At 36.6% G+C, this 128,864-nt stretch overlaps 6 protein-coding genes and 1 long non-coding RNA gene across 9 annotated transcripts; 2 read left to right on the plus strand and 5 right to left on the minus strand.

Annotated features, from left to right (window-relative positions):
* The first annotated feature begins 8,017 nt into the window (after positions 1-8,017).
* Positions 8,018-13,808, plus strand: LOC142610874 (uncharacterized). Of its 2 annotated transcripts, none has more exons than XM_075782840.1 (6): positions 8,018-8,413; positions 10,358-10,558; positions 10,641-10,718; positions 11,985-12,050; positions 12,275-12,340; positions 12,421-13,808. In XM_075782840.1, exons 1-6 carry the CDS (start codon positions 8,069-8,071, stop codon positions 13,285-13,287), a joined length of 1,623 nt encoding a protein of 540 aa, XP_075638955.1. In that variant the 5' UTR covers positions 8,018-8,068; the 3' UTR covers positions 13,288-13,808. The 2 variants fall into 2 exon arrangements, with proteins under 2 accessions (XP_075638955.1, XP_075638956.1); XM_075782841.1 differs by having other exon boundaries at positions 8,024-8,413; positions 10,361-10,558.
* Positions 13,809-15,273: 1,465 nt separating this feature from the next.
* Positions 15,274-19,949, minus strand: LOC142608722 (subtilisin-like protease SBT4.15). Its single transcript, XM_075780412.1, has 11 exons — positions 19,866-19,949; positions 19,370-19,458; positions 19,178-19,275; positions 18,946-19,092; positions 18,714-18,810; positions 17,788-18,298; positions 17,349-17,446; positions 17,009-17,230; positions 16,698-16,806; positions 16,169-16,382; positions 15,274-15,821 (listed from the first exon to the last, which is right to left on the minus strand). The coding sequence occupies exons 1-11, from the start codon at positions 19,947-19,949 to the stop codon at positions 15,274-15,276; spliced, it is 2,217 nt and encodes a 738-aa protein (XP_075636527.1).
* Positions 19,950-41,621: 21,672 nt separating this feature from the next.
* Positions 41,622-46,474, plus strand: LOC142608723 (uncharacterized). Its single transcript, XM_075780413.1, has 7 exons — positions 41,622-41,645; positions 42,613-42,810; positions 42,893-42,970; positions 45,189-45,254; positions 45,474-45,534; positions 45,616-45,846; positions 46,338-46,474. Exons 1-7 carry the CDS (start codon positions 41,622-41,624, stop codon positions 46,472-46,474), a joined length of 795 nt encoding a protein of 264 aa, XP_075636528.1.
* Positions 46,475-56,237: 9,763 nt separating this feature from the next.
* On the minus strand, positions 56,238-59,057 carry LOC142611082 (uncharacterized). The gene is made up of 3 exons (XR_012839948.1): positions 58,905-59,057; positions 58,132-58,264; positions 56,238-56,519 (listed from the first exon to the last, which is right to left on the minus strand). It is a non-coding gene; the product is annotated as an uncharacterized LOC142611082 (long non-coding RNA).
* Positions 59,058-60,930: 1,873 nt separating this feature from the next.
* LOC142611417 (subtilisin-like protease SBT4.15) lies at positions 60,931-65,657 on the minus strand. Its single transcript, XM_075783536.1, has 11 exons — positions 65,574-65,657; positions 65,080-65,168; positions 64,889-64,986; positions 64,657-64,803; positions 64,435-64,531; positions 63,504-64,014; positions 62,978-63,075; positions 62,637-62,858; positions 62,424-62,532; positions 61,850-62,063; positions 60,931-61,536 (listed from the first exon to the last, which is right to left on the minus strand). The coding sequence occupies exons 1-11, from the start codon at positions 65,655-65,657 to the stop codon at positions 60,989-60,991; spliced, it is 2,217 nt and encodes a 738-aa protein (XP_075639651.1). The 3' UTR covers positions 60,931-60,988.
* A 19,039-nt stretch (positions 65,658-84,696) lies between these two features.
* LOC142610862 (uncharacterized) lies at positions 84,697-99,381 on the minus strand. 2 transcript variants are annotated; one of them, XM_075782825.1, is made up of 15 exons: positions 98,904-99,381; positions 97,849-97,975; positions 97,693-97,733; positions 96,232-96,337; positions 94,453-95,264; positions 93,301-93,432; positions 91,763-91,835; positions 91,407-91,446; positions 91,241-91,313; positions 89,147-89,212; positions 87,327-87,404; positions 87,067-87,239; positions 86,193-86,239; positions 85,266-85,521; positions 84,697-85,169 (listed from the first exon to the last, which is right to left on the minus strand). In XM_075782825.1, exons 1-15 carry the CDS (start codon positions 99,224-99,226, stop codon positions 84,814-84,816), a joined length of 2,703 nt encoding a protein of 900 aa, XP_075638940.1. In that variant the 5' UTR covers positions 99,227-99,381; the 3' UTR covers positions 84,697-84,813. The 2 variants fall into 2 exon arrangements, with proteins under 2 accessions (XP_075638940.1, XP_075638941.1); XM_075782826.1 differs by lacking the exon at positions 98,904-99,381 and having other exon boundaries at positions 96,237-96,337; positions 97,849-97,949.
* A 15,542-nt stretch (positions 99,382-114,923) lies between these two features.
* Positions 114,924-116,645, minus strand: LOC142609931 (cytochrome P450 94C1-like). The gene has a single exon (XM_075781657.1). It carries the CDS (start codon positions 116,563-116,565, stop codon positions 115,069-115,071), a length of 1,497 nt encoding a protein of 498 aa, XP_075637772.1. The 5' UTR covers positions 116,566-116,645; the 3' UTR covers positions 114,924-115,068.
* Between the last annotated feature and the right edge of the window lie 12,219 nt (positions 116,646-128,864).

The raw sequence follows: 128,864 nt of genomic DNA on the forward strand, positions 1-128,864 counted from the left end.
GCAAATATCAGAGACGTTGACTCCAAGAAATTTGTCTGGAAAAACATCGTCACTAGATTCGGTATTCCACACACGCTTATCTCAGACAATGGCAATCAATTCGACAGCAAGGCTTTTAGGAAATACTGTGATGATATGGGCATCATAAATAGATATTCAACCCCAGCTTATCCTCAGGGAAATGGGCAAGCCGAGGCTGTTAACAAGGTCATAGTTAGTGGGCTCAAGAAAAGGTTGGACGATGCGAAAGGCAGATGGGTAGAGGAACTCCCACATGTTCTGTGGACGTATCGGACTACGCCGTGCAGGTTCACGGGAGAAACACCATTCTCTATGACTTATGGAGCCGAGGTGGTTATACCCCTGGAATTTGGTTTTCCCACCCTGAAGACAAGTTCTTTTAGCCCAGAGAATAACAATGGACTCCTGGAGAAAGGCCTCAATTTACTTGAGGAACGACGCGAGGCAGTTATGGTCCAAATGGCTTATTATCAACAGAAGCTAAAACGGGGATATGATGCCCACGTGAAGCTAAGGCTGCTCGCACCTGGTGATCTTGTACTAAGAAAAGTTGTGGGCACTTCTAAGAACCTAGCTTGGGGTAAGTTAGGACCTAACTGGGAAGGCCCCTATCGCATTGTTTCAGTAGCAAGTATAGGGTCATATCGGCTAGCTGACCAAGATGAAAGAATTGTACCACGCCCGTGGAATGTAAATAACCTTAGAAGATATTATTATTAATAAAATGTTCTTTTGTTAGTTAACATTTTAAAGTTATAAGTACCTCTAACATTTCGAGTTACTACTCTTAAGAATCAAACAGAAACTTGGTTAAGTGTAGTCTTCAGACCACAAACCTTGTGAAAATTGATATCTTATCACTTGTTAAACAGAACCTTAGCTATGCCGGGTCCTCGGACCTCCTACTTTGGGAAAATTAACATTTGAAGCTACTACTCTTAAGAATCAAACAGAAACTTAGTTAAGTGTAGTCCTCGGACCACAAACCTTGTGGAAATTGATATCTTATCACTTGTTAAACAGAACCTTAGCTATGCCGGGTCCTCGGACCTCCTACTTTGGGAAAATTAACATTTGAAGCTACTACTCTTAAGAATCAAACAGAAACTTAGTTAAGTGTAGTCCTCGGACCACAAACCTTGTGGAAATTGATATCTTATCACTTGTTAAAACAACCTTAGCTATGCGGGTCCTCGGACCTCCTACTTTGGGAAAATTAACATTTGAAGCTACTACTCTTAAGAATCAAACAGAAACTTAGTTAAGTGTAGTCCTCGGACCACAAACCTTGTGGAAATTGATATCTTATCACTTGTTAAACAGAACCTTAGCTATGCCGGGTCCTCGGACCTCCTACTTTGGGAAAATTAACATTTGAAGCTACTACTCTTAAGAATCAAACAGAAACTTGGTTAAGTGTAGTCCTCGAACCACAAACCTTGTGGAAATTGATATCTTATCACTTGTTAAACAGAACCTTAGCTATGCCGGGTCCTCGGACCTCCTACTTTGGAAAAATTAACATTTGAAGCTACTACTCTTAAGAATCAAACAGAAACTTGGTTAAGTGTAGTCCTCGGACCACAAACCTTGTGGAAATTGATATCTTATCACTTGTTAAACAGAACCTTAGCTATGCCGGGTCCTCGGACCTCCTACTTTGGGGAAATTAACATTTGAAGCTACCACTCTTAAGAATCAAACAGAAACTTGGTTAAGTGTAGTCCTCGGACCACAAACCTTGTGGAAATTGATATCTTATCATTTGTTAAACAAAACCTTAGCTATGCCGGGTCCTCGGACCTCCTACTTTGGGGAAATTAACATTTGAAGCTGCTACTCTTAAGAATCAAACAGAAACTTGGTTAAGTGTAGTCCTTGGACCACAAACCTTGTGAAAATTGATATCTTATCATTTGTTAAACAGAACCTTAGCTATGCTGGGTCCTCGGACCTCCTACTTTGGGAAAATTAACATTTGGGGTTACTATTCTTAAGAGTTAAACAGAAACTTGGTTAAGTATAGTCCTCGGACCATAAACCTTGTCACTGTTCTTAATATCTTGTTACTGTTCTTATTCTTATTACACGTTTCATGGAAATCAGTATCTCACCATTCATTAATTTGGATCTCAGGTTCCACATTTTTAAGTGTTAAACAAATTTTTGTAAGGAATGGTCTTCGGACCTTACATCCTACTGAAAGCAATACGTCAGATTACAAAAGTTTAATCATCATGTGAGTTGTCTAACTGTGACATTATTTAATATCTAAATTAAGTTATGTGGTTGTTTTGAAGTCATAGTTGTTTGCATGGTGGAGTTAGACTTATTTATTCTTTCCCTTTAACTATTTGTTATTGAAGACTTTCATGGCAAGCACAAAGCGAATAAGGTAAAACAAAGACAACATGAACGAAAGTTGAATAAAAATGTTCTTCATTAATTATATACAAAAAAGGGGAGTACAAAAGGTTCTGTCCTAGGCCTTAAGCTTATGCAGGGGGGTCTTGGAGGGAGCTGCTGCCAGCCTCAGTACTCTTCAACTCCAGTTCAAAGGTAGACAAAACTTGCTTCCCTTTGTCTGCTGAAGGGACGAGGGGCTCCGTGTCTTGAACTTGTTCCTTCTCAGCGCCATCACACTTGTCCTTCTCTTTATAGGAACCTTCAGGTTCTGTAGGATCAGGAACAAGTTCTTGCACTACAGGAGGTAGGGCAGGAGAGGCAGCAATAGGAGGGTCTTCAATTTCTTGTATGTCTAGGGGAAGCAAAATGTTCTCGGGCTTCCTCAGCTCGGAAGCTTGAGGAGCCCCTGCTGCATTCATGGCCTCTCCCCAGACCTGCTAACAGTACTCTCGGCACAAGGCTGCAAAAGCTTCTGTCAGCTGTTCTTGCGTTCTGGTTACCCCCTCCTGATAGCTCGCCTTCTTCGCGACCTCCAGTGCGTGCTTGTGGGCGCGAGCCTCCTCCTTCGCCCGCGTAAGCTCCTTTTCCAAGTCAGAGTGTGCCTGTTGGACTTGGGCAAGCTCGTCATCCTTTTGGCGGAGAAGCTTACGCTGCCCCTCCACTTGGCCCTCCATCGTCTTCAAGCTGGCCTTGTCTCCATCTCTCTCTCTTTTTAAGTCGGCCAGCTGTGACATGATCTTCCCTTTCTCTGCTAGGGCCTGGCCTAGGGACCTTTCTGCCTCTTGCCTTAGCTCTTGTTCCATCCCAGCGCGCTTCCGAGAATCCTCCATGAACTTCTCGACCGTGAAAACTTTTTAGATGGACTGCAAAAATGCCAGGAGGTTAAATACGGTAAAGTGTTTGCAAATAAATATAAAGTATGAGTGCGAGGTGGAACTTACCAGAGCTAAACCCCTTTTTAATGAGAGGAACAACTGCGGCTGGCCCATCTCTTCCAAGGTTTCCATGTCCTTGGGCAGCAGAAGAGGACGCTCCAACACCTCGGCCAAATGATGGGCGTGGCCTTGCTGGACTGCCCTAATGCTGGAGTGACAGGGAATGGGCGCGCCATCCAGTCTCAAGTCAGGAGACTAGGTAGCTGGTGCTCGGCGCACCTCGGCCACGTCTCTAATCTCCCCGCTCTCAACTGAGCGGGCACACCCTTTACCCTTGTCCATTTTCTGCTGCTGGGCCAGCGCGGGCTGTTTCATCTTCTTTTGTTTTTCACCTCCAGCCCCCTCGGCCTCCGCTTTCCTTTTCTTCTTGGGATCTTCGGCTGGAGGCTTAGGGTCGGTTGGAGGAGGAGGAGGTGGTGGTAAGGCCGGGGGAACCTAGGACCCTCTCGTCCCCTTCTTCGCCACTCGTGCGCCTCTTGCGGTCATAAGGTCCTTTAGCTCATCCATCTCTTCTTTAATGGAGCTGTCGTCTGGACGCGCTATCACTAGACCTTCTATCCTAGAGGCTTCCGTTGCTTCTTCTTCCTCGTCGGAAAGAACAACGAACGGGTTTCCGCGAGGTCGTGGGGAGTTCTCGAACTGAAATTGTTCTATCTCCTCGTCCAACGTGTTCGAAGAAGACACTCGCTCCTCTGGGACAGCAATTGCCTGAGGGTGCACAGCGAGGGGAACTGCCGCTATGGGCTGTGTGTACAACACTATGTTTGGGGCGTTAGGGATGTCGTGGTCGGCCAAAAAGTGGGGTCTGGCTACGTTAATTCTCCTACGCCTTCGGTCACCTACGATTATTGCGTTCTCGATCTCCTGGAAGTCCGAGGAGATGGGATCGTACCCCAGAATCAAGTGGGCCGCCCTAAGTTGTAAGTCTCTGCTGACGAACACCTCGGAGTGTAGCACTCTATTCAAATCTGCAACGTTGCAGTGGCTTAAGCGTGGGCGCACGTTTTGCTTATCTGCAAAGAAAAACATCCAAATAAACAAACATGGTCAGATTCGTAGAACATATAATAAATTGAAGTTAGACGCTCAAGTAAATGCAAATACGTATGCCTAGATGATTTAGGGAGTTATGGAGGGGGAAGTTAAATCCTAAGGTGTCGCATCTGGATCTCCCCACTCAACTGGGCAGTGGGGGCCGTCGTGCCAGTTGCCAGAGACGATGAGGTAGTCATCCTTCATGCCTTTATTGGACTTGGGCAAACAGGAGATCAACCTAACTACGCTGGAGAGGGATTTGATGTAATAACCCACTTCAGTGAGTTTGTGGCATTCGTACATAAAGACGACATCATCCCACGTGAGGTTCAGACCCATTTGCTCGTTTAGAGCATCAACGCTTCCTAAGACCCTAAAAACGTTGGGGGCATACTGATCGGGGCACAACCGGTGGTTGCAGAGGTACTCCCTGGTTACGGGTTTCATTGGGAGGGTCATCCCACCTTCTACGAAGGCGACCATGGGAATAATGACCTCTTCGGTTTTCCTAGAACCAGCCACGGCTTCCGCCGGGCAGTATTTTAGACCTACGTCGCTGGGAATATGATACTTGGTTCTAAAACCTTCCATCCCAGCGGCGGTATCAACTAGGCATTTAAACTTTCCCATTGGAAAGGGACGAAAGGCTAAGTTCTAAGAGGGAGAATGGTTATAAGAGGAGCCGAGGACAGGGTCTGAGGAGAAAGGGTTAAGAAAAAAGGAATAAGAACTTACAAATTTCAAGTTGTACGAATTTCCACAGATTTCTGCAGACCAAAGGGTGATTACTAATGTTTTGATGGGATTAGCCTCTGAGGAAATAAATGAGGGCGCAGGTTCCCGAAGCGTCATGACGTGCGGGAAGCAGCCTCGAAATTGCATTTGTCCCGCCCAAATTTTCATGGAGTAACAAGGGTCGTTGGATGCTCATCTTACCATTGAACGTGGGGGACAAGGTGTAACTTACGGTAATAAATGCGCGCGTTTTTGAAAATAAAACCGCCAAGTGGCATCCTCTGGAACGCGAAACAGTTTCCACACGAGCAGTTATTTACAAAACGTGTGGGGTAAGTCCTTGTTGAATCAAAACCCTATTTTTTCTCTCCTCGGATGATGAAAAATAGAGTTTTGAGGGGCTATTGTGGGGAGTAAAATGACCCAGGTTGGCATATGGGCCTTTGGACTGTAGCATGGAGGGCCAACTTGCTCCAGAATTAAACTCTACGAATTGGCCCATACGCCGAGGATCCGAGGACACGTCCGAGGGTAAGTTTCTCCTCGGATAGGCCTAGGAGAACTCAAAACTTCATTATGAAAGTCAAGGCACAACTCTGGAAAGACTAATGGTTAAAGGGGGACACCCTGAACCTCCTAGATGCACCAGTGTTAAAGAGAATATCAAGAGCAAAGGCTGCTACCTCCGCATTAAAGGCTCTGCACCTACCTCCCTGGCCGCATTAATGAGGAAGTAACCCCTGAACAGTAGGGCTAAAACTTCTAGTCACTTTCCAAAAAGTATCAGGGAAGGAAGTATTTAAGGGGGGTGAAGGCCAAAGAGAGGGGGGGATCAAAAATTAAGAAAGAAAATTAAGAATTGTAATCTTTAAGGAAGAAAGAGAGATAATAAAGAAATAGTCCTCGGCTCAAGCCCGAGGAGACTCATTTGCAATTATCATTCATTATTTACAAGTGTTTGCTTATAAAAGCCCGTTATCAAGTTCTCAGTACCTTTAATCTAGATTCCGAACACACACTCTACAAATTTCATTGTTTAAGGCTCATTGGGCCTGAGCCCATAACCTTCTTTGGGTTCAGGTGCAATTGTGCACTTACACTTGTAATTTGGTATTTTTACATCCTGCCAACTACAGATTTGTTACTAAGAAGCACAATAGTATTTGTTTAGGTTTAATTGTGGGTTTTAGTTAGCTAAACTGGTAAATTTTTTTATAATTAAATAATAAATTTGGGGTTCAATCATTGCTTATACCAAAAACTAATTGGTATCTTAATTTAAGTATAAAGAGATATTATCAGGAGCAGACATGAAACAATCTTTCAAAAAAAAAAGTTTAGTTTATTTTCTAGTTGGGCTAATTATAAAAAGTAAACCCAACATTAGTCCTCCAAATTTCAGCCCAAGACCTTCATAACCCATTACATTAAATTTTCCAAAGAATAGAACTCATCTTCTTCCTAGGCCAGCCCAATTTGCATCCGAATTTATTGCATGGTAACTAAAGGGGTGGGAATTCGTGTTCACGTGTCGGGTTCGTGTCGTGTCAACTCATACGTATCCGACTATATGGGTCAACACTAACCCGACATGTTTATTAAACTGGTCAAGATTCCTCAACCCTAACACGACCCATTTACTAAACGGGTCAGTCGTGTCGACCTGTTTATCTAATTTTATCAAAATGAAGAAAAATATTTATGGAAAAACAAGCAAATAAATATTTTAAATATAAAATTCAGAACTAATGAGTAATTATATTATAAATAATCATTTAAAACTAAATCATATCTCAATATCATAAATAATCAATCACAATATATCAAAGAAAATAAACTACAACAACTAATAAGTTTATATACTTATAGTTTGAATGGTATATTGGTAAAATTTCATTTAATTAAACGGGTTAGACGGGTCAAACGGGTTCTATAGGTTGAACCCTAACCCAACCCGTTTATCAAACGGGTTCGTTGTGTCAACTCGAATATGATACGAACCCATTAAGCCTCAACCTATAACCTGCTAATTTCGTGTCGTGTCGTGTCAGGTTCGTGGGTCGTGTTCAATTTTGCCACCCTACTAAATTCGTAGATTGATTTGAGATGACAGTACAAAAAAAAAAAAAAAGGCAGTCAAAGAAGGTGGCACAGTAGCGAGCCAGTTGGAACTAGGGACCAAGTGGGCACAGCTGTAAGACTGTAACCACTTGTACACTTTTCTCAACTGTGGTCCACCACCAAAACACAACAGGTTCCTAGCCCTTTGCTCATGGTAAAAGAAAAAAAAAAGAGAAAAGTTTTTTTTACCTGAGAAAAAGATAGCAGTAATAATTTCAAGTATTTTCCGGTCCTCCAAGTTCCACGTATCCACTGTCACCCTTAAAACCCGGCAAAATTTTATTGAACAATAACGCACGCAATGAACAAAACACACGTGTACATTAAACAAAGGAACCACGTGTCTGTTAAAGACACAACACACCGACCGACTCTCTCTCCCCCCTCCTCCCCCCCCCCCCCCCTTCACTCCACTGATTGTCATTTTTGTCCAAAAACCCACAAAACTACGTGTTAAGAACCGCACGTGCTTGCCCCGCCTACGTGGGCAGAATCGAAAACGTGGCGTTCACAGATACATGGGTGCGAGTTAGCAAAGATGTCCGAATCGTGAGCTGGCACGACACGTGGCATCCCGACACAATCTGTGGGCTTTGGCTTAGCTTAACCAGTCCACTCCCAACACACACAAAAACAACATTAAAACAATAAGACATTATTAAAATTAAAAGACAAAAACGAAAAAAAAACACACATACACGCGCACTCTCTCTCTCTCTCTCTCTCTATACTATACCTTGAGACGAAGTAAAAATACTCTCTACCTTGTACTTTTTGTTTTTGTGTGTGTTTTTTTTTTTTTTTTTCTCTGTTTCATGGCTATGGGTTCTGCTTCCGGTTGTGTTTGGAGGAGCCCTTTGTCTTTCTCGTGCTCTAGTGCTTCTTCAACGACGTCGTCTTCGTCCAACGATGACGTGGCGGATCGGATGGTGAAGATTGAGCTTGAGGCGGCGGAGGCTTTAGCTGATTTGGCGCATTTGGCGGTGAGTCTAGAGAGTAGTGGCGGTGCTGCCTGTGACTCACCTGGTGAATGGGGTAGCAAAGGAAAACGAGCCAAGAAGCGAGTCAAGAGCGAGTCTCCCCCGGCTGACTCGGCCTTGAATAACTCGAACCCACCGCTAGTACTGGACTCGGTTCCTGCCTCTTCGGATCTGGCTGAGGTTACTTTCTTATACTTGTCTACCACAACTACCAACTCTCATTTCGTTTTTCCTCGTTACTGTTTTTGTTTTTGTTTATTACTATAATTGTTGAATTTTATGTTTCTGAACTTTATTACAGTGAAAACAGTGTTGGTCCAAAATTAGCAAATATAATGAACAGTTATTTGATTCTTAATTCAGAAATAGTAATGCCTCAGATTTATATTTGTATTTGTGTTTGGTTCAACAATATCATGTATAATTCTAGAATATGCAATTCTATGTTTGTATTGTGAACATACACACATAAGGGTTATCATAATTCAAGGATTGTATGGTTGCTTCATATCTCAATTGAACTCTGCAGCTTAAGAGTTAAGAATAGTGCCCTTATTTATTTATTTTTTTTGGAGAGATTCAACTTATGGCATACGCTGTGATGATAGCCCTTTATCATCAATTAAGACACCAATCAGTTTTTGGTGTAAGCGGGATTAATCCTCAATCTCTTATTCAACTATTAGAGTCTTTACTAATTGAGCTAACTGGAATTCACTAGTGCCTTGTTTTAGTGTACTATTATACATACTTTTTAAGTTTTTACTGGGGCCTATTCGATACAATTTGATTCCTAAGGCAATAATTTTAAGTGGAATTTTTCTTAAATCGAATAATTAAAGAACAAATATTTTTTAATTTCCTATATTATAGTTTTTTATTTAAAATTTATTTTTCTACAAATCAAATCAAATTAATACTACAAATTCTCACATCAATTGTATACAAAGCGTAAGTTATACATGGGTTCCAGTTAGCGCAACTAGTAATGTCTCTAATGGTTGAATGAGTGATCTAGAGTTCAATTCTCGTTTATACAAAAAACTAATTAGTGTTATGGTCTGATGATTGAAAGCTATCATTGGAGCAAATGCCATAGGTTGAAATTCTCTTAAAAAAAAAAGAAAAAAGAAGAAGCATAAGGTATATAAAGAATTAAATAAAATTACTTACCTTAGATATGAATTTTGATAATAAGGTTAGGGGTAAAAGGAAAAAAAGAGTGGGCTTGATGGTGACTAGTTCTCAAGAGATACTAGAGTGAAAGAGGAAAAAAAGGGGTTTATTTAATTTTTTAGTTAGACATTGACACTTTTTCAAGGAAAAAAAGAAGAAGATCGGAAATGTATATTATTTTAAGCTAAATATAAAAGAAAGATATTATGACTAGAATTATGGGGCCTTTGTACACTTGGGGGACTAAGGTGATTGCCTAAATGACCTATATGGTAGAGGTGGCCCTGGATGGTCTTACCCTCTCTTTAGGTTGGGAGGGCTTATTTTCATTGGTTTATTGGGCTTAAAAAATACACGGGGCAAATGTGCAGCTGTATCTAGAAAAAGTAAAGTTTTAAAAAGTTGTATATAAGCTAAAATAAGTTGGCAAAAAGCTTTGCCAAAAGAGCCAAGACGTGGTGATTTTGAGAATGTACTAGAATAATACATCTTTAATGTGACAAACAGCTGAAAAAGGAATGGAATTGAAACTGTAGTGATTTCGAGTTTGAATTTCTCTGTAACGGACGTAAAGAGACAATGCACCCTCAATGGACCAAATTGCATGTAACCTATAGAGGCATTTTAGATCAAATCCAGCAGATATCAGAGCTGAAAAGACATGCAAACTTAGTAGTTTTCTTCTGAAAATTTACAGAATACTGAGCTTAGGATGTGGAATATTGAATGTGGAAGCAGTCCTGTGTGTTGAGTGCATCAATCAAAAGATTCAAAACACAACTTTCAATTTCTCCTTCACTTCTCACTTTTGTTATATCATTTAGGTTCCTAAATTAATATGTCTATATTTGGTTAGCCAACCTAGTGACATCTGGATTGAAGCAACTATGGCCCTGTCACCAAGTCGCACTATTTTGTGCAGGACTTGAGAAATATTTTTGTTTATAGCAGGATCAAACAGTAGCAAGTCTGCAGCAATGTGAAAAGATAAACACAGGTGTATTTAAAGAACCAGAAAAAGATGAGCAGGACCCAAGCAAGACAGATTCAAAGGATGAGCAGGATTCAGAATTGCCTAAACCAACTCCCGACCGTACAACGAGTTATGCATCATTTGGTTTCCGTAAATCAAGACGAAATTTAACTGAGGTAGTGAAAAGTTTTCAAATATCATTCTCTGCAATTCTATTATGTTACTGGCTGCTTGTCTAATTGAACCTTTCCTGTTTAGGCTGAAAAGGAAGAACGGAGAATTCGTAGGGTATTAGCAAACAGAGAATCAGCCAGGCAGACCATTCGCCGTAGGCAGGTAAGCATTTATTTATAGAGAATACTGACCTTTCTGGCTACCAGCCTCATCCTTATTATAAGTCAAGAACACTCCGTTCAGTATTGCTGCATGCAAGTGACCAAATGGTACTAGGGGCATTGAAAAACATTTGGGAATGGGAAAATTTGTTATAATTATACTCCAAGCAGACCCTCTTGCTGGGCATTCACTTATTAAACACGTCTGTTTGATGTTTTCTTTTTGCATTAAGTCTTACGCTTTTTTTTACGTATGTAACATGGACACGTGCATGGGATACCTTCTCCTCTCCGTGGGGTAAAGCTTAAAAAAAGAAAAGAAAAAAGAAGCATTTATTGTGATGTAGAAGTTCCTTGAGAATTCTTCCTAATCTGTCTCACAATTTGCTTGGATTTTTCTGTTGAGCCTAAAGTAACTATAAGTCTGACAAGATAATTAAAAAATTTGATGATTTAGCTGTTCTTCTGCGTCTTAAATCTTGAAATTAGACAAATCTGATGCCTAGATATGCACCTGCATTGAATATGCTCACTCTAGCCAATATAAAAATGGGCTTTCTTAAGTTTTGCTTTTTAGCATCATATGTATCGTTGATCTGTCCTTGAATAACTGTGGAAAAATAATTTCTTGTTATAATGTCAATAAAAATTTATGGCCTGTCTAATTTAGTCAGCCACAAAGACAAGTACATGATTTTGATGTCTTCTTGAGTGCTTAAAGTAGAAAGCAAGAAATAGTTTTCTTTGTTGTCTAGTCAAACGTGCTAGCCATAATGTAAAAGTATAACGTGTCACCACCATTGATATATAAAATATTATCAAGTGATTTTTTTATTTGTCCATTTTACTTATCAAGATAATCTATCAATGATTCTAAAAAAAAAAAAACATTATCTATAATGAAATATATTGTTTGTTCCACAACAAGAAGAAATAAATTATTTGCCTTTCTTAGCATAAGTTTTTTATTAATATATGTGAAGACACTACAAAGTGTCCATATTTGTTTCTTCCACTTAAATAAGCATTGTCTGTGGTGATAGCTAAATGAATCACTAGTCTTGAGAACTACACATTACAGATTCTGATGCATTCACAACATTTATTTTATTTTGATCAGACCAATAATGAGTTCTTTCATTTCTATAGTGCATGAGATGGATCCTCTACATTATGCTTTCATGTTATGATGTTTATGAGGATCATTTTTTTTGTTGTTGAAATAATTAGTTATGAGGATCATCTTCTTTTTTCCCCTGGTGTCCAGGCTCTTTGTGAGGAGTTAACCAGAAAAGCTGCTGACCTACAATGGGAGAATGAAAATTTGAAGCGGGTAGGGAATAGTACCCCTAAGTTATCAATAATCTTCTTATAAAACTTCCTTTTACTCTTTCCCTTACTCTCTCTCTCATGGACAATGGCATGTGGCATGGAAGTAATATAAAAAGTATTTTTGGTAGTATGTATATTAGTTCTCATCTTTTTTTTTTTTCCTTGAACTTTCTTAAACAACGTCCCATTAATTTGTTCACATTTTGTGACATTTCTAATGAGAAGGAAAAGGAGCTGGCTTTGAAAAAGTATCAGTCCTTGGAGACCACAAATAAACTCTTAAAGGAGCAAGTAAGTTACAGTTTATTTATTAGATATGTTTGACTTTGGAAGAATTACCACATATTTTGACATGCTTCCTGATTTTGCAGATGGTAAAGGCAATAAAGGTTGAGGTTGAGGTAACTCCACCTGAGCATAAGTCAGCTGATATTGCAACCTCTACCTCTTCATCTTCAAATTGCCCTTTGTTCTTGTTTAACCGTCCTCCACTTATGCCTGTTTTCTGGCCTTCCATCATTCCATCTCAAAATCCTGTTCCATCATTACATGGGAGACTAAGTGCCACTGTCATTCCGTCAAACATTGACATGCCAGGTACTTGTAGGCCTGATATTTCTCAAGAACAAGATAACCACATAGATGTCAATGGGCCTAGAACCCCGTTTTATGTACTGCCATATCCTTGGTTCTTCCCTCTTCCTGATCATGGGAATGGAGTCCAACCTCATCCCTCCACTGGCATGGAAAATAAACAGGATGAAACTTCTCATAATAACCAATATAGTGCTAGTTCATCTTCAAATACTGTAGTTCATGTAGAGAACCACCATTGCTCTTTGCCCATTAAAGTAAAGACAGAAGCTACTGCTTCAACAGAAGCCAGACCTACTAATGACCTAAACAAGACCCCAGTTGGGTGCCCTTCAGATGGAGGTGGTCAGCATACAGTAGTCCACTCTAAGGAGATGCTGTTTACACCTGCACCACAAGATTGTGTCCAACCTGCATCTACTGTAAACCACGAGAACAGGCTCCAATCAGATTACACTTTGAGTGAAAAACCTTCAAAATCTTGTCATATTGTTACTGCTTTGCCAGAAAAGAAGCAAGAATCAGCCATTTACCCAAATAAGAAGCTAACGGACGCAGTTGCTGCAGCAGAAGCGAGAAAGAGGCGGAAGGAACTGACAAAGCTAAAGAATCTCAATGGCCGTCAATGTCGAATGCATTGTTGAGTTTTGTAGCCAAGATTTAGCTGAAGAGTACGAAAGAAAAGCTTTTTGTCCCCTAGTTTTTTGTGTGGGTTTAATGCTTAGTTCTTAACAAATCCTTGGAAATTTTGCCAAGCTTAGAATGCTTAATCATAACCATAAAAGGCCCTTGAAGGAACAGAGGCAGGCAAGCTTGTAATCTGATGTACACTGCTCAAGGTTAAAAACTTTTTCTTATTCTTCTAGGTTAGGTTAACATGACAAATCTTCAAGGAAGGGATAAGAGTGATTCTTCAAGAAAGTATTATTTCCGAGTGGTTTATCCTAGGAATTTTGTTGAGTAAATGAGTACTGAGTTGATGGAACAATTCTTCAGGGCTTTTAGTTAGAAAAGGGCAGCAAACGAGAATCACAGGGTGCTGACGTATTGTAACCATACATCATGAGTCATGACTTGTACTTTTGCAGCAAGAGAAGAGTTCATCAGTGAGGTTTAGATAATGGTATTGAACTGCTCATTTTGGTTTATTTACTCTTTTCAGAGTCGGTTGACCCCAAAATTTCGAGAATAAGACTCTTGTTGTAATCATACTGTTTCCAGAGTTACTGTTGTATCTGCAGGATTCTTAGTTGTATTGCTTAACACGTAGGCACTTTCTATAAATATATCATTTAACCTTATATTCAATGCTTTTTCTTGGTTGTATTTGTGGCACCAACAGGGATGTAGGTCAAAGTTTGTTGATTTGAACTGCTTGAATAAAACTAGGAGCCTAATCCTTCTATACGTGTAGCTTTTGAGTTGTCTGAGCCTTCTATACATGTAGCTTTGAGTTGTCCGAGCCTTCTCTATCGAGAAACTTTACAGACTTTTTAAGAATCTGATGTAAAGCCTTCTCTATTGAGAATCTGATGTAAAGCCTTCTCTATCAAGAAACTCTACAGACACTTCTTTTAGAATCTGATATAGGATATAATCTATAATTTAATTTTTGTAATTCATTAATTTCGTTATTTTTATATAATTTTCATTTTTTTAGGTTTAGGGTATTTATTATTATTATTTTTTAAGTGCTTATAATGTTTTTTAGGTCAAATTTGATTCATATTATAATTAGGTATTAAATAGGATATGTTTTAGACTATATTTTCATCTCTGGTGAATTCTAGACTATTTCTTCTTGTTGATTCAAGGTTGTTTTTAGAAGCAAGTGTGTTTTGTTTCTTATTTTCTAAAAGGAGACCCTCTTTGATTTGATGTTATTTTTTGAAGCAGCCGTATTTTAGCTCTTATTTTCTAGAAGTAAACCCTTGTGGATTTAAGGTTATTCTTAGAAGCAAACTTGTTTTATTTTTTATTTTCTAAAAGTAGACCCTCATGGATTCGAGATTATTTTTAAAAGCAAACATGTTTTATTTCTTATATTTTAAAAGTAAAATGTTTGGCTTCTTTTTGGTTTCACATTTCGAATTAGAGCACTCATTTTCCAGGCTTTTTCTTAAACTAATACGCTAAAATATTGGTTGGTGAGAGCAGGAAATTAGTTTATTACTAATTACTTAGTAACTTCAAATTTTAGTGAGTGTAGCATAACTTTTGCAATTGACTTTGAATATTAGTAGGGATAACATGATAATTATCATTGTATCTCAAATTTTAGTGAGTGTAATTGGACTTTGTAATTGACTTTGAATATTATTAGGCATAACATTATAATTATCATTGTCCATTATTATATAGCATTGTGAGAGGATATATTGGAAAATGACAACTCATTTTAGCTTCCTTAATTGAATTCAAACACATGACTGCGTTGGCAATGAATTGCTAAGTTATGTTTGGTTGTCCTTCAAATAAGATAACACTTTTTGATATTGCTCTAATACCAAGCATCTTTGTAGTCTATGAATTGCATTACAAAGAATGAAAGAATTGGAAAACTAAATTGCAACTGGCTAATAAATGAAGACATTGGCTAAATACAAGCATTGGCTAGAAATAAACAAGACCTAGTCAGCTAGTGGCCTAAGGATAACGATATGGCTCTTAACATTGTATTTAGAGTCACTCCACTCTAGCAAAGCCGAGAGTAGCTTACTCCCAGTTGGCTCTAAACTGCCTTTCACCTCAACCGTGAAAGACTGGCTCTCATTCAACTTGCTGAACTTCAAAGTTTCTGGGATAACTTTCACAAGTAGACCACTTAGTGATGTCACCTTCGACGTGTACACCGACGTGGCATATCCTACGTTAGTCACGGTCCGGTAGAAGGTGGCCGAGATACTTGTACTGTTACTGTGGAGCTGGGTATACATAGTTGGGTAGTTAAGGCCATCAGTGCCTTGTGCTGGCTTGAATTTGGAGCAGTCAATTTTATCTGTGCCCCCAACAATTAGGCCAATTGCTGTGTGGTTGTAGCCTTCTTTGCATAGGAAACTGATATAGTCGCTCATGGAAATGTCATAGATGAGTCCAGGGTTCACTGCCTGTGTTGGGTTTATTTGTCCTGATCCGGAACCCAGCTCTGCGTCTTCTTCTATGATTTTCATAGAAGTGGCTAAACCAAGGAGTAGAATAGCAATAATTTTGTCAATAATTTTCAACGAATACCCTTTCAACAGAATACGCTGAGTAAAGATAGTAGAGACGACATTTCATGTCTAGAATTTTGAGACTAATCAATTTGAAAATCCTGTTTCTTTTCTTTTCAAATGGATACCTATAATCAATATAGGAAGCAACAAATTTTGGTTCACTGCAAACTTGGTTAATGAGTAATTTACTGGTTATAGTTTGAAGAAAAACCGAAGGCGCCAAGGCCTAGAGTTAGACATGGTCAGTCCAAATATATCGACTACAAAATTAGGAGTAAACTTCACTATATGTAAGTTTAGGAGGTCTCACCAGTAGTCATGAGAGCAGATTTGACTGCAGCAGGTGACCAGTCAGGATGGAAGGACTTGACATAAACAGCAGCTGCTGATGCATGAGGGCAAGCCATAGATGTTCCTGATATTATGTTGAATACTGTGTGCCGATCATCATTCGGATACCCTGTTGTTGTTGTTAGTGTTGAATAAGCAGCTAATATGTCTACTCCTGGTGCTGAAATATCAGGCTGTCCAATGACAATTAGTTCATATGAGATAGAGCAAGTCGATCAGTTAATTCAATAAAAATGGGTTTAGCACTGCACTCAATTTCGTCGGTACCATCCAATCAGATCCAATTCAACTGTTTATTTGTTCAATTGAAAAAAGTAACTCTTTTCGACAGTTTTTTCAATTTCTCATAAATTTTTTTCTAAAATGGATGCTCTAAACGCATCCGCTAATCTGACTCTCGTTCAATTTCAATAAGTAAATTTTCAAGTTCAAACAACTCATTTTCAAAATGTCATGCAGAAGAGTAAAAGTCTTGAGAGAGGTTTTACCTTAAGGATGTTGAGTGAGATTATTTGAGGACCTCTAGATGAGAAAGAAGCCACAAAGGGAGCACTAACATTAATATTAATTGTCTTTTGTATTACAGCCTGAGGGTTCCTGCAGTTATTTCATCCCAAGATAGAACTCAGAGGTCAATACTAAAACTATAGAAAAGCCTTCTTAATTTTTTTATCTCTAGAAATTGTACATTGTTATATTGGTCATGTTGGTTATCAAGGACCTTCCTAGTCTGATAGTACTGAGCATATGATTGTGCTAAATAGATAATTAGACTAACCGAAACAAATTAGTAACATACTTGGTGGAACTAATATACTGCTCAATCAATTTGCTGTCCCTGGGGAAAATAGAGGTCCCAGGGATGACAGTGGAGTAGGCTGTATCTGTGTCAGAATCAAGCATCATGATTGCTCCCGCGCCACCGGCCCTTTTGATGGTGTAATCCTGGCCGTTGCTTCCCAGGCAGTACACTATCTTTCCCATCACCTCATTCTGGTCTAGTGTCCCAAAATCACAAGCACTGTAGTAATTTTAGAAACTCAAATTGATTAGCACTTATAGATTAACTTAGGGAGAGCCACTCAAGAAAGTATGTGACTTAACAAATTTCAGTACCAAATCAACATGAAGTCTCATACCTGGCATTCCCATAGCGTTCACTAACATTAGCTGCAAGGGCTCCACTTGTTAGTGGGTACATCTTTTTTTCTGGTGAAAATGTATTGATTGAAATTCCCTACCAACCAATCAATAAAGAGCATTAGTATGAAAGAGCCAGCATGAACCCTTCAAGAATAATGGTTAAATACCTAAATGATTAAATTCACTAATTTCCTAAGAAATTTTTTGGGACAAGTACTATTAAATTATAAGAGCATGTGGTCTAAGTTCAAACTCAATATCTACAATATCTGTTTTATCATCTTGTCAAGACACTAATTATTTTTTTGATACTGGTAGGATTTGAACCTAGTAGTCACTTATTTACAAATAAGATATTTTATCAATTGAATTTTCTGGAATATACTCAAAAGTGTAGTCATTGTTCACCATAACAGACAAGTGGTAGAAACTTACAGAAAAGTACTTGCCATTACCCAGAGTAGCCACAGTCCTAAACTGCCTATCAATGCCAGAAGCAGCCACGGTCATTATCCATGGAGCAACATTCTCCACTGTTGAAGCAGCAGGTCCATCATTCCCAGCAGAGCAGGAAGTCAGAATCCCCTTCTTCATTGCATGAAAAGATCCAATGGCAATAGGGTCTTCAAAAAAGGACCTGGATGGACCACCCATGGAGGCTGATATCAAGTCCACCCCATCAGCAATGGCTTCATCAAACGCAGCCAAAACGTCTGAGTCACTACAACCACTATCCCAGCACACCTTGTACATGGCAATACGCGCCGATGGCACGCCACCACGTGCGGTGCCTGTGCCTAGACCATAGAGGCTTGCATCCTTGGCAAATACACCGGCTGCAGTGGATGAAGTATGAGTGCCATGACCGGTGTCATCAATTGGACTTGGAGTATCTCGATCAGAATAATCTTGGTTCAAATTGAAGTATTTTGCACCTACCACCTTTCTGTCCATGTTACAAAAATAACACACAAAACATATACATTACACATTGTATAAAAGCAACGGTAGATTTATTATTATTTTTTTTTCACAACTTGTTAATTACGATGGTAAGTTATAATTTGATCAAGACCATTTTTACATGAATTTACCATTGACACCATATAATTATGCACCAATCATAGTGTACCATTTTAGCAGTTGTGAAAAATCTTATATACGTATAAAGAGTCTCACAAAGTTCCTGGAGAAACTAATTTGAAATTTAAATGATCATATATTCTCAACCTGTGTACATATATGTGTACATTGCATGCATGATGCACAATCATATCATACATTAGATTTTAATTTAAAATAAACATTTTGAAATTTTAACAAGTATCAACCAGAATAACCAAGAAAAAAGAAAGTACTACCTGTTGCAGCCAGTGAAGTTTACACATTTGCCTCTCCATTTAATTGGGACAGGTCCATAGCCTCTGTCATCAAAACTAGGAGCTTCGGGCCAAATTCCTATGAATAAATGAAAAGCAGAAAAAAGGTTCAGGTTTCTTGGATACACTTTAATTAGATTTGTAATCTTTAATCTGAATTATGTAACAAACTAACAATTCCCTTTCAAATGGGGCAGGAAAAAAAAAATACAACCTGAATCCAAGAGGCCAATAACAATATCGCTCTCTCTTTTAGCGTTTTCTCGACTCAGTGTTTCAGACAATCCTAAGAAGTCCCATGTTCTCGTTGTGTGAAGTTTGCGCACTGTGCTTGGAAAAACTGATACAACCCTGTTTTCAGCTGCAAGTCAATGCAAGGGTTATATATAAAATCAGAGGAAATAGTATCATCAATTTTGAGAGTAGAAATTTATAATTGTGTAGACCTGATAATCTCTTTACTTCATGAGGCAAGAGCTTGGCTACAAACCCATTGAAGCTCTTTCTGTAGGTATATAGTTTGGATTCTCTTGCAACTTCCTCACTGCAAAAAAAATGAATGTTTGGTGTCACTGAAAACAATTTACAGTATTGAATTAACGAAGATTATAGTTGGATGGAAGGTTTTGGAGTAGTACTCTCCAATTGCCGTCAAAAGCATGTTGTGGTGGTCGACCAACGCAGAAGTTCCAGCACCTTGCAGTCCTCCCATGTAGACAATATATTCCTTTTATTCAAACAAATGAATATAAATCCATATCAGTTCATCAAAGTATATTTTTGTGGGACATATAAATTACCATTAATAAAGTCCAAGATCAACGTTTAGAAAAACTAGCAAATGAGTAGTCAAATTGATGTGATTCTCAACCCAAAAAAAAAAAAAAAAAGGGGGGGGGGGGAAGCTCTAGGCTCAGCCATTGTCAAGTAGATCAACTCAATCATTGCTGTATGGAGCACGGTCACAAGTACAAGTTATAATTTGAGTAAAATCATTTACACATGAATCTGTCATTAGCACCAGTTTATTATATACTAGTCATAATAAATTGTCTCAAATTCGTGAAAAGTTTTATGTTCATGTACGTATAGGCAATGCATGCAATATAGAGCCCAAACCTCCCATGCATGTACCTTTCTTTCATTGTCATTTGATCCATGGACCAACGTTGTTACAAGACACAGACTAAAAACAAGCAGAAGTAGATTTCGGAACATCTTTGATGCCTTAATTAATCTCTCTCTCAACAGTGGGAGAAATAAGTGTTTTACTGTAGATCGATTGAGAAGATGGTACTATATATATAAAATTAATTATCAGCGCTCTTTTGATGGGAAAATTATTAAGTACTCCCGGAATACCATAAATACATACTCCCCCTTCTCATATGAATGGTGGGTCCTACTATGAATTTAATTAGTGAGACTCATCATTTATGTGAGATGAGGGAGTACGCATTTATGATAGTCTGAGAGTATACAATAATTTCTCCCTTTGATGATGCTACATCCATATTCTCTGTCATGCGGTGGAATGAAGTTTTGACCAAGGATCAAAGGAGGAAAAGAACATACCAAATAGTCTGTCTAAAATTTGAGAATATGGTGGTTTAAATTTAGGATCTTCAATAAGTGATCGCCAGCTAAATACACTTCATGAGTAGGTGAAACAACTAAAAAATGAAACTAATCAACCATAGATTTGTTCACCAAAGCCGTGTTTAAGTGCCCATGTAAGTAATTATATGTAGGGTATGTTTGGATACCGCTTATTACTGAAAATTGAAAACTGAAAATATTGTAGTAAAATAATTTTTAAATGTGTGATAATGCCGTGAGACCCAGTTTTAAAGTTAAAATTACCAAATTTTAAACTTGTAGGTCTTGTGAACAATGCACAGGACTCACAAAAATTAAACGCAAACGTGCAACGCCCATTGAAAAACTCTATCCAAACATATACGTAATGTTGCAAAGTGACAGTAATAGATCTTTTTTTTTTTTTTTTCTTTCAAAACACCCAACATTAAATTATTTATTTTTATACTCCATTTTATTAAAATATAAATTTTCTTTATTTTTTTAATTGTTTCTATTTTTTTTTACATATAACAACTATCATCCACTTTTTTCCTTCAACTTTGAAATATATAAAAAAAGAATAAAAAATTAAATGCAAAATGAATAATGCAAGTATAAATCTACAAAGTTACTATAATAACCATGCATTTTTACATAACTTTGTATGGTCTGAGATATGTGAATTTTGACATATATAATTATACATAATGTTGCAAAGTGATAATACTGCATCTTTTATTTTTCTTATGTTAGGGTAGGAGCATTTGAGTATATTCGTCTATTTGTGTAGGAACTTACTATTTTATTTTTATTTTACATACTATTCAAAGCACTCAATATTAAATTATCTATTTTACACTATATTTTATTAGAATCAATTTTCTTAATTTTTAAAATTGTTTCTATTCTTTATACACAATAACTATCATCCACTCTTTTCCTTCAACCTTATGATACATAAAAAAGAATAAAAAATTAAATGTACAATGAATAGTGCAAGTGTAAATTTACACGGTTACTATAACAACCAAATATTTTTACATAACTTTGAATAGTCTGATATGGGTGAATTTTAGCATATATAATTATACATAATGTTGCAAAGTGATAGTAATACATCTTTTTTCCCCTTATATTAGGGTAGGAGCATTCAAGTATATTCCTCTATTTGCGTAGAAACTTACTTTTTCTATTTTACATATTTACTATTCAAAACACTCAATATATCAAATTATCTCTTTTATAATATATTTGATTAAAATATCCATTTATTAAAATTTTTTAATTGTTTCTATTTTTTACACACAAAAACTAGCATTCATTATTTACCTCAACCTTGAGATACATAAAAAAAGAATAAAAAATTAAATGCAAAATGAATAGTGCAAATGTAAATTTACACGGTTACTATAATAATCATGTATTTTCACATAAATTTACATGGTATGATGTGGATGAACTGTGAGTTTAATTGGCTAAAATATGATACTTTTTCTTTCCATTGAAAAAACCACGTATACCGCTCAATTACAACAATTATACTACATGGTTCTTGATATTACTAGGTTCTATAATCCCAGTGTGCCACGCATGGTATTTGAGAACCAGGGGCGCCTTTATGTGCTGGTGAGGGTGGTCATGTGACCACTCTCACTTAAAAAAAAAAATTATGTATTTTATTAATTTAAATTAATATGGGGTTTTGACCACTCTAGAAAAAAAAATCTTGACCATTCTAGAAAAAAATTCTTAACTAACCTAGATAAAAATTTGACCCCATTAAAATTAAAATTTGACCCGTTCAAAATTTAGGTATGTTGAAGGTTAATTTTAGAAATTTGCATCAAAATATCAATTTATTTAGATCAATAGCTCAATTGTTTAACTAAAATTTTATCAAATGTTTAATTGTGAATTTTTAAATTTTTTTTTTTTCAAAAAGCATATTTCAAAATTGCCATTTGAAAATAAAAATTAAAACAAAGTTTTTCAAATCGATAGTCTGTTAGTAATTGATTTAGTATATCTTTAGAAAAATATGTTGGATTTATGTGATATATTTTGTATATGCACATGCGCACTAATATCGCTTGAATTCTTTGAACATGATTAGTGTAATGGTTTAATGCCTAAGTTGAATATGTTAAATGACCACATAGTTCATCCTTTATTCTTTTACTAGCATTATGGTTGAACTTGTTATAAAAAAAATCACTTGTGATGCAAGATTTATCTTCTAGGAAATTCGTATTAACTTGAACAATCTTCTTTCAGATTCTCGGATATGAGAAAATGTCTCATATTTTCATTCTTATGATCAGGATGAAATATGCAGAGCATATTTACAAGGGGGTTCTTGTCAACCTCTTAACCATGATTTACCAAATAAAAAAAAATCAGTGGGGTGTTGGGTTGATTTAATGTTGATTGGTTTAAAGAATAAAAAATTTTGGTTGGAACTAATGTTTTAAAAGTTGGACTGGAGGCAAAACCGGATTTACCTTCAGTTCTCAGTTTTTACTGATTTTTGACCGGTTTTTCTGGTTTTACCCCAGTTTTAGCCATTTTTTCGAGCTAGACTAGCCTTCGGTTCTCGGTTCAACAAGCCGGTCCAGTCCAGTTTCTAAAACTTTAATTGCAACAGATCATAAAAGAAGGATGATGCATTTTGTTTATATTGTTACTTATTTAGGTAAGATGTTGGTAATTGAATGGAAAATTAGTAGACAAACGATTGATTGGTTGTGTATATTGAAAATTAGGTAGTTGGTAGCATGGAAAGTGAAGGTATTATACAATGATATCAAAATATGAAAACTATGAAACTTTTAAACTTTATGTATTTGCTGGTTTTTTTTTTTTTTCCTAGTGTTAATATATTCAAGTTTTATTTTTATAAAAATGATTTTAATTTTAATTTCTTAATGACTATTCTAGAGAAAATTCCTAGAGGCACAACTGTTGAAAACATTGTAAATGGTGTACAGTACACCAGCCAAGGCATGTGAGAATACTGACATGGCTGAATTTGGATCCTACACATGGAATGGCTGTGAGTAAGGAAAATGAACGTTGGTTGGGATAAGGGATCTCTAGTCCATGCCAACGGCGTGATCATCTTGGGGAAAGTGAGATTTGCATTTGACATAGACACCCAGCACTCACAAAAGGGGGATAGTGACTCTCTTTGGTTATAGGTTGTGAAATCCTTATCTCCCATTGGCTGTGCTTGTGTTGGACCTCTGTTGGGGACACATGCATTGCTCTCAAGCCCCTTGATGTCCATTTCCTTGTCTAAGGATTGCTCCCTACGTAGTGGCAAGGTTACTTTTCATGTTGCTATACTGACCTTGGCATGCTCATTCTCTCTCCTCCAATCACTACATAGTACAATAGCTGTATTAGAGTTTGAATAGGGGAATCACAATGTGACATCTGTCCTGTACCCAGCAACATTCCTTAGAATATAAGAGGAACATGTTGTTGGACTATTAGGGTAAGAACTAGGAGGAAACAATAGAGAAAAAGGTAGAAAGTTTGTAAGGAAGTGAGGTAAAGAAAATTTCCTCACTTTAGTAAGACCCATTTTATAAGGGAAACCTCCATTTTTACATAATACAAAGCTTGATGGAGCAAAGGATATTCATCCTTGCTCACCCGTGGTTTTTTCTCCCTTTTAAAGGGTTTTTTCATGTTGTGGACACAACAAGGAGTCACCACCTAGTTTTTGCAATGGTCTAGGAATCATATATATAACATCCTTTCAAGGAATGACATTTTCTTGATCTTACTACTAGAAATATGGGTTCGGAGTCAAAGTACGGTCTTGGGAAGGTGTTAGGCACTCAAAACCACCTAACCCTAAGGTTGGCTTCCCATCATTGTGTCTTATGTGTCTTAACCCTATTAAAGGTACACTCAATATTGTATCTATACTCACACACACACTAGCATACATCTACACACACAACTTGACATTAATAATCCCAAAAAGACCTAATCATACCTCTATCATAGCATAACATAAACCTTAGCATGTTACTATCATACATATCATTTTCAAGGCAGGAACATAGACATAGAAAGATCCAAGCAAACATGTGAGTGCATCTATACTTCAAAAAGAACTCAACCGAACAAACATGTTTATCTCAATCATCAAGGCAAAATCATATTCAAAGATGCATGTGAATGTGAATGCATGACTTACTTTACTTATCTTGTAGCAACTCGGCACCTATGGCATTCATGCATGAACATGTGAATGTGTGTTCATGGCATCAAAACAAAAAATCCAAAGATAAACCCTAATTTAATCATGTGAAAGATAGACAAACAACAAACATAGAACAAGAACTGAAACATGCAAATGAGGGGACAATCAGAGGCATAACATGTGAACAAAAGCAAAGAAAACAAAGTAGAACCTAACTTAGGGTTTCTGGGAAGTGGCCTATGCATGCATGAACAAGCTTGCGTGCGCATAATCCATCCTGCGTACTTATGCAGGATTCATGTGAGTTCGGGCACAGAAAACGAAGCTGGACTTTAAAACGATAAATCTATCAATCTAACATGCTTTAAAACGTAAAAATTACACAAACCTAGAGTACATAAACATATTAAAACATATAAGAAGCAAAGAAACAAGATTAAAACATAAGTAAAAGCAAGAAATAAAAAGCAAAGCTTAGAACTTAATACCTCAAAACAAAAGCTCTTCAAGCTTGATTTTTTGACCATTCCCCTCAGTCAAATCTATTCACAATCAATAAATAGTGATTAGCAATCTTAAACTCGAAGATCAAGGCCAACAAAAGGCCTAAATCAAAAGAAAATTGACTTGAGAATGTTTTGTGAAAAACTCTCTCTTTGATTCACTATTTCTAGTGAATTTTAGTGTTTTCCCTTAGGATTTCTGCGTGCCTTGAAAATATACCATGTAAGGCTACTTATAGTGTGAAAATAAGGGTTTGGAACGACTCCCAAACAATGTGGGATTTGTTTCAAAATACATTTTTTAATGCAAAAAACTTTCATTTCATAGTTTCTAAAATCCGCCATGCGTTTGCAGGTTTGAGCCCGCGTACACATGCATCGTGGCCACGAGCGTAGGTTGATTCCTGCATGCGCCAAGGGGTCCCTTAGTCCTTATTTTTTAAAAATAGATTTATTTACTCATTAAAAGTCATATTTTCCATTTTAATATTCCTCAAGTCAATTTAACATCTAATTGGGCCCTAAACAAACTTTGGGTCTTAGAGTTTCAGCATTATTGGGGAACGGGGGCCCGAGTCATAAGGGGTACAAAATGTGATGTCTACATACATACATCCCATTGTCATCTTTACTGTCCTTGCATTAATTTTTTTTCTCTCTTGACATCATGATGTTAATGCTTCCATTTTTATTGTTTTAAGTTTTTTCATCAAAATGTACCTTTAGATAACTCACACACTTTATATACGAGTTTTACAAATCTAACTTGCACGTACACATGATCATTGCAATTATTGTACAAACATTTTTATAAACTTACAATGTATGATCCATAAGTCGATTATGTTTTAAAAAACAAACTAAAAAAAAAAATACAAAAAGAAAAGAGATCTTAAAATGCATTGGACACTGCACAACACACACATGTCCTGTCTGGCTGTTCCTTTCTTTTTGCCCCTTGTTGATGTTTATCACAACTGAATCATATAACATTACTCCACCCATTTCTTTGTAGCACGTTGATACTTTTCTCTGTTTACTAGATAAATCTTAACCATATAAACAATTACGATTAAGCTTAATTGTAATTTAACTAGTTGCTTTGGGATATAATGTATGACTAGACTAGACATTTTCTCATGTTGTGCCAAATGGTAACAGAGTAAGGCGCCCTAATACTTGCACTAATACAACAAAATGCTTTAAAAAAACAGCTGGTTAAGGTCAAAGAAAGCTGGTGAGACCTTTAAATACTTGCAACGAAGAAACAACGATAACGATAGTTATAACACGTCACAAAAACCCATTCATCAAATAGCATGGCAGTAACAAAAGGGCCCATGAATTCAACCGTGCATGATATATGAAGATGATAAAAATAGGAGACGGATCCAATAAGGTAAACATGACGATATAGTATTGACGAATGGACGTTCGACGGGTTAATATTGCACGGACGCATAGTGGACGGATGTATATGACGTGGCATCCATCTATTTTGATTAGGTTCCAAGTATTCCTAAATGGAATCAACTTGCGCCTCACGATAATCTACGATGAAACCCAATACAAGAAGAATTCTAATTAGCAACAAATTCGGCAATATACGCTTATTGAGGAGGATCTTCCTTAGAAGGAAACATCTTGATGCGCAAGAAACGGAGACCGACTCTACTATAAATACCCTAAAACCCCCAGCCAAAGGTACGCATAATTCACCTAACTCTGGCACTCTAGGGTTGTGAAAAAGTTCTAACTTAAAATTCGGAGGGTTTTTGGCCGGCACCACACCGGTGCTCTCTGGGCAGGATACTATTAGCCAACGATGCAGAAGGATGCCAACGCATACGTCAGATCCTGCGACAAGTGCCAATGGTTTAGTAATCTCATAAGGCAGCCAATAGAAGAACTCACCCCTATGACGGCCCCATGGCCGTTCGCACAGTGGGGATTAGACATCATGGCCCCATTCCTAACAGCAGTCAGGTAGCTAAAGTTCTTAGTGGTTAGCATTGACTATTTCACCAAATGGGTGGAAGCCAAAGCTTTAGCCACTATCACGGAGAAGAATATCTGAAACTTTGTATGGAGGAATATTATTTGCAGGTATGGTATTCCGAGGGTGCTAGTTTTAGACAACGGAAAGCAATTCGACAATGACGCATTCAGAGATTTTTGTTCACAGCTAGGGATCAATAACTACTACTCGTCACCCGCCCACCCGCAGGCCAACAGACAGGTTGAAGTCACGAACCAGTCCTTGTTCAAGATTATCAAGACCTGGCTCGAGGGGGTAAAGGGCATATGGCCGGATGAATTACCAAGTGTTTTATGGGCGTACAGGACAATGGCAAGGACATCGATAGGGGAAACATCGTTCCGATTGGCGTATGGTAGCGAGACTGTCATACCGACAGAAGTGTGGCTTACAAGCTATCGGGTTGGGAACTATGACAAGAGCAAAAATGACGAAGCCATGCATTTGCATCTTGATCTTGTGGACGAAGTTAGGGCAACAGTGGAGCAAAGACTAGTGCGATACCAGGACATGATGGCGAAGCATTACAACTCTAAGGTCAGGCACAGGGACTTCCAGGTTGGAGATCTTTTCTTGAGGAGAGTACTCGGCGCTACAAAAGATGCCTCCTAGGGGAAGCTAGGACCTAATTGGGAAGGACCATACAAGATCACTTCATGGCATAGGAAGGGAACGTACTACTTAGAGACACTAGACGGGAAAAAGTTGAGTCATCCATGGAATACGGAGCACCTGAAGAAGTACTACCAATAGACGAAGAACGAAGACGACATCAACATCACCCTCCTCATTTCCAATTTACCTTTTCCAGCAGATAGTTATAGTCTTTATTTTCTACAAGTACTTTTAGAGCCTAAAAGGAAATTTTCTTATTTCCTATGAACAATATTCTACCTATCTATTATAATAAGAGTAGTTTATTCAGAGCATATGAAATGTATTTTGCTCAAGTTCCACAAAGTGGACAGATCATCCTATAAAGGATGAAATTCATTTAAAGTCCATAAAGTGGACGGATCATCCTATAAAGGATGAAATTCATTTAAAGTCTACAAAGTGGACGGATCATCCTAAATAAGATGAAAATCTATCAAGTCCACGAAGTGGACGGATCATCATATGAAGGATGAAATTCATTTAAAGTCTACAAAGTAGACGGATCATCTTATGAAGGATGAAATTCATTTAGTCCACAAAGTGGACAGATCATCCTATGAAGGATGAAAATCTATCAAGTCCACAAAGTGGACGGATAATCCCATATAGGTTGAAATTTATTTAGTCCACGAAGTGGACGGATTGTCCTATGAAGGATGAATTTTATTTAAAGTCCAATAAGTAGACGGTCATCCTACGAAGAGTGAAATTTTCCTAGTGCACAAAATGGACAGGTCATCCTTTAAGGGCGAAATTTATTTATGTTCGAAAAGTGGATGGGTTGTCTTAGGAATAATGGAAAACTATTGTCCACAAGATGGATGAACCACAAAGTGGACGGGGTTGAGAATGAACCACCAACTTCACGAATGAACGGGGGTTCAGAACCGTGTATGGACGAACCACATAACCTGATTAGAATATCTATGTGACGGGCCTTAGATTATGGATTCCATGTCGGACAAAAACATAAAAGAAACAAACGACAAGTAGACGGTTAAAAAACAAACAACTGAAATACTTGAGCCCGTTAAAAGGAGACATGTCCATATACAAAAAGCACGACGGCTAAAAATTTTCCTTCACGTTTTAACCTAAAAAAAAAAAAAAAAACTGCTGGGGAGTACTTTCGAGCATCTCTTCATTTTTTGGCTGACGGACATCACCTTCCATAGGTTTCACTTGACTTTCGACGGGAATCTAGCCTTCATTCAAAGGAACACTGAAGGCAAACAAGTCTTTGGTGTTCTCTGAATGGACGGATTGGGCTAAAGTCTGCCCCTGACCGTTAATAGAGACATGGGACACGTCCAGGTCTGGATAGGAAGCTTTGACTTGACGAAGGGCATCATCGAAATTGTCAGCAAAGGAACTTCCGAGCTCTGCTATAAGGAGGTCGGAGTCACGGTACTCTTGTATTGCCTCCTCTTTGGCTTAACGAAACTGGTCATTAGCGTCTGTGACCTCTTTTTCTTTATCTTTTAAGATAAGTGTTAACTGCTCCGTCTGCTTCTCTAGCTCTCCCTTGACTTGCTTAGAGCAGGAAATTTCTTTCTCCATGTTCACCTTCCAGGCCTTCAAATCATGCAGCTCGTCTTCCATCAACTTAGATTTTTTCTTGAGACGGTCCAAGGTCGTCTCATGGTTCAGGCAGCGACCCATCAGCCCCTTCATCATCAACATGGCCTGAAAGCAAAAGTCATTATGAGTACAACAAAAATCATAAATAAGGAAAGATGGGGATATAAGATACCTAAGCAATAGTAAAAAGACCCGTCTCTCCCATCGCCTTGGTAGCATGGTTGCTAAGATCCTCATAGTCGTCAATAGTGATGATAGACGAAAGCCTCTCCAATGCATACTCAGAATCTTCTCGCAGAAGGACGGGTGCCTTCTCACCGACAGTAGCAGGGCCCTTTATCAAGTCTTTACCCTTTCTTGGCCCTACCGGAGTGACCGTCCTTTTGGTATCAGCTTCCAACGCTACGATAGGCTCAACGGTGGTTTTTGGCTTCTTGGGGTGACGGTTAGCTTTCTCCGGTTGCTTCCGCTTAGGTGGAACGGACGAGCCCGTCCCCTTGACGGGTTGATTAGCCTCCTGTTTCTTTTTAGCCACTTGCTGTTTGATGAAGGCCCTCCTATTAGCACCGTCCATTTCTACGAGAAATTGACGGATGTGTAGCATTAGAAAATATGAAACGGGAGAGGAATTAAAAGCATTAAATGACGGGCTTATGTTTGCGAACTCTGGTGTCATAACGACGGGCAGCTAAACTAGGCTCAGGACTTTCACAATACCAGTAGAGTGTGTCAAGGGTAACTAATTTAGCCCACATCCTCTCTTCAAGCTTGGTCTTGTTAAAAAAAATTTCTAAGAAGCTCCACTGCTCCAGTGAGACTTGTGGACAATCTCGAGTTGCAAAAGGAGATGGTTGGGGTAACTTTGCAAAAATAAAGTAAGGTTTTAGCATATACAAGAAAACTACGTTAGTGCATACCTGACGGAGGCATTATGCCCCATGTTGTGTTGACGGGCATATATTCGTTATCACCTGGACGACACATCCACTCATCCCCCTCCATGAAAAAATACCTACTCTTTCAGTCCCCATTAGAGTCAGGTGTATCGCGCACGAACCTCAACAACGGGCTCTTGGCCACAAAGCTATACATGCCCTTTGACTTTGCAATCTCAGTTGGACGGTAACAATGAAAGAATTCTTCCACTGTCAGCCTTTGTGCACCGTCGGACATGGCTCCGTATAGGACCTCCACGCCTATAAATACCCTCCAGGCGTTTGGGGAGATCTGTGAGACGGACAATCCGAGATACTGAAGGAGGTGACGATGGAGAGAACTTAGGGGAAATCTGAGCCCTGCCTTTAGCATTTGCTCGTAAACCCCGACGCTTTCGACACCCTTATAGTAACATTTCTTAGATTTATGGGGTAGACGGAGAAGGATGCTGTCAGGAAGTTGGTATTTGGCTCTAATAGTTTTGAAATGAGACTCTTTGACTGAGGACCTAAAGTCATTGACAGTTCATAGTGGAAGCATTACGAACTCCCTAAAGCCGTTGGGACCAATTACAGATTGGATTGGAGGATCAACGTCATCTAGGTTGTCACTAGAGACCTCCTCTGGCCCATCCAACTCCAAGCCTTCGTCATCTGAGGAAGGAGAACTAGTGGACGAATTCCTTTCTTCACTTGAAGCGTCAGGGTCTTTTTGACCTGATGAGAATCCTTCATTGTAGCCCGCACCATCGCGGACAAACGAATGATTACTTGACGCACTAGACATTACCTACATGTGACGGTAAATCCTAAGACACTAACGGATCTACAAAAGTACGGAGATTCAAAAAAGAAAAATTTCAGTGAAATGAGTACATACCGGTTGAAATCGAGCAATATAAGATGACGAAGAGATTGGTTGGACGGAACAGCTCCCTTCAAAAAACGACGATAACGCTCCGATTGCAAGATTTCTATAAGAAGTCATAAATGAAAGAAGGGCAGGTGGGTTTATATAGAGCAAACGGCACGGAATACGAAGGGGCGCTTCGTTTAGGGCGACCAACTAATAGATAAAGGCCACGTGTCCCTCGTCATAAATAACCCTACCAGGCTGCCACGATAAGTTTCCAATGAAGAAGAAGACCGTCACTCCATGGGTCCGTCCAGTTAGTAATGACGGACTCATGGCGTGAGGGGGCAGCTGAAGAGGATAAAAATAGGAGACAGATCCAATAAGGTAAACATGACGATATAGTATTGACGGATGGACGTTCGACGGGTTAATATTGCACGGACGCATAGTGAACGGATTTATATGACGTGGCATCCATCTATTTTGATTAGGTTCCAAGTATTCCTAAATGGAATCAACTTGCGCCTCACGATAATCTACGATGAAACCCAATACAAGAAGAATTCTGATTAGCAACAGATTCAGTAATATACACTCATCGAGGAGGATTTTCCTTAGAAGGAAACATCTTGATGCGCAAGAAACGGAGACCGACTCTACTATAAATACCCCAAAATCCCCAGCCAAAGGTACGCATAATTCACCCAACTTTTGCACTCTAGGGTTGTAAAAAAGTTCTATCTTGACCTTCGGAGGGTTTTTGGCCAACACCACACTGGTGCTCTCTGTAGGGTCTTTTCTTTTTGTTGTGCAGGTATTGTTTCAACCTTGTGAGGACTGTGTGGCTTATTGGTGATTTTTTGGCATTATCAATATAATAGAGCAATTACATTAAAATGCTAGTTGTAAGAAGATGAACAAATATGCAAAGGTTAGGGACTCATCTCATCCCTTCATGGTTAATTTATATTATTTTTAGATTTTTAAATGTTTATCATGGTATCGTAATAGACGAATGTGTTAGGATGTTTGGATTGATGAAAACTGAGTTATCATCACCTCAAAACTCAAAAAATGTGGGCTCCACTGAAATTGAAGTTGTTTGGATTGATTTGAGTTGAGTTTCCAAAACTCAAAACTCAAAATTTTGATTTTGAGTTACAAAAACTGAAACAAAATTTGGATGTTCCCTAATTTTGAGTTAAGTGTTTCAATGACATTATTGTAAATAACTCAGTCATAGTGGGATCCTCGTCAATGTATTGCCAAATCAAACTAGTGTATGACCATTAGGAGCTAACTTTTTACTCTTTACTAGTAGTATACCTACACGTTGTGTGTGATAATTTTTTTTAGAATGATTTCATTAAATATTTTATTAAAACTATAATTTTAGTTATTAACCATATTGGTTTTTCATTAGTTTTTAAGTTAATAAAAACCTTAATTATACATTTTTTTTTTTTACCTTTACACACACACACACACACACACACACATATAATGTGAATCTTTACACATTCCTTTAAGTAAACTCTATATATTACACTTCTTTGAATGCTTAAAACTATAGACTACTGCTTCATAATGATACTGGTTAATTAATTTTGTCATTTTTTTAATGATCTTATTTGTAATGCTTTTTACTATTATCATATATTTACCAACTGATGATTTGCATAACAAAGACGTTAAATGAGAGGTAGCATCATTCATTAAATTTTCAAAAGTAATAGCGTATGAATATTATATATATATATATATATATATATATATATATATATATATATATATATATATATATATATATATATCAAGGTTAAATGAAATGTCAAAAAAGGGATTTTAAAATTTTCTAACTTTATTTCTTATGCAATTTCTACTATTATAAGAGAACATCTCTTTTTTAGTTATGATTAGGAATATGGTTTCCATAGTTAGAGTTTGATTAGTTTTAAGTTTAAATTTAGTACTATGACTGTATTTAATTGTCGATTATTGATTTAATTTTTAAGTGAATTTAATGGTTTATTTTACTGCACTGTAAAGTTTTTAATGTTTTCCATATGGTCATCTCTATTTTATATTTTTTATTTCTTCTTACAACGTCTTTGCTTTCCAATTAACAGTTACTAATTGATATTTGATTTTTTTTTTATCTACTCTTTATTACTTTGTATTTTTTTTACCATCTCTCTCTCTCTCTCTCTCTCTCTCTCTCTCTCTCTCTCTCTCTCTCTCTATCCATTGGCAACCTATCGTTTTGCAAAATTTTGATGATGATTCTATGATATTAAATATGCATTATTAGTTTTTCTTTTTTAATTTAGTGTTTCTAAATTGACATTTATTTTGTATTCTATTTTTCCTTTGATGCATTGGGTGTGAGAATAAGTGTTTCACTGGCATTACTCCACTTTATGAGGAAAATTTTATTTATTGAATTCAAGAAAAATATTATATGTTTAATTTTTTAAAATAAAAAAGGAGAGGAAATATGAATAATTTAATGATATATATGAGGGATGCGGCTAAATTTAAATGTTGAATAAAATAGTATAAGAAGAAAAAAAAAAGTAAAAATAAAATATATAACAATAAACACTAACTTGTCAAAATCATTCTATGTAATATAATAATATTATATTCTTATATACTATCTTTAATTCTTTATAATGTAATAGGATAACATTTAACAATCAAAGTGAATAAAAAAAAAAAAAAACTTAAAACACAAAACATAAAACTAAATCACATCAACCCAAAATAGAGTTCTAAAGAACACAAAACTTTATCAAGCTTGATAGGCCAAGAATATATTGACCCCTTGTGATAAATTAATTGATTAATTAGCCAAATTAATTAATTAATCCAATTACATGCAAAATGCGAGGTAGCACAAACAAATCACCAACTAAGTTAATATACAACGGAAAATAAATTTGACACGGTGATTTGTTTACGAATGGGGAAAACCTCCAAGACAAAAACCCCACCGGGTGATTTTAAGGTCATCACTCCCGAGAATCCATTATTATCACAACAAGCGGTTATAAGTAAAGGAATCCTAGTACCTTATACCAACCTACAGTTGAACCCTTACCCCAATACACAATTGAACTTGTTTAATAGTGATAATCTCTCATTTACAATGCATGGCTCCTAGTACGTGACTAACCAATAGATGTGCGAATCCTAGTGCGTGAATCCTAGTGCGCGAATCCTAGTACACAACTTAATTACCAACTTGAGAAAGATGTTGGCTAAAAAGTTCTTCAGTTCATCAACACGATGAAGATCACGAAACTCCTTGGTCACAAAACCCAATGGCGTACAAATGCAGTAGCTTCTTCGAGAGAAAGATGAATTAGGGCAAACTTTGTCTCCGGTCAAAATTTGCATGAACAAAACTTTGCTCTACACTTGTGCATTGGGATTGAAGTGAAATCAGATATGAAAAATGATTTTCATAAATCTCGATAAATAGGGTATCAATCAAGCAGCTGTCGAGCATCGGGCTAAAGCAGCCTTTTAACCCTCAATAGATGCTATCTGTCGAGATAACTGTTGAGCTTTAAAATCCAATACTTCTTCACTTGTTTCTTGGATAGATTTGCATGGCTTCAATACTTGAACTTGAACTCTTGTTCCTTGAAGTATTAAACACAAGTAAAGTGCGTCTTTTTAAAGGATTAGCCAATTCTAAATGACATATGTTCCTAACAAGATTCACATGTGTCCTAACAAAGCTAAAGTAGAGATGCAATACAAGAAAATTGAGGGAAATAACCTTTTTTTGTAAGGAAAAGTTATGCCAAGAATGGAAGAGTGAATGACAAATTTATATACTAAAAGGATGATAATAAAAAGAAACAAAATAAAGGAAGATAAAGGAGAAGAGGAAGAGTGATATTAAAGTAGAAGGTTTGGGGAGATGAAAATGTAAAATGAATGAGAAATATTGGAGAAAGTGTAAATGTTAAAAAAATGAGTACAGTTTGATGAGGATAATTTTTTTATATTTGAGTTTAAGTAAAATATTATATGTTTTATTTTTTAAAACAAAAAGGGAGGGCAAATATAATTAATTTAATGATGAAGAGGATGTGGTTGAATTTCAATATTGAATAAAATAAGATGAGAAGAAAAAAAAGTAAAATTAAAAGATATAATAATAAACACTAGATTATTCAAAACATGCTATGTAATATAATAATATTATATTCTAATCTACTATCTTTAATTTTTTATAATGTAATCAAATAACATTTAACACTCAAATAGAACAAGCAATAATAATAACAACTTAAAACAAAACTAAATCGTATTAACCTAAATTAGAGTTCTAAAAAACACAAAAAATTTATCAACCTTAAAGCAGAGTTGCAAGAAAAATAAAAATCCACCAGAAAATTGAGAGAGAGAGAGAGAGAGAGAGAGAGAGATAGAGAGAAGAAGAAGAAGAAGAAGAAGAAATAACATTTTTGTGAGGAAAAACTATGCAAAGAATAGAAGAGAGAATGACAAATTTATAGTAAAAAGGAGTGAATAAGAAGAGGCAAATAAAAGAAGATGAAGGGAAAGATGAATAGTAATATTAACGCTCCATTTGTTTTGATGTAAAATATTTTACATTGAAAATGTTTTCCGTAAAATATTTTTATCTTATAGTGTTTGGCTGCATTCGTGAAAATGTTTAGGAAATCATTTTGTAAAAAATTTCTAATCTCATAACTCACCGGATCACTGCAAAGTCCAACTAGATCAAAGAAAATTCAACCAAATCAAAGCAAAATTTTGTCTAGTTGGAGCTATTGAAGCATCACCAGTAAATCCAAAGTCATAACCCAAGAAAAAAAACTGCAACAATCATCAGATCCACCCCACCAAGCTACACAAGAAACCCATCAAACATCCCATGTCATCCAAGAAGCCACTGTCAACCCACCACCGTGATAGGTGAAACCCGTACCTGAAATCCATCAAACAACCCATGTTGTTTGTCAAGCCACCATCACCTCCTCTTTGCCACCATCGACAGACACAAACTATACCCAAAATCCATCAACACAAAAGTCATCCACTCACCAAATCCACCACAATCCGACTCACCAAAAGTAGCTCCGCCACAATCCAACCTCCATAAACTCAACTTGAAAATCTTAGGTGAATGGTTCTAATCTCTTCAATCTTGGTCTTGAAGGGTGATTTTTGAAGCTGAAGAACCGGGTCAAATTCGGTGAGGAGTGGCACCACCAGTGGTCTGTCTTTGGTGGGTGTTGTCACTGGTCTCACTGGTTTTGCTTGGGAGATTTTCAGTGAGGGAGAGAAGAAGTGTGAGAGAGGGAGAGAAAGAACTGAGAAGAAGAGGAAGAAAGGATTGGGAGAGAGGGAGTCAGAATTTTGTAAAATGTTTTACAGTTGATTTTTCGGTAAAATATTTTGCAAGTTTTTACGCACAGACTTTGGTCAAAGTAAAAATATTTACAACTTTAATTATATTTTACATGCTAACAAACACTTGAAAATAGGAACATATTTTATCTCGAAACAAATAGAGTATAAAGTAGAGAGTAGTGGAAAGACAAAAATGTAAGGGAATGAGAAAAGTTGGCAAAAGTGTAAACATTTAAAAAATAAGTGAATTATAAAAAAATTATAAAAAAATTGGAAAAAAAAAAATAATGTCGTGGATGCTGATGTGACTTAACTGGAGCATAGTAACAATAAATGTATTTTCAGATAATTTCTCTTCTTTACTCTTATACCCATCACAAAAGAAGTCATACCCACCTCTTTCTCATTTCATAATTTCATAAGTGCATTTCCTTTTCCTTAACCTTCTCTCCTTCCTCCTTTCACTTCTCCTCTAAAAAATTTTGGTGCATCCGAAGAAGACCTTCTGCCCAGCCGAGGATCACAAGTCTAGCCGAAGATCAGAAATTCTAAAACCTTTGGTTCTGTCACTTTGGGTTTGTTCTTCAACTTTGGGTCTATCACTCACCTTCTTCATTTTTCTAGCTAGATCTTGTCCCAAGTGACCACCATCTCTCTCTCTCTTTCTCTCTCATGTCCATTATTGTATTGAAATGTTGCTTTGTGACCACCCATACCGTAAACTTCTCTTCAACAGATTTAGTTTAACTATCCCAAATTATCTAACCCAAAACATATAATCACATAAAACCCAAAATAAGCAAAACCCATTGATAAATAAATTCCAATTAAAAAATGGAAAGACATAGTAACAACCCAAACTTTTGAAAGAATTTCATCCCTGCAATGACCTGAAGTTTGTAGCGTAGGTTGCCTCAAAAAAGTAAAGACGAAACTGATAGGTACAAAGCAAGAGGGATAGAGACTATGAAGCACGGGTGTGTTTCGGGATTCAGGTGCGGGTACGGGTGCGGGACTCGGCAATTTTTGAAAAAGTAGGATGCGGGTGCAGCGATTAAAAAATTATTAAAAATATTTTTATTTATATTTTTAATATATTGCTAAACATACGTTTTCACATTATATAAATATATACCAAATTTAAGAGCAATAGTAAATAATAACTAGAATACAGAGAATGGGAGAGAGCCTAGCTGAAGAGGGAAGGCAGAGAGTGGGAGAGAGGCGCAAGAAAAATGAAGAGGGAGAGGGCTGGGTCTTGGTTTTTTTCCAAACGATGCGTTTGCACCTTTTTTTTTTTTCTTTTTTTTTGAATTTCGGCCGGTATCTGCCGATTTCGCCGGTATCGGTTTGCGCCCGATAAGGACTGATTTGGGCCGAATTGGCGCCGTATCGGCGCGAATCGCGCCGAAAAAATTATTTTTTTAATGCCCGACGCGGCACGAATGCGCAGGTAGCGGCATGGACGCGCAGGCAACGGCATCGCCTGTGCGTCCCCGCGTCGGGCCGCGTCGGACAGGGTGCGACGGCCCAAACGCCGCACCCGTGCTTCCCAGGATAGAGAGAGACAAGTAAGGAAATTACCATAGCCTATGGTTGAATTGATGTCGGCAAAGATCAGCCATGAATAGTTCCATAGGAGATCCTTACTCTCTCGTCGAAGCAGACATTCTGACTCAGAGGAAGGAGAGGCCAAGTGCCTGAAGAAAATGGGTTTTGTTTTGGTTGGTAAGAGGCAAGACAAATGAAATGAAAGAAAAAATGAAAGAGAAGAGGCACGCAGGTATGAGTTACTGTTTTGACATAGCACAGTAAGTGAGCCCCACCACTTTATGCACAAATTTGAGTTTTAGTGATAAGACATACACTCAAGATACGAAACCAAACAAATATTTTTTTGAAGTGACTGAAGTAGTAAAGTTAAAGATATGAGTTATAGAATTGAGTTGTGAGTGAAGCTCAAAACAAACACCCAATGATTTAATTCAACAGCTTTAACGTTTGAGACAATTGATAAAGTATCAATTTACATTACTCTGGCCATTCCACAGTGCAACAATTTCTCACTACACTTGCTCATGTTTCATCTCATTAGGGATGGAAGCAAGCTTTGACTTGGGGGGCAGTGTCCCCCCTCCCCCCAAATTTTTTTTTATAAATATTAGTATATATCCAAGTACTAATTTTATCAATTTTGTTATATAAAATTACACTTTGCTCGCCTTTAATAATATCATTAATTCTTTTAAGATTAATGCTATTGCCATAAACTTTTCTACAATATTTTTACAAACTGTTAACGTAAAAAGTTTATATTGGTTCACACTTGGCCCACTGCAATTTGTAAAAAAGTTTGTAGTTCTAACATTCCTCCTCATAAAGACCATAAAAAAGTCAATAGATCTAAAATCTAAAACAAAATATATATAAGCCCAAAAAATTAGCACAACAACAAAAATTACTAATAGTAAATCTAAAACAAAATATATAAGCCCAAAAAATTAGCACAATAACAAAAATTACTAATAGTAAATCTAAAACAAAATAAGCTCAATCAACCAATTTTACCCAACACAAAAAACTCGTCCTTTTAAAAATTTTAAATAAAATTATTTTATCCTTACCCAACATCAAAGTCACACACACCAAAAAAAAATCCTCAAACAACTAAGTAGTAGTAGAGCCAAAGGTCGGAACCACTGCACATAGCCAACAACAGACCCGCCCCCTTAACTCTAAGTCCTAACTTTGTATTTGCACCTCATCCTATGCCTTGCTACAATTTTCAGAGGATAAAGTCAATCCTCCAAATTTCCACCTCACCCTACGCATTGCTACAATTTTCGGAGGGAAAACTTCAATAGTTTGAGCTTCCGCATTTCCATTTTCTTTTCCTTGTATATTTAGTGGCTCTTCATCTCTACATACCAAGGCTCGGTCATCTTCTGGATTTTTTTTATTTATTGCTACTTCTAGAATTTGGTCCCTTTTTGCTCTTGGGACATGTCAATGCTTCCTCAGGTCCAGATTCTGTACCAGGGTCATCGCCATAACAAAGGGCTGCAACAAGATTGACATTGGAGGAAGTTTATAGGATAAAAAGAATTGTTGTCTAGCTTATAAAATGCATGTGGTAGTGTAATTGCCAAAAATTACCTAAAGTTTTGGCATCCGTACTAGGACCTTTTGCCATCTTATCATTTGCTCTTTTCAGATGCTGTGACTCATAGGGATGGCAAAAAGTACCTGACCCACAAGTACCTGGCCTGACCCGACCCTAATGGGGCGGGTTTTACCTGAGCCGCGTAATAGTAAGGTCGGGTTTAGGTTTTTAAAATAAAACCCGAAGCAAGTTTAGGTCGGGTTCGGGTTTTAGTAATATCCGACTTGAACCCAACCCGCATATATATGATATTAATTTTTTTAAAACCTAACTATAAATACACTCTTTTCCTTATCTAACCCTAAATGAGTCATTTCTCATCTCAGCCGCCTCTCTCCACTCTCAACTCTTATGCTCAAGCCTCGAGCTCTCACTTGAACTATCTCTATTGCCGGCTAATCGACCACTACCTCACACTCACTCACTCAGCCGCCGGCCATACCCTCACTCTCACTCTCTTAGTCCATCGCCGTTTCTCATAGGTTCTTCATTCTCGGCTACTCATTCTCCACTCTTTTTTTTTTTGGGTTTGTTACTTGGTTTCCTAAGTACTCTACAATAATTTGTTGTGGTGTTGAAGGTGTTGGTAGTGTGAATGGCCGAATCTGCTATGGTGGATGGGTTTTATTTTTTGTGATTTGTGCGATGGTGGATGGAAAACTACAGTAGGCTGAATTTTTGAGGTTTGTGATTGTTGGATTTATGGGTTGTTGGTGGTGGTAGGAGGCGGGGTGGCTAGATTTTTTTAGTTGGGTGCTAGGTTTGAGGTTTTTGCAGTACAACAACGGTGAATCTGGTTTTTTAATTTGCATTTGGATTGTTGATGGGTTAGATTTATCATTTGGATCCTTTTTTTTGTTGTTTTTAATTTCATAGATCAGAACATAAGATTGCAATCTTTGAGTTTGAGCTAAGTGAAATCTTGTAATCTGAGGGAAATCTTATAATCTTTGAGTTTGGTAATCTTGTAATCTGAGGGAAGGCTATATTACAATTTTTTTTTTTAATGAAAAAATCTATATAACAAATTGGGTTTTATTTTGTGTTTGTGATTTTGGGCCGGGCATGATGGGACAAGGCCTGCGAGGCCTGATGGGGTGGGTTTGGGCCCAAATAAAAAACCAGTTTATTAAACGGGCCGGGTTCGGGCCCGCGGGGCGGGTTTGGGTATAAAGAAACTCGGCCCAAACCCAATCCGTTGTTATTCCTAGTGGCTCAGACGAAAACTCCCGCATGGATAAAGGGGTCTCTCCAATCTTGTTCAGTGACAATTTAGAATGTACTAGATTTTTTTTATTGGCAAGTTATGCACCCAATGGGTCCCATATGACCTTACTCTCCACCTTATACTTGTAAAGGAAGCAGTTGCCTTTTAAGTTAGAGTTCATTGGAGTTTAGACCGTAATGTATTTACAAAAAGGAAGAAGAGAGATTGGGTTTGTTAGAGATCATCTGTTCAAGATTGAGTTTGTTAAACCAATCTTTATCAAAATTGTATTTGTAATTTTAGAATAATGGTATTTTAAACAATTTGATTTAAAATGCTTTCATTCCATTGTCTTTAGTGTTTTATTTTTGTGTTGTCATCAAGCAAATGAATAGTAATAAGTATTACATTACAATCTCTTGTATTCTTTGTAAAACCTATTTCTATTCTTATGCAATCACCATTACAGTCTACCAAACGTGCCCTTAGTATACTATTATACTTACCCTTTAAGTTTTTACCATGGCAGGTTCAATACAATTTGGTTCAAAAGGCGATAAATTTAAGTGAACTTTTTCTTATATCAAATAATTAAGGAAAAAATATTTTTAACTTCCTATATATTAGTTTTTAATTTGATTTTTTTTTCTATGAATCAAATCAAATTAAAATCAAATTAATACTACAAATTCTCACATCAATTGTATACAAAGCATAAGCTATATAAAGAATAAAATAAACTTATTTACCTTAAATATGACTTTTGCTAATAAGTATATGGTAAAAGAAAAAAAAAAAGAGTGGACTTGATGGTGACTAGTTCTCAAGAGATACTAGAGTGAAAGAGAAAACAAAGGGGTTTATTTAATTTTTAGTTAGGCATTGACAATTTTTTCAAGGGGAAAAAATATATATAGGAAACATATATTATTTTAAGTTAGCTACACATGAAAGAAAGATATTATGAACAAAATTATGGGGGTCTTTTTGCACTTGGGGCCTTGAGGGACTAAGGTGATTGCCTAAATAGCCTATATGGTAGAGGTGGACTTGGGTAGTCGTATTCTCTCTTTAAGTTGGGAGAGCTTAGTTTCATTGGCTTATTGGGCTTAAAATTGTGTCAGAACTTTTCAATTATAATTTATTAACAATTGCTCTAAGATATCCGTTAATATGACTTTTTAGAAAAAGTAAAGTTTTAAAAAGTTGCATACGAGCTAAATAAGTTGGCAAAAAACTTTGCCAAACAAGCCGAGACATGGTGATATTTAGAATTTACTAGAACAATACATCTTTAATTAATGTGACAAACAGCTGAAAAAGGAATGGAATTGAAACTATGGAGATTTCGAGTTAGAATTTCTCTGTAACGGACGTAAAGAGACAACATACCTTCAAGGGACCAAATTGCAAGTAACATATAGACGCGTATTAGATCAAACCAATAGATATCAGAGCTGAAAAGAGATGCAAACTTTGTATTTAAAATTTCTTCTGAAAATTTACAGAATGCTGAGCCTATGATGTGGAAGCCAGTCCTGTGTGTTGAGTGCATCAATCAAAAGATTCAAAACACAACTTTCAATTTCTCCTTCACTTCTCACTTTTGTTATATCATTTAGGTTCCTAAATTAATGTCTATATTTGGTTAGCCAACCTAGTGACATCTGGATTGAAGCAACTATGGCCCTGTCACCAAATCGCACTATTTTGTGCAGGACTAGAGAAATATTTTTGTTTATAGCAGGATCAAACAGTAGCAAGTCTGCAGCAATGTGAAAAGATATGCACAGGTGTATTTAAAGAACCAGAAAAAGACGAGCAGGACCCAAGCAAGACAGATTCAAAGGATGAGCAGGATTCAGAATTGCCTAAACCAACTCCCAACCGTACGACGAGTTATGCATCATTTGGTTTCCGTAAATCAAGACGAAATTTAACTGAGGTACTGAAAAGTTTTCAAATATCATTCTCTGCAATTCTGTTATGTTACTGGCTGCTTGTCTAATTGAACCTTTCCTGTTTAGGCTGAAAAGGAAGAACGGAGAATTCGTAGGGTATTAGCAAACAGAGAATCAGCCAGGCAGACCATTCGCCGTAGGCAGGTAAGCATTTAGTCATAGAGAATACTGACCTTTCTGGCTACCAGCCTCATCCTTATTATAAGTCAAGAACACTCCGTTCAGTATTGCTGCATGCAAGTGACCAAATAGTACTAGGGGCATTGAAAAACATTTGGGATTGGAAAATTTTGTTATAATTATACTCCAAGCAGATCCTCTTGCTGGGCATGCATTCACTTATTAAACACGTCTGTTTGATGTTTTCTTTTTGCACTAAGCCTTACGCTTTACGTATGTAACATGGACACATGCGTGAGATACCTTTTCTCCGGAGTCAAAAAAGAAAAGAAAAAAGAAAGCATTTATTGTGATGTAGAAGTCCCTTGGGAATTCTTCCTAATCTGTCTCACAATTTGCTTGGATTTTTCTGTTGAGCCTAAAGTTACAAGAAGTCTGACAAGATAATTAAAAATTGTGATGATTTAGCTGTTCTTCTGCGTCTTAAATCTTGGGATTAGACGAATCTGATGCCTAGATATGCACCTGCATCAAATATTCAAATATGCTCACTCTAGCGAATATAAAAATGGGCTTTCTTAAGTTTTGCTTTTTAGCAACATATATATATATACCATTGATCTGTCCTGGAATAACTGTGGAAAAGTAACATTTTGCTATAATGTCAATAAAAATTTATAGCCACTCTAAGTTAGCCACAAATGTTGGGTTAAACTAAATTGACTCCAGTTAATTAATTCAATTACCCAAGTTAATTAATTAGGTTAAATTACATATAAATCTTGGAAGCACCAACAAATCATCAAATAAACTAAAATGAAGCAAAAATTGAATTGCCAAGGTGATTTATTGACGAATGGGGAAAACCTTTCGCAAAGCAAAAACCTCACTGAGTGAATTTAAGGTCACCACTTCCAAAAATCTACTAATCAATAATCAAGTGGTTACAAGTATGAAAACTTTTACCACTACCCTGACCTATCCCAAAATATCAATCTATAGTTGAACTTTCGCTTCAATGCCCAATTAAACTTGATCTTGTAGCAAACTTCTTTGCTTTGCATAAATTTCCAATCTGTGACTAACTCATTTACAAAGATCCTAGTACGTAACTAACTCTAGAAACTTGATTGATTGTTGTTGACTTTAAAGTTCTTCAATACTTCATAAACAATGAAGATCAGGAAGCACTTAGTTACAAAACCCTAAGGCGTATAAATGCAGTAGCTTCACATTGAGTATATGAATTCTAGGTCTCTGTTTCCGTACTTTGACTTTTAAAATAAGCTATATATATGACTAGGGTTGAGGAGAGAGAAACCCTAATTATTCAAGTTATCATGGGCCAAATTTCAGATTTGAGAATTATGAAATCGTAATTCTTGATAGATTGAGATTGTGTTGAGATTCTTCAATAATCCTCGATAGCAACTAGTGTTAGCTTTAATGAATCAGTTTTTCTTCACTTGTAACTTCATGTCTTTAATAATACCACTTGATATGTTTGAACAACATACTTTTTGATACATTAAAATCAACTTAGATCTACCTAATTACAAGTAAACTGTGTTTTGTCAAAAGATTAGCTAATTAAATAGAAATCATAACCCTAACAACAAAGATAAGTACATGATTTTGAAGTCTTCTTGAGAGCTTAAAGTAGGAAGCAAGAAATGGTTTTCTTTATTGTCAAGTCAAACGTGCTAGCCATAATGTAAAAGTATAACGTGTCACCACCATTGATATATAAAATATTATCAAGTGAATTTTTTTTTATTTGTCTCCATTTTACTTATCAAGATAATTTATCTATAATCCTAAAGAAAAATTATCTATAAATGAAGTACAGTGTTTGTTCCACAACAAGAAGAAATAAATTATTTGCCTTTCTTAACATAAGTTTTTTAGTAATATATGTGAAGACATTACAAAGTGTCCATTTTGTTTTTTTTTTTTTTTCCACTTAAATAAGCATTGTCTGTGGTGATGGCTAAATGAATCACTAGTCTTGAGAACCACACATTACAGAATTTGATGCATTCACAACATTTATTTATTTATTTATTTTAATTATTTTACTTTGATCAGACCAATAATGAGTTCTAGCTTTCATTTCTATAGTGCATGATATGGATCCTCTACAATTATGCTTTCATGTTATGATGTTTATGAGGATCATTTTTCTTTTGTTGAAATAATTAATTATGAGGATCATCTTCTTCTTTTTTCCCCTGGTGTCCAGGCTCTTTGTGAGGAGTTAACCAGAAAATCTGCTGGCCTACAATGGGAGAATGAAAATTTGAAGCGGGTAGGGAATGGTACCCCGAAGTTATCAATAATCTTCTTATAAAACTTCCTTTTACTCGCTCCCTCACTCTCTCTCTCTCATGGACAATGGCAAGTGGAATGGAAGTAACATAAAAAGTATTATTGTAGTACGTATATCAGTTCTCTTTTTTTTTTCTTGAACTTTCTTAAACAACGTCCCGTTACTTTGTTCACATTTTGTGACATTTCTAGTGAGAAGGAAAAGGAGCTGGCTTTGAAAAAGTATCAGTCCTTGGAGACCACAAATAAACTCTTAAAAGGAGCAAGTAAGTTACAGTTAATTTATTAGATACGTTTGATTTCGGAAGAACTACCACATATTTTGACATGCTTCCTGATTTTGCAGATGGTAAAGGCAATAAAGGTTGAGGTTGGGGAAACTCCACCTGAGCATAAGCCAGCTGATGTTGCAACCTCTACCTCTTCATCTTCAAATTGCCCTTTGTTCTTGTTTACCCGTCCTCCTCTTATGCCTGTTTTCTGGCCTTCCATCATTCCATCTCAAAATCCTGTTCCATCATTACATGGGAGACTAAGTGCCACTGTCATTCCGTCAAACATTGACATGCCAGGTACTTGTAGGCCTGATAGTTCTCAAGAACAAGATAACCACATAGATGTCAATGGGCCTAGAACCCCGTTTATGTACTGCAATATCCTTGGTTCTTCCCTCTTCCTGATCATGGGAATGGACTCCAACCTCATCCCTTCATTGGCATGGAAAATAAACAGGATGAAACTTCTCATAATACCCGATATAGTGCTAGTTCATCTTCAAATACTGTAGTACATGTAGAGAACCACTATTGCTCTTTACCCATTAATGTAAAGACAGAAACTACTGCTTCAACAGAAGACCTACTAATGACCTAAACAAGACCCAATTGGGTGCCCTTCGGATGGAGGTGGTCAGTAGTCCACTCTAAGGAGATGCTCTTTACACCTGCCCCACAAGATTGTGTCCAACCTGCATCTACTGTAAACCACGAGAACAGGCTCCAATCAGATTACACTTTGAGTAAAAAACGTTCAAAATCTTGTCATATTTGTACTGCTTTGCCAGAAAAGAAGCAAGAATCAGCCATTTACCCAAATAAGAAGCTAACGAACGCGGTTGCTGCATCAAAAGCGAGAAAGAGGAGGAAGGAACTGACAAAGCTAAAGAATCTCAATGGCCGTCAATGTCGAATGCATTGTTGAGTTTTATGGCCAAGATCTAGCTGAAGAGTACAAAAGAAAGGCTTTTTGTCCCCTACTTTTTTGTGTGGGTTTAATGCTGAGTTACAAATCTTTGGAAATTTTGCCAAGCTCAGGATGCTTAATAATAACCATAAAAGGCCCTTGAAGGCAGGCTTGTAATCTGATGTACATTGCTCAAGGTTATAACCTTTTTCTTATTCTTATAGGTTAGGTTAACATGACAAATCTGTCGTATATATAGGTATATATAAGGATAGTTTGTAATAATGATGTGGTAGTTTGGAGAATATGGTTTCATAAAGTGAAAATTCAAGTTCTGAAATTTCTAAGTAAAAATTTGAAAATCAGTATTTTCGATCGGTCGAAGTTTTGGCTCGATCGATCGAAATGGGTAAGAAAATAATTCTGGAGTCTCTAGATTTCTTAATCACTGTTTAATTCTTGTTCGACCGATTGAAAAAGACATTCGATCAATCGAAAATCGTGAAACATGATTTTCTGCAGAATTTTCTGGTGATTGTTCAGAAAGGTTGAAGAGGTTTCAAGCTTTGTTAACGGTTTTATGAAACATTTTAACCTTTTATACATGTCTTTTGATGAAATATAACCTATGGGTATAAATAGAGACTTGTGTTCACTTGAAAAACACAAAAAATAGTAAGTTTGAGAGAAACACAAAAAATTTTATGGTCATTCTCCAGAATTGCTATCTGTAAAACCCAACATCTTGTAACAAATTTGCGATAACCCTTTAGCAACAATAGTATGGGGGCAAATATTGACTAAGGAAAACGATATAGTGCCTCCAAGTTATCGATTTTTTGTTTGTCTTTTATGTTAACTGATGCTGCCAAAAATTGTCAGTAAGTTGCACGGTCCTCATATGCTCTAGACAAGACCTGCACAACACGAAAAGAAGAAGACCTTAAGAGGGTACTGGTGTAGTACTGGCCAAAGACTTTCCGAAGGTTAAGTTAAAGAACTATTTTCACAACTCTAGAGTGCCAGAGCTAGGATCAATCCTACGTACCTTGGTTTGTGAGGGTTTTGGAGTTTTTATAGTAGCGTAGGGCTAACATTCATTTCTTGGCTTAGAAGATTTTTCCTTGTGGGAGAGATCTTTAATTTGCGTATCTTGTGGAATCCTTTCCTTGTAGGAGCCCATTTGATTAGGGTTTATCGTGAGGCACAAGATATTTTCTTATATACTCATACATGAAGCCCAAGCAAAAGACATGTTGGACTCGTCAAAAGTTTCTTTCACCCCGATCAGCTTCATCCCATCAACTTCTCATTCTGTCTATGTCTTCTAGTTGTCTCATCCATGCATCGATGATCTTAAGGCGCACTCTTCAGCCTTGAGATAGAACCATCAATTTCATGGTGTCGTTTGCGGGTGCACAAACAAAGTCATCAGATACAACAGGCCCGTTAGCTTTACTTAGACTTCAAGAATTACCCTTATCATTAACCTTGTTCTTTCATTATTATTTTGTGTAATATCCCCAAAAATCTTCAAGGAAGGGAGAAGAGTGATTCTTCAAGAAAGTATTATTTCCGAGTGGTTTATCCTAGGAAATTTTGCCTTATAAATGAGTACAAAGATGAATGGAACAATACTGCCATTCTTCTGGGCTTTTAGTTAGAAAAGGGCAGCAAACGAGATCACAGGGTGCTAACGTATTGTAACCATACATCATGAGTCATGACTTGTATTACTTTTGCAGCAAGAGAAGAGTTCATCAGTGAGGTTTAGCTAATGGTATTGAACTACTCATTTTAGTTCTTCAGAAGAAGTTAAAGAGCTGTTTAAATTATTAAATTTGAGAGTAAAGCAATTTGTTAGGAGTAAAACATGGGGGAGTGGAATTCGAGTAGTTTGTTAGGAGTAAAACGTGGGAGTGGAATTCAAATGTGGTAGGTTTTTAAAAAAAAAAATAAATTAAATGTCTCTTAAATATATGTAGTTCAAATTACTTTTATAGATTTAATTATTTATTGTTTAGAGTAGTGCTTAATAAATTTAGGGGTAAGGCAAGTACGTGGGGAGTTTTTTAAGCTATTGAGAAGAAGTAGGAATTTATATCTAGTAAGACATTTCAATGTAGAATTAGGAATTTAAATCAACGTAAAAGTAGGAGTTTATTAGAAATAGAAATACATTTCAACGTAGATGTACAAATTTATTATTTTTGTCAATTTACTATTTTAACCCCATTTTTTAGTTTGAGGTAGTGGTATTTTTTACAAAAAAAAAAAGCAATAACTAACTTTCTTTTGTCAATTTACTATTGTAACCTCATTTTTAAATTATTGGTTAATTAATTTAGGGGTATTTTTGACAGGAAAAAAAGCAATAACTAACTTTCTGAATCTTCTTAAATTAATTAACCAACAATTTAAAAATGAGGTTAAAATAGTAAATTGGCAAATAAAAGTCAGTTATTACTTTTTTTATTGTCAAAAATACCCCTACCTAAAACTTGAAAATGGGGTTAAAATAGTAAATTGACAAAAATAATAAATTTCTACGTCTACGTTGAAATGCCTTCTTGCTTCTAATAAACTCCTACTTTCACGTTGATTTAAATTCCTACATCTACTCACTAACTCCCTACAAAATAGGATCACTCTTTTGTTAGTTTTAAAACTCTTCTAATTTACAAAATTCACCCCACGTATTCATCACACTCTTAGATTTTTTTTTTTTTTTTTTGTGATTGGAAAAAGTAGAAATTTCAAATTATAATAAATGCAAATTATTAATCTTTACCCAAAAATAGAAGAGCCTTTGAGCACGCGAGCGTGTACTCAGAGGCTAATATTATTTTAATGAGTTGGATGTAAAAATATAAATTGGAATGTTGGAGGAGTTGTAAAATGAGATGGTAAAAAAATATATAAAATAGGTAAAACTGATAAACTGGAATGCTAATGCTCTTAGTGAGTGTTTGGATCCAACTTATTCACGGCTGCGTTTTCTTCTTGCTCGTTTTTTTTTTTTTTTTTAAGCCGCAATTGTTGACTTTTTTCCCTTGAACAATGCACCGGTGCACTGTTTACAGGACCCACAAACTTCACTTTTCAGCAACATTTTCATTAAAAATAGGTCCCATGACACTATTTACACATTTAAAAATTATTTTGCTACAGTATTTTTAGTTTTCAACAATAAGTTCTATCCAAACGGACCCTTAGGGAGTCATGAGTAGAACTCTTAAGAAACTTATTGGTAGAACTAATATTTGAAATTCAGATTATTGGCTTGTAAGGGGAAGAGACTCAAGAGCTTATAAACACATAATTAAACTTACGTTTAATCTATATCAGACATTAAAATCATAACAAACTACTCATATATGACTATATCACAATTCTTTCTCCGTTTCAATATTCCTCCTTGAAAAAAGTCATTTTGATTTCTCTTTTATCTAAAAGCCAAAAATAATTTCATTTAGTAATTAATAATTGAAAGTAAAAAGGGAACAAAATAGTGCTTTGAAAAATTTCGGAGACTATATCACAATTCTTTCCTAGAACCAATCAAAGTACTGCTAGAAAAAAATGAAAAGTTAACCAAATGCCTTAAGGACATTGGTTTATGAAATATTTTTTAATAGAAAAAAATTTATCTTTTGACCACATTCTATATTTTTCATAAAAGTGGTATAATTGTCCGTTAACAAATACCCTAAGAATACCCATTAATCAAGCCCTTTGAAAAAAGAAGAACCAAAATCTTTATTTATATTCCACAACTTGTAGTCTATAATACGTCCTCCCCTCCCCCCCCCCCCCCCTCCCCCTCCCCCCTCTTCCTTAAAATAATGAACGTAACCTCAATTTTAAATGAAAATACAACTAATATTAATTTCTCTCAAGCCCAATTCATACTAAATTACAAATTACACTCTCTTTAAATATATCATTTTAACCTTATGGACAATGCTTTTTCTTGGTTGTACTTGTGGCACCAACAGGGATGTATGCCAAGGTTTGTTGATTTGAACTGCTTGGATAAAAATACGAGCCTAACCCTTCTATACGTGTAGCTTTGAGTTGTCTGAGCCTTCTATACATGTAGCTATTAGTTGTCTGAGCCTTCTATACATGTAGCTATTAGTTGTCTGAGCCTTTTCTATCGAGAAACTCTGCAAACACTTTTTTAAGAATCTCTGAAGTGAAGCCTTCTCTATCAAGAAACTCTACAGACACTTTTTTTTTTTTTTAGAATCTGATGTAGGACATAATCTATAATTTAATTTTTGTAATTTAATTTTGTTATTTTTATATAATTTTCATTGTTTTAGGTTTAGGGTATTTATTTCTTTTTTTAAGGTGTTTATAATACTTTTTAGGTCAAATTTGATTCCTATTATGATTAGGTATTAATTAGGATATGTTTTAGACTATATTTTCTTCTCCGGTGAATTCCAAACTATCTCTTCTTGCGAATTCAAGATTATTTTTAGAAGCAAACATGCTTTTTTTTTTCTTATTTTCTAGAAATAGACCTTCGTGGATTCGATGTTATTTTTAGAAGTAAACATGTTTTATCTCTTATTTTCTAGAAGTAAACCCTTGTGGATTCAAGATTATTTTTAGAAGCAAACATGTTTATCTCTTATTTTCTAGAAGTAGACCCTTGCGGATTCGAGATTATTTTTAGAAGCAAACTTGTTTTATTTCTTATTTTCTAGAAGTAGACATTCGTGGATTCAAAGTTATTTTTAGAAGAAAATGTATTTTATTTCTTATCTTCTAGAAGTAGAATGTTATGCTTCTTGCTGCTTTCGCACTTCGCATTAGAATACTCCTTCCCCACACGAACAGGTTGGTTGGTGGGAGTTGGAAATTAGTTTAACTAATTACTTATTAACTTTATAAATTTAGTGAGTGTAATTGAAATTTTGCAATTGACTTTAAATATTATTAGGGAGAACATGATAATTCTCATTGTATCTCAAATTTTAGTGAGTGTAATTGGACTTTGTAACTGAATTTGAATATTATTAGGGATAGCATGATAATTATCATTATACATTACTAGTAAGTTGCTCGTGCGATGTACAGATAATTTTTTGATATTTTATGTAAGACGGTTCTGAATAATATTGTACATATATTATAAAGAAAAAGTAAACTAAATTAGAGTAAAGAAATATATACATTTGAGATATTAAAAATTAGTTTAGTAGTTTCGCTGCATATTTATAACCCTCTCAAGGTAAGATTAATTTTTTTTTAAATCATGTAACCAAAGATAAATGCAAAAGAGGTACAAAACCATGAAAATCAACTAATTTGTGTTATGTACACATATTTCATACCTCGAAATGAAAGTATATCCAACTCTCTCACCATCTTGCACTCTTCGATAGTGTGAAATTAAGACATGATGTGAGCAAGTGTGTATGCATATATCTTATAGATGATTTAAAATTAAACCATGGTAGAATATGACTTTACATTGCGCATCAAATTCTCTCTCTGCTTATATACCTAAAACAAAAATTATTCAACCAAATTACTCAAACCTAAATCATATTTGAGCCCCTAATTTTAAAAAGAAAAAAGAAAAAACATATCACCCATAGGGGTTTTGGCCTCTTAATGATAGTAGGAGGGCTGTATAATAGAGGTGATGACTCTTTGGATTCCTCTTTCTCTCTATTTCAAATGTTTTGTCATTCTTAGGTCTTTTGTGTTTATAATATATAGTGAAATAATGTGTTTTATTTAACAATTTACAACATTTTTGTGTCTTTTTATCTCTCTTCAGGGCCTTATTTGGTCAGTCATAACTGTGAGGAGTGAAAAGGCCCAAATGGGCATATGGGCCTTTGGACTGTAGCATGGAAGGCCGACCTGCTCCATAATTAAACTCTACGAATTGGCCCATATGCCGAGGATCCGAGGGTACAGCCGAGGGCGAGTTTCTCCTCGGACAGATCCAAGAGAACTCAAGACTTCATTATGAAGGTCAAGGCACAACTCTAGAAAGACTAATGGTTAAAAGGGGGAGGCCCTGAACCTTCTAGATACACCAGTGTTAAAGAAAATATCAAGTGCAAAGGCTGCCACCTCCGCATTAAAGGCTTTGCACCTACCTCCCTGGCCGCATTAATGGGTAAGTAACCCCTGAACAGTAGGGCAGAAACTTCTAGTCAGGGTCCCAAAAGGCATCAGAAAAAGGGGTATTTAAGGGGGAGGAATGCAAAAGAGGGGGGGATCTCTCTCTCTCTCGCTCACTCTCTCTCTAAAGAAAAAGAAAGGAAATTAAGGATTGTAACCTGTAAGAAAGAAAGAGAAATAATACAGAGTTAGTCCTCGGTTTACATCCGAGGAGGCCTATTTGCAATTAACAATTGTTATTCATAAGTGTTTGTAACTCTCAGGCTGTTATCAAGTTCTCAGTACCTCTAACTTAGATTTCAAGCCCACACTCTACAAATTTTATTGTTTAAGGCTCATTGGGCCTGAGCCCATAATCTTCTTTGGATCCAGGTGCAATTGTGCACTTACAATAACTATTACTCCTTAATTTTTTTTTTTTAAAAAAAAAAAAATACTAAAACAGTGGGTATGCTAAAAGACATGAAGAATAGAGAAAAGTGTAGTGTAATAAGTTAATGTGAACTTTTGAGTAATTTTAAAAAAAAAAAAAAAAAAAAACTTAATGAAAGAGGTAAAAAAAAAAAAAATGCTAAATGCAAAATTGGAGTGCCACTTGGCAGAACTTCATGCACTCCCGCATGAGGTCTCTGCTTTTATATATACTAGTAAATTGCCCGTGCAATGCACGGATAATTTTGTAATATTTTATGTAAGATAGTTTTGGATAATATTGTACATATATTATAAAGAAAAATTAAACTAAATTAGAGTAAAGAAACATATACATTTTAAAATATTAAAAATTATTTTAGTAACTTCACTGCATATTTATACCCTTCTTAAGCTAAGATTAATTTATTTTTTTAAATCATGAAACCAAAAATAAATGCAAAAGAGTAACGGGACCATGAAAATCAACTAATTTGTGTTGTGTTCACATATTTCATACCATGAATGAAAGTATGCCCAAATCTTTGACCATCTTCCACTCATTGATAGTGCGACATTATAACATGGTTTGGACAAATGTGTATACATGTGTCTTATAGATGATTTAAAATTGAACCATAGTATAATATGGCTTTACATTGTGTACCAAATATTCTCTCTACTTATATACCCAAAACAAAAATTATCCAACCAAATTACCCAAACCTAAATCATATGTAAGCCCCTAATTTTAAAAAGGAAAAAAGAATACCCATAGGGGTTTCGATGTCTTGATGGTAGTGGGTGGCTTGAATAACAAAGGCAGTGACCCCTTAGATTCCTCTTTCTCTCTCTTTCAAATATTTTGTCAATCTCAGGTTTTCTATTTTGGTAATATATAGTGAAACAGTGCGTTTTATTTAACAATCCACAACATTTTTGTGTCTCTCTATCTTTCTTCATGACCTTATCTGGTTAGTTATTACTATTAGTCCTTAATTATTATTATTTAAAAAAAAAAATACTAAAACGGTAGGTGTGCTAAAAGATATGAAGAATAGAGAAAGGTGTGGTATAAGTTTAGTAAATTAATGAGATATTAATAAGCTAACAGTAAAATAAATTAATATGAACTTTTGGGTAACAATAAAAAAACTTAATGAAAGAGGTAAAAAAAAAAAAACAACAACAGCAACAACTTTGGAGTAATATAGTTCAATAAAAGTTTATAAAAGAATATTAATTTATTCCATATTATGGATGTGAAGTAATAAAGCGCTTCATTATGAAATCTTGTTTTTTTTTTTTTTTTTTATGTTTCTTCAATGCTTTGTTATTGTGGTATGGCGACTCTTGTAAAGCTTGTTAAGGGGTGTCTTATCATCATCTATTTCTTTATCTTCAATGTTTGAAGTTTGGTCCGTCCCTATTTGTTCAATTTTTGAGCTTTTATCATTTTTTTTTGTTTTATTATTTGTGTTAATCACTAATGAATTGGTATTAGATCGGAAGACTCTAGACTGGATTTTACAAAGTTTGGACTTGCAGATTTGTTGTCGCTAAGATTTTTCTTAGTTATATGCATTTATATTAAATTTTAGTGATTTGACAGTTTTTTGTAAATGTTTTTATATATATTTTTTGTTAATTTAGGAATAGTGTAGTAAAAGAGTTAATATAGCATATTAGATTGTGTATTTTTTTTTTCTTCCATACGTTTTTGTCATTTAAAGGTGCATCAAAAATCTTAGTAATTAACTGTGTAATTTTCAAAACTATCATTCAGATTGAATTCATTCAAATGCATTTTTTTTTTCATAAATTTTCTTCAAATCATGTGGGATTCCTTCTTCAATATCAATCTACATATGAGGAATTTAATAGATATTATGATAAAAAATTTTACAATAATTTAATAATTTAAAAAAGTTGTACTACAGTTTGTTTATCAACATTTATTTAGGATTGTCTTAGTATCTTGATCAAATCTCACAAAAGTTGTTTTCTCAGTTGCATCAAAAACTTTAATTCAAATCATGTATCTGAAATAGTTTGCAATTGTATATATATTAGTTATACTGTTATAGTGAAATGAATATATTATAAATATTTGGAGAGTATGTAGTTAATGTGAGTACCTCTAACCTTTGGATAGGGAGATTTTTTTTTTTTCCACATTTTGCACACCAAAACAATCCTGATTGTGGTTTGACATTCTTTCCACAGAGCACGCACGAAATGTAATACTAACCCATCATTGTAGCAATTTTGCTTATTGTTGCAATACCCTAGCAATTCACATCCTGCAATAAACTTTGACATTAATATGTATTAGTTTTTTTAATGTAAATAATATGATGTATTATTATTTTTTTCATGTAAATGATTAATATAATTTGAAATGATTAGCAAACCTGTTTCGTAAGATCTCATTCAATGCATTTTATCTCTGTTGTTGTCTTCAAATTCTTTTAAGATAAATTCTCCTATGGCTAAATTTTTATATAATAGAATAGTAAAAATAAGTTACTATGATTTATTGAGTAACATTAAAAATAACATAATAAAATGAGGTAAAAATGGCTAAATACAAAAGTAAAGCGTCTCATGGCAGAACCTCATGCACTCCTGCACGAGGTCTTTGCTTTTATATATACTAGTCACTAGCCCGTGCTATACACGGGAAATTTTGAATATTTTATTTTAATATATTATACATGTTTGTTTTCTTTATTAAGTACTAATAAATAAAAAAGTGTCAATTAATTTCATATTAACATGATATAATATTATATATGTTATCTCTAGAGTATATATGAACAAATAAATCAAGAGGGTTATTTCATAGGTTCATATTACAATTTCCACATTAAAATTGCAATAATATAACAACAAAAACTCATACAAATAAATGCGAAAGTAATTTGTTTATGCTTGTATGCTTTCACTTCTCATGGATGGAAATCTTCATTAGTGTATACGGTTGTATTTCTATATTGCTGTACATTCTGTAGAGGGATTGTATTTTTGTATGATGTAGCCTCATTTTTCACCTCAAGGTGAAGTTAAACATGACCCCAAAGTGCAAAAAAAAAAACAAATATATATATATATATATATATATATATATATATATATATATATATATATATATATATATATATATATTTGTTTTCAGGCCCTTAGCAATGTTCTTTCTTTTCCATGGTACTCTAGATACTCCCAAAAGTGCAACTTATATGCCTTGAAAAAGGAAATAACTTATTAACTTCCTTGACCATAACAAAGACCTCCCTATGAAAATGTCCACTTAACAAAATAATAATCATATTCTTTAGTATCTCTAATCCATAGTTGAAGAAAAGTGAGGTTTTAATCTTAGAGAAAATACATTTTCCACCGGTCTCTTCCTTCACCCTTTTAAAAAAATCCTCCCTATTGTAATTGATGCAAACATTAGCTCCACGATCCTTGCAAACAGCTAATTTTTCATCATTACCTGCCAAACACAATCTAAAATGTATTATACATGGAAACTAAACTTATGCATGCATTAGAAGAAAAGTGATATTGGACTATCAGCAACAATACTAAATCGCAAATGTACCAATACTCCCATGAAAATATTCATCTATTATGCATTGGAGGCACCATATATTATACATAGTTGTTAATACTATCATCAATCACATATATTGTCTAACTCCTCTTATCACAAATACTTCTGATTTTGTGGTGGGGGGGGGGAATTAAAAGAGAAAATGTGTGTTTTTTTTTTAGAAAGAGCTACAACGGCATCGTTCTCGGCTGGACCATGTTGTCCTTTATTTTATGGTTGTAGTCAATGAAATCAACACTAAGCAAGCAAGAATTTTGGTTCAAGTTGATCAAATGATGCGTGTGAAGAGTGGTAGAAAAACATCTTTGAATGTAAAATAGGATTCCACTCATCATATCATAACTTAAAGATTACTTCCAAACAGCTTTGTCACCTTAGTGAAGTCAACAACAGAAAGCATAGCGATGTAAAGGTCTATTGGCATATTAAAGACTTGCAGTAGAATTTAACTTGCCATTTTCTTTATGCCTAACATCATAAAGAGGAAAACATGACTTAATATACAAAGAAAACAGAAACTTGGAAAGAGAACAACTTCTTGATAAAATAGTATTAAAATTACTACAACTTAAATCCACCCAAAAATTACACCCATGACAAACTAAACACTTTACAATTGAACAGATACAACATAGCCTCCTCTAATAATACTTTGCCACTAAACACCCTTGCATTTTTCAAAATCCAAATATATATATAGGCAGCCCATTGCCCAAGCCAACTTGAATAATGAGGAATTACAATTAGGATGTAACCAACTGAGACTTGAGGACTAATTTGTATATGAGTTTTGACATCTGACATGATTTATATTTATAAACCAATAACCCACAGATCGGGAAAAAAATCTTAAAAATTATTAATTTCAAGAAATTTTCTAAAATTAGAATGTAGCATAAAACCAAGAATGCACAATCCAAGTATAAACCAAAAGGTGTGAGAATGAACACATAGATAGTCCAAACAATTATATTTCCAATATTCAAAACCAAGACAACATATCCCCAGTCTGCATAATGCAAAAATGCAAACCTCAAGTACAATGTCTAAGATATTTATGATTATTGTGATAAATAAAAGTAAATAAACATAAATACAGAACTTAGTGGGTCATCATCAAATATTTTATGACAGTTCATCTATATTATAATCCCAACACCTGTATAGGCTTGTAAACTACCATAAGTGCAAAAATGTCAAGTAAAACCAGTTGCTCTTAGAGGCCTTTTGTCAAACATCTAACAGATATTTGGTTAATCTAGAGGTGCTGTAATAGAGGGAAGCAATATTTCCAGTACCTAAAGAATATTTAGAATAATGGAATCTACAAATTAGAAACATATTGATACCTCCTATTAGAAGCAATAAGATTTTGGTCTTCACTATTTACATCAAGAAAAGAATTGCTAAGCATGAAAAGCCATAAAATGTTGGCTTCAAGAAGATTTATATGCTTATATAACAGTAGTGGTGAACAACGGAAAAGGCTAACCGCTATAATAGTGCTTTTTATGCTTTGCTTCTGTTTCTGCTTCTCTATTTCATCAATAGACATGATCTCTATTTCAAGTAATTCAACCTCAACATTGCAAGTGAAGGCTGTGGCCAACCCTAGGAGTATATTTCTGCAGGGAGTAAGGGAATCAATTAAGATAGCCCATTCAATTGCACACTCTATTGTCTCTGCATCTTTGTACTACATCAACCCCTCTAATTCACAAAGCCTGAAATTGTCTTTCAAAATTATATACCAAATGGCTAGGACCAAGTCCAAGTTCAATGTCAATCCCACAACCAATACTCAAGCAAATCAGTAAAAATCTCCAAGGTATGACCTTACATTCACATACCCACAATTCATTTCCAAATTTACGCTCAAGAACACCAAGCCACATCTTAATTAGATCCAAACTCATTCTCAATGAAAATTTTTAAATTTGCAGAGAAATTCCCTAACTCTAATGTCAATGCACAAACCCACCATAAATGAATCATAAAAAAAATCATACATATTTCTTAGTTTTCCCTAAACTTTCAAATACACTTGAAATCCCTAATGTAACCCAATAAAAATTATTATCTAAAACCTCCTTTCGAATTTTGAATTTATCTGTAAATCAAAGGCTCACAAATCAGTGCCTACACAGAAACCTTAAAAAAAAATCCAAATTTACAAAGGGAAGGAAACCACATTAAAATTGCAATAATATAACAACAAAAACCACTATCAGAAATTGAACTGGGAAATTTAAAGGCAACACTCACTTGGATGTGCGGAAACTAGAGAGGGACTTTCCCATTGATCCAGGATGGTTTGTTCTTGAAGAGGTATCATGAGGTAGCCTAGAGGGAAGAAGGCTTTCAGAAGAGAGAGAGAGAGAGAAACGAAGAGAGGAGCGTGTAGAGAGAAGAAGATATATGTATTCTGGATTTTTTTTTTTTTATATACTAACCCCTCACACGCGCTTCGCGCATGCCACGAGGGTTCTTTTAGTTAAAAGAAAAAACTCTATGTTTTTATTTTATATATATATATATATATATAATTTTTATTTTGAGAATCTAATTTATAAGTGAATAAAGCAATTTGAAAATTAACAGGAGAGTAATTCTATTTTTTAAGTAATATTTTAGTGGAAGTTAGAGTTGCATTTTTACCAGATTATCCTTTAGTTTTTTTCTACTTAAATATAAGGATGTAAGGGCATTTTTGAATTAAAAAATGAGAACATCATTTTTCTACCCAAGATTCAGAACGTTTAACTAATGAATTAGAACATCATTTCTTTCTCAAGCCCTTCGTCTATATTTTTACCACTTTGTTCTCTTTCTCTTTATCCGTAAAGCAAGTAAGCCTTTTTTTATTAAAACCAAATCTAACCCAAAATACCAATATAAATCATAAATAACACCCAATTGATTCTCCAAATAAAATCCAAAAACCCTAAATTTTCAAATTTAAAACAAAACTTTACCAGTAGCGATTCCGATAGTCAGGTAGTGAGTGGAGGCTTACGGAGATGACAAAAGATTTGAGTGGTGCCCTTACGGTGATAGCAGAAGATCTGGGTAGCGCCCTTCTCTCTATCTCTGTTTCTCTATTTCTCTGTCTCTCTTTTCTCTCGATCTCTTTTTCTCCTTTCTCTGTGTAGCAATCTTTCTTTCTTTTTTTCATTTTTTTTTAAGCGGTTCGTTTCCTTTTATACCTAGAGGACTCTCAAACAGTGTTTTAACGTAGTGAAACGTTATAATTTATCGATTTTAAACGGTGTTGTAGCGTTACCAAACAATGTAATTTATCGTTTTTTAACTTAAACGTGACTAAATTTTAGATAGGCTTTTTTTTTTCATGGCAGCACCTCCTTAATTGCAAGAAAAGGCTTCTGCTATTATATATATATATATATATATAGACACACACACACACACATATTGATTATATGGCATTATGAGAGGATATATTGGAAAATGACAACTCATTTTAGGTTCTCAATTAACTTCAAACCAAGGACAAAACCACCTTTGGACTAGGGGGCAATGGCCGCCCCTAGATTTTAAAAAAAATATTATATATATATATATGTGTGTGTATTAATTTTAGCAATTTTGTTCTATAAAATTACATTTTGTTTCCCTTTAACAATATCATTGATTCTTTTAAGAGTAATTTTATACTCACAAACTTTATTATAACATTTTTACAAACTATTTTGGTAGCAAATTTTTATTGATTCGCATATAGACACACTACTTACATCATTTTTTTACTTACTAATAACCACTTATCACATCAGTAATTAAAAAAAAAAAAAAAAAACCTTGTAGTTCTAGCATTTTCCTCATTTTAGTGATCATAAAAAAATTTATAGATTTAAAATCTAAAACAAAATATACAAGCCAAAAGAAAAAAAGCTCAACAACAAAAATTACCGATAAAACTAAAAAAAAGTTCAATTAACTAATTTTATCCAAAATAAATAACCCTGCCCTTTAAATATTTTGAAACAAAAATAATTTTGTTCTTACCCTCAAAAAAAAAAAATTCTCAACAGCTAAGTAGCAAAATTAGAAGTTGAAACCACTACAGCTAATAGTAAAACTGCCTCCCTAAGTCAAAGGTCTGGCTCCGTCCTGCTTCAAACACATGACTACATTGACATTGAATTGTGAGCTATATTTAGTTGTCCTTAAATAAGATAACACTTTGATATTATTCCGACTCCTGGAAGCATTTTTGTAGTTTATATTAAATATTGAATTGCATTGCAAAGAATGAAAGAATTGGAAAACTAAACTTGCAACTGGTTAATAAATGAAGACATTGCCACATTGGCTAGAAATAAACAGACCTAATCAGCTAATGGCCTCAGGATAACGATATGGCTCTTGACATTGTGTTTAGAGTCACTCCACTCTAGCAAAGCCGAGAGTAGCTTACTCCCAGTTGGCTCTAAACTGCCTTGCACCTCAACCGTGAAAGACTGGTTCTCATTCAACTTGCTGAACTTCAAAGTTTCTGGGATAACTTTCACAAGTAGACCCCTTGGTGATGTCACCTTCGACGTGTACACCGACGTGGCATATCCTACGTTAGTCACGGTCCGGTAGAAGGTGGCTGAGATACTTGTACTGTTACTGTCGAGCTGGGTATGCAAAGTTGGGTAGTTAAGGCCATCAGTGCCTTGTGCTGGCTTGAATTTGGTGCAATCAATTTTGTCTAAGCCCCCTACAATTAGGTCAATTATTGTGTTGTTGTACCCTTCGTTGCATAGGAAACTGATATAGGAGCTCATGGAAATGTCATAGATGAGTCCAGGGTTCACTGCCTGTGTTGGGTTTATTTGTCCTGATCCGGAACCCAGCTCGGCGTCTGTGTCTATGCTTTTCATAGGAGTGGCTAAACCAAGGAGTAGAATAGCAATAATTTTGTCAATAGTTTTCAATGAATACTCTTTCAACAGCATACGCTGAGTAAAGATAGTAGAGACGACATTTCAAATCCTGTTCTTTTCTTTTTAAACGGACACCTAATCAATATAAGAAGCAACAAATTTTGGTTCACTGCAAACTCGATTAATGATTAATTTACTGGTTATAGTTTGAAGGAAAACCGAAGGAGCCTAGGCCTAAAGATAGACATGGACAGTCCAAATATATCGACTACAAAATTAGGGGTAAACTTCACTATGTGTAAGTTTAGGAGGTCTCACCAGTAGTCATGAGAGCAGACTTGACTGCAGCAGGTGACCAGTCAGGATGGAAGGACTTGACATAAACAGCAGCTGCTGATGCATGAGGGCAAGCCATAGATGTTCCTGATATTATGTTGAATACTGTGTGCCGATCATCATTCGGATACCCTGTTGTTGTTGCTAGTGTTGAATAAGCAGCTAATATGTCTACTCCTGGTGCTGAAATATCAGGCTGTCCATTGACCATTAATTCAATAAAAATGGGTTTAGCACTGCACTCAATTTCGTTGGTACCATTCAATCAAATCCAATTCAACTATTTATTTGTTCAGCGATTTTTACTAACGGATACTGTTAAAGCATCTATTAATAAACAGTTTTAGGAAAATATTTATAGGAAAATGAAAAGATAACTAATTTTTTTGAAAGTTTTTTCAATTTCTCATAAAAAAATTTTTCTAAAATGGATGATTAATGGTTGACTTAGAGCATCCAGGACTCTCATACAATTTGAATGAGTGAATTTTCAAGTTCAACCAACTCATTCTAAAAATATCAAGCAGATGAGTAAAAGTCTTGAGAGAGGTTTTACCTTAAGGATGTTGAGATTGATTTTTTGAGGACCTCTGGATGAGAAAGAAGCCACAAAGGGAGCACTAACATTAATAGTAGTTGTCTTTTGTATTACAGCCTGAGGGTTCCTGCAGTTTTCATCCCAAGATAGAACTCAAGAGGTCAATACTAAAACTATAGGTATTAACACTAGGTTGCTAAATAGATTAACCAAAACAAATTAGTAACATACTTGGTGGAATTAATATACTGCTCAATCAATTTGCTGTCCCTGGGGAAAGTAGAGGTCCCAGGGATGACAGTGGAGTAGGCTATATCTGTTTCTACTTCAAGCGCCATAATTGTTCCCGCGCCACCTAAATCTTTGATGGTGGAATCCTGGCCGGCGCTTCCCAGGCAGTACACTATCTTTCCCACCACCTTATTCTTGTCTAGTGTATCGAAATCACAAGCACTGTAATAATTTTTAATCTCAAATTGATTAGAACTTATTGATTAACGTAGGGAGAACCACTCAAGAAAGTATGCGACTTAACACATTTCTCAGTACCAAAATAAGCTAAAGTCTCATACCTGGCATTCCCATATTTCTCACTAACATTAGCCGCAAGGGCTCCACTTGTTAGTGGGTACATCATTTTTTGTGGTGAAAATGTATTGATTGAAATTCCCTACCAATCAATAAAGAGAATTAGCATGAAAGAGCTAGTATGAAACCTTGAGGAATAATGGTTAAATACATAAATGATTAAATTCACCAATCTCAAAAAAAAAAAAAAAAAAAAAAAAAAAAAAAAAAAAGGGGTGTGCCCTGAGACTCTGTTTTTGGTTTAGTTGCTGCAATGAATCTCTTTTTTACCAAAAAAAAAAAATTGGGACAAGTAACTATCTTATTATTAGAGCATGTGGTCTAAGTTCAAACTCAATATTTATTAATTATCACCCTGTTAAGACACCAATTATTTTTTCGGTACTAGTGGGATTTAAACCTAGTAAGTCGCTTATTTAAGGATAAGATATCTTATCAATTGAATTTATTGGAATTCATACTCAAAGTGTGGTCATTGTTCACCATAACAGACAATTGGTAGAAACTTACAGAAAAGTACTTGCCATTACCCAGAGTAGCCACAGTCCTAAACTGCCTATCAATGCCAGAAGCAGCCACGGTCATTATCCATGGAGCAACATTCTCCACTGTTGAAGCAGCAGGCCCACCATTCCCAGCAGAGCAGGAAGTCAGAATCCCCTTCTTCATTGCATGAAAAGATCCAATGGCAATAGAGTCTTCAAAAAAGGACCTGGATGGACCACCCATGGAGGCTGATATCAAGTCCACCCCATCAGCAATGGCTTCATCAAACGCAGCCAAAACGTCTGAGTCACTACAACCACTATCCCAGCACACCTTGTACATGGCAATACGCGCCGATGGCACGCCACCACGTGCGGTGCCTGTGCCTAGACCATAGAGGCTTGCATCCTTGACAAATACACCGGCTGCAGTGGATGAAGTATGAGTGCCATGACCGGTGTCATCAACCGGACTTGGAGTATCTCCATAAGAATAATCTTGGTCCAGCTTGAAGTATTTTGCACCTACCACCTTTCTGTCCATGTTACAAAAACAACACAGAAAATATATACATTACACATTGTATAAAAGCAACGGTAGATTTTTTTTTTTTTTTTTTCACAACTTGTTAATTAAATTGGTAAGTTATAATTAGATCAAAACCACTTTTACATGGATTTACCATTGACACCATATAATTAAGCATCAACCAAGAGTACCATTTTAGCAATTGTGAAATATATTGTATATTAATTATATAAAGAGTTTCACAAAATTCCTCGAGAAATTAATTTGAAATTTAAATGATCATATATCCTCAACCGTATGTACATATATGTGCACATTGCATGCATAATGCATAATCATGTCATACGTTAGATTTTAATTTAAAAATAAACATTTTGAAATTTTTACATGTATCAACCAGAATAACCAAGAAAAAAGAAAGTACTACCTGTTGCAGCCAGTGAAGTTTACACATTTGCCTTTCCATTTAATTGGGACAGGTCCATAGCCTGTGTCATTAAAACTAGGAGCTTCGGCCCAAATTCCTATAAATAAATGAAAAGCAAAAAAAGGTTCAGGTTTCTTGGATACACTTTAATTAGATTTGTAATTTTTAATGTGAATTATGTAACAAATCCATTTCAAATGGGGCAGGGAAAAAAAAACCAACCTGTATCCAAGAGGCCAACAACAATATCGCTCTCTCTTTTAGCGTTTGCTTGACTCAGTGTTTCAGACATTCCTAAGAAATCCCATGTTCTCGTTGTGTGAAGTTTGCGCACTGTGTTTGGAAAAACTGATACAACCCTCTTATCAGCTGCAAGTCAATGCAAGGGTTATATATAATACCAGAGGAAATAGTATCATCAATTTTGAGAGTAGAAATTTATTATTGTGCATACCTGATACGCTCTGTACTTCATGGGGCAAGAGCCTGGCTACAAACCCATTGAAGCTCTTTCTGTAGGTATATATTTTAGATTCTCTAGCAGTTTCCTCTCTGCAAAAAAATGAATGTTTGGTGTCACTGAAAACAATTTACAGTATTGAAATAACAAAAATTATTGTTGGATGGAAGGTTTTGGAGTAGTACTCTCCAATTGCCGTCAAAAGCAGGTTGTGGTGGTCGACCATCGCAGAAGTTCCAGCACCTTGCAGTGCTCCCATGTAGACAATGTATTCCTTTCATTCAAACAAATGAATATAAATCCATGTCAGTTCATCAAAGTATAGTTTTTTTGGGACATTAATTACCATTAATAAAGTTCAAAATCAACGTTTAGAAAAACTAGCTAATGAGTAGTCAAATTGATGTGATTCTCGACCCAAAAAATAACAAGAGGGATAAAAGCTCAAGGCTCCAGGCTCTAGCTACTGTCAAGTAAGTCAACCAATCATTGATGCATGGAGCACATGTCAAATGACATGTTATAATTCAAGTAATATCATTTTTACATGAATTTACCATTAGCATCAGTTTATTATGCACCAGTCATAATAAACTATCTCAAAGTCGTGAAAAGTTTTATGTTCGTGTACTTATAGGCGATGCATGCACTATAGAACTCAAACCTCCCACGTATGTACCTTTCTTTCATTGTCATTTGATCCATGGACCAACGTTGTTTCAAGACACAGACAGAGAACAAGCACAAGTAGACTTCGGAACATCTTTGATGTCTTAATTAGTTCTCTCAACGGTGAAAGAAATGGGTGTTTTTCTGTAGATCGATTGGGAAGATGGAACTTATAATATTAATTGTCAGTGCTCCTTTGATGATAGATGCTACGTAAATATTCTGTCTCTCAACGAAAAGCACGCATGCGGTGGAATGAAGTTTTGAGAATATGGTGGCTTAAATTTAGGATCGCCAGTCAGTGATCGCCAGCTAAATACACTCCATGTGTGCGTGAAGCAGATGAGAAATGAACTAATTCAATCAGAGACGTGTTCACCAAAGCCGTGTTTAAGTGCCCATATAAGGTATTTAGTCCGGATCTGCTACCTAGCTAGTCTGTCCTAATATTATACATCAAAGGGTTTGAACTAAATATTTGGCATATATAATTATACATAATATTGCAAAGTGACAATAATACATCTTTTTTTTTTCTTCTTATATTAGGGCAGTAGCATTCCAGTATATTCTCCTATTGGTAGGAACTCACTTTCTTTTTCTTTTCTTTTTTTTTCTATTTTACATACTTTTTTTGTATATAATTTCTATTTTACACACTTACTATTTAAAACACTCAATGATAAATTATCTATTTTACAATACATTTTCTTAAAATATCAGTTTTCTTAATTTTTTTATTATTATTTATATTTCTTGACCCATAACAACTATCATCCACTTTTTTCCATCACCCTTGAGATACATAAAAAAAAGAGTATAGAATTAAATGAAAATGAATAGTGCAAGTGTAAATTTACACAATTAATATAACAACCATATATTTTTACATAACTTTTCATAGTCTGATGTGGGTGAATTTTGGCGAATGTAATTATACATAATGTTGCAAAGTGAAAGTAATTCATCTTCTTCTTTTTTTCCTCATATTTGGGTAGGAGCATTTGAGTATATTCATCTATTTGTGTAGGAACTCACTTTTTTATTTTACATACTTACTATTCAAAACACTCAATACCAAATTATCTATTTTATATTATATTTTATTAATTAAAATATCAATTTTTTTTAATTGTTTCTATTTCTTTACACACAACTATCATATACTCCTTTCCTTCAACCTTGAGATACATTAAAAAAAAAAAATTTAAAAAAGAGTAAAAAATTAAATGCAAAATGAATAGTACAAGTGTAAGTTTATACTATTACTATAACAACCATATATTTTTACATAACTTTGCATGGTCTGATGTTGATAAATTTTAAGTTTAATTGGCTAAAATGTGATACTTTTTCTTTCCATTGAAAAAACTCAGCATACCGCTCAATTACAACAATTATACTACAAGGTTCTTGATATTACTATGTTCTATAATCCCAGCCAGTGTGCCACATATGACATTTGACAACCATGGGCGACTTTATGTGTTGGTGAGGGGGTCACGTGACCACTCTCTCTTGAAAAAAATATATATATATCTTAAAAAAAATTGATTTTAAATTAATATGGGGTTTTGACCTTCTAGAAAAAAATCTTGACCATTCTAGAAAAAAAATCTTGACAAACCTTAATAAAAATATGAGCCCATTAAAAGTAAAAATTGACCGTGTCCAAAATTTTGGTATGTTGAAAGTTAATTTTAGAAATTTGCATCAAAACAGCAATTTTAGATCAATAGTTCAATTGTCAAACTAAAATTTTATCAAATGTTTAATTGTGAATTTTAAAATTGTGATTTCAAAAAACATATTCTAAAATCACTATTTTAAAAAAAATAGACACTTTTTCAAATAGATAGTCTGTTAGTACTTAATTTAGTATATCTTTAGCTAAATTTTTTGGATTTATGTGATACATTTTGCATATACGCATGTGCACTAAATAATGCCTGAATGCTTATTGAACATGATTAGTGCAGTGGTTGAATGCCTAAGATGAGTATGTTAAATGACCTTACAGTTTATCCTTTATTCTTTTACTAGCATTATGGATGAACTTGTTATAAAAAAATTACTTAGCAAGTTGATACTTAACATTAAGTATTTACTAGATAAATCTTAACTATATAAACAATTACAATAAACCTTAATTGTAACTTAACTAGTTGCTTTGGGATATAATGTGTGACTAGACTAGACATTTTCTCATGTTGTGACAAATGTTAATAGAGTAAGGCGCCCTAATACTTGCACTTAGGGCTGTCCAAGGACCCACATCACCCGACCCACCCACAGCACCCGACCCAACCCGACCTGCCGCTGACCGAATCGATTGCTTCGGCAGTCAGCGACGGATTTTATTCTCCAAAAACTGAGATCGTCGGTTCGGGCATCGAATCTCCACCTCTCAAATTCGAGAAACCCGAACCGACCGACCCAATTGAATTTGCTGGCGAATCTGGGATTTTTTCCTATGAATCTGGGATTTTTTCGGGAAGATCTAGCTAAATCCGGCGAGATTTTGCTAGATCTAGCCAAGATCTTGCCTAAAATGGTTGAGATCTCACTAGATCTAAAGAGATCTTGCCGGATTTAAGCTGTTTTGCATTTTTTCTCGCCGAATTTTCGCCATTTTTCATCTTTTTTCGACGGAATTTCGCCGTTGTTCATCTTTTCTCGCCGGATTATTGTTGTTTTCCAGATCGTCAGTCTCGACCCGATCTGCCCGACATCCGTCGAAGCTCCGACCGGTCCGATCCAATTCTCCTCCCGGTTGGTGGCAGGGTACTGATGGCTCCACCCAAACTGTGGACAGCCCTACTTGCACTAATACAACAAAATATTTTGAAAAAACAACTGGTTAAGGTCAGGGAAAGCTGGTGAGACCTTTAAATACTTGCAACGAAGAAACAACAATAACGATAGTAATAACACGTCATGGAAACCCATGCATCAAAAAGCATGCCGCAACAGAAGGACCCATGCATACTATCATGTCAAAGAAACCCATTCATCAAATAGCATGGCTGTAACAAAAGGGCCCATGAATTCACCCACGCAGGATATAATAGAGCAATTACATTAAAGTGCTAGTTATAAGAAAAGATGAACAAATATACAAAGATTAGGGACTCATCTCATCTCTTCATGGTAAATTTCTATTATTTTTGGATTTTCAATAATTTATCATAGTATCAAAATAGAAAAACATGTTTGGATTAATGAAAAATGAGTTATATAACTCAGATTTTATAACCAAAAACTCAAAAAATGTGAGCCCTACCAAAAACCAAGTTGTTTGAATTGATTTTTGAGTTGCGTTTTCATAACTCAAAACTCAAAATTTTGAATTTGAGTTATGAAAACTGAAACAAAATTTGGATGTTTCCAAATTTTGAGTTTAGTGTTTCAATAGCACTATTGTAAATAACTCAGTTATAATGAGCTAGCGTCAATGTATTGTCAAATCAAACCAGTGTGTAACCGTCGAGAGCTAGATCTTTACTTTTTTCTTCTTCTTTTTTTCTCTTTTCAAGCAAGTTCTCTTCTTTGCTCTAACGATAGTTGTCAATATCGTACAATACGTATCATACAAAACGTATCATATGTAAAAGTTTCGTATCGTATTGACGTATCATAAGTTATCCTAAATCGTACGATACAGTGTACGTATCATATGAATCGTATAGTACAATACGTAGCCAAATACTTTAAAATGAGATTTTTTGTTACAATTTGTATTTTAATTTGAATCTAACAAGTTTTTAGACTTGTTTTTAACACAAAATTATTAGGTTACTTCATTTGAACTAAACAGTACACCTTTACGCTTCACTTTAATAATTACTGTAAGGACACAATTCAAATTCCCAAACCACGACTGGGAGGAAGATGGGCTTGAAAGGCCTTTCTTCACAATTAATTTGTAGAGGATGGGTTTGTAATTTAGATTTCAAGGATGGCTTAGACAATTACAAAAAGAACGGGCTTTGGGCCCAATGGAACAAAACAAAGAATCGTTTGCAAAGAGTAAGACTGAGAATTCCTCCTCGGACTGTTTCCGAGGATAGTTTCTAATAGTATTTCTCAAGTTTGGATACAAATATTGATTATCATACACTTTTTCTTTCTTAAAAAGCCTCCCCCTTCTTCGTATGCCTTCCCTCCTCTTTATACTCCTCATCTTCTCTTCATCATCTTCCACTTTATGGTTGCAACCCTCATTTTCGGATACTTGTCCCATCCATTCTTCCCTAAAGCCCGCTGGGATTTGGGACCAAGTTCCAAGCTCTATGCTCAGGTCCCATCCTTCCATCTATACTGTCAGCGTATCAATTACAGAGTCTTTAATATATGGGCGGTGGTAGCAGCTTTACTTTAGACATTCCACCGCTCTTTCTACTATCCTCCACGTATACTTTGTATCCTCGGCTTAACATTCCGAGGACAAATCTACTCCTCGGACGGTATGGGACACTTAAATACTCCACGATCATTTTGATGTTTTCGGATTTGGGTTTCTAGCCCAAAAGACCTCGTTGGGCCGTCCTTCATAAATTACTGGGCCCAATACCCCTACAATAGCCCCTCGAGATTCTTTATTTTTCTTTCACCTCGGGAGGAAAATAGGATCTCGACTTAAAAGACCTTTTTTACCCTGCAGAATCCTGGAATATTACTAACGGAAATAACTTCTGAATTACCCATCGCGTGTTCCCGATGCTTCGGTATGCGAAACGCCCCCGAATTTATTATTGGCGCTTCTATGTCCCCCACGTTTCATTGATATGACACATATCCAACGGTCGAGAGCGATTCCTGTGTTGAGGCGGGAATTCGCCCGCTTCAAAACACCTTTTGACATATAAATACTAATTTTCTTCAAAATTCTCCACACTACAGAAACCTCATAACGTACCTGCCACACTTTCCATCTCCCCGTACTCTCTCTTTCTATCAAGTACTCTGTCCGAGGTGACGTGCTTTCTTCTTTTTTAAAAGTAAGTTCTTCAATACTCTTTCCCCTCCTTATCAGCTTTTTGTTTCTTTTGTTTCTTTTCCTTCCCGTCTTTTCTTTTTCACTGTGTCTTTCATCCTCGGCGTAGTTAGTTTTCTTCACACCCCCCCCTTTTTTCAAAAAAAAGAATGGGTAGATTTGCGTCCCTGGTAGATTCAAACGAAAAAATAGAGCAGTTTAAGGTTAAGTACAAAATTCCCTCGGATGTATCCATTAGGTACTGTAACGAGGAAGAGTATTATACAAAAAGAAAAACGGGGGAAGTCGTAATCTCGATGATTGCGTTCATCGAAGGGGGAATGAAAATCCCCATGGGAACCGTGACTAGGGATTATCTTAGGGCTTTTAGATTAGCTCCCACCCAGTGCGCCCCAAATGTCTTTAGGATCCTAGGTTCCATAGATGCCTTAAATGAGAAGATGAACTTAGGGCTCACTCACCACGACGTGAACTGGGTTTACAACCTCCATTACCTAAGCAAAAAAGACGAGTATTACCTAAAATCTAGATACCCAGAAGTTAGGCTAATTCAATGTCTGCCTGAATCAAATAAGGGCCTAAAAAACGACTTCCTGATCATATCAGGAAATTGGCACGACGGCCTCCCCTGTCCGACAAGGGAAGGGACTCCAGGTGAAATTTCTTTTACATACTATTATCCTCTGTCTTTTTACTTATTCTTACCCTCTTTTACTTGGATAACTCTACAGATCCACACGCCGCGGATCGTCATCCCAATCTCGTTGACTTCGGACGGTTGGATAGGATCCTACAAGCTGAGGTTTTTGTGCACACTGACGGCCAACTCCGAGCAGCTCACCTGATCCTCGGCTACACTCCAATATCCAAAGCTTTTCAGGCGCCGAAGTGCGTGATCAAAGCCCACGATCCTCGTCTTCCTCAGATCAGTGTTGCTGTTGAAGGTTTCTTGCTACCGGAGGGGACTACCATTCCTCAAGGCACCTTGGTCACCCAACCAATCCAACCACCACAATTCGTTCCGGTTGGGATTCCCACAGTTCCTTTATCCACAAAATTAACCTTTGGTGAGGCCGCGTCTTCCCACTCCACTGTAAAGGAAGAAGAAGAAGAAATAGTTGAGGTATCAGATTCCGAGGACGAGTTTGAGGTTTTTAATCAACCCTACTCTCCTAAAGATTCAACTTCCATCCTCGGCACCTCTACCCATATCTCAAAGGCTACTACTGAAGATTTTGACAATATGGGCATTCAACGAAAGATTAAGCCCAGCCTAAAGGATGTCCTTGAGGGCACTGATAAGGCCCCTCGAGTCCAAGAACCACCAAAAGAGGTGCGCCCTCGGACTCAAGAAAAGGGTGCTGACAAAGGCCCTGAAGCTAGGCTTCCTCCTCCTCCCCCATCCTCCCAAACTCAACGCACCAACATAGCTGATCTCAAAAGAAAAAGGGATCAGCCGAAAGGAAAAGAAGTGGTGGAGGTAGGAAAGGGCTCTTTTTCCAAGGAGCCCGAGGTGGAAAAGGGTGGAAAGCAGGCCCGCACTATACAGACTAGGTCGGAAAGAAGAACTGACCAACAGGTGGCCGTGCGCGCCCCTGTATGGCTCCCTGACATGTCTATGGACGACGAGGTCATTACCGTGGATGCGTCCATTAGAAATTCCGATGAAGGGACAGCTGCATGCGTCGCGGATGCATTGGAGCAGGCGCTGTTACTCCCCGAGGATATGGTTGAGCTGAGAAAGAAAAGGGACCATACCGTCTTCATGACTTTGAAGAAGGAGCTTGCAATGGTAAGTTTTCTTTCTCTAAAACCTTGGCTTTTGTTTTTATTTCCTATCTACATATGTCTAATTTTTATATGTTTTGTTCGTAGGCCGTTCAATCTGCCGATAGGGCAGAGGAGATTGCCATCAACTCCTACAAATCTCTGAGGGCCGAGGAAGCCAGGCGTGAAACCGCCCAAAAGATCTCGGACCTTCACAAGAAGAAACTGCAGGAGGTCACAGCAAAGTTGGCCAAGGCAGAGAGTGATAAGGCAGGCTTGGAGGCTGATCTAAAGACAACGACTAATCAAGCCGAGGATCAGCGCCTAAAGCTCCGTGAAGCCGACAACAACCTCTTAGCAGCACGAAGGCTCGTAGAGGATCTCAAGAAAGATCTGAACGAGTCTGAGAAGGCCAAAGAGGAAGCCATCAAGGGCAAAGAGGAAGCCATTGAGGAGAAGAAAAAGGCCGAGAAAGCAAAAGAAGAGGCCGAGATCTCAAGGGACCAAGCCGAACAAGACGGTTATGATATAGGCGTGAAGGAGGTCACCGAAACTTTCAAGGCTCAAGTTCCCGAGGTATGTAGGCATTACTGCCTCCAAGTGTGGAATGAGGCACTTTCCCAAGCTGGGGTTGATGCCTCTTCCACTCTTTGGAAAGCAGAGAGTGTCTACTATCCTCCCGCAATTCGCGCTTCTTCCATTCCTGAAGTTGCCCAAGAAGCTGCCCAGGGATCATCTGAGGATAAGGGGTGATTTGGTTGAGGATTCAACTCTTCCTGAAGATGCTCCTAAACAAGCCGATCCAGTACAAGAAAAGGCGCTTGAAGACGTACAGCCCTCAAGTGACCTTCGGGAATCTTCGAAGGATGAGTTGGGTGATCAAGCTAATCCAATACCCTTGATAGATGATCCCAAAGGCAAAGGAATTGCCGTTGAGTCCTCGGCCCAGCTTCCATCTCCTAAAGACCCCAAAGGCCCTCTGAAGATCAAGCTGAAACAATGAATGCCTGCTGCCTTCCTCCCCTTTTTTTTTTTTTTTTTTATCTCTAAGTGTAATTTCTAAATGTGATTGAAAAAGTACTTTATTTTGAATTTAATATAAGCACGAATGTTGTTTTACTTGTTTAGATGATTCTTACTTTTTGCTCTGTTTTGATCATATCATTCCATAAATATCATCTCTTGGTCTTTTGCCAAAGTTATTAGCAACAACTTGAATTGAAATTGATACTCCAGGAAGTTTTAATTATGCCGGGAATTGCATTAAGTGATACATTTTAAGTATCTGATGTTTTTGACAAAAAAGAAAGGAAGTGTTAATTTTTCCCAAGTAAATGATCCGAGGATCCAGGCATACCAAGCTTCAGCTTGGTACTTAGATAAATAAATTCAAAATGTTAATTTTCCCAAAGTAGATGATCCGAGGACCAGACGTAACTTAGGTTCTGTTTAACACTTAGTAAAGAGTATCAATTTAGACGAGTAAATTTAAAATGTTAATTTTTCCAAAGTAGATGATCCGAGGACCAGACGTAACTTAGGTTTTGTTTAACACTTAGTAAAGAGTATCAATTTAGACGAGGTATGTGGTCCGAGGATCCAAGCATACCAAGTTTCAGCTTGATACTTAGACGAATAAATTTAAAATGTTAATTTTCCCAAAGTAGATGATCCGAGGATCCAGGCATACCAAGCTTCAGCTTGGTACTTAGATAAATAAATTCGAAATGTTAATTTTCCCAAAGTAGATGATCCAAGGACCAGACGTAACTTAGGTTCTGTTTAACACTTAGTAAAGAGTATCAATTTAGACGAGTAAATTTAAAATGTTAATTTTCCCAAAGTAGATGATCCGAGGACCAAACGCAACTTAGGTTCTGTTTAACACTTAGTAAAGAGTATCAATTTAGACGAGGTATGTGGTCCGAGGATCCAGACATACCAAGTTTCAGCTTGATACTTAGACGAATAAATTTAAAATGTTAATTTTCCCAAAGTAGATGATCCGAGGACCAGACGTAACTTAGGTTCTGTTTAACACTTAGTAAAGAGTATCAATTTAGACGAGGTATGTGGTCCGAGGATCCAGGCATACCAAGTTTCAGCTTGATAGTTAGACGAATAAATTTAAAATGTTAATTTTCCCAAAGTAGATGATCCGAGGACCAGACGTAACTTAGGTTCTGTTTATCACTTAGTAAAGACTATCAATTTAGACGAGGTATGTGGTCCAAGGATCCAGGCATACCAAGTTTCAGCTTGATAGTTAGACGAATAAATTTAAAATGTTAATTTTCCCAAAGTAGATGATCCGAGGACCAGACGTAACTTAGGTTCTGTTTAACACTTAGTAAAGACTATCAATTTAGACGAGGTATGTGGTCCGAGGATCCAGGCATACCAAGTTTCAGCTTGATACTTAGACGAATAAATTTAAAATGTTAATTTTCCCAAAGTAGATGATCCGAGGACCAGACGTAACTTAGGTTCTGTTTAACATTTAGTAAAGAGTATCAATTTAGACGAGGTATGTGGTCCGAGGATCCAGGCATACCAAGTTTCAGCTTGATACTTAGACGAACGAAGATTATGAATATAATGTAGTTTACAACAAAAAACGGCCGAAGTGCCTTTTATTTAATAATAGTACCTTCGTAGATTATTTACATTCCAGGGACGTTGTACAACACGTTCGTCCAAATCTTCCAGATTGTAGGCCCCTATTGCTGTGACCGAAGTAATACGATAAGGTCCTTCCCAGTTGGGCCCCAATTTTCCCCACGCAGGATTCTTCGTCGTACCCAAAACTTTCCTTAACACTAAGTCACCAGGTCCAAGAGGTCGAAGTTTCACATGAGAATCATATCCCTGCTTGAGCTTATGTTGATAATAAGCTAGTTGAACCATGTCGTTTTCTCGTCGTTCCTCAACTAAGTCTAAGTTTCTCATTAATAGATCATCATTGCTATCTGAAATGAAAGAGCTTTTCTTCAGGGTTGGGAACCCAGTTTCTAATGGTATTACTGCCTCGGCTCCATAAGTCATGGCGAAAGGTGTTTCACCTGTGGATCTTCATGGTGTAGTTCGATACGTCCACAAGACATGTGGCAGTTCTTCCACCCACTTCCCCTTGGCGTCACCCAACCTCTTTTTGAGTCCGCTCACTATTACTTTGTTGACAGCCTCGGCCTGCCCATTTCCTTGGGGATAAGCCGGAGTGGAATATCTGTTCGTAATGTCCAGATCACAGCAATATTTCCGAAAGGCTTTGCTATCAAATTGTAAACCGTTATCTGAAATGAGAGTATGAGGGATGCCGAACCTGGTAACGATATTCTTCCATACAAACTTTTTTGCTTCCATATCTCTGATATTTGATAATGGCTCAGCTTCAACCCATTTGGTGAAATAATCTGTTCCCACGAGAAGCCACCGCTTGTTTACTGTTGCTTTGGGGAAGGGTCCAACAATGTCCAAGCCCCATTGAGCAAAAGGCCATGGGCTAGATAGAGGATTCAGGACTCCCCCTGGTTGATGTATATTTGGAGCGAACCTTTGACATTGGTCGCACTTCTTTGCATAATCTTGCGCTTCTCTCTGCATATTTGGCCACCAATAGCCCTGAGTGATGGCTCTGTGAGCCAAAGACCTTCCCCCTGTGTGACTTCCACAAATCCCTTCGTGTAACTCTTCCAAAAGTAGCTTCGTTGCCTCGGGGTGTATACATAACAAATATGGTCCGGAAAAGGAACGTTTGTACAATTTCTGGTCCTCGGATAACCAAAAACGAGTGGCTTTCCTGCGAACTTTATCTGCTTCAGTCTTTTCTCCAGGCAGGATGTCGTTTCTGAGAAATGTTACTATTTGATCCATCCAACTAGGCCCAGTCCTAATTTGGAGAATTTGAGTGGAGTTACCGTCCGTCCCAGTGGGTTTCAACAGATCTTTAACAAGGATAATTCGTGGTAGACTTTGTGCCGAGGACGTTGCGAGCGTGGCTAATGAGTCGGCATGGGTATTGCCACATCTGGATACATGCAATAGTAAAAAAGACTCAAATTTAGATTGCATATACCTGACCTGGGTTAGGTACTCTCGCATTCTGGAATCCCTTGCTTCTAGCTTCCCTTCTACTTGGCCTACCACCAATAGTGAATCCGAGAACATTTGCACCGTCTTTCCTCCCATTTTATGAACCATGTTCATCCCTGCGAGGACGGCCTCATACTCTGCTTCGTTGTTGGTGGCCGAGAACCCTAATCTCAAAGATTTCTCAAAAGTAATTCCCTCTGGGGATATCAAAACTAGTCCTATACCCGACCCCCTCTGATTTGCTGCTCCATCAACATGGACTTTCCATAATGGAGGCCCTTCACACGAAACCATGCCTACTGATTTTTTACCCATGCCTTCTTGATAGTCTTCTAACGAAGGCTCAGCAAATTCCGCCACAAGGTCCGCGATGACCTGTCCCTTTATAGAGGTGCGAGGCATATACTTGATATCGAAAGCTCCTAGGACAGTTCCCCATTTGGCAATTCTTCCCATATAATCTGCACTTCGCAGAATAGATTTAAGAGGGAGTTGCGTAAGAACAACAACTGTATGAGACTGGAAGTAATGGGGAAGTCTTCGTGTAGCATGTACCACCGCCAAGATAGCTTTCTCCAGTGGTAAATAACTCAGCTCGGCCTCGTGTAGAGATTTACTTACATAATAAACCGGTCTCTGGATGTTATTGTCATCTCGGATAAGAACCAAACTAACTGCATGGTTGGCCACCGCAATATATGCAAACAGAATTTCATCCACTTCTGGTCGAGACATAACTGGTGGTCGCGAGAGATATTCTTTTAGCTGTTGGAAAGCCACTACGCACTCCTCGGTCCATTCAAAACCTTTCCATTTATTTAATAATTGAAAGAAAGGTCTGCATCTGTCCGCGGACCGGGATATAAATCGGTTGAGAGCAGCAGTCATACCTGTTAGTCTTTGCACTTCTTTAGGATTCTGAGGTGGGTGTAGGCTGTTTATTGCCTTAACCTGAGCAGGATTCACTTCAATTCCCCGGTGAGTCACCATATATCCTAAAAACTTGCCCGATCCTACACCGAAAGAGCATTTAGAGGCATTGAGCCGCAATTTATATTCTCTCAGCTTCTGAAAAGTGTTGCTCAGATCTTCCAGATGTGCAGAAACTTCTTTACTCTTTACCACCATGTCATCCACGTAAACCTCAATAGTTTTCCCTAGCTGGGCCTCAAACATTCTCGTCATCATCCTTTGGTAGGTAGCTCCTGCGTTTTTCAAACCAAAGGGCATTACCTTATAGTGATAATTCCCTGTCGGAGTGACGAATGCAGTCTTCTCCTGGTCCTCAACGGCTAAAGGTATCTGGTGGTAACCTTGGAAAGCATCAAGAAAACTCATCCGAGGATGTCCAACAGTAGCGTCAACCAATTGATCAATCCGAGGCATCAGGAATGAGTCCTTTGGGCAAGCTTTGTTTAAATCTGTGAAGTCTACACAAACTCTCCACTTCCCATTCTTCTTTTTCACCACCACCGTATGGGCTAACCATTCAGGATAAAACACTTCTTTGATAGCCCCTGCCTCTTTGAGTTTGAGCACTTCTTCTTTTACGGCCTCAGAATGTTCTTTGGAGGACCTCCGAGGTGGTTGCCTCCTCGGCACTACAGTTGGATTGACCTTTAAATGATGACATATGAAGTTCGGATCAACTCCAGGGGCCTCATACGCGTTCCAAGCAAATACATCCATATTTTTCTTTAAAAGTAAAATCAGCTCTGTCTTCTCTTCCTGTGGCATTTGAACTCCAACCTGGAAGAACTTCTCAGGATCATTGTCTATGAGAATTTTCTCCAATTCTTCACATACCGCCTCATCTACCTCGGCTGTGTGAAGAGACTTTGATTGCTATGTCTCTCCGTTAGCCGAGGCCGAGGAGTCTGGTTCTAGTCGACGCAGAATTGCAGCCGTGACACACTGTCGAGCCACAGCTTGACTCCCAAGTAGCTCCACCACCTGTTCTCCAGAATGAAATTTGACTTTGACATGCAAGGTTGAGGAAACAGCCCCTAACGCATGCAGCCAAGGTCTTGCCACAATAGCTGTATAGGGAGAATAAGCATCGACCACGATGAAATCTACGTCTACCACCTCCGGACCTGATTGCACCGGCAGTCTAATTTGTCCCTTTGGAATGACAGCTCTCCCCTCGAAGCTTATCAAGGGTGAGTCATATGGCATAAGATCTTCAACTCTTAACTTCAAGCCTCTAAATAGGTCAGGGTACATGATATCTGCGCCACTGCCTTGATCAACCATTACCCTCTTTACATCATAGTTCCCTATTCTAAGGGTTACCACTAAGGCATCATCATGAGGCTGGATGGTCCCCATCTTGTCCTCTTCAAAGAAACTTAGGACTGGTAGGATACTTGCTTTAATCCTCTTCGGCTGATCCCGTGACTCTTCGGCCAATGTTCGGGCCACTGACATTACCCTGAAAGGAGCTGAGCCAGTCCTACCAGGTGCTGCAAAAATGACATTGATAGTACCTAGAGGAGGTCTGGATGAAGGACCGTCGTGGTTTGCCACTCCTGATTGGTTTCCTCGCCCGTTGGGTTGGTACGAAGCGCTTCAGCTTTCCCTCTTTAACCAATTGTTCCAGATGATTCCACAAAGTGCGACAGTCCTCGGTGGTATGACCTCTCTCCTGGTGATAATGGCAGTGGAGATTTTGGTTGCGTCTCAAAGGGTCCCCTGCCATTTTATTTGGCCATTTGAAAAAAGGCTCATGCCTTATTTTCTCCAACAGCTGCTGCACCGGCTCCCTGAAGACGGTGTTGACCACTTGTGGGGGCATGTGACCAGCCTGCCTGGAAAAATCCCTCGCAGGCCTATTGTTGTTGTATCGGTCCGACCTGAAATCCCTCCTTTCTTGTGGGATAACCTTCGCCTTGCCTTTTCCCTGCTGCTGATCTTCCTCAACCCTTTTGTACTCGTCGATGCGATCCATCAGTCGACGTACGCTTCTGACAGGTTTCTTCGTTAAGGATTTCCTCAAGTCATGCTCCGTTGGTAGGCCGACCTTGAAGGTCCTTATTGCTACATCGTCAAAGTCTCCGTCAATTTCGTTGAACATTTCCCAATACCGGTCCGAATATGTTTTCAGGGTTTCCCCTTCCCTCATGGCCATGGATAGTAAAGAATCCAATGGACGAGGAACTCTACTGCACGTGATAAATCGAGAACCAAATGCCCTAGTAAGCTCTTTGAAAGAATCAATGGAGCCTGCCCTTAAGCCGTCAAACCATCTCATGGCTACGGGCCCTAAGCTGGAAGGAAAAATCTTGCATAACAAAGTTTCATTCCTGGAATGCACTGCCATTCTCTGGCTGAAATGGCTTACGTGCTCCACAGGATCCGTCCGACCATTGTAAAGAGTGAAGGCCGGTTGTGTGAAGCGCCGAGGCAACCTTCCTTCTTCCAATCTGCGCGCGAAGGGTGATCTGGAGATTTGGTGTAATGCTCTTCCCATTGCGTCATTTCCTAAGCCCCTAGGGGGGTAGTCTCTGCCACGCCTCCCATGCAGATTGTCTTCTTCGGAAGAGACATATTCACCTGGGGGAGTTCTGGATCTCTGCCCGTAATTGTCATCCTCGGATCCTTCCGAAGAGGGGTCAGAGACCGGAGGAGCTCTCCTTTGCCTTTCGTGGCGCAATCTCCTCTTTAGGCCGTCAATCTCCTTCTGCATGGCCCTGGCATTTCTTTCATAAGGAGCTCTGCTTCCTCCTTGCGAATGACTTGCACTTCTGATGGTGTGTGTAGTATGTACACTTCCTTCTCGGTTCTCTCCGTGATCAGGATGCAAGGAGTGATCCTCATGCTGAGAGCCCACGGACTCCGCACTGCGATGTGGTCCTGATCCTACCATGATGTCCTAAACTTCCTTAAAGACTAAATTCCCACAGACGGCGCCAATTGTAAGGACACAATTCAAATTCCCAAACCACGACTGAGAGGAAGATGGGCTTGAAAGGCCTTTCTTCACAATTAATTTGTAGAGGATGGGTTTGTAATTTAGATTTCAAGGATGGCTTAGACAATTACAAAAAGAACGGGCTTTGGGCCCAATGGAACAAAACAAAGAATCGTTTGCAAAGAGTAAGACTGAGAATTCCTCCTCGGACTGTTTCCGAGGATAGTTTCTAATAGTATTTCTCAAGTTTGGATACAAATATTGATTATCATACACTTTTTCTTTCTTAAAAAGCCTCCCCCTTCTTCGTATGCCTTCCCTCCTCTTTATACTCCTCCTCTTCTCTTCATCATCTTCCACTTTATGGTTGCAACCCTCATTTTCGGATACTTGTCCCATCCATTCTTCCCTAAAGCCCGCTGGGATTTGGGACCAAGTTCCAAGCTCTATGCTCAGGTCCCATCCTTCCATCTATACTGTCAGCGTATCAATTACAGAGTCTTTAATATATGGGCGGTGGTAGCAGCTTTACTTTAGACATTCCACCGCTCTTTCTACTGTCCTCCACGTATACTTTGTATCCTCGGCTTAACATTCCGAGGACAAATCTACTCCTCGGACGGTATGGGACACTTAAATACTCCACGATCATTTTGATGTTTTCGGATTTGGGTTTCTAGCCCAAAAGACCTCGTTGGGCCGTCCTTCATAAATTACTGGGCCCAATACCCCTACAATTACAAATTTATTTTCTATACTATGAATATGAATAAGATATTAATTGACAAATATAATTATTTTTTAATTTTGTCATTATTGTTAAAAGTCCAAGAAACTAGAATTTCAAGAAATATTTTTAAAAATATATTATAATAAAAAAAACAAGAAGAGATAGTAAATGTTAATGAAGATGAAGAAAAGCAAAGTGATAAACATGATGATAGTACTAACTTAGATGGAGTTGATTAGGCAATATGATAAATATGATGAAAATGAATTATTATTTTTGAGTCATTTGTAATATATTATCACTTTTGAAATTAAGTAATTTTAATGTTTATGTTATAAACACATGCTAGTTTTGATTTATTTTGTTAGCTTGTTAAATATTATTACATAAGTGATGAATAAATTAGTCATTTGTTGATTATATTCAAAATTTATAATGAATATACCATTTATATATGTATATCTATAATTTTTTTTTTTAATTTTATTAAGTGTTTGTGTATCTTACGATACACGATATGAAAAAATCAATGCAGTGGGCCCTTTTGTGCGATATTAGGCTGGACTGCTTCCTGTCGTGCTAGTGCTAGGCCCAAGGTATTCTAGATCAGGGAGTTGGGACCGGTCCAATTGCAACCCACATTGGTCTAGCTTGTGCGCAAACAATGCCCCGTTTTGCCAAAATTTTGATCACATGACCCTGGTAGGTAGAGCTACTATGGTAATTACGGCAGGCAGATATAAAAAGATAATAACAGAGATTTGTTCACCATTTCGACAAAAGTAAATAGTGGGTCATTACAAGAAACACATGTTTTACAAGATAGCAACATAAATAAATACGGAACAGGTGTTAATAAGCCTATTAAATCACAAAGAAATATCAGTCTGCCGTGCAGAGTTATGTTATAGGGTCTAAGTCAAGAAAGAAGCCATTTCCTCAATGGGGATAATCTCTCCGGCGAAAAAATTAACTGCTTTGAGGGAACAGGCCTAAATGACTTGTGCCCAGATGAGCCTCTTGCCTTTAGCAAAGAGGGAGAGGAGGAAATCATCCTATTCGATGCATGTCTGCTGTGCTATTCTCTCTTTCTTTCTTTTTTCCTTTTCTCCCCGATTCTTTCTTTCTTTTCCTTTCATTTTTTTATCTCTTCCTTTTTACTTAGTCGTTGTGGTTCTCTCCTTAGAGATTATTGTTGCCCTCCTCCTTTTCTGTGCATAGTAGGGGTTCTTTATATAATACTTGTTGCGGCTGGTTTTTACCATTTTAGCCCTCAACTGTCTTTGTCTGGTGTGAACGTCCTTGCCAACCATTATTGATTGGTCAGTCGTCCAGCCAGCGCCACTTACTTATGCTAACCACGCCACTCCACATCACCAGACAAAGAAGACTATTTTGTTTGTTTGCTTGCCGTGGCATTCTTACCTACCATAGCGTGAGTACTCACTTTCTCTCCGTCCCTCATGGCATGCACCTAGTGGTTCCAACTCAGCTTTGCATCTTTTGGGCGATATGTCATCCCAGCAAGACACTTCTTCCAAAAGAGCTTAAGTAGGAAACATGAAAATAGGTTTTCCCCCCTCTCCACCGCCAGACCATGCATTCTTACCTATGACCCACCACTTCCTGTATTGGCTGAGTACAAGCTAGTGGTGTCTAAGCCTTACGCGTGCCTCACTTCCATGTTCGTCCAAAATTTGTCTGTTGTTCATGTGTTTGTCGTGGTCTGAAAGTCCGTCTACCCATTCTACCATTCGTCCTTGACTTCTTACAGCATGGGCTGCTTTCTAGATTTCTCATTCTTTATGGCTTGCTAGGCTTTGCCAGATTGTGGGCTTCCTCTCCTTCGTGCCATTCTCCGTGCTTTATTCTTAGAGTCTTGCTGTTACTTCCTACCACATCATCCTGCTTTGTCTATCGTGATGTTATTTGACCTAAAACTATTAGGCCTCTTTGGGCTTGCTGTTTATCTCTTTTCTGATGGCTCAATAAACTCATTGAACCCTTTACTACATTACTTGCAAGCTCCCGTGTCTCGTTTACTTCCTTTTGGGCATCCTTGGCCCTTTTACTTTCTTGGGGCATCCTTGGCCATTTCTAATTCTGTGCTTCCCATGGACTTTTACTAACTCCTTGAGTTTTCCTGACCTAATTACTTTATACTTCATCTTTGGGGTTTATGGACTATTCATTGCCCCTTACTTTCTTTACTTATATTACTTTAGGCCTGTTGTGGCAGCTGTGGCCCATTCTCACTTTTCTACATCCATATTGTCCATGGGTTTGCTACTTCTCTCTTTCCGAGCCTTTTTAGGCCCATTTGCTTCTTCAATGTCCATTTATTTACTTTATGGACCTATGATCTATTATTCCTGCCACTTGGGCTTAATGACTTTTCTATCCAACTCTCTTCTGCCCATGTTATTGGGCTTCTTCCTTCTGCTGGGCTTCCCAAAAAAATGAGCATCTACAATCAAAAATCAATTTACGATAGGATTCATGTTTTGACAACTATGTTACACGCATCACAGAGGAAGTCCACACCTACATCTCATTTCATAAATGTATTTCCTTTTCCTTCACCTTTTCTCCTCCTCATCTCAATTTTCCTTTGAAAAGTTTTGGTGCATCTAAAGAAGGCCTTCAGAAGTTCCAAAACCTTTGGTTCTTTCACTTTGGGTTCGTTATTCACCTTCTTCATTTTGCTAGATCCTGTCCCAAGTGACCACCATCTCTCTCTCTCTCTCTCTCATTGTTGTATTTTTTGAGATGTTGCTCTGTGACCACCCTTACCGTAAACTTTTCTTCAACAGATTCAATTCAACTGTCCCAAATTATCTAAACCCAAAATGCATAATCACATAAAACCCAAAATAAGCAAAATGGAAAGACATAGTAATAACCCAAAATTTTCGAAAGAATTTCATCCATGTGACCTAAAGTTTGTACCGTAGGTTGCCTTAAAAAAGTAAAGATAAAACTAATAGGTACAGAGCAAAAGAGACAGAGAGAGACAAGTGAGGAAATTACCGTATCCGGGGGTTGAATCGATGTCGGTAGAGGTCAACCACAAAAAGTTTCGTCAGATATCCTTGCTCTCTCGTCGAAGCAAACGATCTGAGTCAAAGGAGAGAGAGGCAAAGTGCTTGAAGAAAATGGGTTTTGTTTTAGTTGGTGAGAGACAGGACAATTGAAATGAAAGAGAAGAGAGTAGGGGCACCTAAGTGTGAGTTACTATTCTGACCTAGCATAAGTAGGCCCCACTACTTTATGCACAAATTTGAATTTTAGAGATGAGATATGCACCCCAGAAATAAAATCAAACAAATATTTTCTAGAGTTAGTGAAAAAATAGAGTTAGAGATATAAGTTATGAAAGATTAAGTTTGAGTTATGGGAACTAAGATGTTACTCTGGCCATTCCACTGCACAACAATTTCTCACTACCCCTGTTCAAGTTTCACCTCATCCTATGCCTCGCTACAATTTTCAGAGGATAACGTCAATCCTCCAAACTTCTACTTTTCCATTTTCTTTCCCATGAATTTGGTGGCTTTTTTTTTTTTTTTTTTTGGCCACTTGTACAATTTGGTCTCGCTAATAACATAATGGAAGCAACAAAAGAAACCTATACATTCACCCACGCGAAATTGAATAGGGAAATTACATTAAATAGCTAGTTGAGAAAATTAAACAAAAATATACAGATTTGTTAAGAAGAGGAACAAATATACACACATTCGGGACTTGTCTCATCTCTTCAAGGCCAATTTCCTATCAACATCAGACAAAACAATCTCCTGACAACGTACAACTCCGGCCTCTCCACCATAGCACAACCATCTTTCACTACCCTTGTTCATGTTCCACCTCACCCTACGCATTGCTACAATCTTTGGAGGGAAAACTTCAATAGTTCGAGCTTCAGCTTTTCCATTTTCTTTTCCCTGTGTATTTGGTGGCTCTTCATCTCTGCATACCAAGGCTAGGTCATCCTCTGGATTTTTTTTATTGCTAATTCTAGAATTTGGTCTCTTTTTGCTCTTGGGACATGTCAATGCTTCCTCAGTTCCAGATTCTGTACCAGTGTCATCGCCATAACAAAGGGCTGCAACAAGATTGACATTGGAGGAAGTTTATTGGATAAAAAGAACTGCTGTCTAGCTTATAAAATGCATGTGGTAGTGTAATTGCCAAAAATTACCTAAAGTTTTGGCATCCATACTAGGACCTTTTGCCATCTTATCATTTGCTCTTTTCACATGCTGTGGCTCAGATGAAAACTCCCGCATGGATAAAGGGGTGTCCCCGCTCTTGTTCAGTGACTTCTTCAACGGGAAAGGGGTATTTGGTACTGGAGTGTTAATGGTGATAAGTGATTCCTCTTCGGTTAGTGACCCACAAAGAAAATGTGGGGTCCGATTTCGTGAGGGATCTTTGTCTACTGCTTTGCTTGTAAGCTGATTAAAAACACAAAATAATCATGTTAAAGAAAAGCTTAGCCTCATCTTAGAGCTGCATACGGTTATTATTTTTCTTTCTCAAATCCTACTAATAAAGGATAATTATTAACAAGGGGTCCCTTTGTGTCCAACCACCTGGCAAAAGCATGAGTTCCTGAGCACAATAAACAGAATTGTGGATAATTTACAGTGCTACAAGACTCCCCAGAAGATGAGCCCCACTGAATTATCATCATGATCAGAAAAGGTTGAACCTTCTAACTTGACAGGTTTTACTGATACAATCCAAGAATGTCTCTACCCTCCACTACCAAGAATAAGTGAAAAATCAATCGGTCCAAAACATAAAATCAATGAAATATTATATGTTGCCATGTTGGGCAAATATCCTAAAATGACCAATCCATGAATATGCAAAAGGTGCTTAGGGAAGCCAAAACCAAAACTTATAGAAAGTCAAGGTAGGTACTGAAGAGTGAAGACTTTCTTCAGAATTGAAGATAAGAAGAAAATTTTAGCAGGTGAGATCCATAACTGGAACTAGCCAATGAGTTATGGCTCAAATGGTACTTCCTCTAAGAATGAGGTTTCAAGACCCACTAAGCATATGTGTAATTACCAATTAAAAAGAGAAATAAAAAGATCCATAGCAGGAACTCAAAACTCACCTGGAAACGGAGAACAGTCCCATCTGCAGTGCAATATGCAGCCATGCCTAACATTTAAAATCAAAATTCAAGAGTTTGTAGATAATTGATACCAGAAATTAGCTGCTCAATTGACTTAGTTCAGAGTTGTATGCATAACTGGATTAGATGACAAATTTCCACTTATGATCAAATGTGAAGACTATGACCATCTACCCACAAGCAAATTATATATTAGATACAACTGTGCAATTTTGCATTAGATTTAAGGTTAATGATCCATCATTATGCCTGAGCCTGAGTAGTACCAGAATAATTTAACCAGAAGGGCCAATCCAGAAATATTCACATGCCACTTTTAAAGGAAGGATAAGAACATATGTATTCTGAGTTTCAATCAACTGATGCATAATTTAAGCAGGGAAACATTCTGTGGAGCGTAGAACCAAAAATATAATTGAACTGTTTCTTGGATCTAACCATCTAAATTTTATTTCGTAATTGTATGCATGCGACACTTCAGAATGTGCTAGATTTTTTTTTATTGGCAAGTTAAGCACCCAATGGGTCCCACATGACCTTACTCTCCACCTTATACTTGTAAAGGGAGCAGTTGCCTTTTGAGCTAGAGTTCATTGGAGTTCAGACCGTAATATATTTACTTTCTTAGGATCTGACAATTGAACTTTTTTATACAATGTGCTTGCATAATTAGAGATGCAGTGAAACAAATATTTACAATAAGAGACCCAGATATGATTTGGAATATTGAAAGGAAAAGGCTGAAGTAGTTATTTATGGAGCATGAAAATTAAGTCAATGTATCACTATAGTCTTATTTTTTGTTGTGATAGAAGCAATATTTACTAGTCATTTAAAGGCATATGCGAAATACCTGTTATTCGTGACACTTGAACACTCCAGATAGCAAATGATGAACAGTAATAACTGTGCAACCCTTGTTGTCTTGTCCCACCAAAGGGTTTTCCAGTGACAGGAACATCATATGCAGCTTTAAGCAAGCTGAGGATTCTCATTGTTCCATCATCAAAGGATAGAATAACACATCTAAAAAAATGAAGAAAGAATGCTTCCAAAGTAAGGAACAATTTTAACTTAATAAGCCTAATTTGTGCTGCATCAATCATACACTACCTTGGATTTGACAGCCAATCCAGACTATATATGATCCTTGGCACAGGATGGAGGTCCCACAGAGGACGGTATGGATCACTGCAACCAATTTAAGGTTATAGCTGTTGAGTATGGCATGCAATTATATCACTACTTACAAATTAAACATATCAAAATTCTTAAATAGTAATCACCAATTCTGCCTTCAATGCTTCTAGTAAATGAACTCACAAATTTCTTCCTCTCCATAAAAATCATGACACAGAAGAAATTCAAAAACATACCATTAGTGGAACTTTTACAAAGCTAGAATTTTCATTGCATGTTAAGATCAAGTTTCCTAGAATGCAATGTGAAGTCTATAGTCTTACGCAAGAACCTTGCAGCTCAACCGGCACCTACTGGTGTTTCCAATGGAGACGTCTCCCCCCTCCCCCAACTATTGAATTAACCCAAAAAAGTAATTATATATTATTTCTATTTTTAATTTTAAGTGCTCGCAAAGTTCTTGGAAATATAAATTTTAGATACTGATATCCTAAAAAGGATTTAATTACTGGGAGGAAATCTTATCTAAAGAAAATAAAATTTACAATCTCCAAACTAGGAGGCCAGGATGAGTCAAATAAACTCAAGCCAATCTTAATAATCGATCAAAACTTTAAACCTTGAAGTGAACATTAAGTAATGAAAACAAAGCAGTAACATAAATGCAACTAGCATAATTCAGATGAGTAATTTAAAATATTTATTAGTGCATAATAAAGGTTCTGTTCCCTAAAGACGTGCATACTGCTAGGCATCAAATTTTAAACTCATAATTTATATACAAATTATGACAATGCTGATACTGCTACATATAAACCTTAGCATGGATATTTCTGTAATTTCCAAATCCAGGAAAAACAAAACATTGGTGATTAAGTTTAAGAAGGTTATCTCTGAGTACAATACTTCTTACCCCCCATACAAGGACCATATCCCCTACATAACAAGTTGTCTGAGAGTTTGAGGCATTTCTACAATTCATGTGCCACAAGAATCATCCATTGCATAAGGGCCCACCCAAGACCCATGTTAGTCACATGTAGGGTCACCATACATGAATGGCCTAAACTTTGTATTGTTGAATTGTGGATGCCATAGATTGTGCGAGATTATGATAGAACAAAAATATATTAATTATGGTTTTAAACTAAACTAGACTCCTGATATTCATGAGATATTATAAGAGTAAACATCGGCATTGTTTCACCAATCTATGAGAAACCACAGTACAAATGGAATTAGGGTTCAGTTTGAAGCAGATTGTGGTTGTATATTACTCCCTTGGGGCAATAAATACACGCTAAAATATATCATCAGAAATTATCTGACACAATGTAAACAGAAAGTTTGACTAATTCAGAGACTAAGATTCCAGGCTACAAGAAACTCTTTTCCCTCAAAGTAAAATCATACCATGAGAGTTTGCGGATCCCAAACAAAACTATCAAAGATAAAGGTGTTCAAGGCTTTCAATTGTATAATTAGGTTAAACCTTTACTTTGTTCACTCAAAAATTATTGAAGTTTTGTTTTTCAGGAATACTGCTAGGAACTTCAATAGGACTTTTATAGACCAAACACACACCATACAGGTATATCATGATTAGTTTTAACAATTTTGATTTAAGTTCTACTTGCCCAGATAATCTAAAATTTTTGTGCAATTAAATTGAATTATATACAATTCCAAGAATCTTTATTCAGATGAAATGAAATGTGCACAACAAAACCATCAAATTAAATTTGGTAATAGAATATTAATGAGAATGCAAACAGAAGAGAAATCATATGTACCGTAGGTCCCAAAACTTTAGGCCCCCATGTCCAGCAGTAACTATAACATTTGCACTCTCTGGATCACTGAAAATCATTAACAGCAGTGAGCTATATATTTCCATCACACAAAATAACAGTAATACCAATACCTTGCACTATAATTTAGCCCAATACCCACAGCAATGAGTTTTTAAAATCTTCTCAGCATGCACGTGACTCTAGTGGATAAAAACAATATTTTGCATTGTTGCACCAATGATTAAAAGTTAGGGTCTTTTGTCTGTACTGTGTTTGTAGTTTGAGGATTGATGCCTCAAACCGTTGTTGATACTTTAGTCAGAAAAACTTACTTAGGTATAGTAGTATGTGTACTTTGGAATGCAGCTGCTTTTTGCCTCACATGGATGCATATGGTATTGAGCCAACTCTTGTTGAGATTAAATCTTTATTCTTACAGACTCTGTATAAGTGGTTTATTGCTTTTGCAAGGTTTGAACTTCTTTGTAGATTATATAGAATTCTTATATTTTAGATTGTAATTCTTTTGGGAACCCTTTGTATATATCATGAATGTTTGAGGTCTCACTTCTTTATGATATAATTTCATATTAAAGGTCTATTTGGATTTCGCTTATTGCTGAAAACTAAAAACTAAAAACACTATAGCAAAATAATTTTTAAATGTGTGAATAGTGTAGTGAGACCCAGTTTTTTTTAAAAAAATTTACTGAAATTCGTACTTGCGGGTCCTATGAACAGTGCACGGAACCCACACAAAACACCAAACACAGGCTGAAAATTTCACTCTCAGTGCTATCCAAACGTTCACTAAACATCAACATAAGAGGTGGGGAGGAAATCATGCCATAGCCATATCTTCTTCTAACATAAGATAGATTCTAATGCAGGACAGGGGTAGCAAAATAGAGATAAAGGGAAAAGAAAGATAAAACAGGACAAATTCCAAGCTTCACCACCAAACAAGAGAAAATGTTCACTAATCACAAAATTCTTATTCAAATTGTACTTCTGGAGCCTCTTTTTACTTGGCTTCAGGGATTACATTAAGCTACAATTGCATCCCATAAAATCCTCAATCATAATAAAATTCAAATTCAAAATTCAAAAGTAAAACCAGAGTTAATGGGCTTTATTTTATGTTTGGGTTGATTGGTTTTGGGTTTGGCGTGCTTGGATTTTAATCATGGGCTTTGGGGTTTTGAATTTAAGACTAGGCTTGGCCTTGTTAGGAGAGATGGGTGTTGAATTAGTGGGTTACCAGATTGGGAGCACAACCAAAATTATTTCAGATTTTAGAATTTCAGATTTTCCTTGAGATACCAGATTTAATTTTTGAACTTGACCTTTATCATGACTTAGGATTTTATGGGATGTAATTGTGGCTTAATGTGATCCCTGAAGCCTTTTAAAAAAAGGCCCTAGGAATAGTTTGAGAAAGTACAATTTGAACAAGAATTTTCTGATTAGAGAATTTTTCTCTTGTTGGTGGTGATGCTAAGCACCCTCAAGTGGTGAAGCCCTAAGGTTTTCAAGCAAATTCTAGGTGGTGAAGCTTAGGATTTCTTGTTTTCTCTTTCCTTTTCCTTTGCATCTATTTTGCTACCCATGTCCTGCATCAGACTCCATGAAAAAAACATTGGCCTCAATATCACAGATATTAACCACCACCAGCCAAATAAAAGCATGTGATTTTAAAGTTGCTAATCTGCTATTAAAACTGATTTTTAATTTTATTGATATCTGCATTGAGCTCATCTACATTCTGAAACTAACAACAAACAGGATATATTAGATTCAAATTAACTGCATGCCATAGTTCAGACCATCACAAGATAACATCTTACACAACGCAGATAAGGCTGTCTATCATAAGGCCCAAATTCACAGCTAAATAGAAGAGAGAGAGTAAAAAAACAAATGCACGTGAAAATAATTATCCTCAAAGTAAAAAACTAGACTGAAGGAGTCCCTCCAAAAAAGCACCACTACTGTGAATTATCATTTTGCACAAAAGATCATCATAGAGCTGAATATTTTAGAAGATGACTAAAAGATGAATTTAATGAAAATCCATCTTTGGGTATCATTTACCTTTCAAGTGGAGCCCAGGCAAGTGCTCTAATAGGAACTTTATCTGCACTGAAGCAAAGCAGCGGCCTAGTATCTGCAAAGCAAACAGGGAAAATGAAGTTCATCTAAGTATTCATAATGCATCACAATTCAAATCCTTGGAACCATCTTATAATATGCCCGTTACCTTCAGATGAACAACTTGCAGAAAACTTCCATAAAGCAACCTGAATGTATGACAAACTTCTTTAGTTCTGATACCATAAATGAATTCAAAGTGACAAGCAAACATGATCTTTAAGAATCAACAATTGATGGTTTTGGCTGGAAAATCTGGCATCAATACGATCAACAGTTATTAATGATGGTAACCATACTAAACTAAGATGTATCATTTTACCAAAAAGAAAATATTTCCTTATTCCCAATTATGCAAAAGCATGATTAAGTACTGACCCATATCAATTAGGATGCAATTAGAAGCCAAGAAGAAAAAACATAGTAAATGCAAATAATAATAAAAACAAGATATAAAAATATTACTGTTCCATCATGGCATCCAGCAAGTAGGTAATCATGTGGGGGCGAAGCTGACCACTCCACTGTCAGAGGGATGCTGCATTAAACGATAATGGCATATTAGCTTTTAATCAGATAAAGTAAACCACGTAACAAGGTCAACACAGACAGCTGCCTGTAGCAAATAGTTACAGTTGCATTAGTTAAATATGTCCAACAAAATCCGAAGCCCTCCATAATAAGGGAGGTGGAGACAATGACCCCAAGAAAATTCTACTTTGAGGAAAGCTTGTTGAAACATGAAAGTCAAGCATCTCAGATTGCATTCAACAGCATATGGAAGATCTGTAAACTACAGACTTTTTTTTTTTGGGTGGGGGAGTGAGGATAAGTAAAAAGTTTATTGAAAAAAGAAAAGAAAATAAGGAACCTACCCAAGTACCGAAGGTGAATATTATGGGTGCAATAGAAAAGAAACAGAGAAACAAGAAAAATAAATAACAAGATGGAATTCATGAAGACTCAAAGAATCAAGGGATTTCAGTCAGAGAGTGCAAATTCCAATCATATAAAGTCTTCAGCAATATATAGTTTCAATTAAGTAGGACTAAAATAGAGTACATGAAATGTAAGTTTAGTAAAGTAGAAACATATATGATGGGGCAGTAAGATTCGATGGTCAAGAGATACTAAAGAGCGAAAGCTTCCAATATCTTGGATCAATAATACATAAAGATGGAGAGATTGCCAACTGTCTTGTATAGTTGTACTACAAAGGAAGTCAAACCTAGTCTCTATGACAAGAACAATTTGTTGCCAAATTATTTTGTACATGAATCAAGCTCGAGCTCATCAATAAACTAGATTACATATTCAAGCTTGATTCATTTTCTTATCAAACAAGCTCAAGCTTGTTTATAATCTACTTGATTAACTTATTCCTTTCCCAAATATAGCAAAGGCTACAACTAAAATTTTTCAATCCTTCACAAATATATTCTAAAACTACATAACTAAATTATAGTCGAGATTATATTATTTGAGTTGATTAGATAGAGTGTTTTTTGTTTATGAACTTAGAGAAAGTAGATCCACCAACCATGTATTATTTAAATTTATGGATAATTTCTACCCCGAAATAAACTATTTATATTATTTTAAGAACATATTACAAACTTACACAATCCAATATCAAGTCTATATAACTATATAAGTATATTTTTATACATGTATACATATAAACATATAATATTTACTAAAATCGAGCTCAATGCTTATAAACTTGTTCACGAACACATTATTGTGTTTAACCTTGGGTGGTTTAATAGATAATCAAGCTTAAACTTGGGCTTGAACTCGACTTTTCGACATAAATAATCTTTTTCCTTAGTAAGCCTGAGCTATTCAATAGCTTGGTTCTTGAATCCCCAGCCTCACCTTCCATCTCATTCGTTATGGCATAAGAAAGTGCCAGTTGAGCTAGAGCTCATTGGGAAGTAAACTTTATTTTCCATTCCAATAACCTTCCAAATCAGTAATCAAAAAGAAAGAAACTGACCTACCTTTGTATGCCACCGCATTTCAATAATGAACCTCTGAATACAGGCTCTAATTTTACAAAACGGGGATCAGTGCGCTCCTGATGCACAGAGGAATAGATAACTTTCATTGTACGAGGAAGAGGAACATCCCAACTGCATTGACAGGGTTGGCAAAACATAACAAGATACAAATTACAGGTTGTAATAAATATTTTAGCTGTAGAATCAAAATATTCAGAGGAATGATGTTATATGAGGACATAATCAGAAAAGGATATCGTTCAATATGCAACTTTAAGTCCAATTTGTTGCAATACACCAATTTTACCATGTTAAAGTAGTTTGATATTCAAACTAGGATAATATTTTAGCTTTTATTTTTACTTGCCTAGTCCACCTTTTTTGTACTACGGCCCATATTTTGAGGGTGCATATGCTTCATATCTTTGGGATTCATTGAGTCATGCTAGGGTCTATAGCTAGCTTATTATTTTTTTTGGTGGCAATGTGTTGGGAAACATAATTCCAATATTTGGAATTTGGTCCTAGGATGTTTGATGTGGATCATTTCGATGGAACAGAACCGTCGTTCTTTCAAAAATACTGAGAAATCGTTAGTACAGTTGCAAGACTTGTGGCAGCAGACTCTCTTTGATTAGTCTAGGTGTTGGGGTCTCTCAGATTGTTCTTCTATCACGGAGTTTATTTCCTCCCTTAGAATTAATTCTTGATTTCTATGCTTTCTATGTTTTCTGTTGTCTTTTGTTGTTCAACATCACGAACACCTTGTATTTTTCTTCCTTTTTTATTTTTAATAATATTACTCTTATTACCTATCAAAAAAAAAAATTTCTAATCTAGTAATCCCCCCACTCCTAACTATCAAATTATAAAAAATTAAAATAAAAATATTTTAATTCTCAATTTTAATTTGTCTATATTAGCTTTCCAGCAAAAAAAAAAAAAGTCTATGACAATCAGTGTTAATTTATGCAACCTTTGTTTCCATAATAACATATATCATTGATTAAAAAGTAACCATGAACGCTCCCCTAATATAACAGAAAAGAAGAAACTGCAAAACCATATGAAAAGACTTGATAGATATAGGCAAAAGAAAGTGGAGACAGAATATTTATGCAAAAAAACCAACAACTGATGCAGATTTCTTACACTTCCAGAGATCCATTCCCCAGCAAGACAGCAAGATAGCCCATCCGATGCTTACATTTGGATTGACATACATTAGAAGGTCGCCACTTAACATCCCATGCAACCTTCCCATTATGCGCTAGGCATAATACAACTCTTGGCAAAGCAACATCCTTTGAAATCAAGGAACCTTTGTCAGACACATTATCACCTGCAGCAGGTTCCTGTCCAGAGTAATGTTGTATTTGATGATTTGTAACAGAAGATCCCACGTCATCATTTTGTGTTAATAACAGTGGACTTGTATTATCACTGTGGCTCACTGCCCGCTTCTTATGTTTCAATCTTCTTCTCTGCGTAGGGGTTTCAAGTGCTAGATTACATGCAGATACGGCTCGCTTCTGACGTTTTCGTTTTTTGCCAGTGTCTTCTTGTACAGAACCTTCTTTGGCATTCCCAGGAACCTCATCCACAGCATGTGATTCTAATGAATCTTCTGTGCGTTTAACAGCCAGAGCCTGAACAGCCAAGTTATCAAGAGGTTGTTCAATCAAATTCTTTCTAGGTCTTCCTCTTGGCCTCTTTGATTGATTTGTGTCTTCTATTGGCTTCTTTCTAGGTCTTCCTCTAGGCCTCTTTGATAAAGTTGAATCATCTGTCACGGCCCCATTATTTTTAGTTCCCCGTTTTGGCTTTGCTAATGAAGGTGGCACCTCTTCCTCATTCACACCGACATTCATAAGACACCATATCTGAATGACACCTCTACCAGTAAGTGGGGCACCCATCTTGTGATATGAAGTCCCCGGAGGATGAGCAGCAACAGCGATAAACTGGAACGTACGAAACCAGAAAGAAGGCAGGCACACAAAAATGGTTTAACGTAAATAAGCCAAGAAAATCATCACAAATTCTCTTACGAAAAATCAAACTGCAGATCTAAAATTCTTTTTTCTTTTTTTTTGGGATAAGTAAAGCAAAAAACAAACTGCACATCTAAAATTCTTTCAAAGGAGTATAACTAATTCGTCTTTCTTGTAAACAAAACAGAGAAATTATTTTGCTATAAAGCAATAAATAACAATGCTCAACAGCACGAATTAGGACAATGTCCTCTAACTATCCCAACTAGCCATTTTTAGGTGTTACCCCATAATATCACAAACAATTGCCTAAATGAAACTAACTCAAAATTCTTAAATGGCACATTGCCTAACCAAAAATAAATAAAAGATTGGCCTTTGGCAATCAACATTGCATACTTGATTAACATATTTGTTGTTTTTTAAAATAAGCAAAATGCTTCTTCTTCTTTTTTTCTTTTTTTGGTAGTCAATATCAAAGTACCACACACATGCATGCTTGACTAAGATATTTATAATTATTAAAAAAAAAAATTGGTAGTCAATATCAAAATTAGATAAAATTTTCCTCCATGTTCAAGTATCAATCATGTAAGAATTAAGCAAGTTGAAAATTTCCAAGCCAAGAAGCTTTCTGGATATGACAACGTTTCGTTAATAAGGATTTTTATCAATGAATAAGAGGAACATGGAGGATAGACAGGCTAAATTGTGTTAAGGTCATACAAATGAAGTAAATCTTCTGAACACATAATCTTACAAACAAGGATATGCTATCTAAACATCAAATCCAACAATCCTTTGGAGTTTTGACAAGTATCAATTAAAAGTACACGCAAATGTGGGGGGTTTAGCCCCCAAAGATTTCCAATCAAGTAATATATTTACACACACACAAGAAAAAGGAAAAAAAATATATATATATATATAGAAGTACCTCACATTTATTATTATAGTCTGGCGTTTCATGAATTCTAGGACACCAATCCAAAGCCCAAACATGCCCTCCAACATGGATAACAAAGTCTTTGCTGCAGCAAGATCTGTTGAAAGAAATTTTGCAAATGTGCATATCAATCATCAATAATATAGTCATCATAGATAGCAACACTGACAGAAATTTAAACCTTCTTCTATTAATAGAAATTGCCAAAATTTTTGAAATTCAGCTCTAACATTATCAGCTACAACATAAAAAAATCTAGAAGTCCTATCCTTCTGCTTCAGTTATATTTTATAAAATAATATATATAATTATTTTTTTGATAATTAATCAACTTCATAAAATAATAAATGCAATTATTTTTTATAATAATGTATGCAATTATATTACACAATTCAATTGGAAGTAGCACTTAACACAGATAACGGGCAAGTATTGAAACAAACGAAACTCTTTGAACTTGCTACAAGAAGCCACTACCCAAAAATTTCTGTATACAAGAAAAAGAACCAACCTGAAAAACTACATTTAGCATTGAGCAAGCCCCATAACTGTGTGCAATACAAGCACATGATTAAGGAAAGAAATAAGCATCAACTATGAGCAACATCATGTGCCCATTTAGTATCCATCAGTGATAACTATTTTTGTTTATCTGATAAGTTACTTGCGAATCTTATTATTTTTTAATATGATAAGTTATGCACCTGGTGTACCTCACTTTCCACCTTACTCTTACAAGGAAAGGAGATGCCACTTCAGCTAGAACTCATTAGCATCATTAGAAAAATTCATATCAAAATTCAATGAAAATTCATACGATATTTTTAGTTCTTAAACATAATCCAATAAAAATAACTATCACCCTAAATCTAATGACATAAACAATGCAGTAGTACACTTGTGTGCTAGCACTACTTTACAAGAGGGTGCTACATGCTATGCATGTTCTGCACATTATTTATTCCTTCTTCCAGTTATTTTACAACCAATTTTCTCCAAACACACAAAAATAAAATAATAAAAACTTGGTGGATAATGGACTAGTGAATAGGATGGCACTATTTGAATAATTTGCAACTACCATTTTACTCACCGACACCTATATATCAAAGAGTCACCTCTAACTAGATGTATAATGTGGTAGGAAACCCTATTCAACATAAATACAAAAATAAAGGAAATTTCAACATCACCCTCATTATCAAACTTTTGTAAGATTCATATAACACACATACTTTCCAGCCACTCTCATAATCTGTTCAACAACCAAAACACACAGAGTACATAAATTTGCTTAGAATTCTAGTAAATAAACAGGAACACTAAGATACTTTCCTCATGAGTGACACACAAAAATATCAACAGCAAAAAAATAAAGTTTATAGTAGCATTAAAAATTATCACAGTTTATCATTAAATCAGTGTGAAATCAATAATGTCCTATGAAAATACCTGGATTTCACATATTCAGCATCCCCAGATGATCCCTCCTTCTACAACAGCATGCAAACCAAATAAGGGACTTGTTTGGCAGAAAATTGTGTAACGAAAAACCCCCACCCCCCCAAACTACAAGAGGAAAAAAAGTAGGAACTTATTCCAATTTACCTTAGGAACAGTTGCAGAAGAAAATTGAGGTAAGTTTATTCCACTAACAACATCTTTCCCTTCAAGGCTTCCCACTTCACAGGCAAAGCTAACAGTTCTTGGTTCATAATTAAAATATTTCCATTCACTGCAGATATGGAAATTATAATTCATAATAATAAGAATGAGAAGAACAACAACAACCAACAGCAGCAATAATGATCATAATAAATATTAACTGCCATAATCATAATCTGAGCTTGCAAAAAAACTTGACATCAATATTGTATGTTATAGGGTAAATTTCTCATCCCACAAATTTGGGGCATGCACGAGTTTAGTCCCTTAATTTTTTTAGTCCTTCAAATTTCAAAAGTGTAACAATTTAATCCTACCATCAACTTTCCCTCCAATTTTGCTAATGTGGCTAACGGTTAGCTGACGTGGATGCCCCAAAATTAGGATGGAAAGTTGATGGCAAGACTAAATTGTTACACTTCAGAAATTTGAAGGAATAAAATAGAGTACTTGAAAATTGGGGGACCAAAATTGCGCATGCCCCAAATTTGAGGGACAAAAAATGAAATTAACCAGTCACTTCTTCAACAAAAATTCCTAATTGAAGCTTTTGTCCAAAAGCACACCAGATAATCTGCTCGTAATCAATAACGAAAACAAAAGAAAAAAATCATAACTTGATCGCACTTTCAGCCTCTTTGATAAGGGCTTTTAAATGAACCTAGCAGCTCCTAATGAGTAACTAATTCAAAATTCAAGATTCCAAAGCCAAACTAAAGTTTTGAGCTCCAGCCTAAAGTTTGTATACAATATATATATATATATACACACACACGCACTCATATGTATACTCATTGAGCTTTGCTCGTTTAATAATCGACCTAAACCTAGAATTGAGCTTGATTTGTGTAATAATCAACTGAACATAAATAACATTTATTCAAAGCAATGCATAAACAGCTTAGTTCATTCACAGCCCTAATAACTTAGCTAAAGTTCAAATTGCATATACATACATACATACATATATATGAGTAAAATTAGGAGGCATTGTAAACCTTATGAAAGTGATTGAGGAAGATAATCGCTTAATTTCGCTTTCTTCAGTAGGAGCATCGTCTTCCCCTGCCTCTCCGCAAAGCTTAGAGATCGTGTCTATGGCTTTGAAGTGATTCTCCACCGATTCATCGAAAGCCAAGACCGTAACCTTTTCACCATTGCAATTCTCTGCAAATCCCGATGGATTCTCAGCGTTCGCTGAAGAAACTGGAGCGTCCTTCTTCTTCTTCTTCGCTGCTCCTTCGGTTGTCGTCGCCGTCGTCTTCTTCTTCTTCTTCTCGCGCTTCGCGCTCAAAAGCTCGGAAATTGGAGGTTCCTCCATATTTTGAAATTACCGGTACAGTGGAACCCTATGTTCCGTGTACCGGTTCAAATACCGGTTTATGCCGGGAAATTTCGGACGTTTCGGGCGATTTCGACTATGCCGAGAAGGCCGAGATCGTGCACTGTGACTGAGCTCCAATTTTTGAAACCCCCGAAGGAAAACTGGTGTGGTGAGAAATAGTATAGAATAAAGTTTTATTTTTTATTTATTTAATGAATTATTATATATAGCGTTTATTTAAAAAAAAGTTTTTTTTTTGCCCAATTTATTTTTCAATTAAAGAAGTGATAAACTGATAATCCAAGTTTTGCTAACGTAGTTTACTTCCGACTCATATCATATATGTGCATAAAAAAGTGTGCAAACACCATGAGTGGATAGCATGATAGATGAAATTTAAGACTTTCAAGTTTAAAGTAAATTTTAATATTCATTAAGCTCATCACCTAGATTAGACAAACCTAGAATCAAACGGTCTATCCTTGGGGTCAAACACTTCATTTTTCTTCTTATTAATTTTAGTTTTAATATGTAGTTATTTCATTTGTTAATCTTTTTTTTTTTTAATTCTTTCACTATTTAAAGCTTTGTCTTTCATCTATTTCATTGTTCTACCTCTTTTATTTTCTTAGGAAACTTGTCTTACTATAAATCTTTCAAGTCTCAAAGATGGGGAAGTCTCATTTAGGTACTTTTTAAAAATAAGCTAGTTTTAGTTTTTTTTTTTTTCCCTCATATTATTTAAATAAGTTATCAAAAATAGTCAAATATCAAACGAACATTAAATAAATAAAATTTTCTCTCTTTTTACCCAAAAATATATATACAGCCACGTTATAATAATAGGTGAAAAGTACAACCACTCCATTTTCTTTAAAAGTCAACCCCTTCAAGAGCAAAGATTGCCCCCCTCCCCCCACCTCAAACAATTTAGCCAAATTTGCCCTCAAAATTCCCAACTTTTCACCTAAAAGCAAAAGAGGTATTCTTTTAAATATATTTTTTTTAAAAAATGTGTGATGGCATTTATAAGATAGAAAACTCTCAAGAAAGTTTTTTTTTTGCCAAAGTCTTCCCCCTCACATGCCACTTTATAGTTCTACTATATATTGTACACGTTTTACAAATATGTACTACATTTACTACTATGGGAGGGAAGGATCCAAACACAACATAGAGCCCATAGGTCTGGTCCGAGGATGAAAAAAAGGCTCATTCACACACCAGTCTAGGCCAACACGTGGAAAAAGGTCCGAGGAGAGAAGACATAGAGACCCATCGTCCAAGGAGCCAGAGGAACAAATGCACCTCAGGAATTCTTCAGCTGACCACTCGCACCAAAGAACAAGGCACCGTGGAAGACACTAAAGATGTGCAAGTAAAGAAGAAAGGAAATATATGGAGAAAGTAGTCATCACCTTCACATTTAATACACTGCATCAACTCAGCTAGCTGGATTAATGAAGAAATAATACCTGAAGAGTAATCTCACAACACATTCTACCACCTCCAATAAAGTACTGAAGGGACAAGCATCCAAATTATTACCTTGAGACGTACAGGTGGAGGGCTCAAATGTAATGAAAGGGACTATATAAAGGAAAAGAATCCCTCCAAGAAGGGGGTTGAATCATTGAAGAAACATTAGAAGTGATGGAGTATCATCTTGTATCAAACACTTAAGTAAATCTCTTTATAAACATTGACTCCTGGCTAGATCCGAGGAAATGTTTTATCCATATTTCGTGTTTCTTTTTATTACTTTACAAGCCTTAACTCCACTTATTTCATATCTGGATCACAACAAAGCATTAAAGTTGACTTTGCAAATCCACACTTTAAAAAATTAATTGCATTGGGCTTGAAACACCTGACACCACAATTCTAAGTAGGCCTGGGCAACCCTGGGCACTTTGGGCTCTTACAACTACATTTTATATATTTACAATGTAAGTTTACATTGCAAGTACAATGCAAACCAATAAAAATCTTCTTCTTCTTTTTTAAATCTTTTTCCTTTCCCATTCTTATTTCTCATACTATTCCTTCTCTTCTAGTGCATTCTATGTTACAAAATTATTCTTCTTCTTTATCTTCTTTTTGTGCTATGTAAGTATAATTTCTATTTATTTATTATTTTCTTTTTTAGTTCAATTTCTACTTAGTGCTATGAAACTAATTTTGAATTTATTTACTATAGTTGTCTAATTTGGTTGAATTTAAATTCTATTTATTTTATGGTTTCTTATAGTGATCTTATTATATTTAATTTCTATGAATATCATTTCTTGTAATTGTAAATATAGTCTAGTTTTGTTATATATTGATATTTAATTTCTATGAATGTTATGGACTTATGGTTTTTCATAAAAATAAGAAAAACGCAAGATAAAAAAGGACCTTTAGATGCTCAATCGAGTGTTCAGCTTGTTAATATTTTTTAGTGTTAGTAAAAATAACACTAACAAAAAATTTCGATAAAATAATATTGTAGCATTATATATGAGTTATGACTTATACTTTGGATTAAAGATTTAAAAAAAAAAAAAAAAACTAGTGCATATATGTATGTATGTATGTATGTATATAGTATGTCATGATGTGCATTTTTCTTGAATTATTAATTAATAGGATAGTTTTACCCCAGACCTCCCAAACAAAAATTTCTGGCTCTGCCCCTAGCTATATTGCAAATTGTACTACACCATTGGCCATGAGATACCGATTACTTGTTGAGCCCAATTACATGAAAATAAGATACTCCAAAGAGTGAGTTTGATTATTTTTAATATTTAAAATTAACAATGACAACAAAATTTGGTTCTTGAAACCAAACATTAAAAAATCATAATTAATTATAAATAAAACAAAGATTAAATTAGCCATAATTTAAGTGAACAAACCATTAGGACCAACTCAACCATTAGGTAACCTAGGCAATTTCATGAGGCCTCCAAATATTAACCAATAGGAGTATCTCTTTTTATGCAAAGTGTTAAGACATATGTGGAACTTGTTAGAACATATGTTATTGTAAATTGGTTAATCTTTTAACAAAACACACTTTACTTGTATTTGGATAGATCTAGGATAGTTTAAGACTTCAAGAAGCATGTTATTCAAGTCAAGTGTTATAGCCATGAAAATTGATCCAAGAAACAAGTAAAGAAAAGTTGTTCATTAAAGCTGGATAGAAGCTGGACAGAAGCTCAACAAATTCTCGACAGAAACATATCTATTGAGATTTAATGAATGAAACTCGATAGAATCTCAACAAATCGAGAATTTATCGAGACTTAAGAAATTAGAATTTCCAGATTTGATTTTCGGCCCATGCTAAAATATTTTGTATAGAGTTTCTTTTCTCACAACCCTAGACATATATAAGGCTTATTTTAGAGATTGTCACAATAGGTATGCACATAGAGAACATATGAAAAAGTGACCGAGTGCATTATTCTCGTGTTGTGTGGGTGAGAAAGGAGCCTAAGACTTAATTGACTTTTTTGCTGTCTTTTGCTTTAATTCTTTCTATCTAAAATAGGACTCTCTTTGCTTGATTTTTTATCTGCTTTTGGAATCATGCTTTCATGCAATTGCATCTTTCTTTTATGCTTTCATATTGTTTCTCTGTTTTTGTTTGGCTATTTAGTTTTTCTTTTGTTTTGTTTTCAAAATAAATAAATAAAAAATCAGAAAAATATAAAAATAGTGTGTGTTTTGTGTACATTGGTACTTGTGTACCTTGGATGGCTATTGAAACAAAATTTTCTAAACTTTATATCTTTTGTAATTTAGATGAGCATCTTAATGCACAACTAAACAAGTAAGCTTTGTGGGTCATATTTGTGATGAGTAAGATTAAGTAATCTCTTGTACTTTACACTTATATCACTCTTTTTTACGGGAATGATTAAAAAAATTATAAGAGAAAGGCATAAATAACCATCTTACCACTAAAACCCACTAATCATGTATAAGATCTGTATGCTTCGGCATAGCAAAATTGTGATATTGTTAACTTAACATAATTGGGTAATTCTTCTCTCTCTCTCTCTCTCTTATATGTCTATGCATGATATGCTCAAAAGAAAAATATGCAAAAAAAATTTAAAAGCAACAAGAATCAAAATGTTTTTAAATATGGTTGCAAGCGTGTTTCTAGAAGATGTGGGAGTTATAGGATGTACCTTGAAGGTGATAGTCTCCATCAACCAGTTATGATTGTGTGTGAGTTAAATTGATTTTCTCATAACTCAAATCATCATAATGTGAGACACTTATGAAATCTTGCAATGTTTTCACACACAACACGTAAAAATTCTTTGCTACTTTTGATACATGTGCAGGTACAATGTGATTTGGTCATTACAAGGAATATATGGTAATGTATACTCACTAAACCGTCTTAATTTGTTTTTGAAATATAAAATTGGTTAGACTTGTTGTGTGTGTGTGTGTGTTTGGATCTTAAACGCTTTACATTCTTCTTGTTGAGAGATGTTTTTGAAAGCTTGAAATGTTGATTAGATCTTTGGTTGAATTGTTTGCTTAATGCATTCATCTTTATGTGTTTTTCCCTACTTTGAAAAACTCATTTTCTTCAAGCTCGACAGCTTCTCAATAGATCCTCAACAAATTCTTATCTATTGAGTCCCTATTTCTTCTTGGCTCGACAAAAGTTAACGTAATGTCCGTCCGTCGAGATTTCTGGAATTTGTCTCGATAGCTTCTTGATTCATCGAGAAACTTTCTGTCTGGCCTATACATCCTCGATGGCTTCTCGATTTGTCGAGACCCTCTTGCATGCATTGTTGTTCATAGGTTTTGCATCTTTCTATTATCTTGTCATTCATAGCATTTTGTTTCATTACATTCATGCATTTTTATAGATTCATTTTGCCCCTTTAATCATCTTTAATCATTTTTATGTTTCTCGGGAGAAGTTTTATAGCTTCTTGTACCCTTTGTCAATCATGACAAAAAGAGGGAGAATATGTGGTTTTTTTTTAAAATTCTACATGTTAGGGGGAGAAATACATGCCTCTGTAAGGGGGAGTTGTGTTTCATCTTGTTAGGGGAAGTGTTTACCTTCTTGTTGTTTTAGGAGCTTCTTTTATCTTCTTATACACCGGTCTTGTGACCATTTATTAACATACATTGTACTTATTTCTTATATATATATATATATATATATATATATATATATATATATATATATATGATGTATATTGTCTCTCACTTATTTTTCCATGTGTTGTTTCTTTTCTCTCTTTATACACATGTTTCTTTATGCATGCAATCTCTTATTTCTGTTTCACACTAAGATGCCTTGATGAGTTTTGTTTAAAGTATTTCAGAAATACAGGTTGTTAAAATCTATCATGCCATGAATTCTCTTCTTGAAAAATTTTTCAAGAGTTTGTGTTAAGATTAAATTTTATTGTATTCAACAAGTGATTATGAGTTTAGTGATTTATGACTTCTCTCATACTTCATTTGTTTGTTGTGGTTTTGTCACGGATTGCTAAAGGGGAAGATTGTTAGGACATATGTGGAACTTGTTAGGACATATGTGGAGATTGTAAATTGGCTAATCCTTTGACAAAATGTACTTTACTTGTATTTGGATAGATCTAGGATGGTTTAAGACTTCAACAAACATGTTGTTCAAGTCAAGTGTTATAGCCATGAAGATTGGACTAAGAAATAAGTAAAGAAAAGCTATTCATTAAAGCTGGATAAAAACTCAACAGAAGCTCGATAGATTCTCAACATAAACATATCTTTTGAGATTTAATGAACGAAACTCGACAGATCGAGAATCTATTGAGACTTATGAAATCAGAATTTTCAGATCTGATTTTCGGTCCATGCTGAAATATTTGTGTAGAGTTTTTTTTCTCACAACCCTAGGCATATATAAGGCTTATTTTAAAGGTCATCACAATGGGTATACACATAGAGAACATATGAAAAAGTGACCAAGTACATTATTCTCTCTGAAAAAAGATACTGCCTTAGGGTTTTGTAACCAAGTACTTCTTGATCTTCATTGTTGATGAAGTGAAGAACTTTACAGCCAACATCTTCTTCAAGTTGGTGGAATTAATCACGTACTAGGATTCATGCATCATTGGTTAGTCACATATTGAGATTCATGCAAAAGGTTGCGTAATATATTGAAGAGTTTAGAAGTTTTGAAGCGGTAGAAGGTTTTTGCTATAAGTTCATTTATGAGGATTGTAGATTCTATGGACAAAAGTTTTGTACTAGATCAGAAACTTTTCTTTACCATAGTGAATTGCTTTTCGGGATGGTTTCCCCCTAGGTTTTTTATTGTGAAACTAGTTTGTTTCATTGATTTTCCAGGGTCATCATATTTTTTCTTATTTACTTTTCTGTTGTGCATGATATTGATGTTAGTTTGTTTTGACAAGATTTATTCATAATAAATTTAGATAACAACTTGGGTTTAAAACTTGTAAATTATATCAACCGGGGTCTAAATTTCCTAACACAAATGATTTAATTAAACCTCAAATATTAACCAATAGATGAAAATAATTAAAAGAAAAAAATTATCACTCTTTGTGGATTGTGTATTCTCAATCTGACTATTCAATTTTCTAAGTGGGTATGAATTCCATTGTTCTAAAGTGAAAAATATCTTCTTCTTTCTTTCTCTCTCTCTCTCTCTCTCTCTCTCTCATGGCTATAACAAAAATAAAATCCAAATACTCCATAAACAAAAGGCCATAAATAAATAAAAATCAATCTCATACCTCGGCTTCTTTGTGTTCATTGTTGGAAGCTTTGCCATCCCCACCGTTTGAAAAATAAAAGGAGGTCTTTGAAGCTGTCATGACTCATGACTCATGACTCATGAGTGAGAAAATAAATTTTGAGTTGAAATGTTTAAAAAAGTGATGAAATGTTTTTAAAAGGTTGGCATTTAATAATGAGAGATGAAATGTTTTATAAAAGTTATTATTTAATATTCCTATAAAGTTAAATACTATAAAATATGAATTTCTAGGATTTTTTTTCCCTTGTGAAAGAGAAAATAGCTTACATGGAAGAATCCTATGGCATGAAGCAAATTGATTAATTATTCGATGTTGTCATTGCATGTCTTAAACCTATATATATTCAATCATTCTCTCTCAAAGTTTTAAAGTGTGCTTATAAATTTAACCCCATGACAATTTATACAGTTTTAAATTTCCCCTTGTTAATAGATATTAAAGCACTTATAAAAATGTTTAATAACCGGTTAGCTCAACTAGTAAAATTTCTAATGGTTGAATAAAATATTTGAGGAGTGGACGTTATAGGTTGAAACTCTTTCAAATAAAAAAATAAATAATAAAACCAGAATAAACTCACACCTATCACTTAAGAACTAAATATCAATTGGGATTTCACCGAAACCCTAAAATTTTTCTCATTCTCACCCTTCTTAATAGGTTGTTTAAAATTAATTACAATTTTTCTCATTCTCACCCTTCTTAATAGGTCCTTTAAAATTAATTCATTTTAATAGGGAATCACACTTATAAGTGTGATTCCCTGTTTTTGAACCAATTGTTGATCAATATCAAATCATATGTTTTTTGCAAAGTCTAAGAGATATTCTCTTGATTCATTTCTTACCTCACATCCTTGGCCTTTATAAACTCTTTCAAATCCATACTATCTTTTCCAATATGACTATGACCATTCACACGTCTCCTCCTATAAGAGTTCATCTGGTGCCACCAACTTGTGCACAACTTGCCCATGTGGCAAGTTGTGGCTGGTGGAGAGGTGATGGTGGATCACCCTTCCACCAACCACAACTCGCCACATGGGTGAGTTGTGCACAAAATTGTGCACTAGTTTGTGGCACCAGAATTTTTCCTCTTATAAACCTCCATATACACTCTTAAATTCTACAAAATGTTAAACTAGGGAATCATTAAGAAAATTCTACTTTATTAAAGGTACTTTAATTAGGTGGGTCCAAACTTCAAAGAAAGATGTACTCATAAATCATAATAACAAGACTTGCGTAAAGGCTAAAGCTATCTATTCTTGGATTCTTTAAATGGCAATAATGCTATAGAAAGCTTGTGTCAAAACAAGCACCTAGTGGATATATTTAGAAAAAACTGCAAAAGATGATGGCGGATATAAAAGGTATATGATCGAAATGATTATTAATTGATTACTTCCTTTATATGAAAGCAAAGCGATTATTGCATTATACTAAAATTAGTAGTTTGTTAAAAAAAAAAGGGTTATATTTTACTAAGTAAAAAAAATTGTTATTAGGGTAAAAAATTTAGGTAGTCCCGGAGCACTGCTTTGGTTTCTAACAAATTCATATATAAAATTATCAAAATTTTTAATTTAAAAAAAAAAATTTACTATGTTCTTTTTCTAACATGGATTTATAGGAGTGGACAAGAATGCTTAGAAGTTTTGAAACCATGACCTTAGAACTGCTACATCAATGGAACCTTTTGGGGTTTATTATTATAATATTAATGTAGTAGCATTCACATTAATTAGGGGTGGAGCCACTTGGCTCATGGCCCCCCCAATTTTTTTTTCAAATTTCCATTAGAGTATATAAAAAATTGACATCCCCCCCCCCCCCCACAAAAAACTACATATCCGGCCCCCCCAAATTATTTCAACCATTCTTCTAGAGTTTTATTCCAATAAAATTTCAAATAAAAGAAGAACCTTGACCCACATCCAACCCCACCAGCCAGCCCAAAATCCCTAATAAAACAAAAAATTTATCCTCTAAACTAAACACACTTCCAGCCCAGCCCAGCCCAGCCCAGCCTAACCCCAAATCTAAAATGCCTAATCAAACAAAACAAAGGCATCCTCAAATTTCAATCCTCACCGTTAGAAAAAGGAGAAAACAATCTGACTGTCACGCCTATGCCTTGTCTTTTTTCCCTTATGTTCTCAATTCACGCCTCCATAGTGTCACGCCTTCCTTAGAAACAATCTCCTCAATACTCGCCTGCTTGCCATGATGCCGCAAACTCCACTAGCCCGCTGACTTGTTCATCACCTCTCAAGCCCTCATCACAATCTCAATTCCTCAAGGAATCTCATTCTCATCTCACTTCTCTCTTTTTTTCTCTACAACTAAACTAAATACTGAAGTCTGAATAGCATGATAGAAATATCAAATATGTGTATGTGAATATGTGATATCCCTTTGCCAGCAAATCAATTTATGCTTATTTGACTTTGTCTTTTTGTGTTTATTGTTATTGTCTTCTTTATTCTTGACCCACTGACTCTATTGGCTCTATGACTTTTGGCTTTGCTGTTTATCTCTTTAGTGGGGGCAGGGTGGGGCTTGCATTGTGTAGTTGGGTAGTAAAGTAAGTAAATTATAAATGAAAAAAAAAATCTATGGAAGGCAATTGGGGTGAGGGCCATGAGTTTGTGTATTTTGTTTATGTTGTTTGTTTATACTTTTGATTGATTTGTTTATTTAATTTTTTTAACCCTAAAAGGTCATTACTTAACTAAAGGTGTATTTATATTATAATTCATGTAAGAATGAATTTTATATGATAATTTATTATATCTCTCTCCCAAGTTAGTTTATCATTTTTTAAATTGAATTTTTTTTTTGGATTGAAATTAGATACCAAATAATGAGCAAACGTCAAACAATTGATGCATTCTTTAAGAAAAAAGATATTAGTCATTCAGAACTTAGGACATCTGTAGAAACAAATGTTGATACTTCAATGCCTAATGAGCGTCCCTCCAAATGTTCAAGAATTCAATCTAAAGAGATAGACCATGATCCAGGATCACGTAAACAAATATATGAATTCCCTGTCAATGAACAAGATGAAATTCGACGTGCTTATCTCATAGTCGGTCCATATCAACCTAAAAACATAGAGTATCCATACAAAGGACCGAAAAATCATTGTCGTAGTTTTCAATCTTCGTGGTTTGAATCACATTCAAATTGGTTGGAATACTCACCTTCAAGGGATGCAATCTATATTCTACCTTGCTACCTTTTTGGTAAGAAACCAACAAGTCGTCTTGGATCATATGCATTCATTGAAAAATGTTTTAATAATTGGAAAAAAGTGAAGGATGGAATGAATTGTTCTTTAATTGGTCATGAGGAGAAAGATCCAAATACACCACATTAAATTGCTATGAATTATTGTGAGGATCTAATGAATTATTCAAGATATATTGACAAGCTAGTTGAGAAACAAACATAAAAAGAAATAGAGAATAATCGATTGTGGCTCAAGATCTCAATAGAGTGTGCTTGATGGCTAGCATTCCAAGCTTGTGCTTTTAGAGGTCATGATGAAGCCTTGATTCAAAAAATCGAGGTAACTTTATAGAATTGATAAAATACACATCAACTTTCAATGAAAATGTAGCTAAAGTTGTCTTGAAAAATGCTCCACGGAATGCCAAATATACATCACCCTTAATTCAAAAGGAGATTTTGCATATTTTAGCTAGTAAAGTGCGAAATGCTATTTGTGAAGAAATTGGGGATGCAAAATTTTTCATTCTAGTTGATGAAGCTCGAGATGAGTCGAAGAGAGAGCAAATGACCATTATTTTGAGGTTTGTTGATAAAGAAGGTTCATTAAAGAGCGTTTCTTTCATGTTGTGTATGTTAGAGACACTACTACATTGACCTTAACGAATGAGATATGTGTTGTTCTTTCTCGTCACAACATTTACATTAAAAATATTCGAGGTCAATGATATGATGGGGCTAGTAATATGCGTGGTGAATGGAATGGATTACAAGCTTTTTTTCTTAAAGATTGCACATATCCTTATTATGTACATTGCATAGCTCATAGGTTGCAATTAGCTCTAGTTACAACATCTAGAGAAGTAAAATATTTTCATCAGTTCTTTGATCATTTGATTAATATTATTAATATTGTTGTTGGTTCTAGTAAGCGTAATGATAAATTGCGATATGCTTAAGCGGAACAAGTTGAGAATATGATTGCTTCTAATGAAATTAAGACTGGAAGAGACGCAAACCAAATTGGTACTTTGCAACGAGCTAGGATACTAGGTGGGGATCTCATTTTCAATCTATTTGTAGTTTGATAAAAATGTTTGATGCTACTTGCAAAGTTATCAACACTATCTCTGAGGAAGGGGCTAACTATAAATAACGTGGTGATGCCGAGGGAGCTTATCAAGTATTAACATCATTTGAATTTATTTTAATCTTGCATTTGATGAAAGAGATAATGGGAACTACTAATATTCTTTGTCAAGCTTTGTAACAACATTCTCAAGACATTTTAAATGTCATGCATTTAGTTTCAACTACAAAATCACTTATTCAAAAGGTGAGAGATGATGGATGGGAGCCTTTACTTGCTAGTGTTGTATCATTTTGTGAGCAGCATGAAATTGATATTCTTGATATGAATGCTCGATACACTAAAGCTCGAGATAGATATCGTCATCAAGATGAAGATTTAACAATGTAACATCATTTTAGAATTGACATATTTACAATTACAATAGACTTTCAATTGCAATAATTGAAAAGTAGATTTTGTGAGCTAACGACGGAACTTGTCATTCTTAGTTCAGTTTTAAATCCCAAGGATGCTTTTAGATTATTCAAAATTGTTGATATATACAATTTGGTTATGAAATATTATTCTCAAGATTTCACTGAACAAGAACAAAAACTTTTGGAGTCTCAATTGCAACATTATGAGCTTGATGTGACAAAACATCCAAAATTTTAAAATATGAGTACAATTTCTGAGCTATGTAGGGGATTGAAAATTTCAAGAAAGTATAAAATCTATTTTTTCCTTGATAGACTTATTCGTCTTGTGTTGACCCTTCCAATTCAGCTATGAAGTTGTTAAAAAAAAGATTTTCCAATATAATGGAAGATGAGTTTTTGGCAGATAATATGATAGTTTATATAGAGAAGGAAATTACAGAGAATTTCACTAGAGATGATAATGGATGAATTTTATTCCATGAAAAATCGTCGCTAGGAATGATTTGATGTGAAAGTTCTTTTTTGTATATCTACATTGAACTAGATAGTTTTTCGTGTTCATTAATGTACAATAATCTGATGATTTATGAAAGTTGATAATTTTGTATTCAATAAACTTATGAATTATATTTAGTATATCTGTACTACAACCCAGCCCCCCAAGTAATTATTCCTAGCTACGCCATTTATTATGTTAGTTTGTAAGCCTATTATAGTAAAATGGATCTTACCTTTAGCATTTAAAAGAGATTTTGATCTGCTAATATATAATTAATTAATTGAATCTCAAATTGATATGGGATTTTCCCCAAATTCTTCTCCATTTGTTTTTGTTTGTTTTTTTTTTTGGGAAACAAATTCTAATGCATAAAAAGAGAAGGATCTTTTGCATGGGAGTTGCAGGGAGAGATGTAGCTCACAACAGAATGTTGTGAATGTAGTTGATCACACCCTGAAGTCACCTGAAGAATTCTTGTTGCATTTCATCCTCTACATATTGAGATCAATTGCCAAACTGAGCATATGAGGGCTTCATACTTATTCATTGGTTTAGTTAAATACAATTGGGGTTTTTCTTTTATTACTTAAAAAAGTTATAAAAAAAAAAAAAACACAAATTGGTTGGCAAAACTTTTAGGAAGTATGGAATGGAGGTGAAGCACCCTACACTAGGAACAGACACGAGAGCTTTGGAATTGATTTGACATCTGAACTCCCAAGATTGAACAGTCATCTCTGCTAATTACAATTCTAGACATATAACTTTATTTACTCTACGAGCATACTTTTTGTTTATCAAAAATAATTCACTAATCAAAGTGTCACTTTCAATATATATATAGAATGTAGTACAGTTCTAATAGATGGAGAATGTAGTAGTTCATCAAAAAAAAAAAGATGGAGAATGTAGTACACACGTATGCTGTTCTGTTCGACCTTTTGGGCCCCTGTCCAATCCCTTTAATCGACTGGGATTGATGCAAAGGAATTGTTTATTTTTAATTCATATTTAGGTGGGAATTGGGATTGGTTGGGTTGGTTGATAAGTGCAAATCCTGTCAGCCCTACAACAAAGATGGATTCAACTCCTTTACAATTACAGTTAGAAAATTTAACTGGGTCCTGACAAAATCCAAATACTGTATAGTACTACTTAAATAGATAGTCATATAAAATGTTTGCAAGATATGGATTCCTCATGAACAGTCGAGCTTTTGAAATTCTTCTCCAAACTGTAGAGGTATCAAATCTAACAAAGGGCACACCAGTATAGTATGGCCATTGTTCGGAAAAACATGAAGGTCTTTAGTTGCTTCCAGCAAACCTTTGCATTTTGATGCCCTCTGGCCTCTGCTGCAAGTATCTCAAGTAGTCTTTGTAATTCTTTAGTTGAAACCATAGCTATTGAGTAACATTTATAGTAATACATTACTCCTCTCCATCTATCATTCGAATTATTCAAAAAAAGCTATTTCTTATTATTAAAGGATTACAATTTGGCTTTCTACGACTACTTTAAAAATATGTTTATTTTAATATGTCTTCCTCATCACCAATTTGTTTTGAGGCAAAGTGACATTAGCTCGAAATTCGACACTTATCTCTTCTTATCAATGGTTAATTGTAAAGATAAATTCACACAATCACTTAAATTCAAAATGATTTAATTGTATTAATTGGGAGGATGAAACCATGATTAGTCCATTGTAGTGAATAATTTCTCCCACCTTAAAAGAAGGTAAGGGAAGAGAGATTACTCGGATGCCACCAATGAAACCAAACAAGGTAAAGAACATTATCTATGAAATTGCTTTGGCCTCAATCCACCCCATGAGCTCATGCCTTGGTACATTGAAGTTTGATCTTTACCAAACATTGGTGTCACGTATTACCTATACCTCTTGAGAAAGAAAGGTGTTTGCTAGCGATCTCTTAGTTTGGAGAAACCGGTTTTGATGAAAAACTCGCATCTTAGGTATAGAATATAGATCCAAAGCTGGCACAAAACCCACAGATTATAAAATTAATTTGTTCTGGATAGTTGATGAAACTTAACGAAATCCAGAATTAGTAAGTAACCTAATTGTCATCATAGGGTGCTGAATGGATAGCTATATATAGGTGTAGCTAGATATTGTTGGTCTAATTAACTCCTAATGGCTTTGATCTTGCTTCATAATGAATTAAGTCACCATATATACCATTGTTTTCTCAGCAATGATTAGAATTTAAGATTCCATTTTTATTATTATACTGCAAATACATGTGCATGTCTAATAATTTAATTATATCCGTCGGTTTGTTTTATAAACAATACACAAATCATTATAAATTGGGACATTAAGCACGAGCAGATTCTCTCCAAACATATCACTGACATTCTTAGATCCTGATTGCAACAACTGTAATTTGAAATTTCACCTGAGAATCAATACAATCAAGTATTAGCAAACATCAATCAATGCAAAGAGTAATAAAAATGGCCACTATGATGGTACTGTATGGAGCAATTGATACGTTCGTCAGTGCCTATTATTATATTGGAGTTGTATGCCAAAAACAAGTAGATCAAGATCAAAATACCAAAGCATGAGAGAAGCAACTTTGCAGATCTTGGGACAACATGGAAAGTTGGAAACTGTAGCCATCGAAGTTCAGAACACAAGCAGTCTTGTGAGAGCCATGACAGAACATCTACACGTGAAGACATCGTGAAAAGTAATTTGTACCTTATTCACCTCCCAATACTTTATGCTTCCCAACCACTTTCCAATTACATTCCAACTTTCTCTTTTTTGGGTCTGTTTTTACTGTTATAAATGTTAGTTCCAAAAATTATCCCAACAAAAAAAGTTAGTTCCAAAAAGTTTAAGATTTTAGGATAAGCTAAATTTAAGGTTCTTTCTATTTTTAAGATATGAACCTTACTTTAATTCCAGCAAGAAGTATATTATTATACACTAAATTAGGTTAAATGCTTCAGAGATCAGCTGAAGTCCAAACCAGGTCATAAAAACCTAGCAGTAACTGAGTTCTCTTAATAAGTGAGAGGTTGAAACTATAGAGACAACCATGTTGAGCCTGCTTTATTAGGGTTTTAAGTCAAACTTGGTGTTACAATATATAAATATAGGGTTGTGTTAATGGGACCTTAGAGTGCCTGTTAACTATCACTTTTTGCCGTTGTTGCAACATTCTTTTTACTTTTTGCAGTTTTTTTTTTATCTTTTTAAATAATTTTTTAATCATTTTTGGTAATTCTTTTAATAATTTTTTGTATTTTTTATTAGAATTATCCATTAAGAAAAATCTTAACAAGCACGACTTGTTAACATGTACCATAAATATATATAAACCATAAGAATAAAGTTCCAAGCAATAAAGCAAAATACAAGAATCAAAGAAGCAACTTGCTTTGGTACATCACATTAATCTTGCACACAAAGCTAATTGGAGCTTAATATATATAAGGAGTGCACTAAAATAACTGGCAGAACATCTAACATTCCACGAAGGATTGTCTATCTGCACAGTCAAAAAACACCAGCTACATAACCATATTGTACATCCTTCAGGATAAAAATCCTAGGCCTACCGACACCAACCAGACATTCTGGTATGTGCAAGCCTATGTAGACTATCAAATCACACGTCACATTCCTCTAAATTTAGTACAACCTGCACAATTTCATTGGTGCACATTTGGCTAGGAATGGCACTAATAATATTCACCATAATAACAACAATCTTGAAGAAAGCAACTTCTAAGGACATGTATGAATTACAAAGGTGTTTCTCTTTCTCGTACCAAAACCTGTAATCCGCCACTAAATGAGGCTGTGAGCCCAGGAGAGAACCGTGGCGTGTGGCTTGGTGTAGCTAAGTCGATTTGGAATTTTCGAAGCAATGAAAGTGCTACACATTTGAGCTCCACTAGAGCCATTTCTTTTCCCAAACAGACCCTGAGTCCAGCTTGAAAAACTGGGTACTTAAAAGGGTTTTCTGGGAAAAATATTCCATCTTTCAACCATCTTTCTGGCTTGAATTGTAAGCAATCAAAACCCCAAATTTCTTTAATCCGACCCATTGCGTAAGGATGATAGGTAACCCTAGTGCCTTTCCTCACAAAAGTCCCATCAGGAAGGACATCATCTTTTTGACAAAACTTTGAATCAAACTGTATAGGAGGATAGAGTCTCATACTCTCATACACTGCTGCTTGTAAGTAATGAAGCTCTCGTAGCTCCTCAAAGCTTGTGAGCTCCTTATTTGCTCCGATGACTCGGTCTGCCTCAACCCTGATTGCTGACTCCACGTGGGGGTGCTTTGCCAAAAGCCAAAACAAGCTAGTCAAGGCTGATGCAACCGTGTCCCGCCCAGCTAATAAGAAGCTTATAACGATGTCTCTCAAATATGTATCATCGTCAACACTACTCATGAACCTCGACAAAAGGTCTTTATGAGTGAAAAATCCCATTCTGCGCTTTTGCTTTATTACTTCTTGTGCCAAAACATTGATCATGCTAACAGCTTCCTTTAATTTCTTCTCACTACCTATATTGAACACCCTTTTGATCTTCCATACAAGTGGGGACACAGTCATGGCTCTCTCAGCTGACAATTTCGATGCAAGGTCAAAGGAATCAGCAAATTCAGACATGGGTAGTGACAACTCTAGGCACCTGGGGTCTAACCCAAATGAGAATCGGCATATACAATCAAAGGAGAATCTTCGAAACACGTCCTGTAAATCCAAAACCCCATCTTTTTTGCTTCCAACTAAGGATAAAAGTGGGACAAGCCGGGTTTTGATCTCGTAATTGACAATCTCGAACGCAAACGATCTTATGGAGTACTTGTTGAGCTCTAGACTCGCCATCTTTCTTTGGAACCTCCATAAGTCACCGTCCACGTTGAATATACCTCGACCCAGAAAGTCACCTAAGATCATGGAAAAGGGTTTGCCTTTTGGGTAATTTTCAAACCTTGTTTTAAGCATGTACTCAACGTTATTGGGGTTGGCTGTGATTGTGTTTCCAAGAACATGTATGTGGATGGTTTTGCTTGGAGAGTTTTTTAGAAGATGAGCATACCAATCACAAAGGTTATCAAATTGTTTGGACCAACTTGACGTGAGATAAGTATGACATATTTCACAGTTGCACCAAGGCTTTAGTCTAGCTAAGTATAGCAAGGGAGGAAAGATAAGAAAACAAAGTGCAAGAAAGTAAAAGCAGGCATGAAGAAACTGCAAGAACCAGGAATCTTCAATCTCCATTGATGGTTGAAGATTAAAAAAAAAAAAAGGAAAGAGAGAGAAGAAACTAGACTGAGAGAGACAAAAGAGCAATTGGAGCTATTGTACATTGGATGCTTGAGTTTTATATTTGTTAGAACAGTGGTTTCAGTTCAGTGGTTTCTCTGTTTCCACTAAAAAGAAAACTATGGAAAAAAAATATATTGATAAATAAATTTTTTTAAAAAGCTGAAATAAAATAATAGCATTTAAAACTCGTGCTCAAAAGAACTAAGTCAATTAGTAGAGTCATCTGCGTCACCCGGTCCCACCTACTGTAATATGTGGAGATTCAGCCACGTGCATTTATTCTTATCCGTATGGACTAATTTTTGAAAGTGTCTGCAAGAATAGTTTAATTTTTGCTAATTTATTTTATTATTCAGTTTATTTTTGTTACTATTTATAAATTTTACTATACTTTTTGATATTATTTATAAGTTTCACTATACTATTTTAGCTAACTTTTACTTTTATTTATAATACTTTCAATAAAAAGTTTTCAATTTCAATAAAATAAGTGAATCCCAAACAGATCATAAATGTTCAAGTTAAACTCAGACAACAAAAATAAAATGGGTAATCTCCATTCAAACCTAAAAAAAAATGTTCATGCTCAAACTTGTCAAAAAGATGTTGTTTATAGTTTGTTGTGCGTTTTGTTTTGTTTTCTTCAATTTGGATATTTAAGGCCTGTTTGGTAAGAGATTTCTAATAACGTTATTTGTATTTCTTATAAATATGTATGGATGAAAAAATGTGTAAAAATACATGTAATATTGTTTAGACACTGAAAAATGTTGTTTAAACAACAATAACAAATAGGCCCTTATTGTCTAAAATCAAGAGTCTAGGCACTCTTTGTTTTGTTGTTGAAACTTTGTTTGCTTGTTTATCTGTTTCTTTATCTTCAATAAAAATTTCCCTTTAAGCAAAAAAACAAAAAAAAACTCGTCTAAAAGTCCAAAACCTAAGCTTGGCTTGATTCATTAGTCAAGCCAAGCTCAAGCTCAATATCAAAATCAAACTATTGAACTCGAGATTCAACACAATTATATTCCATATTAAGCATGTTATCAACCTTATTTGATTTGGACTAGTAGGCTAACTCCCAATTAATTAAAGACTTAGTAATATATGAGTTTATTAATAAAGCCTATATCAAGCCCATAAAAAAGCCTAAACTCGATTTGTTTTATGTCGAGCCCTATTGTTCATGAGTTATTTATGAACATTTTTTTTTTATTGGGCTTGATCACTTGTGTATTAAACGAGCATTTAACTAAATTTATTTACGGATGACTTAGTTTATTTATATATAGCCCTACAAAAGGATGGGATATTTGAGGCAAATACATTTTTTTTCCTGAATTTTATGTTGCGAATGAACCAATTTGTTTACTAATAGTTCAGACTCAACTTTGAAAAAGACTTTTTCTTTTTCTTTTTTCTGCTATCAAAATTTTCAATATTCAACTTGACATGGTTCATTTACTGCCTTAATTCTTAGTGACATTGTCTCTAACCAGGTTACAAAGGATTTGCTTTCTAAAGCAATCCTTATCTAAGGTATGGACCACGACATTGTATGCCTTCTAACATATGTCTAAAGCAGTGCAATCAAAGCATTTGAGGAAGATGTTGAGACTCTGGATGATGTGGCCAAAATGTAAGTGCGAAGGCTGAGGGTCATTAAATGCTTGAAAGTTTGTCAGAGTTCCCTTTCAATCTCAGTCTCACTCATTGATTCCCACCTCTCTAGCAAACTATTACAGTATTGTGATGGATTCCAAAAAGTTATCAACTTTTTTAGCATTTATCTTTGCAAAAAGCTTAAGCTTGTGAATTTGAATCTAACTATATTATATTAACCACTCACTCTTATCAATATTATTCCATGCAAAAACTTACTCACACATGCATTCTTAACACAGTAGTTGAACCATTCTTTATAAGCCAGTCAAGAACAGGTTTAGAGAGGGAACATTGCAAAGTGGCATGAGAATCTACAATCTCTTGGCACATGAATAATCACTCGGCAACACAAAGGGCACTCCAAGTCAAGGTTAGAACCACTTGATTCCAACATAACCAGAGGAAAACTTGGATTGGCAGAGTTGTATTGGCTTTCCAAATTCATATATCATATTTCTTTATCATGCTTACGTATTAATTCATATGCTGACGTCATAAAATCATAATATAAGAGAACACGTGAATTATAGTATTTTAAAAAAAAAATTGATGATGCCGAAAAATCACCAATAAGCTACACGCACTCTCAAATCGAAACAACACTTACAAAACGAAAAGCGAAGACCTAACAGAGAGCACCGGTGTGGTGCCGGCCAAAAACCCACCGAATGTCAAGTTAGAACTTTTTACAATCCTAAAGTGCCAAAATTGAGTCAATAATGCGTACATTGATTTATGAGGGTTTTAAGGTATTTATAGTAGTGTAGGGTTTTAACCTCCGTGCCTTATTCATGAAGTCCTTTCCTTATAGAATTAGAACTCTTTCCTTTTACACACCTCCCAGAATTCTTTTCCTTGTAGGAGTCCCTTGATCGAGGCTTAAACGTGTGACGCAAGGATTCTTCTTATGCACGTTTTCGTGGAGACCAAGCAAAGCCACACCAAACTTAACCGTAAAGTGAAAACCCTATTATGGAATTAATGGAACCAATGACTACTGTGCTGTATCTATCTGTCCACTGTGGATCCGAGCTCCTTGGCTGTTGACCATCAATCTGTCATCCCTGTGTCGTCACATCCAGCCACGTGGACCCGTCGTGTTCATTTTTATTCCTCTTCAGTTGCCCCCTCATTCCTTGAGACCGTCAACTTTCCTCTGCGGTTTCATGGAATGACGGTTAGTTTTGACACTTGACAGGCGTGTTTTGATGAACAGGTTGGAACAATATCATAAATGTACCAGGGACACGTGGTGGTACTCTACTGGTTGTTTGTTGGAATCGATACGCCCCTTTGTTTATCGCGTCGTTCCCTCTATATATACTGTCCACCGCTTTCAGTTTTACACTTTGGAAAATTTTCTGCTGATCAGAGTGCAACCGTCCACATTGTGTGATCCGTCGCCTCTAGAAGTTGAGATTCGTCATCCTCTCAGCTCGTCCGTCGCATTTCCTTGCCGTCCACCTATGAGTACCTTCTTTACTTAGTTTTTGTTCTTTATTTCGCATGTTGGTCCGTCGTCGGTACAGATCTAGAGTCTTAGGTTTCCTTTACCCATCATCTGTAGGTGTCAGATGTCTAATGAGGCGTCAAGTGGTCAGTCTTATGTCCGCGAGGGAGTGGGCTACAAAGAGGTGTTCCCGTCAGGTCAAGCAGACCAAAACACCTTTAGCGAGGAGAGGGAACCGTCGGCCAGCTCTCTTTCCCATGTGGAAGATGAAGGGCAAGATGAGGACGGGTCAGAGTATGACTCGAACGACGACTTAGATGGTATAGATACACCGATCCAGTCCGTCATAGGCCTTGATGGTTTCAAAGAATTCGTCCTGCTCCCCTTGTGGATGGTGAACGACTTCGTTTCTTCCATCAAGCCAGCGCACTTCAATACACTAAGGCAAAAGTACCGAATACCCGACACCATACCCATCCGTCTACCCTTAAAGTCAGAGAGATGTTACTACGACGGTCTTGAAGACGTCAGTGTTTACGAGAAGATGCTAAAAGCTGGCTTGCGCTTTCCTCTGAGTGCCTTACACCATCGTCTGCTTCAATACCTGGGTTTGGTTGTCACTCAGATCTCACCAAATGCTTGGAGGGTTTTCCTGAGCGTCGAGGTCTTGTATGGTGTAATGTCTGATGGGGTGAGACGGTTAACAGTGGAAGAGTTCTTTCATTGTTACCGACCGTCTGAGATTACCAAGTCGAAGGGCATGTATAGCTTTGCGCCAAGGAGTCCAGTGCTTAGGCTAGTGTCCGAGACCCTAGACTCCAATCGTAACTGGAAGGGTCGATACTTCTTCCTTCAGGGAGATAACTGGATGAGTCGCCCTGGTGACGACGAACACATGCCAGTAGATAAAACTTGGGGGATAATGCCCCCGTCCTGTATGAGCCCGCCTTATTCTTAACCATTCACCCCCTTTTTTTATGGAATTATTCTTAGCCGTTCATTTTTTCAGCGAGGGACTGTCCACCCATTACAACAGAGCAATTCGGCTTTCTGGAAAAAATCTTTCCAACCACTAAGTTGTCGAAGAGGACTTCGATAAAGCTGGTCACCTTAGACACGCTGCATTGGTATTGTAACGGTCCAGAACCTACAACTGCAGCCCATCGATACGACGCAGGAGTACGCAAACGTAAGTCTTTAATCCTTCCGCTGTTATTTTAACTTATACCATTACTTTTAATCGTCTTCTTTTGCAGAAATGGACGATGCAAGGAGAAGGGTCATTATCAAACAGCAGGCAGCTAAGAAAAAACAAGGAGGTGATCTTCCTCCCAAGACGGGTCCGTCTCTTCCGGCTACAAAGAGACCTTCCACTGAAAAGTTGGACTGTCATAGTAAGAAACAAAAGCTGGTGACGGGATTACCTGCCGGTCAAGGGTCCGGCGTGGTAAGGTTGCCTCCCAAGCTGGGAATGGGTAAGGGCAAGGGTCTGATGACCAATTCTGACCCCGTCAAGGAGAAACCGCCCGTCCTACTCCGGGAAGATCCCCAGTATGCATTCCGTCAAATCAAATCTATTATCAAGGAGGAAGACTATGAGGATATCGGAAACCATGCCACTGAAGCTATGGGGGAGACTTGTTTGTTTAGCCTAACTCAGGTCGTTACCCGTCACATATTTACTTCGTCTTGTTCCTTAATACTTCGAACTTACTTATTGATATTGGTGCAGGGGGTCCTTATGGCCAAATGCTTGATGGACCGTTGTCTTGCCCAAGAGAGAGCTCTAGAGTGCGTACGTGCAAAGGCGAAGGCGATGGTGGAGGAACTTGATGAGTTGAAACTTTGGAGGATTCGTCATGAAGAAAAGTTGAAAATATCTAAGCAGGCTCGTGAGAATTTGGAGAAAGAGGTGGAGTTATTGAGGGAGACGGTAAAAGCTAATGAGGACAACATTCGTCAAGCAAAAGTTGATGCTGTTAAGGAATACCGCGACTCCGACTCCCTTCTGGCCGAGCTTGGCTCCTCCTTTGGTGACGGGTTTGACGATTGTCTCCGTCAGGTGAAGGACTCATTTCCTGACTTGAACCTGGCTCACATCAGTATAGACACCGAGGCCCAGACCCCTGCTCGCCTCGTCGATTCTGAAGGGACGGATGAGCTTTTTGACGAAGATCTTGGTGACGACGGGGTCCCAAAGGTTGATGAAAAAGAATCCGCCGAAGTTGACACCCACCTGCCGTTACCAGAAGGTCCTGAGGCCAACGAGGATATCGTCGTAGTTCAAGACTGATATGTATATTTTATAGTGAACAAAAACAATTTATCCAGTTTCAACCGTTGCCTTTTTTTAACTTTGTTTTGGCAATATGTATGGCTGTCCCTATTTATGATCTTGTTGGTTTTTTTTTTATTTTTCATCGGGCAATCCGTTCATTATGTGGACTATCAATTCCATCTCATTTGTGATGATCCGTCCAGTATATAGACTTAATATATTTTTATCTTTCTTTGGATGACCCGTCCACATGGTGGACTTCTATATTTTATTCTTCCTGGGATGATCCGTCCATTTGGTGGACCTGTATATTGTCATCCTACTTGGGATGATCCGTCCACTGTGTAGACTTGATATATTATCATCCATCTTGAGATGATCCGTCCACTATGTGGACTTAATACAGTTTCATCCTTTTTGGATGATCCGTCCACCGTATGGACTATATATATTTTTCATCCTTCTTGGATGATCCGTCCACTATGTGGACTTGATAAATTTTTACCCTTCTTGGATGATCCGTCCACTGTGTGGACTTGATAAATTTTTACCCTTCTTGGATGATCCGTCCACTGTGTGGACTTGTATATTGTCATCCTACCTAGGATGATCTGTCCACTATGTGGACTTAATACATTTTCATCATTTTTGGATGATCCGTCCACTGTGTTGACTATATATATTGTCATCCTACTTGGGATAATCTGTCCACTGTGTGGACTTAATACATTTTCATCCTTTTTGGATGACCCGTCCACTATATGGACTATATATATTTTTCATCCTTCTTGGATGATCCGTCCACTATGTGGACTTGATAAATTTTCGCCCTTCTTGGATGATCTGTCCACTGTGTGGACTTGAAAAATTTTCACCATTCTTAGATGATCCGTCCACTGTGTGGACTTGGTAGATTTTGAGCAAAACATATTTCATATGCTCTGAATAAACTCCTCTTATTATAATGGACTGGTAGACTATATTATTCATAGAAAATAAGAAAAAAAAACGCCTTTTGGCTTTAAAAGTACTCGTAGGAAATAAAAACTATGACTATCTAAAAATAAATTGGAAATGAGGAGGTAAATATTGCTGTCGTCTTTGCCCTTTGTCTACTGGTAGTATTTCTTCAGGTGCTCCATGTTCCATGGATGACTCAGCTTTCTTCCTTCTAGTGTCTCTAAGTAGTACGTTTCTTTCCTATGCCATGAAATGATCCTGTATGGTCCTTCCCAGTTAGGACCTAGTTTCCCTTGGGAGGCATCCTTTGTAGCGCCGAGTACTTTTCTCAAGAGTAGATCTCCCACTTGGAAGTCCCTGTACCTGACCTTGGAGTTGTAATACTTCGCCATCAAGTCCTGGTATCGCACTAATCTCTGTTCAGCTGCAGCCCTGACTTCGTCCACAAGGTCGAGCTGTAAACGCAAAGCTTCGTCATTCTTGCTCTTGTCGTAGTTCTCCACATGGTAGCTTGTTAATCCTACCTCTGCTGGTATGAGAGCCTTACTACCATACGCCAATCGAAACGGTGTTTCCCCTGTCGGTGTTCTCGCTGTTGTCCTGTACGCCCATAAAACACTTGGTAATTCGTCCGGCCATATGCCCTTTGCTCCCTCGAGCCTGGTCTTGATAATCTTAAGTAAGGACCGGTTCGTGACTTCAACTTGTCCGTTGGCCTGCGAGTGAGTGGGTGACGAGTAGTGATTCTTGATCCCAAGTTGGGAACAAAAGTCTCTGAATGTGTCGTTGTCGAATTGTTTCCCATTGTTCGAAACCAGCACCCTCGGAATTTCATACCTGCAAATAATACTTCTCCATACAAAACTATGAATATTATTCTCCGTGATAGTGGCCAGAGCCTCTGCTTCCACCCATTTGGTGAAGTAGTCAATACCAACCACTAAGAACTTTAGTTGCCTCACCGCTGTCGGGAATGGACCCATGATGTCTAATCCCCATTGTGCAAACGGCCATGGGGCCGTCATAGGGGTAAGTTCTTCCGTTGGTTGCCTTATGAAATTACCAAATCGTTGGCACTTGTTGCAAGCTTTGACATATGTGTGGGCATCCTTCTGCATTGTTGGCCAGTAGTATCCTGCTCGAAGTAGCTTGTGCACCAAAGACCTTGATCCAGAATGGTTTCCACAAACTCCTTCATGGACCTCCCTCATCACGTAATCCGCTTCTTCGTGGCCGAGGCATCTTAGATATGGTCGGAAGAATTCTCTTTTGTATAGGATGTCTTTAATCAAAATGAACCGGGCAGCTTTAACCTTCAACTTCCTTGCGCCGTCTTTGTTATCGGGTAGCTTGCCTTCCTTGAGATACGCCACTATTGAAGCTGTCCAAAAACACTCATTGCTTACTTCCTGCATGCTAATGTCATCTAATAATGATGAGAGCTGGACGAAGGACAATACTTGTTTAGGGATGATCATAGGTTCGGCCGAAACTGCCTTTGCGAGTCGGTCGGCTTCTTGGTTCTCCTCCCTTGGGATTTGAATCATCTTGATTTGGAGGTTATTCGTTCGACCCTTCACTTCCTCAAGATACCTTTTCATCCTTTCATTCTTGCAGTCATAGCTCCCATCAACCTGGCTGGTCACGATTTGAGAATCGGAGTATACGACCATACTCTTAGCTCCTGCAGTTATTACAAGGTCCAGTCCTGCTACCAAGGCCTCGTATTCTGCCTCGTTGTTGGTAGTAGTGAAGTCCAGATGGATTATGCATTTGATCTTATCTCCCTTCGGGGTGTGGAGTACAACTCCAACACCTCCAGCATGTTTATTGGAAGATCCGTCTATATGGACTCTCCATATGGGCGTCTCTTCTGCCCTCTAGTCTTTTATGATAGTGAATTCAGCGATGAAGTCTACCAATATCTGTCCTTTCACGGTTGCCCATGGTTGGTATCAAATATCGAATTCACTCAGCTCGATCGCCCATAGCGCCATCTGTCCGGCAGCTTTGGGACTACTCATTGCTCTTCGTAAGGGTTTATCTGTCAGGACATTTATGGTATGCGCTTGAAAGTATGGTTTAAGTTTCCGAGCTGCGGTTACTAGAGCAAATGCGAGTTTTTCTATCTGAGGGTACCTCTCTTATGCTCCTCTCAGTGCCCGGCTTATAAAATACACGGGCCTTTGTACCTTACCTTCTTCTCTAATAAGAGCTACACTGACCGTTGCTGAGGAGACGACAAGGTATAGGAATAATTCTTCCCCCGGCATAGATGGGCTGAGCAATGGCGGAGTAGAGAGATACACCTTTAACTCTTCAAATGCCTTTTGGCACTCGTCTGTCCATTCAAATGATCTTTTCAGTGTGCGGAAGAAAGGGAGTCATTTGTCCGTTGCTCTTGATATGAATCTATTCAAGGCTACTATCTTGCCGGTCAAGCTTTGTACTTCCTTTACCGTCCTTGGAGGAGTTAGTTCCACGATCGCCTTTACCTTGTCTGGGTTGACTTCAATGCCCCTCTGGGATACCATAAATCCCAAGAATTTTCCTGCAGTTACCCCGAACGCGCACTTGCTCGGATTCAGCTTCATTTTGTACGATCGTAGGGTACTGAAAGTCTCCTGGAGGTCGCTCATGTGATTGGACTCTCGAATGCTTTTCACCAACATATCATCTATGTAAACTTGCACGTTTCGGCCAATTTGGTTCGTGAACATCTTGTTCATCAATCTCTGATACGTGGCTCCAGCGTTTTTAAGCCCGAAAGGCATTACTTTGTAGCAGAAAAGCCCCTAACTTGTTACGAACGAGGTTTTTTCTTGATCAACCTCATCCAATTTAATTTGGTTGTAGCTGGAGAAGGCATCCATGAAGCTTAAGAGTTCGTGTCTTGCGGTGGAATCCACCAAGGTGTCAATACGCGGGAGTGAGTAACTATCTTTAGGGCATGCCCTATTCAAATCCGTGAAGTCGACACACATTCTCCACTTCTCGTTGGCCTTCTTGACCATTACTACGTTTGCCAACCAATCCGGGTAGTACACGTCGCGTATAAAGTATGCTTCTTGTAACTTCTGTATTTCCTCAGCTATGGCTCGATCTCGTTTCGGGGCGAATACTCGCTTCTTCTGTCGGACAGGAGAGAATGAGGGTGATACGTTCAACTTGTGGACTATGACCGACGGGTTGATTCATGGCATGTCCTCATGACTCCATGCAAAAACATCTTGGTTTTCCTTGAGGAATACTATAAGCGCTTGTCGGACTGTTTGGCTGGCCAAGGTGCCAATTCTGGTGGTCCGTTCGGGCCTAGAATTGTCGAGGTGCACCTCTTCTAACTCTTCCGTCGGTTCTGCTACCGTTCGCTGTTCCTCGATATTCATTGCTTGCAGGTGGTCGTCCATTTCCATCATGGCGACGTAGCATTCTCATGCAGCCACTTGATTTCCGTGCAGCTTTCCAACTCTGTATTCGATAGGGAATTTGACCATTAAGTGGTAGGTCGAAGTTACAGTCTTCCATGCATTGAGAGTGCGCAGTCTGAAGATGGAGTTATAAGCAGAAGAGCAATCGACCACAAGAAAAGCTACATCCTTGGTTGTTTGCTGAGGGTAATCTCCGACCGTCACACGCAACGTGACGACGCCCAAAGGGTAGACCCTTGTTCCTCCGAAGCCAACAAGTGGTGCATTTGTTGGGATCAATCGTTCTCTACCAATCCCCATTTGCTGGAACGCGGGGTAGTAGAGGATATCCGCTGAGCTTCCGTTATCCACCAAAACTCGATGCATGTTGTAGTCCCCTACCCGTATGCTGACGACAAGCCCGTCGTCATGCGGGTGGTGAAGGCGTCGCGCATCTTCTTTTGAAAACCCAATGCTGGGGTTATCACGTCGTGCCATTTTCGGTGAGGAACCTGTCAACTGGACGCTTTGAACCATCCGCAAATAGGTTTTTCTGGCCTTTTTGGACGATCCTGCAGAAGTAGGGCCCCTACAATCATCTGTATGTCTCCTACAGGTTGTTTGGGACACTCGTTCTCCCGTCGGGGATTTTTTCCCTAGAGTTGATCCGTTCTCTCCTTCCTCACAAACCTCTGCAACCTTCCTTGCCTAATGAGGGCTTCAATTTGCTGTTTTAAGTCATAACAATCTATCGTATCGTGGCCATGATCGCCATGAAAACAGCAGTATCTGTCTTTTGGCCTCTTGTTCGGATTTCCCTTCAGCTTGCCAGGAAACGTCAGGGTTCCTTCATCTTTGATCTGCATTAACGCTTGGTCGATTGGGGCTGTGAGAGGGGTGAAGTTCGTGAATCTTCTCGCGGGTGGTTTGGGTCGTCGATCTTCCCGTCGCTCACCGGTTCTAGCCATCTTCCGTCCTTTATCCGATCGTGTACCTTCTTGCCTTTCCCTTTTTCTAGGCTTTTCCTCTTGGGCCAGCAAGGCATCCTCTGCGTTCATGTACTTCGTTGCCCTGTAAAACACTTCGGACATAGTCTTTGAGTCATTCTTATATAGAGAAAACAGGAACTTACCCTTCCACAGCCCGTTTGTGAACGCTGCTACAAGTATCTTGTCATCCGCCTCGTCTATTAAGAGGGCTTCCTTGTTAAAGCGAGCTATGTATGATCTTAGAGTTTCGTCTTCTCGTTGTCTAATGTTCATCAGACACGCGGTAGACTTCTTATGCCGGTGACTCCCGATAAAGTGTGATACAAACTGTGCGCCTAATTCCTTAAAAGTGCCGATGGAATTAGGCGTTAGCCTACTGTACCAGTCCCTCGCAGGTCTTTCAATGTGGTGGGAAAAGTCCTACACATGATTTCATCCGGTACACCCTGAAGATGCATTAGGATCTTGAAAGATTCTAAGTGATCCAATGGGTCCTTGGATCCGTCGTAATTCTCCACCTGAGGCATGCGAAATTTTGGAGGAAGGGGGCATGAACTTACGAGCGCTGTGAAAGGCGAATCAGTTCTATGGACTAGGTGATCCAGGTCGCTGGAGATTCGACCTCTGAGGGTGTTCATCATCACATCCATTCGTTCCCTCATCTCCTGCATCTCAGTTGCTATGTGAGGTGGTAGGGTGTCCGAGATGGATGTCCGGTTAGTGTCCTGCCGCTTTGGTCTACTCGGAGCGTTGCTACCCTCAAGCCTTTCCGGGTTCCTCCCATCCGTGCTTGCACCTTCCTGGTCTTCCTCTGGTGCACTTAGGTGTGCATTCCTTTGCCGTAGTTGCTTTTCTAGATCATGATTCTGCTTGGTTAGGCGCTCAACCGCTGCTGCAAGTGTTTGGACTTGCCTCTCTAAAGCTGTGGCGTGCGCTTCGTCGCCTTGATTGTTGGTTGTTGCCATCGATCGAGTGAGTACCATGCAACTTTTTGTCTCAGGAATAGACCAAAGGCTGATTACCCTCCAGTGCTGATTCTTTCCCACAGACGGCGCCAACTGATGATGCCGAAAAATCACCAATAAGCTACACGCACTCTCAAATCGAAACAACACCCACAAAACGAAAAGCGAAGACCTAACAGATAGCACCGGTGTGGTGCCGGCCAAAAGCCCTCCGAAGGTCAAGTTAGAACTTTTCACAACCCTAAAATGCCAGAGTTGAGTCAATAATGCGTACATTGATTTATGAGGGTTTTAAGGTATTTATAGTAGTGTAGGGTTTTAACCTCCATGCCTTGTTCATGAAGTCCTTTCCTTATAGAATTAGAACTCTTTCCTTTTACACACCTCCCAGAATTCTTTTCCTTGTAGGAGTCCCTTGATTTAGGCTTAAACGTGTGACGCAAGGATTCTTTTTATGCACGTTTTCGTGGAGACCAAGCAAAGTCACGCCAGACTTAACCGTAAAGTGAAAACCCTATTTTGGAATTAATGGAACCA

Source organism: Castanea sativa, chromosome 9 (genome assembly GCF_040712315.1).
Source record: "Castanea sativa cultivar Marrone di Chiusa Pesio chromosome 9, ASM4071231v1".
NCBI classification, from domain to species: domain Eukaryota; kingdom Viridiplantae; phylum Streptophyta; class Magnoliopsida; order Fagales; family Fagaceae; genus Castanea; species Castanea sativa.

Bases quoted from the DNA above. Each gene is read 5' to 3' on its own strand.
- LOC142609931 (XM_075781657.1), bottom strand. From the start codon at position 116,565: ATGGAGATTGAAGATTCCTGGTTCTTGCAGTTTCTTCATGCCTGCTTT.
- LOC142608723 (XM_075780413.1), top strand. From the start codon at position 41,622: ATGACTTTTGCTAATAAGTATATG. The intron at 42,811-42,892 runs GTACTGAAAAGT...TTTCCTGTTTAG, and splicing joins CAAGACGAAATTTAACTGAG to GCTGAAAAGGAAGAACGGAG. The intron at 45,255-45,473 runs GTAGGGAATGGT...TCTAGTGAGAAG, and splicing joins AGAATGAAAATTTGAAGCGG to GAAAAGGAGCTGGCTTTGAA.
- LOC142610874 (XM_075782840.1), top strand. From the start codon at position 8,069: ATGGCTATGGGTTCTGCTTCCGGTTGTGTTTGGAGGAGCCCTTTGTCT. The intron at 10,559-10,640 runs GTAGTGAAAAGT...TTTCCTGTTTAG, and splicing joins CAAGACGAAATTTAACTGAG to GCTGAAAAGGAAGAACGGAG. The intron at 10,719-11,984 runs GTAAGCATTTAT...CCTGGTGTCCAG, and splicing joins AGACCATTCGCCGTAGGCAG to GCTCTTTGTGAGGAGTTAAC.
- LOC142610862 (XM_075782825.1), bottom strand. From the start codon at position 99,226: ATGGAGGAACCTCCAATTTCCGAGCTTTTGAGCGCGAAGCGCGAGAAG. The intron at 97,976-98,903 runs GTTTACAATGCC...CCATATCTGCAG, and splicing joins TCCTCAATCACTTTCATAAG to TGAATGGAAATATTTTAATT. The intron at 91,836-93,300 runs GTAGGTCAGTTT...CGTTTAATGCAG, and splicing joins AAATGCGGTGGCATACAAAG to CATCCCTCTGACAGTGGAGT.
- LOC142611417 (XM_075783536.1), bottom strand. From the start codon at position 65,657: ATGTTCCGAAGTCTACTTGTGCTTGTTCTCTGTCTGTGTCTTGAAACA. The intron at 62,064-62,423 runs GTAAAACCTCTC...GTCAATGGACAG, and splicing joins TCAATCTCAACATCCTTAAG to CCTGATATTTCAGCACCAGG. The intron at 61,537-61,849 runs GTGAGACCTCCT...TCCTTGGTTTAG, and splicing joins GTCTGCTCTCATGACTACTG to CCACTCCTATGAAAAGCATA.
- LOC142608722 (XM_075780412.1), bottom strand. From the start codon at position 19,949: ATGTTCCGAAATCTACTTCTGCTTGTTTTTAGTCTGTGTCTTGTAACA. The intron at 18,299-18,713 runs GTAGTACTTTCT...TAACATGGACAG, and splicing joins AACTTCACTGGCTGCAACAG to AAAGGTGGTAGGTGCAAAAT. The intron at 16,807-17,008 runs GTATGTTACTAA...AAATAACTGCAG, and splicing joins CAGTATATTAGTTCCACCAA to GAACCCTCAGGCTGTAATAC.